The following is a 124,231-nucleotide window of genomic DNA, read 5'->3' on the forward strand; positions in this document are numbered from 1 at the left end:
AAGAGACCACAAGGGCCATCGAGTCCAACCCCCTGCCAAGCAGGAAACACCATCAGAGCACTCCTGACATATGGTTGTCAAGCCTCCGCTTAAAGACCTCCAAAGTAGGAGACTCCACCACACTCCTTGGCAGCAAATTCCACTGTCAAACAGCTCTTACTGTCAGGAAGTTCTTCCTAATGTTTAGGTGGAATCTTCTTTCTTGTAGTTTGGATCCATTGCTCCGTGTCCGCTTCTCTGGAGCAGCAGAAAACAACCTTTCTCCCTCCTCTATGTGACATCCTTTTATATATTTGAACATGGCTATCATATCACGCCTTAACCTCCTCTTCTCCAGGCTAAACATGCCCAGCTCCCTTAGCCATTCCTCATAAGGCATCGTTTCCAGACCTTTGACCATTTTGGTTGCCCTCCTCTGGACACGTTCCAGTTTGTCAGTGTCCTTCTTGAACTGTGGTGCCCAGAACTGGACACAGTACTCCAGGTGAGGTCTGACCAGAGCAGAATACAGTGGCACTATTACTTCCCTTGATCTAGATGCTATACTCCTATTGATGCAGCCCAGAATTGCATTGGCTTTTTTAGCTGCCGCGTCACACTGTTGGCTCATGTCAAGTTTGTGGTCAACCAAGACTCCTAGATCCTTTTCACATGTACTGCTCTCAAGCCAGGTGTCCCCCTTCTTGTATTTGTGCCTCTCATTTTTTTTGCCCAAGTGCAATACTTTACATTTCTCCCTGTAGAATCGTAGAGTTGGAAGGGACCAGAGAATCAACCCTCATGCAATGCAGGAAGATGCAGGTGACCCACAAGGGGATCAAACCCGTAACGGTACGATACGATAATCTTTATTGTCATTGTCCCATACAGAACAATAAAATTGGGTGGGGGGGAGAATCTACATAAGACATTCAAAACCAACAAGCCTGCTATCCCAGCTATCCCAGCTTGGTTAGCTCCCTAAAAACTCTGATATCCCATTTTTAAAATACAATATACTCCCATAGAGACTCCTTACACTGCATTTAAAACCAAAATCGCATTTGGATAGAAACTGCTTCTCAGGCTGCTATTCCTAGTCTTTATAACCCTGTACCTTCTTCCAGAAGGCAGAAGCTGAAAGAGATCATTTCTGGGGTGCGTACTACCCTTGGTGTTATCAGCACCCCCCTCTAACCAGCTGAGCGAAGAGTATAGAAGTCCACAAAACGGACACGGAAAGTCCCAAAACTTAGATAAGGAACTCTTTAAGTAGGCAATAGAACATTTTTTTCAGCGTTAGAATATAGCAGGCATGCCCAACAGGTCGATCACGATCTACTGATCTCTACCCTCAACAACTCTGGCTCCTTCGATGACAATGGGTTGATCACTGCCAGTTTTTATACTGTGAGTAGATCGCAGTCTCTTGGGAGTTGGACGTGCCTGGGATAGAGCAAATGCAGTGGTTAAAATAATTAATTAATTTTAATACATTAAAAACCTGACAGTACCAAACTATTGAAGGCTTTTCACCAAAGCCAGACTAAACGTCTTTCCTTCTGCAGTGTTGGATGGCAGGTTGAGAGGAGTTCCCTGCAAGGACAGACTTTGCTCGTGTGCTCAAAACATCGATTCCATAAAACATATTCTGTTGCATTGTGCAAAATATGAGCAGGCCAGGGCTGAGCTGATATTACCCTTGCTGGTACCTTTCCCGGGAAAATCAGAGGCTCACTATGTCAGGTTCCTATTGGAAGACCGGATAAATGCTAGAACATTAGCAGTGGCCAAGTTTTTATCGGTGGTTGCAAGAACAAATGATCCCTATATTCTGAACAAAATGCTTGTTTAACCTGGAGGTAGGCTGTATGAATTGTGTATTGCTATGATTTGTTGGGTCTCTGGACCGTAATAAAGACTGATGATGACATAATTGTATGTTTGGTAGTATGGTGTAGCTAGGGCTGCCATACGTCCGGATTTCCCCGGACATTCCCAGGATTTCAAAGGTGTAACTGTATACCGTCCTTTACCTGTAGATCCCAGGGCAGTTTCTTTGGGAGGAAATGTGGACTAGAGATAACAACAACAACCACACTTGGCTACCATTATTTGAGTGTCCTTTGTTTTTCCCCCAACCAGTGTGGTAGCAGAGCTGAAAGGCTGCTCAAAAAGATCAGAATAAAAAAATTCCTTCCAGTAGCACCTTAAAGACCAACGAAGTTAGTTCTTGGTATGAGCTTTCGTGTGCATGCACACTTCTTCAGATACACTGAAGAAGTGTGCATGCACACAAATGTGTGTATCTGAAGAAGTGTGCATGCACACGAAAGCTCATACCAAGAACTAACTTCGTTGGTTTTTAAGGTGCTACTGGAAGGAATTTTTTTATTTTGACTATGGCAGACCAACACGGCTACCTATCTGTAACCAAAAAGATCAGAACAGTGCAGGAGAGGATAGCACAGTATGGGATGCATACCGAAAAGTATCAGCCAGTGACACGGGGCTGGGGCGGGCAGGAAATGAGTGTCGTCCGTGTTAGGAGATGAAGATCAGCAGGGGGCTTGCCGCAAGGGGAAGGAAAATGCCCTTGAACTCTGCAGTAGCTGGAACAATACAGTAGCATAGAACGAAACACTGGCAGAACACTGTACTGCCGGAAACTGCACAAAACGAAAAATAAGCGCACAGGCTGATTTGTTGCTTTCATAATGCCGTTGCATTTTGCTCTCTCTCTTGTAGGGTTTCCCGTTTGATCCTTAGCTACAAATTATCCTGAGTTCTCACAGTGTGATGCTGGCTCGCTGAAAAACCACAGGCAGCTTCTGGCGGATGTGTTAGGTGATGGTTTTCTGAAGGTGCCGGGTGGGTGGGAGGAGACGGGATACTATTCTGTTGCATCACAAGGGGGTGTCATACACCAGAGAATGAGGATGAACACATTTGAAAAGGGAGGGGGACACCTGGTGGGTTGCAGTTTTGAGCAGAGAAATGGCTGGCAGGCGGAGGAAACATTCACTGCTGCCTCCTCCGCTTCTCTTCTCCAAGTCTCTCCTTCTGCCTACAGCTTTTCCTCCTCCCCAAAAAAGCCATTTAGTTACCATGGAACACTTTTGCATGTAACATGTAGTCTGTCACATCAGTTGGCACCTTTGGGATAATCTTACCTTGTGGGGCTGGAGATAAAAGGAGGAAATGCAACAATAACCTTTACAGAGCAAGGGTATCAGAGAATCCTCTAGCCCCCAAAAAACTTAGGTAAAGGTAAAGGGACCCCTGACCATTAGGTCCAGTCGTGGCCGACTCTGGGGTTGCACGCTCATTTCGCTCTATAGGCCGAGGGAGGCCCCAATTTTTTAGTACTACAAAAAAAAAATCTTTAGAGGGGAAAATAATCTCCAGTGTATACTGTGGGCACTGAATGCTGACACTGGGGAAAATTGGGATAGGATGGGAAATCATCTGGGATGCATAGTGCATTTATCTTGGAAGAGGGCATGAGTGGCACTTCAATAATTTGTTGCAAGTCCTATTTTATTTCTATTAATAACTGCAAAAGATTAGCTGAGTAGGAAGAGCAGCAGGATCCTGTGGTGGATGAAAAACTTATTTACAGTAGCCTAAGTTTTATGGGGGACGCGGGTGGCGCTGTGGGTTAAACCACAGAGCCTAGGACTTGCTGATCGGAAGGTTGGTGAAGGTTGGTGAATCCCCATGATGGGGTGAGCTCCCGTTGCTCGGTCCCTGCTCCTGCCAACCTAGCAGTTCAAAAGCACGTCAAAGTGCAAGTAGATAAATAGGTACCACTCTGGCAGGAAGGTAAATGCCGTTTCCATGCTCTGCTCTGGTTTGCCAGAAGCGGCTTACTCATGCTGGCCACATGACCCGGAAGCTGTACGCCGGCTCCCTCGGCCAATAAAGCGAGATGAGCACCGCAACCTCAGAGTCCGCCACGACTGGACCTAATGGCCAGGGGTCCCTTTACCTTACTTAAAGTAACACCCACTGAGTTCAATGGGGCTTATAGCTAAGCAGGTAAGTATAAGATTGCAACCAACCAAATATGTTATCAATGATTAGGCACCATTATTGTCTCAGACCTAATCAAACACATTTTTTAAAAGTATAGCTGTTAGCTGTTTTTTCTAAATGCTTAGCTGTTTTTTCTAATGCTCATTGTGAGATGTATTTTCGACAAATACCCAGACAGCTGCAGAATATGCAGTGAGGGAATCATGGCTATAGCCAGGGGGGGCAGCTGCCCCCATCAAGTAAAACAATAGAAATAACTAACTGACCAATCGCAGACGTTCTGCCCCCCTAACAAATGTCCCGCCTCCCTCCACAAAAATCCTGGCTATGCCCATGGAGGGAATTCAAACACAATTGTCAGCTGTCCTTTTAAGTGAGTTCATTGTGTTGCTGCATCTTTTCCTTAGCAAATAAAATGTAACTGACCTTCTGCCTTATACATACTGCATTATAAATATCACCATCAGTTTCATTTACATGGCTCCCTGACTTTCTGGAATAATGGAGCAGCTATTAAATGATAACAAAGCCCCATTAACTTGTACGTTAAACCATTTAACAGAGAAAATGAGAAAGGAAGGGTGGGGAAAAGTTACATTTCACTGCCCTGCCCTTCTCTCTCTCATATATATATATATATATATATATATATATATATGCTTTCGTAGATTTTCACGGGTACAGGAATGCAGGTTTTGGTGTCTTCGGGTGTCTTACACGGGAAGACACCCGAAGACACCAAAACCTGCATATATATATATATATATATATATATAGAGAGAGAGAGAGAGAGAGAGTTGTAGATCACTCTTCATCCCAAAGGATTCCCAGATGGTGTACAAGAGGCATAATATATATATGTATATATTCTTACTAAATACAATAAAATAGCATTCATTAGCAAATGAGAGGCAGCAATAAACCTAATATAAGAACTGTAGGGCACATTGAGGCAGCCAGCCCTTGGGGACATAAATAATAGATCATTTAATTTAAAATTTCTGGAGTCCATTTGTTGGAACAATCAAAATATTGCAAAATAGTGTGCAGGTTCTTTAGAGCACAGGGAAGAATTTTCTCTTTGAACTCTTCAAAGATGAGTCCTGTCAAGAGGCTTTTCTATACGGCTTGACCACCTAATCCTAGCCAGAGTTGAGCATGCCTAAACCCATTGATTTCAGTGGCCTTGTGCCAGCCTATCTCTTTATAGGATCCGATTGCCAGACTTTACAGAAGTTCTGTGCTTTGTGCACTAACCGTGCTTAGTGGAAATACACCGGTGTTCAGAAAAGTGTTTCCTATAGGAACCAGGAATTGTGAAGGATGCTTTAAAAACCCACGTGTGCACATGTGCGTTTCTGAGCCCTTATTGGTCAAAGCTCCCAAGGCACACTGGTTTAAGGATGTGGTGGTGTCTGTTGCTCACGGTGGGAAACACTGATGATGTCCTAGTGTTGCTGTACTCATTATAGTTGTTGCACAAAGTGTGGTGGCACCACTCTTGTCCAGAAAACCAGAATAGGGTTGCCATTGTTTAAAATTTAGCAAAACAACAACAACAAACCTATGGTTACGTGGAACATTCTCAATAAGCACACAAAACGCAACCGGCTGTACTTTTGAATAAATAAGGTATTCATTGTAGTATCAATTCGTAGATTTCAACAGAAGACTCAAAGTTCAACGAAAAAAGCGGAAGACCCAGTGGATCAGTTCATTCTCTAATCAGTTGATGCATAAGGTCCATACATGTATAAGTATCTATTCCACCTGTCTGTTCAAAGAGTCCAATAATTTACAGTTCCACAGAATCCTTTCACGGAGTCTAAGACAAGGATTTCCAGAATATTAGCCTTGTTTCGCCATCCTAGGCTTCATCAGTAGAACAGGCTCATATGTAATATTACAGGATAGTGGATCTTATAGCATAGTATATGAGTCTATTCTACTGATGAAACCTAGGATAGCGAAACAAGGCTAATATTCCGGGAAATCCTTGTCTTAGACTCTGTGAAAGAATTCTGTGGAACCGTAACAACCCTTCATGTAGATTATTGGACTCTTTGAACAGACAGGTGGAATAGATGTATGGACCTTCTGCATTAACTGACTAGAGAATGAACTGATTCACTGGGTCTCCTGCTTTTTTCCGTTGAACTTTATGAGACTTCTGTTGAAATATACAGATGAATAGCATACCTTATTTATTCAAAAGTAATAATAGTAATAATAATAATTTTTTATTTATACCCCGCCCTCCCCAGCCAAGGCCGGGCTCAGAGCGGCTTACAAGCAATAATAAAAACAAGATGAGTGATTACAACTTAAAAACAAAAATAAAATACAACATTAAAATAATGGAACATTAAAATATTAAAATGAAGCCTCATTGCAGGAGAAGGAAAAGAAAAAAGAAAAAGGGGGCGGAGGGAATCAAATTGGCTCCAATCCAAAGGCCAGGCGGAACAACTCTGTCTTACACCCGGTAACGTTTTGTGTACTTACTGTTTTAAATTTGGCTCCACTATTGTGGCTCTAACAGCAGCCTCTTGACCTGCAGAAATTACACACGTGAAGCTTTTTTTCATAGAATCCTAGAGTTGGAAGAGACCACAAGGGCCATCGAGTCCAACTCCCTGCCAAGCAGGAAACACCATCAGAGCACTCCTGACATATGGTTGTCAAGCCTCTGCTTAAAGACCTCCAAAGTAGGAGACTCCACCACACTCCTTGGCAGCAAATTCCACTGTCAAACAGCTCTTACTGTCAGGAAGTTCTTCCTAATGTTTAGGTGGAATCTTCTTTCTTGTAGTTTGGATCCATTGTTCCGTGTCCGCTTCTCTGGAGCAGCAGAAAACAACCTTTCTCCCTCCTCTATGTGACATCCTTTTATATATTTGAACATGGCTATCATATCACCCCTTAACCTCCTCTTCTCCAGGCTTTCTGGCATGCAGATGAAGTTATGGAAAAGCACTCCCGCTTGATTGATTGCGCCCAGAAGCAAGACCGGGTGACAATTCTCCCGAGCCAGCCCGGCGCGCCTCCAGCCGGCTTTTCACGATGCTGTCTCTTTAAGGAGGAAGTGCGGAGACAACCGCAAAGTACGCAGCTGCCTGGGCAGCTCAGCCGCCCTCCCCTCCCGTCGGCCCCAGCCGGAGAGAACAGCTCAGCCCAGCCGCCTCTCCCACAAGCCCTGCAAGGGAGAGCATCAAGCATGGAAGAAGAAATACGCACAGGTGATGATGATGCAGAGAGTTGCAGACGTTATCCTTTGGTTGTGGATACTCTTTTCTTTATTTTATTTTTGCAAAGGGTAGGGGGCATATTTAGGGTCTGGGAGGAATCTAAGGGGATCTAATCTCCTTGGGACCAATGATCCAGCTGGAACGCTTGGCTCTTATTTGCTCCCTGTTTTCTATTTTCCTTGGCCGGTGGCAGGTTGCTGATCCAGCCAGCTAGCTGGCGTCCTCATGCAAGTACCGCATTGGGGCTGCGCCCTCATCCAGCCTCCCCTCCCCAAGGTGTCACCAAGAAGAGGTTTGCTTTTGGAAATTACCCCGACTGCCCCACCCCACGACTGAGCTGTCTCGGGTAAGTACCGCGGAGAGATAATTTTTTTGCATCCTTCCTGGGAGGGATAGAGTGCGGGGCTGTTGGGTTTTGCAAATGTGCAAGGGATGGGGAGCAAGTCTGCGAATTTAGGGCATTCAGCCGCCACACATGTGGACCTCTTGTGCATGGAAAAGGGTTGAACATGCCTTCCCCACCCCCTACCCCTTTTTCTGCTGAAAACTTAAAAAGATGATCCATGAAGATGCTTTGCAAAGAGAGCGGCTGCATACCTGCGAGAGCCGGAAGGTGCTTCTCTGTGTCTGTCATTCTCCTCTTTTCCCCTCTTCTCCTCCCCCTCCATTAAGGGCAGGTAGGGAGAGTCTGCTCTGGATCAGACACACCCGTTGGCGAATACAGACAGACCCTGGCACCTCTCGCAGCACAGTGTAAATCTATGGTAGCTTCTTAAAAAATAATAAATGTTTTCCATCGTCATTGTTGCAGTCTCTTTGAGGTGAAACACATGAATTGGGCTGGCCCTGCAGGGTGTGTGGTGCCTTTTTGGTTTCTGTGTCCCCCCTCCATTCAAGGTCATTACTAGAACTCCTCCCTCACGAAATCATCCTGTTTCTTTTTGATTCCCCCCCTTAAAAAAAGATAGAATAGCACATGCCTGATTTTCTCAGATCCCCAAGCTTCTCCATCTTGAACTAAAAAGAGACTTACCGGTACGTTTGCAGCCTGGGCCTGTACCAAATCAAGGGCTCTGTACTAGGTAACATGCCTCTCTGCTCCCCCCCTTTTTATTTTTTTGCTCCATAGTGCTAGAATAGGGTATGTACTTGTGATCTCTACAAAGCATTATGCATCTTGATTTATGATATCTGATCTCCTGGGATCTCTTTCTCCGCCCCCCCCCCCATTATTCGGTTTGGAAATGTAATTTCATCTGGCCAGCCTGCTAGCCTTTGTTTCAAAGGCGTATGTCATCCTTTCTCCCATGTAATGTGGCATTTTTTCCTTCTGTAAACAGCAGTTTTCCGCCGCCTGTTATCTCTGAGCCTCCAGCTCTCCTTGGACCTCCCTTAAGAGGCTAGGTCCTTTAAAACACCCCGGTAATTAATATCGCAGGTGCACGGAGGATTCCCTTCCTACACATCTGCCAAAGAATAAACCCTTCCGCAAATCAGTGTTTTATGATAGCAATAGCAAGGGTGAGTTTTTATATGACAGGAGCACCAAGCTTGAGGCAGCCTAGTAGCCACCTACGGCTAGCCCAGAGGAGCTCGCTTCTTGTTGTTTAGTCATTTAGTCGTGCCCGACTCTTCGTGACCCCCTGGACCAGAGCACGCCAGGCCCTCCTGTCTTCCCCTGCCTCCCGCAGTTTGGTCAAACTCATGCTGGTAGCTTCAAGAACACTGTCCAGCCATCTCATCCTCTGTCGTCCCCTTCTCCTTGCGCCCTCCATCTTTCCCAACATCAGGGTCTTTTCCAGGGAGTCTTCTCTTTTCATGAGGTGGCCAAAGTCTTGGAGCCTCAGCTTCAGAATCTGTCCTTCCAGTGAGCACTCAGGGCTGATTTCCTTCAGAATGGAGAGGTTTGATCTTCTTGCAGTCCATGGGACTCTCAAGAGTCTCCTCCAGCACCAGAATTCAAAAGCATCCATTCTTCAGCGATCAGCCTTCTTTATGGTCCAGCTCTCACTTCCTTTTTTTGGATAGCAAAGAAAGGGGTTCGGTTGTCTCATGGCAGCCCACAACACAAACTATTGAGTTGTACTTTGCTTGCAGGGTCTCAAGTTATCCTAAATCACTGATATATATTTTTCCCCAAAGAAGGATTGGTGCAGAAGTTTCCTCCTCTTTCTTGCACTTCCCATCTTTTCATAACCCATTTCCCCCCAAATTCTGCCTCAGTTTTCACTAGAAGGAGGTGCAGCTGCAGTTATTATTTATTAACATGTTCCTTTCATCTCCTTATTTCAATCATTCTTATCTTTTTTATTTTTGCAATAGCATAAGTTCACAAATAAATGGAATTTACTAAAGAGACCAGAGCAATTGTGTGACTGCTGTTAGAATTTTGCAGGGAACAAAACTGGATAGCTTGAAAGACACCTCAAATGTTGTAGTTCAGCTCTTATACTGTCCCTCTCTTTTATGATTTGTGAGTCAGTGCTTGGGCTGCACCAAACAGCAGCATATTCTCATGCTGTGCAAACATGTCCTGAAAGAGTAACACACTTTTAAGACTGTGAGAAGCTGAGAAAATTTTCAGCAGAGATGGGCCCAAGATCTGAATGCAGACCCCCCCCCCAGGCCTTTCTCTCTGGCCATTGGAAGTGTGCCTTTTGCCACCTTCCTCTGTGCCCTCCTCAGTAACGAATTGTGATAATGGAGAGACCTTTGTGTGGCTGGTGTGTAGTCTGCTGTGTGAAGGTAAGAGTCATATCTCTTGCTTCATGTGCTTTTGCTTTTTGCCCTGCCCTTCTGTTTCCCCTTCTGCTAACCTTGGGTCCCCAGATGTTTTTGGCCTACAACTCCCATCACCCCTGACCACTGGTCTTGTGAGCTAGGGATCATGGGAGTTGTAGGCCAAAAACATCTGGGGACCCAAGGTTGAGAACCACTGCGCTAGATGATGACTATGTTTTGGAGCAGACAGCTTGAAAAATGCTGTATGTCTTATACTGCACACTCTTATACCTCCCCTTATTTGGAAGTCATCAGAGCTGTGCAATATCAGAACAAAACTAATGAAAGGAATGGGTTGTCTGGGTTGATGGGTGAAGATGTAGACCTGCATGCATCCAGGGAGCAAATAAATTTCTAAAAGTTCCAGAGAGATCGTGAGATGGCAGGACCTTGGCTAGGATGGGAAACATTGCAAGAGCTATTGTTGTTGTTTAGTCCAGTGTTTCCCAACCTTGGGCCTCCAGCTGTTTTTGGACTACAACTCCCATCATCCCTAGCTAGCAAGACCAGTGGTCAGGGATGATGGGAATTGTAGTTCAAAAACAGCTGGAGGCCCAAGGTTGGGAAACACTGGTTTAGTCGTTTAGTAGTGCCGACTCTTTGTGACCCCCTGGACCAGAGCATGCCAGGCACTTCTATCTTCCACTGCCTCCCACAGTTTGGTCAAACTCATGCTGGTAGCTTCGACAACACTGTCCAACCATCTCGTCCTCTGTCGTCCCCTTCTCCTTGTGCCCTCCATCTTTCCCAACATCAGAGTCTTTTCCAGGGAGTCTTCTCTTCTCATGAGGTGGCCAAAGTCTTGGAGCCTCAGCTTCACAATCTGTCCTTCCTGTGAGCACTCAGGACTGATTTCCTTCAGAATGGATAGGTTTGGTCTTCTTGCAGTCCATGGGACTCTCAAGAGTCTCCTCCAGCACCATAATTCAAAAGCATCAATTCTTCGGCGATCAGCCTTCTTTATGGTCCAGCTCTCACTTCCATACATCACTACTGGGAAAACCATAGCTTGAACTATACGGACCTTTGTTGGAAAGGTAATTGATGTCTCTGCTAGGGACGTTGCATGGTTTCCACCCAACCAAGCAAAGTGGAAATTGCATAAAGGTTGGAAACATAAACTCAGTGCTTATCAAGGGAAGAGGGCAAAAGATGAAGGATTGGAAGGAGGGGGTGGCCTTAAGCGAAGAAAGGGAAGTAGAAAGGCTGAGAGGGGAAGGAAGAGAGCATGAGAAGAGATTGGAGGTGTGTATCGCCCTTCTACAATGCTGTCACTCCTAGCTGGGGTTCATATATTGCTTTGAAATAACCAACCAGATCTTTGGCTTCATCAGATCTTCATAATTATCACGGTGGATGGCTCAGAACTTGTGGCAAACTCCGAAACCCCTGTTTCAAGCAAACTGTGGTCCAAAATTCCCTCCAAATAGAAGTCTGAGGACATAGTGGTCACATTAGGTGTGTCAGTGATGTCAGCCTTTCTCTTAAAAGGGCCCTGTTGAAAACTTGGCCCAGAATGGATCTTTCTGAGTTCTCCATTAGCTATGTTGGCTTCTGTTAAGCAGTTTCCTGCCCTCATATTGCCCAGGGAACTGCTCTTTGGTTGGCATCTGTGAATAAGTCTGGTGCACAACAGCTAAGGAAAGAAACAGAAAGCTGGTGTTGGACCTTCACGGAGGAGAAGCCCAGGCTTGAGCCAGCTTAAACGGGCCATGCTTAAAACCATAGACCTGGATTGCTGTCCTTATTGAAATGTCCTAAAGTAAGAACAGGCTATATAAATGTCATTGATCCAATAACAGCTCTCTTACACAGAGTCAGATCATTGATCTATCTAGCTATGTGTTGTCTATTCTGAACAGAAGCGATTCTCCAAAGCCCAGTCCTGGTATCTCACACCCATATTTAACTGGAAATGTCAGGGATTGATTTGGGGACCGCTTTGCATTTACAACATGCTGAACTGGTACGATGTAATTATTCTGAAACTAAATTTCCCTGTTCATTAATATTTTTTAATAGAACTATGGAATGTCAAGAAATGTCTTGACTTTTGTGCTTAACGATGCCTGTTGCTAAACAATACAATAATGACATTTCATACCTGTACAAAAATACATTTAAAGCTTAAAATACAATAAGATGTTTGTGATTTGTGCATAAATTGTATTGTTTTATATTGATAGTAGATGCATTATCTTTCATAATGAAAGAATCATAAAATGAGCTTACCTAGTTTAGCTTCTGTTTTAAGATTGGAATTTGTACCTAACGTGTTCTTAGGAGATACCTGAGCAAACTTTAAAAAAAAAAAAGATTTGAGCAGCATCCGAATAAACCATTTTTCAGTAGATCTGACACCTTGCCTAAACAGATTACTCTGTTACTGGTCGTCTCTTACAATAATTAGGAGGTCAAACCTTACACCAAAGAATAAACGGACATAAATCTGACATCAAGAATCACAAAACAGAGAAACCAGTAGGAGAACACTTCAATCTCCCAGGACATTCTATACAAGATCTCAAAGTAGCTGTTTTACTACAAAGGAATTTCAGAAATAGACTGGAAAGAGAAGCTGCTGAATTACCAAACTCATTACCAAACTTAAAACCATGGAGAGACCTGGTCTGAACAGAGACATTGGATTCTTATCTCATTATACATGACTAAGCCATCTTTCACCTTCTCACCCCTTGCCTTTTCCTGTAGACCTATTGCAGTCGTTAAGAGTCATCAACAGGCTCATCTCAGTTATCTGCCAATCTCCCATTCCCACCACCCTTCTGAGTAATACCCCTCCCCACCTTCTCACTATATAGAAGGATCTGGCAACTTCTGTTTCAGTGTATCTGAAGAAGTGTGCATGCACACGAAAGCTCATACCAAGAACTAACTTAGTTGGTCTTTAAGGTGCTACTGGAAGGAATTTTTTTATTTTGACTATGGCAGACCAACACAGCTACCTATCTGTAATAATTAGGATGTTTTTCTTAATCCTAAATCTGTTGCTAGCAGTTCAAGCCCAACTGGTCTGAGCACTGGTGGCATAATAATAGTTTCTGTTATTATCACTCCATGCCTGGGTTCAGGGTGCCATCCTGTGTTTGAACAGCAGCAATTTAGCATCCTTAAACTGAGGGGCTCAACCTGTCCCCCCCCCCAGCTATTCAGGATATAGCTGAAGAGCCTACAGGGTGGGTGGAATTTTCCCCTCTCATAATTCTGGAATCTGGGATAATCTAATGCATCATTGGATTACAGAGTTAGAAGGGACCTTAGAGGTTATTTGGTTCAATCCCCTGCCCCATTCAGAATCTGCAATGCACGGTGCAGCTATAGCCACTCAGTCTCTGCTTAAATGCCTGAGGTGAAGGAGAGACCACGCCTCCCAAGGCAGTCTGTAATAATAATAATAATTAATAATAATAATAATTTTATTATTTATACCCTGCCCATCTGGCTGGGTTTCCCCAGCCACTCTGGGCAGCTTCCAACAAAATATTAAAATACAGTTATACATCAAACATTAAAAGCTTCCCTAAACAGGGCTGCCTTCAGATGTCTTCTAAAAGTCTGGTGGTTGTTGTTCTCTTTGACATCTGGTGGGAGGGCGTTTCACAGGGTGGGCGCCACCACCGAGAAGACCCTGTGCCTGGTTCCCTGTAGTTTGGCTTCTCACAGTGAGGGAACCGCCAGAAGGCCCTTGGAGCTGGACCTCAGTGTTGGGGCAGAACAATGGGGGTGGAGATGCTCCTTCAGGTATACTGGACCGAGGCCGTTTAGGGCTTTCAAGGTCAGCACCAACACTCTGAATTGTGCTTGGAAACGTACTGGGAGACAATGTAGGTCTTTCAGGGCCAGTGTTATGTGGTCTTGGTGGCCACCCCCACTCACCAGTCTAATTGTTCCCTGTCAAATAGATTTTGCAGTCGGAAAAAGCCCAAGTCTGCTTCCCAGCAGTTTCCATCCATTGGTTCTGGTTCTGTCCTCTGTGACAACAGTTTATCCCATCTTCTGCATGCCAGCCGTTCATATATACCGTATATGAAGATCCCTATCTCCTCCGCCCCCATGAACTCTTTGTCAGGCTAAATGTACTTAGCTCTTTCAACTGATCCTCATACGATTTGGTTTCAAGACCTCTGACTGATGAGACATTTAGGGCCCCTCCAGACAACCTATTTAATTGAGCATTCATCCTGTTTTGCTTGTACAAGAGTTACATGGTAAGATTATCTCTAGCCTTTATTGAGCATTCATTCTGATCTGTTTATGGGCCAGTTATGTGACAATTAGCAATCATTCTGATTCGCTTGCAGGATGTTTACACATCTTCCCTTTAGTCATTCATTCATCCCTCCCACAAGTGCATTATCACATCACTTTTCAAACTACAAAAGTCCTTTTCTAGTGGATTTTTTGCACTAGGGGAAGCAGGGGGACCCGACTCCGAGGTGTGGTTTTTTAAGTCTAAAAATGAAGCAAAAGCCTCCACACTTGACCTCCTGGGTTCTCTAGAAGAGAAGAAGGGAACAGGGAGTGTGAGAGTCTGAGATTCACATGTGAACAAGGCCTGCATAAAGCTCTGAAAGTTTGGTTTTGCTTGACTTGGGACTCTTTTTGGTGCAGTATCTACTATTTTGTTTGTTTACTATGCATTTATTTATTTATACCCATCCCATCTGACTGGGTTGCCCCAGCCACTCTGGGCGGCTTCCAACAGAATATTGAAAATAGATAGAATCAAACATTAAAAACTTCCCTAAACAGGGCTGCCTTCAGATGTCTTCTAAAAGTTGTGTTGTTCTTTATCTTCTTGACATCTGATGGGAGGGTGTTCCACAGGGCAGGCACCACCACCGAGAAGGCCCTCTGCCTGCTTCCCTGTAACCTCACTTCTCATAGTGAGGGAACCACCAGAAGGCCCTCGGTGCTGGACCTCAGAGTTCAGGCTGGAGCTCCTTCAGGTGTACTGGGCCAAGGCCGTTTAAGGCTTTCAAGGTCAGCACCAACACTTTGAATTGTGCTCGGAAACGTACTGGGAGCCAATGCAGGTCTTTCAGGACCGGTGTTGTGTGGTTTTGGCGGCCGCTCCCAGTCACCAGTCTAGCTGCCGCATTCTGGATTAGTTGCAGTTTCCAGGTCACCTTCAAAGGTAGCTCCATGTAGAGCGCATTGCAGTAGTCCAAGCAGGAGATAACCAGAGCATGTATCATCACTCTGGCGAGACAGTGTGCAGGCAGGTAGAGTCTCATCTAGTGTACCAGATGGAGCTGGTAGACAGCTGCCCTGGACACAGAATTAACCTGTGCCTCCATGGACAGCTGTGAGTCCAAAATGACTCCCAGGCTGCGCACCTGGTCCTTCAGGGGCACAGTTACCCCATTCAGAACCAGGGAGTCCCCCACACCTGCCTGCCTCCTGTCCCCCAAGAATAGAACTTCTGTCTTGTCAGGATTCAGCTTCAATCCATTAGCTGCTATCCATTCATCCTCCAACTGTCCTTGCCAGTGGCGCAGCGTGGGGGGTGCAGGGGGGGCCGGCCACACTGGGCGCAACATCTGGGGGTTAGGGTTAGGGAGCGCAAATCCACGGGTTAGGGGGCGCAAATTACTTGCCTTGCCCCGGGTGCTGACAACCCACGCTACGCCACTGGTCCTTGCACAGAACATTCACCGCCTTCAGTGGTTCTGATTTGAAAGAGAGGTAGTGTTGTGTATCATTCACATACTGGTGAATACCCAGCCCAACCCCTCTGATGATTTCTCCCAGCGGCTTCATATCAATGTTAAAAAGCATGGGGGAGAGGATGGAGCCCTGAGGCACCCCACAAGTGAGAGCCCAGGGGTCTGAACACTCATCCCCCACCACCACTTTCTGGGCACCTCTTAAGATATAACCAAATTTTGCTTGATTGTTCCTGAGATTAAGGAGCATCCGTGTTTGGATACTGTTGGCTGCCATTTTGAATCAAGGTCATCCACATCATTTTATCTGTATGCGGCCATCCCATAGTTGAAACCATGCCGAAAGGGGAATGAACCTTCCAAAACTGTGCTTTAATCACTGATTTCAAAACTGCACTGATTTTTGTTTTGTTTTATTTCTTGGCATTCCTTAGCAGTGCTGGGCATGAAGCTGCTATTATGTTTATAAAGGACAACTTTACTACAGTCTTCTTTCTTGTGAAAATTGTGGCAGCAGTACAGTGGTACCTCAGGTTAAGAACCCTCATTCTGAAGGTCCGTTCTTAACCTGCAACTGTTCTTAATCTGAGGCACCACTTTAGCTAACGGGGCCTCCTGCTGCCACCGCAGCGCCGCCGCGCGGTTTCTGTTCTCACCCTGAAGCAAAGTTCTTAACCCGAGGTACTATTTCTGGGTTAGCAAAGTCTGTAACCTGAAACGTCTGTAACCCAAGGTACCACTGTACAAGCAAAACTGTACAAGCCTTTACATCTTCTTTCAGAGGCATTAATCCATCAGGTTTTACACTGTCTTCATCATAAAAAAATTCCTTCCAGTAGCACCTTAAAGACCAACTAAGTTAGTTCTTGGTATGAGCTTTCGTGTGCATGCACACTTCTTCAGATACACTGAAACAGAAGTTGCCAGATCCTTCTATATAGTGAGAAGGTGGGGAGGGGTATTACTCAGAAGGGTGGTGGGAATGGGAGATTGGCAGATAGCTGAGATGAGCCTGTTGACGACTCTTAACGACTGCAGTAGGTCTTACAGGAAAAGGCAAGGGGTGAGAAGGTGAAAAATGGCTTAGTCATGTATAATGAGATAAGAATCCAATGTCTTTGTTCAGACCAGGTCTCTCCATGGTTTTAAGTTTGGTAATGAGTTGCAACTCAGCAGCTTCTCTTTCCAGTCTATTTCTGAAATTCCTTTGTAGTAAAACAGCTACTTTGAGATCTTGTATAGAATGTCCTGGGAGATTGAAGTGTTCTCCTACTGGTTTCTCTGTTTTGTGATTCTTGATGTCAGATTCAGATAAATATTATCCTACTGCTTGAACCTTAGAGAACAATGTCGAACAAGATTTTCTGCTTGTATTCCACACCAGCCCATTTCACCAGTAAAAGTGACGTTTCCAGGGCCTTGACTTTTTGAGGATTGAGCCTGGGACCTGCAACATGCAGCCCTTCCCTGGTTATCTGCTTATTCCTGCCTTTAATGGGGTTTCAGGCAAGAAGGGTCCTGCACCCATAAACACGATAAGCTGCTCCTCTTTGTTGTCATCATCACTGTTCTGGTGAGGGAAGAACCCAGCTCAGAGACAGCCGACACCCCCAGGCCTGGAAGATGGAATTGCTAGTCATTGCTTAACTCCCTGCAGGTTCCTTCTGCCAGGAGAGCTCCACTGCTCCCTGGCTCACACCTCATCAAGCCAGACAGGCCTGCAATGGGAGCATCTGCTCCCAAATTAACGGTGCAGCAGCAGATCTTCTGGATCCACGTGATTATGGATGCATCCGCACAGATTCTCCCACGCTGCCCTTGGCTGCAATGTCAGTGTGCCCTAGCCTACACTTCCCTGCACGTTCATCCTCCTCTGTTTCAAACCATCCTTGTTCCCCAAATACTGGCTTGGTTTAGAAACAAAGATTCTGCTATTAATAAATGTGTCTTCAGCTACAGCTGTGTTTCCCATATGGAAGGAATATCAACTTTTAAACGACCTTATTATGTATTTTACTATTTGGATTCGCTGGTCAGAATATCTGAACGGATTTTTTTAACCCGTTATGTACTGAGTTGAATAGGATCCAAAATGCAGCAGTCTGATTGGTCCTAGAACAATAGGATTCAGAATGCAGCAGTCTGATTGGTCCTAGAACAATAGGACCTAGAATGCAGCAGTCTGATTGGTCCACAGGAGCCACCCAATCCAGCTCCAGGTGGAAGTGAATCCGCAACCTGATTGGCCTACAGGAGAATCCCGGAATTAGCCAATCATGTGGGGTCCATTGTGTAAATAATGTATATAAAGCAGACATTTCAGGAGAACTTCCATTCCTCCTCACCACTATGAGCTGAATAAAGAGCATGAAATCAACTCTCAACTCCGAGTAGATTTCAAACCTTTTCTGTGAAATGTGATACTAAGTGTTTTGATGCAGATGGGAGAAGAAATAAGATGTTTGGTAGGGTGATCATATGTCCTACTTTACAGAGGGCACACTTCTTTTGAAAGGGCTGTTGTCTTCTTCTTCTTCTTTCATTTTATATACCGCCCTTCATCAGAAGATTCCAGGATGATGGCAACATTCAATTGGAAGATAAATAACTATAAGATTAAGGAGGGAAGAGCTTGAAGTTGCCCACCCACAGTTATCAGCACCTGGAGAGGAGACTGAGAAAGAAGACTGCAGGTCACCTGGCCAGTCTGCCCAGAGATATATAAAGAGATACATTTCTGTTTAAATAATAGTAATTGTTTCTAAACGTCCATCTAGACATACTCGTTAGGAAATGCCCATCTTTACCCCCTTTTGCCTTCTTTTTGGCTGTGAGTGGCCAACATTCAGATCATATAACTGCTTGATCTCTGCACCTCTGATTATTCTCCCCCCCCCCAAAAAAAATACACCTCTCAGATTCTGAACCTGGCAGTGTTTTTTTGTGCAATCGTCTCAGTGTGCCTTAGCCAAACCAAGCAACCAAGTCGTCTCCAACTGGAGACTCTGCATGTTACTTTAAGTCTTAGCCCAAAGTCTGTAAGGGCACTTTTCATTCTGTGCCTGCGTCTCCCCTCCCTACAGCCCCACTGCTGCAGAGTACAGTCATAATCCTGCGTATGAGAATGTGCAAGAGGGAAAGGAGAGCTAAGAAACTGCTGAGAGACAGGTGGGAAGGCATTGCAGCTATACTGTTATGTACTGAAGTTCTCACCCTGGGCCAGCAGGGGGATACCGTAGATAGTTATGCAAATAAGGGATCGAAGGTGACGTTCAGTGATTGGATAGTTTTAGAAAATTGTTACAGTTACGTTGTACTGGAGCTCTATATAAGCAGGCTGGCTGAACCCCTCAGTTCAGTTCTGTTCTGGCCTGTGAATAAACAAGAGCTGTTTGAAGAATCGCTGTGTCGTCTGGTATGTTCACCCACAACTTAACATATCCATTCTGCCATGGTGTCTGAACTCTTTTTTAAAAAAAATAGTTTTTATTAAGTTTCATAGAAATATAACCCATACTACAACAAAAAAGAAAGAAAGAAAGTCACAAATATAAACCAAAAAGAAAATAGGAAAAAGGAAAAAGAAAAAGAAAGAAATAAAAAATACATGTCAACAAACACCTAGACAATACAAATTAATTGGTTATTTAAACGTCTAACATCATAAACATGTTTTGGACTTCCTCTGAGCCCTCCCATCTGAATTTCCTTGTATTTAAATGTAGCAGTTTTCTAATATCATTATTAAAACACAGTATTCAAATTAAAATAAAATTTCTTAACTTTTCTTAAGGTTCTAAATCTCAATTATTTAACTAACTCTTAATTTCATCCTAGGCCTATTTAGTACTTTCAAGTAATTTCTAATTTTTAATGGTGCGGTATTTATTCAAATAGTCTTTAAATTTCTTCCACTCTTCTTGATATTCCTCTTCTTTCTGGTCGCAGATTCTTCCAGTAAGGTCAGCCAACTCCATATAGTCCATCATTTTCACCTGCCATTCTTCCTCAGTTGGTAGTTCTTGTGTTTTCCATTTCTTGGCTATAAGAATTCGAGCAGCAGTTGTGGCATACAAAAATAACTTTACAACTTTCATGGGTAATTCAGAACCTATTATTCCAAGGAGAAAGGCCTCTGGTCTCTTAATAAATGTATATTTCATCATTTTTTAAAATTCATTATAAATCTTTTCCCAGAAGTCTCTCACATGGTGTCTGAACTCTTAAGCTGAGTCTTTGGACTGGGAAAGGGCAATGTTAGAAACAATATGAAGTTAATATCTTGACGAATCAGGGATGAAGCCATAGATGCCTGCAATATGTGATGTTGCAAACACCAGACTCCAAAGAGCTTCTATACCTTTAAGGATTGCATGGAACGGAGAATTCTGCCAGGTATAGCTTGGGAGCAGTGTCTCAGCTGTGTTCTGCGCAATTAACTTTTGCTGCAGAGAAATCTTCAATGGATGCCCTTTGGTCAGAATTTCCTATTAGCTTCCACCCAAAATACCCCCCTCTTTCTCATTTAATGCAATCTCCTGAGAATTAAAGCCTGTGTGTTTAGATTTCCCCATGGTCCATTGTGAGCTGTCTTCTGCTTCAAGGCATGGATTACGGTCTCATTCTGAAATATATCCGTTTTCAAAAATGCCGGTGAGTGTGTTGGCCACTTCACAGTATCTATGTAGAAAATCCCTCTTGTGTAAAGCGGGCCTTAGTCTGGAACATGGACTCAGGCCAGTCAGACAAGTTCACCAAAGGCGGAACCATTCAACTTCAAATGTATGTATTAAGGGAGCCCGGCAAGCAATTTCCCCAAAGGCTCCCAGGCAGAATGCAAGGGACTGAACTTGGGACCTTCAGCAGGTGACCCCTCTGTCTTTAGCCGCCTACCCTGCTTCTGAAGACAAGGAAGGGTCTGCATCCATGCTATCTCTCCTTGTTAAGGACATATGAGACGACACAGCGATTCTTTAAACAGCTCTTGTTTATTCACAGGCCAGAACAGAACTGGGCTGAAGGGTTCAGCCAACCTGCTTATATAGTGTTCAGCTACAAAGCAACAGTAACAACTTTCTGTAACTATCCAATCACTGAACGTCACTTCCTTATTTGCATATGCGGACCTGAGTGAAAACTATCTACAGTATCCCCCTGCTGGCCCAGGGTGAGAACTTCAGTACTCCTTGTAGTCATCATTGGGAGGAAGGTAAAATTCCAATACCCCCAGTATCCCCAGGCCTGGAAGCGGTACATTGCCAGAAATTGCGTAACTTCCTGCAAATTCTCATCATGACTGAAACAGAGGCTGAACTCTGATTCCCAAGGTGTCTTCTGCATTCTGTCTACCAAACCATGTTACGCTCTCTTTCTGTTTCACCTCTCTCAGCTCCCTTTTGTTTTAATATTGCAAAGTACACCATGAATTGATATACGACACAGATATATGATATTTTGTAGGGGTGCACACCAACTGCACGATTCTGTTCAGACTCAGACTAGCCACTTTGTTGTTGAGTCGTTTAGTCGTGTCCAACTCTTCGTGACCCCATGGACCAGAGCACGCCAGGCACTCCTGTCTTCCACTGCCTCCCACAGTTTGGTCAAACTCATGCTGGTAGCTTTGAGAACACTGTCCAACCATCTCATCCTCTGTCGTCCCCTTCTCCTTGTGCCCTCCATCTTTCCCAACACCAGGGTCTTTTCCAGGGAGTCTTCTCTTCTCAGGAGGTGGCCAAAGTCTTGGAGCCTCAGCTTCAGGATCTGTCCTTCCCTGAGCACTCAGGGCTGATTTCCTTCAGAATGGATGCGTTTGATCTTCTTGCAGTCCATGGGACTCTCCAGAGTCTCCTCCAGCACCATAATTCAAAAGCATCAATTCTTTGGCGATCAGCCTTCTTGATGGTCCAGCTCTCACTTCCAGACCCTTCCATACTAGCCACTAGCTCAATTTATATCAGACCGAGTTGTAGGCTACCCAGTTCAGCTCAGGGTCCCAGCTCTGTTTTGTGGCATTGCCCCCTTTGAACAGAAGTAAATGCAATTGGCATGCATAGTAACCCCACAAAGAGGATAAAGTCTGCTAAATTACAGGCATAAAGGTCTGCAGGCTTTTGTGCCAGCCACCTCTAAAATGCTTTCTCCCCCAAAAAGGGAACCTCTCTCTTTATTTTTATTTGGGGGTAGAATTGGATGAAATTTTCAGGTGACGTCATCCCTTCTGAAGGCATGAATCATGCCAAATTTCAGAAGGATAGCCGGAGTGGATTTCTCACAATGGAAGCGGTTCCCATTTTATAGTTGCAATCACTTAATCTTCTTGTGTGGTTTCTGGGCAGTTGGTCTGAGAAACTGAGATACAACAAAGGTGTCCATGGGCAAGCAAATTGCAGATGAACATGTCCAAAGGCTTTTGTGTTAGCCACCTTTAAAATTGCTTTTGCAGTGGAAAGAATGAAGTGATTTGCTTTCTGGCTAAAGCAATTCTGCATCACAGAGATCCTCTTTTGCCTCTGACCAATCCAAATCACTCCAAGGTGTCTCCTGTCACCTCTGGATTCAAGATTTGTCTGAGTCCACTGCACACTCCTAAGCATTTCATGCTGAATATGCTTATTAATGGTGTGACGTGGCTTTTGGTCAGTTTAATAAAATGTAGGCATTGGCCTTGTGTCAAAACCCACTAGTCGGAATCCTTGAATTTATTAAGGTAATTGATACAGAACTGCCAGTTCAACACATCTAAGCTTTGTTTCATTGTAAAAGGGAGGGGAGAGTAGGTAGAAATGTCTAAGACAAGTACGTAGCAAGCCAAAGGCAATAAAGCAAACTTCAGCACAACAGCATTTGCCTGTAAGGCAAAGGGACCCCTGACCATTAGGTCCAGTCATGGCCGACTCTGGGATTGCAGTGCTCATCTCACTTTAGTGGCCGAGGGAGCCAGCGTACAGCTTCCAGGTCATGTGGCCAGCAGGACTAAGCCGCTTCTGGCGAACCAGAGCAGCGCACGGAAACACCGTTTACCTTCCCGCCGGAGAGGTACCTATTTATCTACTTGCACTTTGACGTGCTTTCGAACTGCTAGGTTGGCAGGAGCAGGGACCGAGCAACGGGAGCTCACCCCATTGTGGGGATTCGAACCACCAACCTTCTGATCGGCAAGTCCCAGGTTTAACCCAAAGTGCCACCCGCATTTGCCTGACCTACAGTTAAATCCTTTGCTTGCTTACTCACTTTCTTGATATAGGCTCTGAGGGTGATAAAGGAGAGGGCCTTTTCAGTTGTAGCACCCCATTTGTAGAATGCCCTCCCTAGGGAAGTCTGCCAGGGACCTTCACTGACATTTGTCAGTGTCAAGAAAAAGCTTACCTCTTATTACAGGCTTTTGATGGACTATGATGATGTTGTCTGCTGTCAATGTGCTGCCAGAACTTTCTACAGCTTCTCATGATGGTGGGGAAAAGCATGGGTTTTTTCTGTATTTTTTAGTATTGCATGCATTTTCATTTGAAAGATTTTATGTACCGTATTTTGCGCCCCATAGGACGCTCCAGCCCATAGGACGCACCTAGTTTTTTGGGGGGGAAATAAAGGAAAAAAATTATTTTCCCCCCAGGTGCGGGGCTGGAAGAACCAGGTCGGGGAACAGTGGGAAGGCACGCTCTGCCTCCCCGCTGTCCCCCGAGCTTGTGGGGCTGGCGATGGGGAGAAGTGCGCTGATCCCGGGACTGCAGGCAGCTCTGCGCCGCCATCCGGGGGGGGGACTTAGCGCCCCGCTCCGGATGGCGGCGCAGAGCTGCGCTGGTCCCAGGACCGCAGGCAGCTCTGCGCGGCCACCGGGAGCAGGGCGGAGCTTCGCCCCCGGCTCCCGGTGGCCGCGCAGAGCTGCGCTGATCCCGGGACGGCAGGCAGCTCTGCGCAACCCTCGGAGCCGGTCTCCCGAGGGTTGCGCAGAGCTTCCTGAAGCCTGGAGAGCGAGACGGGGTCGGTGCGCACCGAGCCCTCTCGCTCTCCAGGCTTCAGCGAAAGCCTGCATTCGCCCCATAGGACGCACCCAGATTTCCCCTTGATTTTTGGAGGGGGAAAAGTGCGTCCTATAGGGCGAAAAATACGGTAAATGTGTTTATATTATACTGTGTTTTCATTTACGCTCTAAATACGTTGCTAATCACTTGAAGACCTTCTGGGTAACGATTGACTAACAAGTTGAACTGCTGAGTTCAGTGATACTTGGTCCCAAGCAAGTGTGAATAAGGTTGCAGTGTCAGCAATTAAAATAAAGATCTTGCTTCCATTAATGTAAATGTCATTTAAGCACACTTTCTAGGGCTGCTAAGCACGACACTCTTCGCCTGCTTCTTTTGCTTGGGATGAATTGGTTGTTTAGCATGCAGATAAGTCCAAGAATCCCTGTGACGGGGTGAGCTCCCATTGCTCGGTCCCAGCTTCTGCCAACCTAGCAGTTCGAAAGCACGTCAAAAGTGCAAGTAGATAAATAGGTACCACTCCGGTGGGAAGGTAAACGGCATTTCCGTGCGCTGCTCTGGTTCGCCAGAAGCGGCTTCGTCATGCTGGCCACATGACCCGGAAGCTGTCTGGAGACAAATGCCGGCTTCCTCGGCCAGTAAAGCGAGATGAGCGCCGCAACCCCAGAGTTGGCCACGACTGGACCTAATGGTCAGGGGTCCCTTTACCTAAGTCCAAGATGAGGGCAGGGATTGGCGTAGTGGGTGCTGATGTCACAAACCAGGGGGAACTATTGCTACTGCCCAGTTCATCTTCTAAGGCAGGCAAGGTCTTTACAGAGGGTGGTGAACACAGCACATGATATCATGGGCTGTCCCCTAGATGACATCGCAAGGGATCGTTGCCTTAGGAGAGCAAGAAAAATTATCAGGGGCAGTTCACACCCCAGCCAACACCTCTTTAACCTTCAACCTTTGGGCAGGAGATATAGAAGTATAATCAGTCGTACCAACAGGCTAAAAAACAGTTTGTATCGGTGGGCTGTGAGGCTGCTGAACGGAAAATAATATAGTGCAAATGACTTTCAGGGTTGGTTTGTTGTGCGACAAGCACACAGAGTGCAATGAGATTGAGTGTTTGTGGGGAAGGGGAGGCTCGGTTAATTTAATTGTATACAGGTTGTACATTGACCATAAAGGTATTATTATTATTATTATTATTATTATTATTATTATTATTGGAGGAGAGAGCATTTGGGCTGCTCTTTTCCCAGGTGAAGAAAGCAGTCTCCGCAATCCTGCAACTCAGGATCCTTGCCTGCCTTTGAAGATGAACTGGGCAGTAGCAATAGTTCCCCCTGGTTTGTGACATCAGCACCCACTACGCCAATCCCTGCCCTCATCTTGGACTTAGGTAAAGGGACCCCTGACCTTTTAGCTTCCTCTCCCTCTCTTTCAGACAGTACCTGCATTGGCAAAGTTATTCATTAGGGGAAGGCAGGCATATAGAAATGTGGGATTTTGTAGAATATCGTATGGTTGATTTAATCAGATTCAAAACCAAGCTGTTCAGATCAGGTATTTGATTTCATCTCTCTTGGTGCTTTGATCCAGGGAAGCCCTGCCTTAAATCTCTATCCATACTGCTGTCTTGTTTCCTAGATCTTGTGTCTTCAAAGTCCTCCAAGGCCTTAGTAGTTTTTGAAACAAATATGCATAATAAAATTACATGTCTAGCTAGACTTGCCTAAACAACCATTTTTAGAAGGCACTGAAAATAATACAGCAAAGGGGCTTGCCTAATCTTCATGGACAAGGAGTTCCAAACTTGCAAATGCGGAATGAATGTTATTTGGCATGTGTAAAAGTGTCAGTCCTGCAGATCAAAGGGGTAAAGTAGGCAAATATTGCATAAAGCAATCCTTCAGCTAAACTGGTTCCCTGCTGCTGCTGCTACTGATGATGATGATGACGATGATGACTTTATCTTCTTCTTCTTCTTTGGTGATCATTCGTAGCCAAGTAAGATTGTCTTCCATAAACACGGTTTTAACAATGAGTCCGTAAGTGACTGTGGAGGCCAATTCTGGATCCACACGTCCTTCCACAGTGGGGACATTGGTTTCCAGGTGGGAGTTGATCACGGTGTGGATTTGCCAAGCATGCCTTCCTCTTAGCACGTTTCTCCCTTGTGTCCTGAGTTTGAGTGTCTTCAAAGCCCATGACACCTTTGGTAAAGGCTGTTCTCCAACTGGAGCGCTCACATGCCAGTGTTTCCCAGTTGTCAGTGCTTATACTACATTTTTTTAGATTTGCCTTGAGTGAGTCTTTAAACCTCTTTTGTTGACCACCAGCATTACATTTCCCATTTTTAAGTTCGGAATAGAGTACTTGCTTTGGAAGACGATCATCAGGCATCCGCACAACATGACCAGTCCAACGAAGTTGATGTTGAAGAATCATTGCTTCAACACTGGTGATCTTTGCTTCTTCCGGTACTCTGGCATTAGTTTGCCTGTCTTCCCAAGTGATGTGTAAAAAAAATTGGAGACACCATTGATGGAATCTTTCAAGGAGTTGGAGATGGCGTTTATAAGTGGTCCATGTTTCAGAAGGATATAGTAAGGTTGGTAGTACAATAGCTTTGTAAACAAGCATTTTGGTTTCCCTGCAAATGTTGCAGTCCTCAAACACTCTGTGCTTCATTTGGGAGAAAGCCGCACTCGCAGAGCTCAGGCGATGCTGGATTTTGGCATCATTGTTGGCCCTTGTGCACCAAAGTCCTTTCCACAAAGGACTTTATATACTAATAGTAATACACTGACATTACCAGTCCCTATACAGTGGTACCTCGGGTTAAGTACTTAATTTGTTCCGGAGGTCTGTTCTCAACCTGAAACTGTTCTTAACCTAAAGCACCACTTTCGCTAATGGGGCCTCCTGCTGCTGCTGTGCCGCCAGAGCAAGATTTCTGTTCTTATCCTAAAGCAAAGTTCTTAACCTGAAGCACTATTTCTGGGTTAGCAGAGTCTGTAACCTGAAGTGTATGTAACCTGAAGTGTATGTAACCCGAGGTACCACTGTATCCAGAAACATCCTTTCTCTAACTCCACCACCTTTCACTGTCCATAAGACTCCTGCCCCCTTTCCTCTCTTTCTGCCGCCTTCCTTTCCTTGGAACTGCCTCGCATAGTCCACCTTCATGCTCAGATATGTAGTTTTTATTATGTTGCATTTATGTTTTTATTTGCAAGCTAGTACAAAAATGCTTTGAGGCATGGTTGAAATACATTTCCTGCTGTTTTCAGCTTTCATCTGAGCTGGAAACAGCTGGCCATTTTCTGGGGGGTTGAACATACTTTTTTGTCCCTTTATAACATACAGTTTCCATTGGGGTAGCCACGTTAATACGTTGCAGAGAAAATAAAGAGTCCTGTGGCTGACTGTGCTATTGTGACCAGAGCTTCCGTGGGCTAGAACTATCTCCATACAGCTGAAGAAGTTGGTTGTATTCCATGAAAGCTGCTGCCACAATAAAAATTGTTAGTTTTTAGGGTGCCACAAGTCTCTTTGTTATAAAATCAACTTAAAAGGAACACTCATTCCATAGTGATAGCTGGTGTTTTCTTCCTGTAGCACCATGGTTACAAAAAGATATCTTTTTCAGAGCATCCACAAAAACATCTGATAAGACTTCAGTGTGAAACTGATTAATTGAAATATCGGGTTTCTGCTCCATTGGCTGTTTTATCCCAGCCCTGTGTCATTTTGCACGGGAATTTCACTGCTGAGAAAGCATTTAGTACAATGAAACTGGTGTCCGGAGGGTGTCGGGGAAATGGTGGGGGACTGCAAGGGGGAAAGGGCATGCGTGTGACAAATTAATCCCCCAACCCCTCCTGCCACTTCATTGGCCGTCACCCACTCCTGACTTTATTCAGCTAACACACCCCATCAGCATAAGGATTTTTGCTTGCACAATGGGGCTTCCTCCCATCTCTCCCCCGCCCCCCATGTTCCAGAGGATTCATTGAACTCTTAGCACAGATGTAGGGGATGCACGGGGGGGGGGAGGAGAGGGGGTAGTTTCATGGCGCAAAAAGAAATCCTTGCACTGATGAAATGAGTCATTCAATGCTACTTTAGACCCAAAGGAGAAGCAGCAGCTTTCAAACTGAAATGCTTCTGCTGAAAATTGACATTCAGCTGTTAACATGTGCCACATCAACTGCTGTGGACCATAACACATAATATTTTTCAGGCACTGGGTGTAGGAGCAGGCATGCATTCTGTAAAGGGACCCCTGACCATTAGGTCCAGTCGTGGCCGACTCTGGGGTTGCAGCGCTCATCTTGCTTTATTGGCCAAGGGAGCCGGCGTACAGCTTCCGGTCATGTGGCCAGCATGACTAAGCCACTTCTGGCGAACCAGAGCAGTGCACAGAAACGCCGTTTACCTTCCCGCTGGTGAGGTACCTATTTATCTACTTGCACTTTGACATGCATTCAAACTGCTAGGTGGACAGGAGCAGGGACCGAGCAACGGGAGCTCAGCCTCTCGCGGGGATTCGAACTGCCGACCTTCTGATCGGCAAGTCCTAGGCTCTGTGGTTTAACCCACAGCGCCACCCGCATCCCATATGCATTCTGTAACTTGTGCTTAATGCAAGCATGCCTCTTTAGACACCTGGGATTAATCTTGATGGCCCCATGCCAGTCCCGCTGAAAATTGTCACTTGGTTTTAAACTGTTTCTTACATAATAGAATTCCTTGCTACCCTTCCCCCATTCCTTATCTTCGCTGTCCTATAAATAGATAAACACTTCATTACCCTAAGGTTGCAGTCGGAGCATACCGCAATGTTGGGTGTTTCTTAAATGTGATGGGTTGTGAATAAATGCTTCCTGTCTGCTCATAGCCCTGCCAGCACTCGCTGTGGCAGATAATTACTCATTGTTGAACCCAAAGCTGAACATCAGCTGAGGAGCATGGCGGCTGGAGTTTGGGTTTTTGTCCTGTCCACGGCAGCATCCAGTGATCTCCTAAGCCCTGCCCTTGTTGCCATGACAACTCTTTGCATGGGTTGAAACAATCAGGAATGCTTCATCACAGTTCTGTGTAGTGCTAGGAAGCTGGGGGGGGGTGCTGGGGGGCAGGGAAGGAGATCAAGGGTGTGGTTGTGCACCAAATCTGCAGCTCGGGTGGTTGTGCTGAGCAAACGACTTATGGAAAGATGCTTGTATTTGCTCATTGAATTTTTGCTAAGAAGCTTCTCATGTTCGGAAAATGTTATGTCTGAGCCAGCTCAGTGACGTGCCAGGAATCCCCTGTACTTTTGAAGTGAGAGATGAACCCAGGGCTTCCAAAAATACATACTGAATTATTTGATTGTAATCTAAGGAATAGTGGGGCTTCCTAACTTTCCAGAAATCTGAAATTAAAAGGATTCAGCAGAATCTGTGAATTGCATCCTCTATGCATTGGGAAGATCTTAAAGTACCCGGATTTGAAACCAGTGTCATTCCCATGTAGTCGTCTGTAATCGTGCATTCATGCCACTAGCATAGCAGCATATCCACAGGGTTGCCATCAAAGTGTGGAATTGCATATTAGTGCAAAATCTTAACATTTTTTAATTTCTATTTTTGACATGTTTCTGGTCCTTAAGTCTGGAATGCAGATTTGAAAATGTGCTCACGGTGCCTTGTGATATCACAGAAGTTGTGCTGAGGAGCAGAGGAAGTCTGAACAGGGAATCCACTGGTCAGCAGCTGCCTCTTAAATGCCCTTCTGCATAATAGAGAAGGAAAATGAGTTATGCAAAATATGTAAGTGTGTGTTGATTACTAGGCACAGGATTGCGATAATGTTTTTCAGTGGCTTTTCTAGATTTGCGGTTGTGGTAATAAATAACAGTCAGCCAACACTGTCATCCTCTGTGCCTTCAGTTCTGCAAATCCTGAAATTACTTTTCCCCTCCTTCCTTGCAGCTGCAGTGTTGATGGCTTCACACTGCTGAGTCACTCACTGCTCTGCCAGAGATCTCTTATAATTCCCCTGCCTTTCATAGCAGTCAAAATGCTTGGAGTGTTATTAGCAGTTTCTTCTCTCCACCCCTTTTCCTCACTCCCACATTTGTCCATTTTTATTTCCCTAGGCAGAATTAGTGATACGTTTGCGTCTGGCTGATCAAAATGCTGGAATAGAGAAGGGATTTTGAACTTCTTAAATTCTTATTATCATGCTAGTGGCAGAGGAAAGCCTGTATGTTGCAGACCTCTAGCCTCAGGGTCTGGAGGCCAGAAACGGATTCTCACATGCATACATACCCACAACTGTGTCCCAAATCACTGCCAACTTAACCTTCTCCCACAGGATTTAATGGGAGCCGTTGAGAACTGAGCCCAGTTTTGCATGGCCTGACCTGGATTCACTTCCTTTCTCATCTTAGAGCAAGGATAGTCAATTGGTTCTCTCCAGCCATTGCTGAACTACAACGTCCATCACCCATGACCATTGGCTGTGCCAACTGGGGCGCATGAGAATGGAGGTTCAGAGACATCTGGATAGCATCATACTGGCTACACACAGGAGCCAGTCAGGCACAGAGAAAAAATGGCAAGAACAGAGAAGGAAAGGGGACAGAGCTCACTCTCTGGGGAACCAGGTTCGCTTCCCCGCTCCTCCACATGCAGCTGCTGGGTGACCTTGGGCCAGTCACACTTCTCTGAAGTCTCTCAGCCTCACTCGCCTCACAGAGTATTTGTTGGGGGGGAGGAAGGGAAAAGGAGACTGTGAGCCGCTTTGAGACTCCTTCGGGTAGTGATAAAGCGGGATATCAAATCCAAACTACTACTACTACTACTACTACTACTCCTCCTCTTCTTCTTCTTCTTCTTCTTCTTCTTCTTCTTCTTCTTCTTCTCTCTTATGCCTTCACCTGAGCCAGACCATTGGTCCGCCTAGTTCACGGGTAGGCGAACTAAGGCCCGGGGGCCAGATCCGTCCCAGTCGCCTTCTAAATCCGGCCTGCGGACGGTCCAGGAATCAGCGTGTTTTTACACGATTACAATGTGTGCTTTCATTTAAAACGCATCTCTGGGTTATTTGTGGGGCATAGGAATTCGTTCATTCCTCCCCTCCCCCCCAAAAAAAAAATATAGTCGGGCGCCCCACAAGGTCTGAGGGAGAGTGGGCCGGCCCCCTGCTGAAAAAGTTTGCTGACCCCTGGCCTAGTTAGTAGCTCATTACTCTAGCAGGAACTCTCCATGGTCCTAGGAAGAGATTATGAAATGTACAGCCCTAGGCCTATGTGATGTGATCTGTGGGGGCTCCCCATTTGTGGAATGCCCCCCCCAAGTAGGCCCGCCTTCATTACATATCTTTAGGCACTAGGCAAAAAACATTCCTCTGCTCCCAGGCCTTTGGCTAATTAAACAATTTATGGCCTTTTAAACTGTGGGCGGGGTGTTGTTTGTTAATATGATATGTATTTTTTGTGTTCACGTATTGTAAACTGACCTGTGATCCTCAAATGAAGGGTGGTATGGAAACTGAATAAATAGAATAAATGAATATTCTGCAGTGTGTCTGCTCTTAAGAGACACCCATGAATTCAGCATTTGAACATACCGGTTTGCTTTGCAGAGGGAAGTATGTGGGTGTTTTTACGTCGGAGCTGCCCTGCTCCTCTCCCTCTGTGTGGTTCCTTCGTCACTGCTTTAACCTTGACATGACAATTTCATGTTCCAAGTTTTCTGTGGCTTCTTTCCCCAGTCCTCCCACACCATTCGTCACCATGGAGAACCGAACTCTTCCAGAAGCCTTTATTCTTTTCTTGCTACTTTTTAAAAGGAGCAATTAGTAGGTTGGAAGGACTAATTTTTGTTGGCGGGGGAGTTCTGCCTCCCCCACTCCTCTAGAACTCTTGTCTGAGCAGTGAATTCAGGGTGACGCCCCACATATATGTTCATTGCTTGAGAATGGCCAAATGGGTTCAGCTGTCTATCTTGGATAGCACTGCACCAAGAAGAAGAAGAGTTTGGATTTGATATTCCGCCTTTCACTCCCTTTAAGGAGTCTCAAAGCGGCTGACATTCTCCTTTCCCTTCCTCCCCCACAACAAACACTCTGTGAGGTGAGTGGGGCTGAGAGACTTCAGAGAAGTGTGACTGGCCCAAGGTCACCCAGCAGCTGCATGTGGAGGAGCAGACACGAACCCGGTTCCCCAGATTACGGGACTACCGCTCCTAACCACTACACCACACTGCCCAAAAAGTTGGCTTTGGGTGATATGCCAAGGTCTTTCTGCAGTAATCATATTGTTATGAGTTTAGGGGAGAGGAAATAGGATGTGTGCGATACCTGTCTAACCCATGAATCCAGCAATTAAAATATAAGCCAGGCTAGCTTCTTGTGTGGAGGTGACCATCTGGGTGATGTGCCACTAAGAGACGAAAGGAAAGGGGGCTCTATGTGAGACAACAGATGGATCTCTCTCAACTCAGAGATACTGTAGTTAGAAGGACAAAGCCTGAGTTTAGAGTTGAAAGTGGCAGCGGTTTGTCCCAGCTCCTGCCAACCTAGCAGTTCGAAAACACATCAAAGTGCAAGGAGATAAATAGGTACCACTCCAGCGGGAAGGTAAACGGCGTTTACGTGCACTGCTCTGGTTCTCCAGAAGCGGCTTAGTCATGCTGGCCACATGACCCGGAAGCTGTATGCCAGCTCCCTCGGCCAATAAAGCGAGATGAGCGCTGCAACCCCAGAGTCGGCCACGACTGGACCTAATAGTCAGGGGTCCCTTTACCATTAAAGCAGCCAGCTGCAGAGAGAGTCAGAGCAACATTTGAGAGCAGTGTTTGATTTCTGTTTGAATCAAAGGCTGTGGTTATGGAAGAAACATGCTGCAATTGGGTTGCTAATGCTGTGAGCCCCTCTATCATAGGCTCAGGTTGTATATATGTGTGAATAAACCATATATCATGAAAACACCACACTCTGCTGTGCCTCATTCCCAAAGGAAGCACAAGCCCTCAGTGCACCTGGAACCTCTAGAATCTTGCACTGCTCAGAGACTGGGGTGGTATTCAACAATATGCAGTGGCTCAGTTCATTCTGATGGTTTCCAGTCCCAGCTAATGGTGCTGGTATTGTATAAATAATATAATTTATTATTTATACCCCGCCCATCTGGTTGGGTTTCCCCAGCCACTCTGGGCGGCTTCCAACAAAGTATTAAAATACAGTGGCCTTTTAAACATTAAAAGCTTCCCTAAACAGGGCTGCCTTCAGATGCCTTCTAAAAGTCTGGTAGTTGTTCTTCTCTTTGACATCTGGTGGGAGGGAGTTCCACAGGGCGGGTGCCGCTACCGAGAAGGCCCTCTGCCTGGTTCCCTGTAAATTGGCTTCTCACAGCGAGGGAACTGCCAGAAGGCCCTCGGCGCTGGACCTCAGTGTCTGGGCAGACAATGGGGGTGGAGACGCGCCTTCAGGTATACTGGACCGAAGCCGTTTAGGGCTTTAAAGGTCAGCACCAACACTTTGAGTTGTGCTCGGAAATGTATTGACCTTGGGTCTGGAGTACATGAAGGCGAGACTTCTCCCCTACACTTCTCTTATCCCTAATATTGTTCCTTGATATCTGATAGAGGCTACCTAAACAAGGGATGCGGGTGGTGCTGTGGTCTAAACCACTGAGCCTCCTGGACTTGCCAATCGGAAGGCCAGTGGTTTCAATCCCCACGACGGAGTGAGCTCCCGTTGCTCTGTCCCTGCTCCTGCCAACCTAGCAGTTTGAAAGCACTCCAGTGCAGGTAGATAAATAGGTACCACTGTGGCAGTAAGGTAAACGGTGTTTCCGTGCGCTCTGCACTCGTCACAATGTCCCATTGCACCAGAAGCGGTTTAGTCCTGCTGGCCACATGACCCGGAAAGCTGTCTGTGGACAGACACCGGCTCCCTCGGCCTGAAAGCGAGATGAGCGCGGCAACTCCATAGTCGCCTTTGACTGGACTTAACCATCCACGGATCCTTTACCTTTACCTTACTTAAAAAATAAGAGCTAGTATAGCACAGTGACCAAGTGTCTGTGGCTATGTCTTTCATGGATGCTTTAGTTGAGATCCCTGCATTGCCAGCGTGGTGTAGTGGTTAAGAGTGGTAGACTCGTTATCTGGTGAACCGGGTTCGCTTCCATGCTCCTCCACATGCAGCTGCTGGGTGACCTTGGGCCAGTCACACTTCTTTGAAGTCTCTCAGCCCCACTCACCTCACAGAGTGTTTGTTGTGGGGGAGGAAGGGAAAGGAGAATGTTAGCCGCTTTGAGACTCCTTCGGGTAGTAATAAAGCGGGATATCAAGTCCAAACTCCTCCTCCTCCTCCTCCTCCTCCTCCTTCTTCGCTAGATGACTCTGAAATTCCTTTCCAACTCTACAATTATATGATTTTATGTAAACCCCACCCCGTGCTTGCTCAGTGCTCTCCCACCATTGGTGTGCACATAAGCCACAATCCATATCTATCTTGCCATTTCCTATGAAATGTTTGGTGCATTTCCGCCCAAACAAGCTTTGATCCAAATTTTGACAATAGAACCACCTCCCTGCATTTTAAGATTATAATGTGTTTGCAGCCTGAGCTTTTAATCAGGAAGGTTGTGATTAAAGTGGCACTTTTGCTGTGAACTCACCAGGCGGCAATACTGACTTAGATAACAGGGTGGTTATTGACATTTGTTTAGTGTCTTGCTAAGCGCTCAAGGCCTTAACAGTGCTGGCACCCTCACAGTGGAACTCCCTTTCAAAAGAAGCTGCCCTCCTGGTTTTTAGGAAGTGCTGTGTATCAGAATTCTTTTCAGGATGGTATGGGCTGTTGAAGTGATGGGTGTGTCTTTGAGGAGTGAGGATACATGGGGGTCATTTAACTGGCTCACAAGCCACAACCGAGCCGCCTGCTTGGTGAGTCCCTGTGTGTTGCGCTAAACCAGCGCAGCACAGGGACTCGCTTCCACGGCACTGGAAATCACATCTGCGCAGATGCAGTTGTCGGAAATCGCGGGCTCGCATGCGCAATCTGGTCCATGGAGGGATCTCCGCTGGAGTGAACAGGCCCAGGCAAGGTAAACCTTGCCACAGACCCTCTGAAAAATATAGCCAGCAGGATTTAAATTTCATTAATAAAGGTCCACATTTAACATTCTTCTTTTTTTAAAAAAGGGACATGGGTGGCGCTGTGGGTTAAACCACAGAGCCTAGGGCTTGCCGATCAGAAGGTCGGTGGTTCAAATCCCTGCGACGGGGTGAGCTCCCATTGCTTGCTCCCTGCTCCTGCCAACCTAGCAGTTCGAAAGCACGTGAAAGTGCAAGTAGATAAATAGGTACCGCTCTGGCAGGAAGGTAAACGGCGTTTCCGTGCACTGCTCTGGTTCTCCAGAAGCGGCTTAGTCATGCTGGCCACATGACCCGGAAGCTGTACGCTGGCTCCCTCGGCCAGTAAAGTGAGATGTGCGCCACAACCCCAGAGTCAGCCTCGACTGGACCTAATGGTCAGGGGTCCCTTTACCTTTACCTAATAAAGGTCCACATTTAACATTATTCTTTTTTAAAAAAAAATAATTCCTTAAATAGCAGCCCAGGGGGTATGATCAGGGCTGAGCCTGTAGTGAAGAGGGAGGATTTGTAGTTTGGCTCTGTATATAAGAATTTGTTCATGCAAACAACTTTCTTGATGTTACAGTGATGAAGAAGTATGTGTAGAATGATGCTTAGCTGCAGGGCTCACAGGTACCCTAAACCAGTGTATAAGCCTTTAAATGTGCTTTGTAAAGCTGCCTTCTGGCTGTGTCCTCAGACCACTCCAAAAGTGGTGTTGGTTCGGTGTATTTTTATTTATTTATTTAAGTATTTATAGACTATGCTTCCATAAAAATACAGCCTGGCAGTATGCAGCCCATAAAGTTGCAATAAGGTCAATAAAAAACATCAATAAAACGTTCATAAAAGCATCAGTAAAAACAAAAAGAGATCCTAGTTTGTAAAATCAGACTCACGTGGCAAAGGCCTGTCTGAATTAACAATAGGTTTTAGGGCACAGCTTCTGTCCATTCCCAAGAGCCACCAGAGAGGCTAAAGTGCAGAAACGTTCTTGTAGCCTAGTCCTATAAATGTTCGCTTAGACGAAGGGTCCGTCAAGTTCAGGGGAGCTTTCTCCTGAGTAACTGCACCTAGCACAAAAGCTTTGGGGTTGCTTGTGGAATCAGCCTGTTTTATGTCTATACTGTTTCACAAGCACAGCCCCTGCTGTTTTCTGCAACCCAGAACCCCTCTAAGCTTTTGTCTAGCCAAACTGCCCTCCCTAAATTCCTTTCCTTTGCCACTCTCTGGTGCAGTCAGGGTGCTGGGTTTTTCCCGGCTCAGTGCTGCAGTCAGCAGGCTTCGCTCTGGCTGCGTCTCTTCCCTCGCAGCATGCAAGCAAGCCGGGTGATGACTAATCGTGGCGCATTAGCAAAAACCCCTGCAGCTTTGCATCTTGGGGGGGAAGACTCCATCGATTGGGGAGCTTTTATCCGGAAAGGCAGCCTGCTTTGCACACAGCTGGAGACTCCCGCCCCACAGCATCTCCCTACTTCCCTTCCTCTCCGGAGTGAAGAGATAAAACACAGGTTGCAAAGTTTAGCAGAACCTACTGTCCTACTCCCCCTTTGTGAAACTCAGGACAGTTTCTTCTGAAGATTTGTGGTGTCTCTGTGTAAAATCAAAACTGGTTGTTTACAGGATGGAAGAGTTCTTGGGACCTAAATGATTAAGGCCCAAAATATCTTAAAAGACAACAATATGTTAAGACAAACATCATCCTGTGTGTTAAGATCAGCAAAGATATTTAAGTGGTTGTTGTTGTTTAGTCGTTTAGTCGAGTCCGACTCTTTGTGACCCCCTGGACCAGAGCATGCCAGGCACTCCTGTCTTCCACTGCCTCCCGCAGTTTGGTCAGGCTCATGTTGGTCGCTTCGAGAACACTGTCCAACCATCTCGTCCTCTGTCGTCCCCTTCCCCTTGTGCCCTCCATCTTCCCCAACATCAGGGTCTTTTCCAGGGAGTCTTCTCTTCTCATGAGGTGGCCAAAGTCTTGGAGCCTCAGCTTCAGGATCTGTCCTTCCAGTGAGCATTCAGGGCTGATTTCCTTCAGAATGGAGAGGTTTGGTCTTCTTGCAGTCCATGGGACTCTCAAGAGTCTCCTCCAGCACCAGAATTTGAAAGCATCAATTCTTCGGCGATCAGCCTTCTTTATGGTCCAGCTTTCACTTCCATACATCGTTCAAGTGGTAGTGGGGTCTAAGAGGACATTCTCTGCAGCAGCCCCACAAGTGTGGAGTTCTCTTCCTGTAGAGGTGCATCTGATGTCCTCGTTGTAGGGCTATTGTTGTATGCTGACAACCTAACTCTTTACCCATCCTTTGACAGCTGAGCTACATATTTTAGAGATTACCTTTATTCTCTGTTTCTAAATAGTATTTTAGGTGTTGTGTTATACGTTACTTTTATCTGATCTTCAGTTGTAGCATCTCAGAGTTGTTTTAACCTGCCCTGGGAACTTATGGTGAAGAGTGGATAACATATCCTACAAATAAATAAACGAACACAGTTCAGGGACAAATTCCAGCCAGGCAAAGGTGCTCAATGAAAGCCTGGAGCAGGGGCAGTGACCTGTGGAAGAGACAGGACCTAAGGAAAGTCCCAGGGCCCAGATAGAGCTCTGGAGAGCCGCATTTGACTCTTGAGAAGTAGTGGACCATTAGAAGAGCAGCCTGGATCAGGCCAGATGACCATCTAGTCTAGCATCCTATAATAATAATAATAATAATAATAATAATAATAATAATAATAATAATAATAATAATAATAATAATTTATTATTTATACCCCACTGGGCTTCCCCAAAATATTAAAATACTTCCAACAAAATATTAAAATACAGTAATACATCAAACATTAAAAGCTTCCCTAAACAGGGCTGCCTTCAGATGTCTTCTAAAAGCCTGGTAGTTGTTGTTCTCTTTGACAAAAGTTACAAATTTCTATAACTTTTATATGCTGTTATTATTTCATATTGCTCTAATGGTTGTTGAATGCTACTTTTTGATGTAGATTGCTTGTTTTAAAGTTTTGTATTATTATCACATTTTTGTATTGCATTAGATTGTTATAAGATGTACATTTTTTGTTTCTTCAGCTTGTAAACTGCCTGGAGTATTGTAAGATTGAAAGACGGTATACAATTTTTTTTAAAAAAGTTGATGCAATATTAAATCCAAATATTGAAAATAATAAATTATTGAATATTAAACCAGAGGCTGTACAAGCACCTGAAACAAGTCTCTGCAAATAAAAGCATCTTACCAAATAGGAAAAGCTTTATGGTTTGAAATCTAGGCATCCCCCAATGCTGCTTGCTATAACCCATGTTTGTTCTAACCCCAAAATCCTTTCCCTCCCCCTTTTTATATCTCTCGCTCTTTCCCCAGCTGGAGTGACAGCCAACGTCACCGCCAAGACCTGCGGTTCCATGGCTATGTCCTTGCCAGGAAGCAGAAGACCCTCAACGGGATCCCGGAGGTGAATATCACGGACCCTTCCCCTCTACATTGCGGAATGGGACTTCCGGCAACATCCCCGCTGGTTCACAGCAAAGGAACCGTTCTCGCCCCCACCCCAGCCTTGCCCACGCTGCTTTCCTAGAGCGAAGAGAGAGCCTGGGTGACTCTCCAGAGATATGGAAGGAGCCTCTTCTCCTTCCATGGGCTTCGCAAATGTACAGTGGTGCCCCGCAAGACGAATGCCTCGCAAGACGGAAAACCCGCTAGACGAAAGGGTTTTCCGTTTTGGAGGTGCTTCGCAAAACGAATTTCCTATGGGCTTGCTTCACAAGACAAAAATGTCTTGCGAGTTCCTGCAGGGGTTTTTTCCTCCCCCCCCTTTTTCCCAAGCCGCTAAGCCGCTTATCAGCTGATCCGCTAAGCCGCTTATCAGCTGATCCGCTAAGCCGCTTATCAGCTGATCCGCTAAGCCGCTTAACAGCTGATCCGCTAAGCCGCTTAACAGCTGATCCGCTAAGCCGCTTATCAGCTGATCCGCTAAGCCGCTAATAGCGCTAATAGCGCTAATCCACTAAGCTGCTAATGGGCTTGCTTCGCAAGACGAAAAAACCGCAAGACGAAGAGACTCGCGGAACGGATTCTTTTCGTCTTGCGAGGCACCACTGTACAGGATTATGAATGCTGCACAGTGCCTTGTGGGGACTGCAGAGCTGCTAGGAAGGAGGGACAGGTTGTTTCTTGTGGCTGCCGTAATCCAAAATTGCATGCCTGTTGACCACACCTTGGCACAACATTTGCATGCCTCCTCGCCTGTTGTGCATGTGTGAACCGCTCCATCACAATAACTGGACCTGGACTCCCACACTTCAGTTCTGGGTAGCCAAAGGCAGTCTTTGGGGCGACTGCTTCCTCAGCAGCAGGGGGGTGGTCTGTTGGCCCTGGCGGCTTGCCCTTCGCTGCGTTTCTCCCTGTCCCTTAGTGTGTTTTCAAACATTGGAGGTCCCTGCCATTCCCATTTGCGAAGGCACCTCCTGAGAACAGGGCTGCCAGGCTCTTCGATAGGCTCTGCTCCTGCGCCTTTAAGGCAAGCCTGCGCAGCTTGCGATGAGCCAGGCCAAGCACAGCTCTCCTGTCACGCTCAGTGATCTGTCAGGTCCTGCCAGCCACAAGAGCAACGCTTGTTGTTGTTTGAAAATGCCAGCCCTGTCCAGGGAGAGCAGAGCAATGCTGAGCTTGTTGTCAGACGCCTGAGTTCCCTGGGTTCTTTCTCAGGAACGGAAGCATGTGTGTTAATATGGATGGCAGCGAGGAGAGGGTGTGCCGACCATCTTCACTTGCTGAAAAAGACTAGGAATTGTTCACCCGTGGGCAAGATGCCATGGATCTAAAGTACAAGGAGACAGATTTAGGCGAAACGTGCTAGTAAGCTGCCTGTGGTGCTGTGGAATGTCAAAACAGAGACATAGATAGGTGTTGGTCTGCCATAGTCAAAATAAAAAAATTCCTTCCAGTAGCACCTTAAAGACCAACTAAGTTAGTTCTTGGTATGAGCTTTCGTGTGCATGCACACTTCTTCAGATACACTGAGACAGAAGTTGCCAGATCCTTCTATATAGTGAGAAGGTGGGGAGGGGTATTACTCAGAAGGGTGGTGGGAATGGGAGATTGGCAGATAGCTGAGATGAGCCTGTTGACGACTCTTAACGACTGTAATAGGTCTTACAGGAAAAGGCAAGGGGTGAGAAGGTGAAAAATGGCTTAGTCATGTATAATGAGATAAGAATCCAATGTCTCTGTTCAGACCAGGTCTCAACTCATTACCAAACTTAAAACCATGGAGAGACCTGGTCTGAACAGAGACATTGGATTGAAGAAGTGTGCATGCACACGAAAGCTCATACCAAGAACTAACTTAGTTGGTCTTTAAGGTGCTACTGGAAGGAATTTTTTTATTAAAACAGAGACATGTCAAGCACTTAGTACCTAGCGCACTCAGATAGCAGTGTCCTTTCCAACCCTTTGATCATATGACTCCTTATCATAGTTTTAATTTTTATTTACAGTGTTTCTATACAGCGGACGCTCGGGTTGCGAACGTGATTTGTACAGGATGCTCGTTCGCAATCTGCAGCGTTCGCAACCTGCAGCAGCATGTCTGCGCACGTGTGGGTTATGATTTGTTGCTTCCGCAAAGCGCAATTTAGCGTTTCTGCGCATGCGTGACCTCCGAAACCCGGAAGTAACCTGTTCCGGTACTTCTGGGTTTCGGAGCGTCCGTAACCTGAAAAAAACGCAACCTGAAGCGTCTGTAACCCGAGGTATGACTGTACTATCCATGAGCAATAAGTGCCCTGGGCAGATTACAACTTTAAAGATGTCGATTTGTGAGATGCAGATGTAGAAATACAACACGAGGGTAATGTCAAAAGCAAATTAAGACAACGTTATTATATATGCAATGGAATCTCAGTTTTCAAACGTAATCCGTTCTGGAAATCCATTCGACTTCCGAAACGTTCGGAAACCGAGGACCAAAGGTCTGTCAGCAAATTCAATGGGGAAAATTGAGAAACGCACCTCAGAAGCCGTTCAGCTTCTGAGGTGCATTCGAAAATGGAAGCATTCTCTTCCGGGTTTTTGGTGTTCGGTTTCCAAAACGTTTGGCAGCCGAGACATTCGAAAACCGAGGTTTGACTATGTGTGTATATAGTCAATTAATACATGTTCCCTTGCAAGCATCTCTCCTATCCATCTATCTAAAATGTTGCTTAAAGGGTCTCTGCTGCCTCTTGTCATCCCAAAGGCAGCCTAAGGATGATACTGTATTTTTCTGTATATAAGACTAGGTTTTTTTCCTTTAAAATATTTCAGAAATTAGGGGGCGTCTTATACACAAATAGTGCCAAGGGAGGGTTGGTGATTGGTGAGTCCCCCAAAACAGGGGGCGTCTTTTACATGGAGGCGTCTTATAGATGGAAAAATACGGTACTTTCCAGCACTTCCCCTGTAGCGCTTATGATCAGATGCTTTTTCCTGGGCTCTGAGCTCCATGAAAGTGATGGGGTGCTCCTGCTGGGGTGCTGGGGAGTGGTGCTGGGGGCTTGCAGCGCCCTCCTCAGGCCCGCCTTTGCTACTGCTTCACTAACCTGTTTGCAGAGAGAGCTTTTGCCACGTTCCATTTTGAACCCTGCCTGTCTGTTCTTGTCGTTTGTTTTGTTTTGTTCTGTCCTGTTTTGTTTTTTTCTTCTTCCTGTATTCGTGTTTTCCTTTGGTGGTGGTTTTTTTGTTTTGTTTTAAGCCGTGAGTTTTACGGAAGGAGTGGCTTTGCCTCGTTCTTTAAGTCTGCAACGGCCCCTGCCACTCCGACTGAGAAACAGCCTCTTCTTCCCGCCTCCAGGCGTCCCTCTCCGCCAGTGAGCATGCGGGACACATACGGTACCTCCTCGCTCAGCAGCAGCAGCAACTCCGGCTCCTGCAAGGGCAGCGACAGCAGCCCCACCCCAAGGTAACCCTTGGCTCCTGGAAGGGCAGCAACACACAGACACACACACGCGCGCATCACAAGCGTCCAACATAAGAGAGAGAATTGCCTTGCCAACCCAGCAGTGGCCTGCTAAATATTATTATTATTATTATTATTATTATTATTATTATTATTTTGTTTATACCCTGCCCATCTAGCTGGGCTTCCCCAGCTACTCTGGGTGGCTTCCAACAAATTATTAAAAGACAGTAATGCATCAAAAATTCAAAGCTTCCCTAAACAGGGCTGCCTTCAGATGTCTTCTGAAAGTCTGGTAGTTGGTTTTCTCTTTGACATCTGGTGGGAGGGCGTTCCACAGGGCGGGCGCCACCACCGAGAAGGCCCTCTGCCTGGTTCCACTGTAACCTCACTTCTTGCAATGAGGGAACTGCCAGAAGGCCCTCGACGCTGGACCTCAGTGTCCAGGCTGGACGATGGGGGTGGAGATGCTTCTTCAGGTATACAGGACCGAAGCTGTTTAGGGCTTTCAAAATGACTCCCAGGCTGCGCACCTGGTTCTTCAGGGGCACAGTTAACCCATTCTGGACCAGGGAGTCCCCCACACCTGCCCACCCCCTGTCCCCCTAAAACAGTACTTCTGTTTTTAATAATAATAATAATAATTTTTTATTTATACCCCACCCTTCCCGGTTCAGAAAACCGGGCTCAGGGTGGCTAACAACAAATTTAAAGCACTTAATTGTGATACAACAAAAAACAGCATAAAATACAGTATAAAAGCATGAATAACAGTAAATTCAAAGTTCTAAAATCAATTTAGTGGAAAATCCACGCAATAAACATTAAGAAGAGTTTGGATTTGATATCCCGCCTTTCACTCCCCTTCAGGAGTCTCAAAGCGGCTAACATTCTCCTTTCCCTTCCTCCCCCACAACAAACACTCTGTGAGGTGAGTGGGGCTGAGAGACTTCACAGAAGTGTGACTGGCCCAAGGTCACCCAGCAGCTGCATGTGGAGGAGCGGAGACACGAACCCGGTTCCCCAGATTACGTGACTACCACTCTTAACCACTACACCACACTGGCTAGATGATCACCAGGGCTAGCTGACTAAATTAGTCCTCTTTGGGCCAGCAAGGAGGCCAGGGGAGAATTAGCCTCTAGGATAGCTGCAAGCTGAGCAAGGTAGAGGCATCGTTGTTGCACATTAGTCCACAGCACCTGGTAGTCTGGGAGTATACCGCCTCTGAATATGGAGGGTTCTGCTCAGCTTGGTCTTTGCCAACCTGGCAGCCTCCACATCTTTTGAACTACAACTCCCATCAGTCTAGGCTGGTGGGAGTTGTAGTCCCAAAGGATATTCAAGGGTCTGGAAACCAAGCCTTATGAGGAACGGTTGAAGGATCTGGATATGCCTAGCCTGGAAAAGAGGAGAGATGTGATGGCCATCTCCAAACACCTATGAAGGTCTGTTGCGTGGAAGCTGGAGCAAGCATGTTTTCTCCTGCTCTGGAGGGTAGGACTCAAACCAATGGATTCAAGTTGCAAGAAAGGAGATTGTGACTAAACATCAGGAAGATAGATAGATAAGATAAAACTTTATTCGCATTAGCCAATGGCCATACCAACAGTAAAACATTACAGTATACACAGAAAAGGAAGTTTGATATAAGAGTCCTGAATCAGCCGTCAGTTAGTGGCCCTTATTCTGATTGCCCCTGCTGTGAACCTAGCAAACTTTGCTGTTATCTTCTCATTTTGATCTGATAGAAGAAAGGACATTGTGGCAGTGGCTGAGCACCCTGGGATGGCTAGTACGAGTGGGGCGATGATCTCGTTCCTCAGGTCTTTGTAGAGAGTACAGGACAGGAGGACGTGTGCCGCTGTTTCGGTGCTGCCGTCTCCAGAGGGGCAAAGATGTTTCTCAGACAGGATCTTTTGGGATCAACCCTCAAGTGCCGCAGATGGCAAAAACATCCAGTCTTGCAAGTGTAAAAGCACGTCTGTATTTTGGGATCATAAGTTTGTGCAGATCTGGGGCCAGAGAATCAAAATGGAGAGGTGGAAAATGAACATACCAAGGGCAGAATTTCCTTAGAGTGGCCAGGTTTTTCTGAAACATCTTACTTTCTGGCAGTGAGAGCTGTTCAACAGTGGAATGGAGTCCTTCAGAAGGTTCATTGGAGGTTTTCAAGCAGGGGTCGTCTTGCAGGGGGTTGGACTAGATGGCCGTTGGGGTCCCTTCCAACTGTGATTCCATGGAATCATTTGAAGAGCACCCTTCTGGCAAAGGCTAATTTAGCCGTTCTGGCTAATAGGTAAAGGTAAAGGTACCCCTGCCCGTACGGGCCAGTCTTGCCAGACTCTAGGGTTGTGCGCTCATCTCACTCTTTAGGCCGGGAGCCAGTGCTGTCCGGTGACACTTCCGGGTCACGTGGCCAGCGTGACAAAGCTGCATCTGGCGAGCCAGCGCAGCACACGGAACGCCGTTTACCTTCCCGCTGGTAAGCGGTCCCTATTTATCTACTTGCACCCGGGGGTGCTTTCAAACTGCTAGGTTGGCAGGCGCTGGGACTGAACGACGGGAGCGCACCCCGCCACAGGGATTCGAACCGTTGACCATGCGATCGGCAAGTCCTAGGCGCTGAGGTTTTACCCACAGCGCCACCCGCGTCCCTGTGGCTAATAGCCTCTGGCTAATAGCCATCACCTAACCTCAAGATGTCCAATATAACTGGGGAAATGTAATTGATTAGTCCAATCCTAACCTGGCACCAGTGATCCAGCTGGTGTGCCAAATAATGGCAGATTTAACTCTTAATGCAGGTTAACTTAGGCTGTTCTGCAGCACAGAAGAGTAGCTAGGAAGCAACTGGAGGGTAGTCTGCCTGTACTCTTTTATTGCATGCTTATGAGAGGAAAGAACTACATGTCTAACTATATTTGTAAGCAACTGTGAATATGAATTCAGCTGCTGATAATAAAGCTGGACCTGTGAATGAACCCCAAATAAATAAATAAACCCCATAAAAAGGGATTGGATTCTGTCTTTAAAAATAGCTGTTTCAAAAGAGCAGTACTGCAGTAGGTGCAGACTAATTCTGAACTCTGTTGAAATGAGGGCAGTTACACGCTGCTAAAACTGGGGCATAATGTATGTCCCTTGATACAGGGTTTCAGAAGTGATCAAATTCACCATTAGTGTGGAAGGGCAAGAAAGTTGCCAACAGATTCCATATATTGGTAGGTAGGTAGGTAGGTAGGTAGGTAGGTAGATAGATAGATAGATAGATAGATAGATAGATAGATAGATAGGTATTGCAATTGCTCTTATGCACCTGTCCTTTGCATACAACCTATGTATTGACCTGGGATTAAAATATAAATAAATACGGATTGTATTCCAGGAACCTTAAAAATTAAGTCCAATGTTGCAATAGTAAAAAGGAAAGGAAAGGAAAAGTCTATATTCAACAGAAACTTTGTGAAGGTCACCAGTTATTGCAGCTGCAAATGGAATAGTGCTCGAAGGATGTACTTTCACGTTACACATTTTTGGCAGTGTTCCTGTCCTCGGCTCCTGCTTCTCCCATCTATAACATCCAGCCCAGTCTACTTGGCGTCATGATGATGTGTGTGTCCTCCCTGCCATCACATTCTCTGCTCCACGTCATTGGCAGGACCAGGGAGCCATGCATAAGCATATATATCATATTTTTCGCTCTATAGGACGCACTTTTCCCCCTCCAAAAATTAAGGGGAAATGTGTGTGCAGCTTATGGAGCGAATGCAGGCTCCTTGGCTTCAGCGATAGCAACGCAAAGCCTCCAAAGTGCAGAGGGAGAGCTCCCCCTGCGCTCCGGAGGCTTCGCGTTGCTTTCGCTGAAGCCAGGAGAGTCTATCCCTGAAGCCTGGAGAGTGAGAGGGGTCGGTGCGCACCGACCCCTCTCGTTTTCTAGGCTTCAGCGAAAGGAACCAGAAGCCTGCGGCTTTGGGTTGCTTTTGCTGAAGCCTGGAGAGCAAGACTCTCCTGGCTTCAGCAGAGAGGGAGAGCTGCGCAGCGCCCCTTCAGCGAAGCGGGAGGAGAAATGGAAGGGGCTCCGTTTATCCTGCCACTTCGCTGAAGGGGTGCTGAGCAGAGAGGGGGAGAATTTTTTTCTCTTGTTATCCCCCTCTAAAACAAGGTGCGTCCTATGGTCGGGTGCGTCCTATAGAGCGAAAAATGCGTTATATGTTTTTATAAGCCTGCAATCTTTGTAACATATATTTCCACTGCAAGTTCGTAACATTGGACTTGATCCCATTTAATAATAATAATAATAATAACAATAATAATAATAACCTATAATATTGAATCAGATTCAGTAGTACTGGGGCCATCCTCCTTGGGAGTCCGGGCCTCATTCCCAGTACAGTTCTGAAAGGCTAAACTCTCATCTTACCAAAAGGGTCCTCTGCTGCCATTACGTTTGAAGGCAATCCTTTTGAGCTCTCTGGGAAGGAAGGAGGAGGTGTGAACTGGCATAGAGATGGACCAAATTAAGGAAGATAGGCCAGGTCCCTAACTCTACACTCAGGATTACACATAGACTTCTCCAGGTTCTGTAGTGGGAAGAGGATGGCAAAGACTTGCGCTGCTTTCCTAATTTCTCTTTCTTTATCAATGCATCCAGTTACAGATAGGTAGCCGTGTATCTGTGGTATCTGAAGAAGTGTGCATGCACACGAAAGCTCATACCAAGAACTAACTTAGTTGGTCTTTAAGGTGCTACTGGAAGGAATTTTTTTATTTTATCAATGCAGACACTGAGCATTTAGGAAGCAAGTATAAATGTGGACAGGAAATCTAGAGACAGCATCAGTCCCACACTCCAGTGTTCTTGAAAGCGGCCGATCAGCTGGGAAACGTTTAGCCACCTGTTCAAACCAGGTTTAAACTCATACTCTTCCCTTTCACTGTATTCAAAAATGGCTGTATTCAAAACTGCCAGGACACTGCCAGGCAGGCAAGACACTGGCTTCAACCCTGACAGTAGCAGATAGATGAGGTCCACATTCCAACATCCCTATTAAGCAAGCCCTTTTGAATAATTAAGGGATGCGGGTGGCGCTGTGGGTTAAACCACACAGCCTAGGACTTGTCGATCAGAAGGTTGGTGGTTCGAATCCCTGCGACGGGGTGAGCTCCCGTTGCTCAGTCCCTGCTGCTGCCAACCTAGCAGTTCAAAAGCACGTCAAAGTGCAAATAGATAAATAGGAGCCACTCTGGCGGGAAGGTAAACGGCGTTTCCGTGCGCTGCTCTGGTTCGCCAGAAGCGACTTAGTCATGCTGGCCACATGACCCGGAAGCTGTACACCGGCTCCCTCGGCCAATAAAGCGAGATGAGCGCCAAAACCCCAGAGTCAGCCACGACTGGACCTAATGGTCAGGGGTCCCTTTACCTTTACCTTTGAATAATTAAGCTGCACAAAACCCCACTTAATTATTTACTTTAGTCATTTCTAACCTGACCTGGGAAAAAAAATTATTTGGAGTCTATTTAGAAATGTCTAAAATAAACCAATTAAAATGTAGGCTTTTGTACAGCTTGACAGCTAAGTACCGTATTTTTCGCCCTATAGGACGCACTTTTTCCCCTCCAAAAATGAAGGGGAAATGTGTGTGCGTCCTATGGGGCGAATGCAGGCTTTCGCTGAAGCCTGGAGAGCGAGAGGGGTTGGTGCGCACCGACCCCTCTCGCTCTCCAGGCTTCAGGAGAGCCCCACCGCCAGCCCCACAAGCTCGGGGGACAGCGGGGAGGTGGAACGCCGCCATCCCGCTGTCCCCCGACTTGGTTAGAAGGCTGGCAGGGGGGAGAAGCCTGCTCCTCCCCGTCGCCAGCCCCGCAAACTCTGGGGACAGCGGGGAAGCGCAGCGCACCATCCCACTGTCTCCCGACCTGGTTTGGAGGCTGGCGGAGGGCTTCCCCCTCCCCCAGCCCCGCAAGCTCCCAGGGATCCGCAAGCTCTGGATCCCGTTCTGGGGGGGGAATAAAAATTTTTTCCTTTATTTCCCCTCCCAAAATCTAGGTGCGTCCTATGGGCCGGTGCGTCCTATAGGGCAAAAAATACAGTACTCATCATGGAATCAATATATACGAAATAAAGCAATCATACAATTCAAAAATCAACAGTAGACTAATACAGTTTACTGTTAAAAATCAAGGATATAAAACATCATGGTTAAAAAGCCAGGGCAAGGTGGAGAGAGATAGGAAACAGACACACCTCTCTGGGCAAAGCATTTTAACACTGGAAAAAAGAAACTTCCCCTCATTGACACTGATAGGATCAGGGCCCCTGCCACAGCCTAAGCTCTGAAGAGCTGTTTTCTGTGGGGGTTTTCTACAGCAGAATATTACTGTACAACAAATTTATTTTTAACTTATTTTAGCTATGTATTTATGATCCCCCATTACTCCTCAAAGGCAGAAAGCTAGCCAAGGTCAGTGTTTATGGATAAATACAGAAAGTACTGCAAAGTACTAGGGTTTGGCAAATCGACACAATGCCAAGGGTCTTGCAACCGTAAAGAAGCGTCTTTCGTCTTAAATGTCTGTCTGATTTCCCCCTCTGCTGCTCTTCTCTGTTTCTTCATTTGCTACAGTCATTAGTCTGCTATCTCCACATTACTCCATCCTGGGCAAGACGCAGCACTAAAGTATCCTTTGCATGGGGTCATTGCTCTCCTCTGTTCTTGCTTGACTTTGGAAGAGAAATCTGGAGAAAGGAGCAGAAAAACCTGAGCTCAAAACGGCCACAGTTACCATATTTTTCACTCCATAAGACGCACTTTTCCCCTCTTAAAATCTAAGGGGAAATGTCTGTGCGTCTTATGGAGTGAATGTGTGGTCCCTGGGGCTGGGGGGGGGCACCTGGGCTTCCCCTGCCAGCCCCGACCTGTTCTTTGGGGCTGGCGGTGGGAGAAAGCGCTTCTGGGGTATCCCGCGAAGCCTCCGCAGGGCAGTGAGGAGCCTTCATCCCGCTGCCCTGGGGAGGCTTCGCGCGGCTATCCCTGGCTTTTGCGGGAGGTGGGGGAAGGGACAGAGCGAGGCTCTCTCACTTCCCCCACCTCCCGCAAAAGCCCCCAAGAGCCGCATATTTTTTTTCTTGAATTCCCCCCCCCCAAAAAAAAGTAGGTGCGCCTTATGGTCAGGTGCGCCTTATGGAGCGAGAAATACGGTAACTTAGCAGTGTCAACATAGGCAGCACTGTCCCGAGTTTCTGAAGCTTAAAAGGTGAACCCCAAGGCGCTTGCAGTCTAATTTTCAGCCGTGAGAGAGAGAACAAGAGAGTGAGTGTGAGAACGTGAGGAGATGCAATCATGTGCTCTGAACCTTCCACGGACCAGGAAGGGAAATCTCCCTTTTGACCAGGGGCAGTTCCAAGGCACTGATGAACTTTCCTGTCTTTTCAGGCGCCCAGTCAAGTACCTGCTGTGCAGCGACAACCATGGGATCAAGCCCCCGACCCCCGAGCAGTACCTCACCCCCCTCCAGCAGAAGGAGGTCTGCATTCGACACCTCAGGGCCAGGCTGAAAGACACGCACGAGAGGCTGCAGGACAGGTCAGTATTTGGGGGCTCTTGCATCTGGGGTGGAGGAATTTGAGGCTCGGCATTCACCTGAAGATACTAGGCCAGGCAAGCAGCAGTCAGCCTTGCGGACCACTCAGAACTGCATCAGGTGGAACTTTTCAGGCGCTAATGATTGATAGATTACAATAGCTGGCTTCATGGGAACGACGCACCTTCCTGAGATTTGCTGTGGAAGTATCTCCTTGCCAGTGTTGTAGCTTCAGCTGCAAATTTAGCCAGCTTCATGCACTTCACCTCAGGCAGCAAACCCTAACCCTTACTCACAGGTAAGTGTGCATAGGATTGCTGCCTAAGAGAAGCAGATAAAGGTATCTTTGCTGAATTTGTACAGTCTACTCACAGAATTTAACTTTCACTCTATACCAGGGGTAGTCAACCTTTTTATACCTACCACCCACTAATGCATCTTTCTTGATGGTACAATTTCCTTACCGCCCACCAGGGCTTGATGGAAGGAGGATTCAGCTTGTGCCGTAGAATAGAATAGAATAGAATAGAATAGAATAGAATAGAATAGAATAGAATAGAATAGAATAGAATAGAATCTATTATTTATACCCCGCCCATCTGGCTGGGTGTCCCCAGCCACTCTAGGTGGCTTCCAACAAAGTATTAAAATACAGTAGTCCATTAAACATTAAAAGCTTCCCTAAACAGAGCTGCCTTCAGATGTCTTCTAAAAATCTGGTAGTTGTTCTTCTCTTTGACATCTGGTGGGAGGGCGTTCCGCAGGGCAGGTGCCACCACTGAGAAGGCCCTCTGCCTGGTTCCCTGTAGCCTCACTTCTCGCAATGAGGGAACTGCCAGAAGGCCCTCGGAGCTGGACCTCAGTGTCCAGGCAGAACGATGGGGGTGAAGACGCTCCTTCAGATATACTGGGCCGAGGCCGTTTAGGGCTTTAAAGGTCAACACCAATACTTTGAATTGTGCTCGGAAACGTACTGGGAGCCAATGTAGGTCTTTCAGGACTGGTGTTATGTGGTCTTGGCGGCCACTCCCAGTCACCAGTCTAGCTGCCGCATTCTGGATTAGTTCTAGTTTCCGGGTCACCTTCAAAGATAGCCCCACGTAGAGTGCGTTGCAGTAGTCCAAGCAGGAGACAACCAGAGCATGCACCACTCTGGAGAGACAGTCTGTTGCAGAGCTAGCAAGGGCAGTGACCGTCTGCTTTTCCATCTGCTACAGGGATGCAGAGATCGATGACCTGAAGACGCAGCTCTCCAGGATGCAGGAGGACTGGATTGAGGAGGAGTGCCACCGCGTGGAGGCCCAGCTGGCGCTGAAGGAGGCCCGGAAGGAGATCAAGCAGCTGAAGCAAGTCATTGACACCGTCAAGAACAACCTGATGGAGAAAGACAAAGGGCTCCAAAAGTACTTTGTGGACATCAACATTCAGAACAAGAAGCTGGAGACCCTGCTGCACTGCATGGAGGTCGCCCAGGATGGGACAGTCAAAGAAGAGGGGGCAGCCGAGTCTGCAGGGGGCTCTCCGGCCCGCTCCCTCACCCGCAGCTCCACCTACACCAAGCTGAGCGACCAAGGAGCCGCCGACAGGAACCTGGGCGGCTCCCAGATCTCAGTGGAAGAAGCGGCCTGTGACAGCGGCTTTGTGGCCGCGGACGACTCCTTGAGCCGGACGGACTTGCTGGACCAGAGCAGCCTGCTGTCCTCGGGGGTGGAGTGCGGCACAGACGACACCTCCCTGCAGACCAACTTCACCCTGGGGTCCCGGGTGCCCACCAGCTCCACGTACGAGAAGCTGATGGGGTCTCAGCACAGCGTCGAGGCCGCTGTTCAGGCCAGCTGCATGCAGGAGCAAGCCATACAGACGGACTTTGTGCAGTACCAGCCAGATCTCGATACCATCCTAGAGAAGGTGATGAAATCCCAGGCTTGCAGCCTGGCCAGCCCCACCTCCGTGTGGGTGTCTGAAATGGAGGAGGCGGCCGAGCCGCGGAGCTTGGAGATCCAGGGCCAGAGCCTTCCTGGGGGGGCCACGGACATGGCAGCTGCTGATCCCAGCTCAGCGGTGTCGATCAGCGCAGTAGAGGAGGGAGAGAACGCTACTGAGCAAGCAGCTTCGCCAAGCCCAGTGGCCAACAGCCCAACCGTACGCCAGCCTTCTAGCGCCAGCCAGTCGGTGAGCGTCGTGTGCGCCCCAGAAGAAGAAGAAGAAAAAGAAGTTGAACCAGGCCAGGAGCTCGTAGCAGCAGCAGCGGCGGCGGAGCCTCAAACTTACTGGAGCCGCCACTTCATCGTGGATCTCCTGGCTGTAGTGGTGCCGGCAGTGCCTACGGTCGCCTGGCTGTGCCGCTCGCAGAGGAGGCAGGGCCAGCCCATCTACAACATTAGCTCGCTCCTGCGGGGCTGCTGCACGGTCGCCCTCCACTCCATCCGCAAGATCAGCTGCCGCTCCGTCACCAACACCAGCAGCTCCTGCTCCCAGCCATGACCTCCTTCCCCTGCTCAGCCCGTTGCGCCGCACACATGCTTCATCCAGAGAGAGCCAGTTCATGGAAACGACCATAATTTAGCTGACCACTGATTGTACATTTCATCCACGCACTGAGACTTTTTATTTATTTATTTCGGTATTTATTTGGGGGGGGCACCTGGGTGACCGTTCTGACCTGCTGCATCTCGATTTAGACAAATGATATGGGGGAATTAGCGGTGCCCCTCTTCCTGCAACCCTGGAGGAATTGCAAGGAGCTGGGATTGGGCAGCCGGCCTCCCTGCTGAAGGACCCTCGCGCCGTAGGCGCTGTAGCTTGCGGAAGTTTTCCTCTCATTCCACTTCAGGGAAGTTATGAGACTTTTTCCCGATCTCTCTCCTTTCCACAGTAGGCTCTTTCTGGCCATTTTTGCGATCTGCTAGAAAAGCTCCCCGATAACTTGTTTCTTTCTCTTCTGCTTTTTCTACGGCTACTCTAGAAACCACCAGTGTCCCTAATTCTCACTAGGCCACCATCTGTAACCCACTTTTGCTCGCGTTCCCTCACTTACAGGATTTTGCAGCAGTAACTACAGATCCTGCCTGAGCCTTTTGCCAGCTCCCGGTGGGAAGAGAAGGGGCACATCACAGTTGCCTTGCAGTGATGAGATGTATTCTCACCCACTGCTAGGTTGACTCACAAGTGAGGAGGGAGTGGATTTCATAGCTCAGCAATAGATCACCTGCTTTGCATTCAGAAGGCTCAAAATTCATTCCCCAGCACCTCCAGGTGGGACTGAGAGAGACCTCTGCCAGTCAGTGTAGGCAGCACTGGCCTAGATGGACCAGTTATCTGACTCCTCATGAGATAGCTTCATATGGTCCATGGACCCAGAGACATCGCTTTCCTCCCTTCTTCCAGTGACAGGCAAAGGGACCATCTCGGTTCTTTCATGGGGCACCCAAAAAATAAAGCAGAGCCCTTTCTCCATCTAATGACACAACGCCCGTCACCTTCCTGACAGTTTAAAATGGCACGTTCCTTCCTCTGAAATGGGTTACCATTTCCCCAGTCTTACTAAAGGAGTCGGCACTTGCATTTTCAAACTCAGTTCACAGTTTGTGTTTCTTCTTCTTCTTCCCAAACAAAAAAAGTGACTTTACCAATTTATAATCCCGCATTCCAACCCTCTCCTGTCGCCCTTTCTGTGACATTGATGCCAGTCATTTTGGCACCTTAAGTATGTCCCCTTCCAATCCACTAGTGGCAGGAGCAGGGCTCCTCTTCAGTAGTGGCTTCTGCAGGCAGAGAGGCCAGCGCACATGTGCTGCGCATGCGCCCTGGCCCTGGTTCAATACAGTGGTGCCTTGGTTTGCATACGTTTTGGATTACAAACACGTCAAACCCAGAAGTGCATGTCCTGGTTTGCAACCTTTTTTTGGATTACAACCCATTTTTTTTTTATTACGAACAAATATTTTTTGGAGGTCCCATTGGCAAAAGCACGCCTTGGGTTACAACCTGTTTTGGTTTACAAACAGACCTCCGGAACGGATTATGGTTGTAAACCAAGGTACCACTGTACTGGGAGTCTCCTGTTTGCTCTTAATGCTTTCATTACTGCCTGCCTTAGGCGCAAGTCAGTGGACATGATCATGGGGGGGGAGGGGTAAGAGACCCTGGATAAATCACTGCTGGTCAGGATAGATAATATCGTGTTGGGTGGCCTAGCGGTCCGAATAAGGAAACTGCCCAACGCTATCCCATGTCCCTGTGGCTTCCTCCTGCTCTGCTCTTTTCCCTGCTCTCACTTGCCAGACAGTGATGCCCAATAAATAGTCTCTTATGCTGGACGTGGGTGGCGCTGTGGGTTAAACCACAGAGCCTAGGACTTGCCGATCAGAAGGTCGGCGGTTCGAATCCCTGCGACGGGGTGAGCTCCTGTTGCTCGGTCCCTGCTCCTGCCCACCTAGCAGTTCAAAAGCACGTGAAAGTGCAAGTAGATAAATAGGTACCGCTCCAGCGGGAAGGTAAACGGCGTTTCCGTGCGCTGCTCTGGTTCGCCAGAAGCGGCTTAGTCATGCTGGCCACATGACCCGGAAGCTGCACGCCGGCTCCCTCGGCCAAGAAAGCGAGATGAGTGCCGCAACCCCAGAGTCGGCCACGACTGGACCTAATGGTCAGGGGTCCCTTTACCTTTTATGCTGGAGTCATGCAATACAACTCCCTTCCCAACTCAATTTTCTTCCTATTCACTGCTTCCTTCAGATTCCGTGCCCAAGAACCCCCTAAGAACAACAGAAGCTCTCATCTGGATGTTCCTTTGGCAAAGTTCACAAAGAGTTGATCCAAACCAGTATCCTTTAGCCCAGTAGTCTTCGGTCTTTTCTCACCCAGGACCCACCTTCGACCCAAACATTTCCCATTATTATTATTTTTACCATAGTGCAACTGCTGCTGTTGTGACTGATCATAGATCAAGCCGTGGCCCAGAAGTCAGTCCCAACCGACCTGTTGAAAAACCAGTGCTTTAACCAACCTCAAACAAATGATGCCCCTCACACCACTAAGATGTGCTGTGCCCCCTTTTCTCTCAAATTCCAGCAACCTGTTTCATGAGCCCACAACTTCTCATTCCTGCCACTGGTGTTCCAATTACCCAGTATGCTTTTTCAAAGCAACCACTAAGGAACAATGCACACAGACACATTCTTGCTGCTTTTTTTGTCCCATTAGTGATGACTCTCCGCACTCCGAGGAGCAACCAGTAGGAAGAGAGCTCACATGGGATGGAATGAATGAATGCCTAGATTTATGATTGTTTTAAGACTCAACATACTATATCTCCTCTAGGTGGTGTAGGAGCCCCAGGGATGACACACTGTGTAGTATGTATAAACTGGATTTTTATTGTTAGGATTTTAGACTCAGGCTTGTCTTGAAGTCGTGCCCTCTGCTTTGGGTTTCCTTTTCCTTAATCCCCAGAGTTGGTTGTGGCTACTCAGGGGGAAGGGAAAGGCACTTTGCACTTTCTCAGAGACACTTCATTTGTTCACATTTCCCAGGGCTAACGCTTGGGGAGCTTTGTCTCACGTCAAGCCCTGATCACTAGCACCTAAAGCCCCCAAATGGTGCTCTACCATGTTCAAAAGTTTGGTTCTCTGATCTGGAAGCCAAGAACTAAACAGGGAAGCAGACATTTCAAATTTGAGCCTGGGCTCACTTTCGCCTATTTACCCCCAAAGCGTTGCAGAATTACGGAGAGAAACTCCAGCCCTTCTGCCTCCCTCCCCCCACCTGAGAATATTAACAGAACGTAGTGGATCACGAATGTTGTGCGAAAACTTCACTTTGGACGACCGCGTTATTGTCACTTCTCCCCATCACGTTCATGACGAGACTTTTTGAACTCTCTTTGGCTCTGACTCCCTCAGCTGGGAACTGAATTTTACGTCGCCCACTTCTTGGAAGCCGCTCCTGGGAAGGGCGGCTGCTGGCCGAGATGCAGAAGAGCCAGATAATATACCTCGCGTAGAGCAACTGGCCGCCCCCCTCGCTCGGGGCAGTAATTAAGGAGTCCTTAATTCGGTTTTTGTCTTGCTTTGCACTATGTTCACTTTTGGCAAACTTGAACCCTACCATGCAAAGGTTATCAGCTGACAGCATCATGGGGTTGGTTTCCTGTCCGCTAACCAACTCTCCGCAGTGCTGTTGGAAAAGCCCATTTTTCAGAACTGAAGAGGTGAAGGAAGCCGGGATACGGTTCTCCTACCTGGTTGCTTCTTCCATAATTAGTATGAGCTTTGAGAGAAGAAATGTAAGCCACAGGTGGCTCAATGGGTCCTTTTGTCTTATTTGAGCTTATGCTTATGGATGTTTGGGTGATGCTGTTGGAGGGAGTTGGGGTATCTGTCTCTCAAAGCCTCTCTCTGCTGCACTTCCAGTTCCAGTTCTGGACTACTGGGATGCCACTGGGTGGGCTGGTTTAAAGGGGTTGGTGCGAGCAGAGGCCAGGGGAAGGATTTAGTGAAAAGACTGCTCCCTTCTCCTCCTCGCATGGAGACTTTCCCCTTCAGTGCTTGAGGGTCAGTTTCATACAGCCTTAATTCTATGACTGCTATTTACTCTGTATTAGCAAAACGTCTGTCGTCAGGATTGGTGGGAGGGAGGGCTTGTATATTGCAGATCTCTTTGGGGAGGGCACTCCCGTACAAGATCCCTAATCGGGGGGCGGAGGGACAACAGGTAAGTTTCGCCCTCCCCACAAAGCATCCCTCAAATGCAATGTGATATCTTTCCTTGTAGGAGTGAGCGACAACCATTTATTCATCTGGGTGAAAGTACTGGGTGCATTCATTGGCGATGGAGCTTAAGATGTTCCTAGTGACCACCAGGCACTAAAGAAAGCCTGCCCAGGCTTGCATGGCCCCTTCCTGTGTTTCTGTTTTTCAGTCCTGCTAGAATATCCAAGAATCATAGAAGTGTAGAGCTGGAAAAGGGAGCCCAGGACTCATCTAGGGAAGTTTTCAATGTCTGAGGTTTTATTGTATTTTCAATATTTTGCTGGGAGCCGCCCAGACCGATTGTGGCAATACATTCAGACGGGTGGCATTAATTATTATTAATTATTATTATTATTATTATTATTATTATTATTATTATTATTATTTATACCCCATCCTCCCCGGCCAGAGCCGGGCTCAGCGCAGGTAACACCAGTAAAATAACAGTAAAAACATAGTAGGGAGGGAAAAAAACAATTTAAAATACAGGTTAAAATGCAATTTAAATAATTGAATTAATTTAAAATTACTACTGTTATTATCATCAAAGCATAAGATGATGGGGAGAAATAAAAATGTGAATGGCCCTTGGGTTCCCTGCCAGCTCTACAGTTCTGTGATTCTATTTTTTTAAAAATGGCCTGTCCATTTCTTGAAACCGTCCATCCTACAACTGATCAAGTTGCCGCAAGCCGTTGCAAGGCCACAGGACTGGGGGGGGGGGGAATAGCCAAGCAAACATTGCTCCAAGCTTGGCTGTCCCAGCATTGCTGGGTCTCCAGGCGAGGAGATGAAGGCAATGGCAAAAGGCGGGTGGAGAAAATGGCTGTGTCTTATCCCTTGTCGGGGCTTGTGTGCTCAGAGAGGGCAGATGAACAGGAAAGGAGAAGGAGGGTTGTGAAGCTCAAAGGGTAGCTGGGGATTGCCTCGTAAAGACGTGGGCCTCAGTCAATGCTCAACAATGCCAGCTACCAATGCCAGCCCTATGGCACAGAGAGAGACTCAGCTATGGAAGCAACTAGTAGAAAAATAGACAGTCACGGAACCGAGAAATTGCACAAAACAAATGAAATACTGTGAAAATCCCTGAAATGAGAAGTAATTGACTAGAAATATTATCTTGTGGAAATCAACTAGAAATGTGGAAAGCAACTAGAAATATTATTAATATTATAAACATTATAAATATTATCAACTAGAAATGTTATTAAAATGTGGAAATCAACTAGAAATATTATTAAAATGTGGAAATCAACTAGAAATATTATCTTGTGGAAATCAAGTCAGTCTTTAACATCAGCAGTAACATCTAGACCATGGGGGCGTTTCAGCCCTGTTCTTGAGTTTGTTCAAAACCTAAAACAGCTTATCTTGTATTCCTTTCTTTGAATTTCTGCCATTTAGCTTTTTAAGCCATTTTGTAAAAGCAGCACCGGAATTTTCATAGCTGAGTCTTCAACCCCTTATTATTGTGCTTGGCCTTCTTCAAGTTGGGCTTTGTTTAAAACTTGCTATTTAGGTTTTCAAACCTTTTCTGTAAATTCAGTATTAGAAACTGTACTTTTGAGTCTTCAATCCTTTATTACTGCGTTTTGTTTTATGTAGGTTGAGCTAGGATTATAATACATCAGAATTTTTGAGGCTCTACCCTTGTTTGGTCATTTAAAGTTTATATATTCCTATTTCCTTCTGAGGAAACTGAAAAGTTCTGTGAAACGAGGTTTGTAGCCGGCATCCGATTAAGGCTTTGTTCTATTTTAGGTTTTCCCTTACGTTTTTTGATTTTTATTACTTAGTTGATTTCCGCAAGATAATATTTCTAGTCGGTTACTTCACGTTTCAGGGATTTTCACGGCATTTCATGTGTTTTGTGCAATTGATGCAACTAGAACTGACCTTACTTTTGGATTTAATAGGGACTCTGTTGCCTGCAGAGCCAATGCTAGTGATCACATGGTCCCGTCCCACCCCACTTGGGGCCAGTGTCACAGTTTGCACCCCAGGACTTCAGCTGCCCTGACCACAAGGCTCGCATTTGTGGCCGGGGTGCCGTCACGAGCCGCTCGGTCAGCCTGTGCTTCTTTCCCCTTCAGGCTCACGACGTAGCAGCAAGGGCAAACAGGTTGGGCATGCTGTGTGTGTCGCAAGCCCAGGCCCAGAGTTTCACGAGCCTCCTGAAGCCAGTTGAGCAGTGGCGGTGGCAGCATCTGTGCCTGCACTTGTGGCAAACAAAGAGCCCAGGTGATTAAGCCGCTGCAAAGATTTGAAGGAGTCGAGGGTAGATTGAATACCGTAGATTCCAGCGTATTAGGCAACTGGGCATATAAGACGACCCGCCAAATTGGCAGTGCCAATTTGGGGTTTTGTCTTATAAGCCCAGCCTTATATGCTGGGCAAGAGGAAGCCAGCCGGCGCGACGCGAAGTCCGCTGCCCGCTGCTGCCTCGGAGGTAGTACCCGGCGTATAAGACGACCCCCGACTTTTTAACCTCTTTTCTGGGGTTAAAAAGTCGTCTTATACGCCGGAATCTACGGTAACCCTCAGTTTGCTTGGGTGACAGAAAGGGGCAAGGGTTAGGGGAAACATAGAAGGCAGATTTTCCAGATGAGCTAGCCAGTGGAAGGTAGGTTTTGCCTCTGTTTTAACTGTAACGTGAAGTATTTGGGTAGGGAAGGAGAGCGCGAAAGAGTGGGTTTTGGTGAAAGGGTGGCAAACATGGCTACGAGGAAAGCTGCCCGTGTGATGTACTTGTGGATATGTGTACACATCTGTTAGACTATCCAAAGCTCTGCCGAGAAATAAATGTATGACTATATTTGAAAGAGAAGAAGAAAAAAAATCTATATAATATATTTTTAAATACAGAACTTAAAAGCTGTATACTCTTCTTGGGTTTTGATTTCCACTGTCCTGTAACCTTCGTCTGTTTGGTGGCTGTAATAAAATGTTGTTTCGGTCTCCAAAGGCGTCTTGCTTTCCATGATTGGTCGAGGCTGAAACCGGGAGGGGGAGAAGGAGGCAGACTTCGCTTCCACACTGGCTTACTCCAGACAGGAGCAGCAGAACGAAACCCAGGGCCAAGTTGCCCCATGAGCATAGCTGTCAACCGTCCCTTATTTGGTGGGAAACTCCCTTATCCCAGTGCCATTTCCCGCTGCTGTCCCAGATGATGTCCGTTAAATTTCTCGGGTTTCATGCTCGCCCGGCTCGGGAGGGAAGCAGCGGCTCGGGATCCTCCGCCGCGAGAGAGAGCGTGCGCACGAGCTGCCGCGTCTCCGTCTCTCCCTTTTCCCCCTCAGAGCCGCGTTGTGGGGAGACAGGTGGCGGCGCATGGGCAGGCAGCCCCTCTCTTGCGAGACTTCCGCCGCGATGCCAGGGGAAGCCGGAGGCGGCGGTAGCGGCTGAGGAGGCGGCCTGAGGGAGGAGGAAGAGGAGGGGATGGGGAGGGACGCAGAAGGGCGGTGCTTCAGTGGCCGTGGCGGCACCGCAACCGCCTCATACCAGGCTTGCAGGCGGCGTGGGCAAGAGTCTCCCTCCCTCCCTGTCTCTCGGGCAGGGAAGGGCCGATGGAACTCCTCGCGCCAGGACGACGGCAGCCCCAACGTGCTGCTTAGCATCCCCTCCAACCAGTGCAGCATCTTAATGTTGTGATTTCCGACTCTGCATCCTTTTCATAACTCTATTTTTATAAATCATTTGTCCATCCATAGTTCAAATTTTTACTACAAGTTTTCTGTCAATCCTACCAATGTATGTAACTCTTTACAACAGCTTTTCAAATAAATTATAAACTTTCCCCATTCTTTATTAAAGAGGTCCTCTTCCTGCTTTCTAATTCTGCCTGTAAGCTTTGCCATCTTGACGTCGTTCATCAGTTTTGTCTGCCCCTCTTCTTTGGTGGGAGTTGTAGACCCTTAGGATCACCTAGTCCAACCCCCTACAAAACACAGTCAGTCACAGCAAAAGCAGCCTGGCTCCATCAGTGTTGGATTTCTGTATAAGCTAAGCAAAATCCATTATTTTGGCTGCTGATCCCTTATTTTCGAGGCTGCTGGTCCCTTATTTTCAAACCTGTAAGTTGACAGCTGTGCCCATGAGCAACTATCATTGCTCAATATCCTGCAGCAAACATGCAGCAAAAAGCACAGGGGCACTTGGAGGTAGCAAACCCTCCTTCTGTACACAGCCAGGACTCAGAAAGGATGGGTGGAAGCTAAGACTGCAATCCACCGGTGGACCACTGGCCAGCTACCGGCCTGCTAACTCCTAGGATTCATCCAAGGTATGTTAGCTTGGGTGAACTGTGGGGCTCTGGTTGTGCCAGACACTGCCTAGATTGATTTTAATCTTCAGATTGCCTGTTCATGGAGTGTTCATCCCAGCAGGCTTGGCCCAAGCTTACACAGAAGTTTGACCACATCCAGCCTTTATTTGTTCTGCTTTGATTGCAGAGAAGCTGTACGACAACAAGCATTCATCCTGGTTTGCTTGCAGGGTGTGGATACATATTCCCATTTATCATTCATTCATCTCGCGCTGTTTTCAGTGCATTGCCCCATCGCTCTGTTAATCGCAACCAGTCCTTTCTTAAGTGGATTTGTTGCAACAGAGAACTTTAATCTACTTTAATTGGGCAAACCTTGATTTCCAGTACACACTCGAATCCCTGCGAAGGAATGACTTTAGTACATTTATATCCCTGCTCTCTTTCCGACATGGCCTTCAAAGCAGGCACTCTTTCATTCTGGCACCGATCAAGGTGGCCCTGCAATCATGTCCAATGTGCTTAAACAAGAGCACACGGTTGGCATCACTTAACACAGGCTAGTGTTTCCCTAAGAGAGTCAGGCTGTCTGCTTTGTAAATTTGGAACAAGTTGATGGACCACAGTGGTTCTGGTGTTAAAGCTATGCAAGCCTGAGGCTGGCTATTCTGGTCTGATTTGGTTGTCTGAATAGGCAGCAGAAGGGCAGGTTGAGTTTCTTCGGTTTACATTTAAGCTATGAAGATCAGAGAATTGGCTGTTTCACTTCCTCATGGAGGTAAGAATCACCCAGGAACGCAATAAACTCCACTATGTCCCCATCAAATCTCTGGCGACCTCACAGTCCTTAAAGAATAACTGAAAGCTTCAAGGAATTGATTTATCTTTCTGCACCGCTTGATTATTCTCCAGTGAGACTGAAAGGGTTCTGGAGGAGTCATCTGTGGTGTATTTCATCCCAGAAGAGAGAGACGGTGGAAGGAGGGGAAGTCTTGAGCAATTTTAAACATCAGGAACTGAACGGTCCATGGAAGATTTCGCCAGCCCACTCGAAAGCCTTAGGAGACAGAAGGAACAGGAATCAGCCTGGGTGTTGCAAGAGCCCTTTAAAAGAGGTCAAAATACTCCCTGCAAAATTCAGCTGTACAGCTAAGGCCACAAAAGTTTTTTCCTCCTCTCCCATCTGAGTAATACTAGAAGTTAAAGTCACTTAGTTAAATTGACTAGCGATGGGAGAGCCAGAAGGAAGTATTATTTTTCATAACTCATTATTAGATTGCATTGCTTCCTGCCACTGATATGGTGCCTGCCATGACCTTAAAGGTAAAGGGACCCCTGACCGTTAGGTCCAGTCGTGGCCAACTCTAAGGTTGTGGCGCTCATCTCACTTTATTAGCCGAGGAAGCCTGCGTACATCTTCCGAGTCCTGTGGCCAGCATGACTAAGCCGCTTCTGGCGAACCAGAGCAGCGCACGGAAACACCGTTTACCTTCCTGCCAGAGCGGTACCTATTTATCTACTTGCACTTTGACGTGCTTTCGAACTGCTAGGTGGGCAGGAGCAGGGACCGAGCAACGGGAACTCACCCCATTGCGGGGATTCGAACCGCCAACCTTCTGATCAGCAAGCCCCACAGCGCCACCCGTGTCCCTAGCCATTAGGTGACTCTTAAAAGAAGAACAGACAAATTCATGGTAGTTGGACCCTTCAGCCATTCTATATAAATGTAGCCTCCAGGTTCAGAGGCAATCTGCCTCAGAATGCCATTTGCTAAGGGTCAAAAATGGATGAGTGTTGCCTTCATGCCCTGCTTCTGGACTTCCCAAAGGCCTCTGGCTGACTGCTGTTGGGAACAGGATGCTGGACTACATTGACCCTTGATCTGGGCTCTCCTGGCATTCTTACATATATGTTCAAGGTGGACAACAGAGACTGGGAGATTATGTGACTTGGCTAGCACAGGGCTGGGGGAATATGTGGCCCCTTGAGGTTGCTGGACTCCAACTCACATCAAATCCCAGCCATGGTGGCCAACGTTCAGAGATGATGGAAGCTTGGACATTGTTGATGTCCCGTCCCAGAACATTCAGAGCAGATAAAGTAACTCTTCATGTGGTGCATGATTAGACTATGGAACTCCCACCCACAAGAGGTAGCCACCTATTTGGATGGCTTTAAAAGAGGGTTGGGCAAGTTCATGGAGGGGGAGAGGGCTATTGGTTGCTACTAGCCATTATGGCTCGGCTCGGACGCCACAGATAGAGCCAGCAACACTTCTGAATGCCAGTGGCTGGGAAACCACAGGAAGAGAGAGATGCTCTTGGGCCCATGTCCTGCTTCCTAGTTTCCCAAAGGTATTGGGTTGGCCACTGTGAGAACAGAATACTGGACTTGGTGGGTCTGGTCCAGCAAACCCTTCTGATGTTCTCAAGATCTAAAGCCACAGCTTCTTCATCTCTGTGGCAGCGAGTTCCCAGCTGGGGTGAGCTACGGATTGGGTGGCCATTTCTCAGCTCGCTCACTTAGCCGTTCTGCCCACCGCCACCACCCAACTCCAGGCCACTCACTTTTTGACCATGTGTTCGTAGATCACGGCAGGGACAATGGTCAGAGTGATGATGTTGCCGGCGTTGGTGAGGACCTCTGTGATCTCCTTGTCCTTGAGAAGGAAGAGTTCAAGAAGAAGGTTGCTCAGAGATGGAATAACAGGTTTGGAATTGGCCAAGAAAGATGTTAGACTGTTTTTGTATGCCACAACTGCAGCTAGAATTTTGTTAGCTAAGAATTGGAAAACACAAGAAGTCCCAACAGTGGAGGAATGGCAGATGAAGATGAGGAGTACCACCAGGAGGAATGGAGGAAATTCAAAGACTACTTAGTTAAGTACCGCATTTTTCGCTCTATAACACGCACCCGACCATAACACGCACATAGTTTTTAGAGGAGGAAAATCCGTAGGCATGCCACCCGTAGGCATTCCCTCCATAACATGCACAGACATTTCCCCTTACTTTCTAGGAGGAAAAAAGTGAGTGTTATGGTGCAAAAAATATGGTATGTTAAGATAACTTAATTGGGAAAAACTTGCAAATACCAGATAGGCTTGGGATTTAAATATGTAATGTTAGAGAATAACAAGTTTAAAGTTAAAATGAAAAGAAAGAAAGATGTTAAGTGATTAAGTTAATTTTATGAGAAAATTTGGAAAACTGTTACAATGATATACACTGAAATCCAGCCAGGGGGATTTGAGGAAGTCACTTAACAATGTTACTAAGATTGGATTAAGTACAATTAAGATGTATGTTTGTTTGTTTAAACAAATTTGGAAAATCAATTTTAAAAAATTGAAAAAACAAAGATGGGGCGAGCTGCCACTTTACTGAATTGCACAAGGGAGCCCCCCCCCTTCCTGTACCCATTTAAAAATGACATTTTTTCTTGTGCCACCCTGTTGTCTGAGGCCCCTGACAGCTGCCTGGGGGAAAGAGAGCAAAGCCAGGAGATCCCAACATTATTTGAACGATATTGAATTGGAAAGTTGGAAAGGACCCCAAGGGTCATCTAGTCCAACCCCCTGCAATGCAGGAATCTTTTTTGCCCAAAGTGGGGCTCGAACCCACAACCCTGAGAGCCAGAGTCTCACGCTCTACCCACTGAGCTATCCGTGCTTGCCCCCCTCCCTTTTACCTTTCTCCCCTCATATCCCAGTATGTTCTGTCCTGTGCCACCCAAACTCCACTAAGCCTTGCCCATCCATAATGTTCCCAAGTCCTTTAAATCTGGGGTGGGGGACAGGATCTAGCTGGTGGGCCAGATTCCCATCTCTCTCTCTCCCCATGATCTCCCAGAGGCCACTTTTGACAAGCAGGCAGGCTCAGCCTGCCCACCTGTCAATCACCTGATGTCACCATAATGTCGGGTGACCCAACGTCAAAGGGAAGAATTGGCAGCACACCCCATGTCAGAGCTTTCCAAACTGTGTGTCATGACATGTTAGTGTGTCGGCTGCAGTGTGTAGCTACACCGCACGAACTCTCTCTGCGCTTTTCCTGGGGCTGGAAAGAGGTTAGTTTAACCCCCAGTTTGATAGTAAAACTGAATGACTGTGTCATGAAATGATGCAAAACTGAATTACTGTGTCACAAAATGATGCATGTCTCAAAAGTGCGCCACCAACGTGAAAAGTTTGGAAAGCTCTGCTCTAAGTGTGGCTGGGGTGTGGAAAGCTTTGCGAGGCAGACTGGAACCCGTGCCAGAGATTTCCTTTGCTTACCCTAAATGGACCCCCTCTTTCTCGCTGCCCCACATGCCTGGACAGCCCCCAGAAAAGGGACTATTTTATGCCAGCCACCACTTTCTCCCTGCTCTTGAAATCTCTCCTCCAACCCCTCCTCTGACCCATTAGTTCCAAACAAAACCAGGCAGAAGGTGTGGACCTATAGATGTGCCCCAAGAATGCTAGATGCTGCGCATAACAGAGGACTTGCAAATAAATGTCATAATATCGACGCAGTCACAGTAGAGCACTGAGAGGAATGGGCATGGCTACATCTGGATTTGGGGACTGGGTGCAGAAGACAGCTTGGATTTTTTGTTTGAGTTGTGTTTTGTTTTTTTAAAAGCAAGTTTCCAGCTTTTAAGGATTTGAGCACAGCCCACAATTTGCGTGGCTCCACAGAGCTCTCCGCAGCACCCTTTGCTCCACGGCCCCTTTCACACAAGAGTCCTTACCCTCAGGCCAATGACATTCTGCCCGTTCACCTCACAGATGTAATGGTTGATGAGGAGCCCGTTCCGAGCCGCAGAGCTGCCTTTGGCAAGCGAGTTGACTTGCCCTTTCTTGACGATGAAGCCCACGTGGCCCATGCTGTCCTTGTGCATTGTCACCGTGCGCTGGAAAGGCCTACCGAGCAAAGATTATAATGTTCATAGAATCATAGAATCATAGAACCATAGAATCATAGAGTTGGAAGAGACCACAAGGGCCATCGAGTCCAACCCCCTGCCAAGCAGGAAACACCATCAGAGCACTCCTGACATATGGTTGTCAAGCCTCTGCTTAAAGGCCTCCAAAGTAGGAGACTCCACCACACTCCTTGGCAGCAAATTCCACTGTCGAACAGCTCTTACTGCCAGGAAGTTCTTCCTAATGTTTAGGTGGAATCTTCTTTCTTGTAGTTTGGATCCATTGCTCCGTGTCCGCTTCTCTGGAGCAGCAGAAAACAACCTTTCTCCCTCCTCTATGTGACATCCTTTTATATATTTGAACATGGCTATCATATCACCCCTTAACCTCCTCTTCTCCAGGCTAAACATGCCCAGCTCCCTTAGTTAAAGTAATGTAATAGCGTATCACATCATAAATAATAATAATATAATAACAATAATTTATTATTTATACCCCACCCATCTGGCTGAGTTTCCCCAGCCACTCTGGGAGGATCCCAATTGAGTGTTAAAAACAATACAGCATGAAATATTAAAAACTTCCCTGAACAGGGCTGCCTTCAGATGTCTCTTAAAGATAAGATAGCTGCTTATTTCCTTCACATCTGAAGGGAGGGCGTTCCACAGTGCGGGCGCCACCACCGAGAAGGCCCTCTGCCTGGTTCCCTGTAACCTCACTTCTCGCAATAACAGAGGGAACCGCCAGAAGGCCCTCTGTGCTAGACCTCAGTGTCCAGGCTCAATAATGGGGGTGGAGACGCTCCTTCAGATATACTGGACCGAGGTCGTTTAGGGCTTCCAAGGTCAGCACCAACACTTTGAATTGTGCTCAGAAATGTACTGGGAGCCAATGCAGATCTCTCAGGACCGGTGTTATGTGGTCCCGGTGGCCGCTCCCAGTCACCAGTCTAGCTGCCTGCAGCCCTTCTCACAGCCACCAAACACCCGCAATATCACCGCTGAGAATCTTCCACTCGCCGCTGCAACCAATCACACAACCCTGCTCTGCACTACCCTTGTATAAGACAAAGGATAATTTTAAAGCTAATTTTTTAATTAAAAACCCTCATCTCATAGATGGAAAAGTACAGTATTCCTGAAAAGGCAAGCAGAGGAGAAGAGCCTGCCACTTGCATTTTATGAGCATCCTTAATATTGCAGGTAGTTCTAGGGTTCTTAGGAAATGCAGCTGAAATATACTCGGAGTCGAGAGTGGATTTCATGCTCTTTATTCAGCTCCTAGTGGTGAGGAGGAATGCAAGTTCCCCCAGAATGTCTGCTTTATATACATTACAGTGGTGCCTCGCAAGACGAAAAGAATCCGTTCTGTGGTTTTTTCGTCTTGCGAAGCAAGCCCATTGAAGGATTAGCGGATTAGCGCTATTAGCGGCTTTTAGCGGCTTTTAGCGGCTTATCTGCTGATCGGATCAGCTGATAAGCGGCTTAGCGGCTTAGAAAAAGGGGGGAGGGGAAAAAACCAGCAGGAACTCGCAAGACATTGTCGTCTTGCGAAGCAAGCCCATAGGAAATTCGTTTTGCGAAGCACCTCCAAAACGGAAAACTCTTTCATCTAGCGAGTTTTCCGTCTTGCGAGGCATTCATCTTGCGGGGCACCACTGTATTTACACAAGCGGCCCCACGTGATTGGCTAATTCCGGGATTCTCCTGTAGGCTAATCAGGTTGCAGATTCACTTCCACCTGGAGCTGGATCGGGTGGCTCCTGTGGACCAATCAGACTGCTGCATTCTGAATCCTATTCAACTCAGTACATAACAGCAGCCCTTTAGGGTGATAAAATGACTCAGATAACCGCAGCCACTTCCTGCTTCTCACCTGTCCCGGACCACCATGACGATTTTCTCCGGAGAGGCTTTCTTCAGCACCCGCTTAGCCTTGTCCGTGTTCCAGCCTGCGCAATCCTTCCCGTCGATCTGCAGGATCTGATCTCCAAAGCGCAGGCCCACAAGAGAAGCCGGGGAATTGGCTTTGACCAGCTGCACAAACAAGCCCTGCAGAAGACATTGGGCTGGTGAAAACCGACATACTTGATTTTTAAAAGGAGACCAGCAAGGAAAGAGCAACGTCCGCCTAGAGCCCAGAGGCAGGTGTCCCTGGACAGCAGGTGAGATGGGATTTCGCGGAAGCCAGTCCCACACCTCTCAGATGGGGAGGGAGTTGATGGCCTGGGCGCCCAATAGCTGGCTGATTGGCATCATAAACTGTCAGATTCTCAGGCTGCAGTCAGAGGTAACTGGCCATTCTCCAGGCATTCGGCTTGAGATCCTGGTTGACCTCCCCGTCTGCGTCTCCCGGCAGGATACAGGCAAGGTCACTATCGGCGATCCCACTCAGCGTGAGAGGGACACACCTCTCCTCCCTCCTCCCTGCTTCCCTCAGGGAGGGGAAAGAGACAGACAGAAATCTATTTACATGTCTTTATTTCTGTCATTGCAGCAGTACAGAGAAACGCGTCTGCACTCTCCAGACTCCAACAGTAGAGAGAGAAAACTCCACCCCTGTACTTCCAGTACAGGTCAGATGACACTCTGAGCTAACATCCGGTGCTCAGCACAGTGAATAGACTGCCCCTTTGTTCCAATAGTACAGTCCCAAACATCAACATCCTGTTTTGCATTCCAGGCAGCTGCAGCTCGCTCTCGCATTGCTGCTTTTTCCTGACATAAACATGGACCACTTATAAACGCCATCTCCAACTCCTCGAAAGATTCCATCAACGGTGTCTCCAAAAAAATTTACACTCACTTGGGAAGACAGGTGAACTAATACCAGTGTACAGTGGTACCTCATGTTAAGAACTTAATTCATTCTGGAGGTCCGTTCTTAACCTGAAACTGTTCTTAACCTGAGGTATCACTTTAGCTAATGGGGCCTCCTGCTGCCACCACGCAATTTCTGTTCTCATCCTGAAGCAAAGTTCTTAACCTGAGGAACTATTTCTGGGTTAGCGGAGTCTGTAACCTGAAGCATATGTAACCCAGGGTACCACTATACAGTGGTAGCTCAGGTTACATACACTTCAGGTTACATACACTTCAGGTACATAATTTTTTTTGAAATAAATACATAAATAATCCTAATGTAACTCTTCACCCCAAAAATGTAAGCAGGGCTCATAATAGAATCTACTATGGCTGCCCTAAAACTTCACACCCCAGAGAGTTCTGCAGTAACCAGGTGTTCAAATAGTTGTTATCAGAGACCGAACAGCCCAACTAGTGCTAAATGCTTGTGATGAAAGACCCACAGGATGTCACAGTGCTATTTTGCAACAAGAACCAGAATATTTAGTATTCGCCCCAAACATTTACGGTATTTGTTTTCTGAGTCCTGAAATCAGCCTTCCTGCGATCAGAGAGAGAGAGAGAGGACAAAAAATCCCTATCCCTGAAATCAAGCCAAATAGACTGAATTCATTCTAAGGTTTCTACCGCTTGTGTAGATGTCTGTCAAAGGAGATTAAATAAGTGCACAGAGGACAAGTCTACTAAAGGCCTTCGAAATCCAGAGGCATCATGCATGTAAAATGGAGAGGTCAGTTCAACAGGACCAGGGCTCCTGCACCTTTTAATAGTTGTGTCCTGCAAGCTATATCCGCTGAAAGCATATCTTCTACAAAACTATTAAAGGTGCAAGAGCCGCCTCCTGTCTTCTTTTGCACCTGGTCCCACGACTCTGAATAACAGATGCTATTGCCTTTGTGACCTGTTGGGGAGGGGTTCCCAATAATCTCTAGACTGGCGTTCCCCAACCTGGTGCCCTCTAGCAGTTGCAAACTACAGCACTGGCTGGGGCAGATGAGAAACAAAGCAGAAAAAACAAAGGTACAACGCTCACCCTTATGATTTTAGTTTTTTTTATGTTGAGCTTCAGACCATTTTTTGCGCTCGCAAAATATGGTCTGAAGCTCAACATCAATAAAACGAAGACCATGGCCACTGGTCCCATCACCTCCTGGCAAATAGAAGGGGAAGAAATGGAGGCAGTGAGAGATTTTACTTTCCTGGGCTCCATGATCACTGCAGATGGTGACAGCAGCCACGAAATTAAAAGACGCCTGCTCCTTGGGAGAAATGCACTGCCAAACCTAGACAGCATCTTAAAAAGCAGAGACATCACCTTGCCAACAAAGGTCCATATAGTTCAAGCTATGGTTTTCCCAGTAGTGATGTATGGAAGTGAGAGCTGGACCATAAAGAAGGCTGATCGCCGAAGAATTGATGCTTTTGAATTATGGTGCTGGAGGAGACTCTGGAGAGTCCCATGGACTGCAAGAAGATCAAACCTCTCCATTCTGAAGGAAATCAGCCCTGAGTGCTCACTGGAAGGACAGATCCTGAAGCTGAGGCTCCAAGACTTTGGCCACCTCATGAGAAGGGAAGACTCCCTGGAAAAGACCCCCATGTTGGGAAAGATGGAGGGCACAAGGAGAAGGGGACAACAGAGGACGAGATGGTGGGACAGTGTTCTTGAAGCTACCAGCACAAGTTTGACCAAGCTGTGGGAGGCAGTGGAAGACAGGAGTGCCTGGCGTGCTCTGGTCCAGGGGGTCACGAGGAGTCAGACACGACAAAATGACTAAACAACAACAAACAACGCTGACCCAGACACGGCCACTGTAAAAACCGCAAGGCTGGATTAGATAGGCCTTTGGCTTCATCCAGTACCACTCTCTAGCTCTTCCTGCCTTGGAAAGTCCTAACCTCAGAACTCACCTTATCAATGTTCCTCAGCTTCAGTCCCGTCTTCCCGCGCTCGTCCTTGCAGAGGTGAACCTCCCTCAAACCAGGCTTGATCTCCGCCCGACGAATCCCCAGGTCGCTTCCCGTCACAGGGGCAACCACCAAGCCTGCTGCGGAGGGCGACGGGGTCACAGCCTGCCAAAGAACCCAAGTTGTGGAACAGTCAATTTAATTTACACCCAGGCTCAGACTGGAGAATGAGGCTGGTTCCTGCTCCACGTTATCCTAAGCCAGGCTTCCTCAACCTCGGCCCTCCAGATGTTTTGAGACTACAATTCCCAACATCCCTGACCACTGGTCCTCTAGCTAGGGATCATGGGAGTTGTAGGCCAAAAACATCTGGAGGGCCGAGGTTGAAGAAGCTTGTCCTAAGTGGTAGGGACATTCCTGATAAAGTTTCCTGAAGTCCAGGGCTGACCTGAAATCTCCAGGTTGGCGTGCCCGCCTCCAGGTGGCAGGAGGAGGGTTTGAATATCCATGTGGATGAGAGCACCTTGAGATTTTTAAATTAATATGAAGAAGATGTGTGAAGCCTGCAAGCTTTAGCTCGGGCGTCTATCCTTCTCCCATCTCCCAATTAACCTCCGTCTCCAAGGCTCGGCGCTGGGAGGTAGCGCAGGAGAATCACCAAAGGTCACTTCAAGGTCACCGAAATCCCAGGGCCTGGGATGCTCCTGACCTGGCTATCCTAGTTCCAGAAAAGCCTTCCACTGGGTCACTGTACAAATTTGCATTCCTAGAAAAGCAGCATGACTCAGTGGTTAGAACACCCGCTTTGCCTGCAGAAAGGCCCTTGTTTAATTCCCAGCATCTCTCCATAGGGTTGGGGATCTCTGAAAACCTGGAGAGCTGCTGCCAGTCTGAGTAGACAATACTGAGCAAAGTGGACCAGCGGTCAAGACTCAGCAGAAGGCAGATTTCTGTCTTCCTCCGACTGACTGATAATGTCATGGTGGGAAATCAAGGAACCACCAGGATCTGAGGCCGCGTTAAAGGTCACCCAGTGAGTTTCAGGACGGAGCAGGGATTTGAACCCAGGTCTCCCTGGTCCTAGCCCAACACTCTAACCACTATGCTATACTGCTATGATTCCCATTCATTGCTCCACTCACTTTTGACTCTGGTCCCACCATCCCTTGGCATGTGGCCCTGGCAAGGTTACACGGAGGGGGATGTGGCCCTTTGGTGGAGAAGGTTCTCCACCCCAGAGTTAGAGTCCTGGCAGAATGTCCCTGCGTGCAGGGATTCTGCAAATGCAACTGACAAGTGAATGGGAAAAGGTGTTGCAGATGACCCTCAGAAATGCTTACGTTTCCGCCTGCCGGGGCAAGTCCCAGATTCTTTTGGACCTCCTCACTGGAGAGGGAGAGGCCCATGTAATCATTTAAGTCCGTGAGGTTCGGGTACAAAACTGGCAGGGCTGGAGAGGAAAGAAAGAGGGAGAAGTCAATTCAGAGCATAAGCTGCACAATAATGCACTCTGTGCGTTATCTCGTGCGTCAGCTGCGGAGAATGCAAAACAAAACACAAAAATCAAGTCTCTAGATCTCATGATGTGTTTGCACATGTTGACAATAAGGGCTAGCCCTCCGTCTAATCACCGCCTCCTGTGGGAGTGAGGTCCATAGTTCGATTCTGTGCAGTGTGGGTTTCTTTTATCGGCCCTGAATCTTCCAGCGTTCAGCTTCTCATGAATTCTAGTGTTACGAGAGAGGAAGGAAAGCTTTCCTCTCTCTCCCCTTTCTCCATGTCCTGTAAACTTTCTATCATGTCTCCTCTTCCTCGCCTTTTCTGTAAGCTAAAAACTCCCAGACGCTGCAGCCGTTCTTCTTAGAGGTCCATCCCGTTTTCTGAACCTTCTCCAACTCTACAATCTCTCTCTACATAATAATAATATTATTTTTATTTATAATTTTTTTTAATACCCCACCCTTCCTGGTTCAAAAACCGGGCTCAAGGGCAGCTAACAACAAATTTAAAACACTTAATTATAAAAGCAGCATAAAATGCAGTATAAAAACATGAATAACAATAAAAATCAAAATCAAAATCAATTAGATAATCCCCAGGGCTAGCTGGCTGAATTTGTCCTACTGGGGCCAGCGAGGAGGCCAGGGGAGAATTAGCTGTGGGGTCTCAGAGCGGATAATCTTCATAAAAGGGGAGGGGGAAGGAAGAGAAGGGAAATAAAAGATCAGGCTGAATTCAAATTAAAGGCCAAGTGGAATAGCTCTGTCTTACAGGCCCGGCGGAAGGAAGTTAAATCCTGCAGGGCCCTGGTTTCATGGGACAGAGCATTCCACCAGGTCGGAGCCACCACTGAAAAGGCCCTGGCCATGGTGGAGGATAATTTGACTTCCTTAGGGCCTCTAAACTATGATTATTCATGGACCTTAAGGTCCTCTGAGGGGCAGACCAGGAGAGGCAGTCCCGTAAGGGCCCTAAGCCACAAAGCTACATGACATCTCGGCACTGTTGAAGCTTGCATTGCGAACCTTTGGTGCCACCAAAGGCTTTTTGCCACCTCTGGATTGCGTTACCTGCTGGCTTGGGTAGCTCAGCCTTCTCTGCGGGAGAAGCTGGAGGAGCTGATGGCACGACGAGGGCAGGGAGCGGAGCAGGGATGGAGGCTGGCACCTTGGGGGCTGCGTCTGCCTGGGCCTGTGGAGGCAAGAAGGGCAACTGATTAGCTTGGCATCTCCAGGGTCTTCAAAAACTCCTGCTTTCAGGGAGGCGCGATTTGAACCAGGACTGAGCCGATGCATGAAGGTCCCGTGTGCATGCGGTTTATATGCTTCCATAAAGGAATCCTTTCCTAGGAAACACCTCAAAGCAACTGGCCAATTAAAGATGAAAGCAATTAAGAACAACCTCGTTTATAGGAACAACAGTGTCAAGACCTGCATTTAAAAGGCTTGTTGGAAAGGGAAGGTCTTCAGTGGGTGGCGAAAAGGCGTGAATGAATTTTATTATTACGGTCACAGACCAGTTCCGGCTCACTTACAATATCAGGAAAATCATAAAACACAACAGGAATACATTGAATTGCAACTGGGTATATCAGAGACAATTCAGATATAGCGGCAGCTAAAAATATATATTAAATCTTCATCATTAAAATATAACCTAAAATGGTCATTTAAAACCTTAGTCATTTTGGTAGTACAGCTTGTTCCCCGAGTTTTATGGCAGTCGCACAGAATCTGGCCACCCTTAGTGTGATCTCTGGATCCTTGTCCTCTACCAGGAGTTTTAGACATTGAGGTTCTGACCCATTTGGAGATTTTTTGTATAACAGGAGTGATAAATACTGAGCATATATCCCCGTAGAAACGGCAGCTAACAAGACATGAGAGACAGTTTCTACCTCCATCAAGCTGCAGGGGCAGACTTGTTCCGCGTACGTTTTACCCTCGAATCTCCCCTGCAATAAAGCAGATGTGGCGAAAAGGCAACAGAAGTGATGTCCGTCTGGTGTGTTTTTTTGTTTGTTTGTTTGTTTGTTTTGCCGCCCTTCATCCAGGGATCTCAGGGGTGGTTTACAGCATAGAAATGCAAAATAAAAACGCCAAACACATAATAAAAACAAAAACAAAAGGGAGGGCTACAGGAAGCCCAAGGGAAGAACCGGTCTCTCACCTTCAGAACATGGTCCACTTTCATGTCCTCGAGAGATGGGTACAACGTCGCCATATTTGCTGCTTCTTTCTGGGGGTGAAGCACACAGAGGAAGATGCCAAGGTGAGGCTACAGCTCTGGGTTCCTGAATACGCAGGAGAACATCAGTGTTTCCTCAATGTTCGACTTTTAGGGAGGTACTGTCACTTTGTGGGGGGAACAGTCACCGATTTTTTTATTTAAAAAACACAGTGGATGCTTGGGTTGCGAACGTGATCCATGTGGGATGCACGCATGGATTGCAATTTGGCGCTTCTGTGCATGTGCAAAGAGTGATTTAGTGCTTCTGCGCATGTGCGGCCGCCGAAACCCGGAAGTAACCCATTCCAGTACCTCCAGGTTTTGGCAGTTTCAGTGGTCCGCAACCCAAAAGAATGCAAGCTGAAGCAGCTGTAATATGACTGTATATTAATTGAGTAGCCATATGCAATCAGATTTGAATAAATTTACACCTGATAGTTTGATCCACAGGTTTTAAAAAGAACTTGGATACACACACAAGGGTTAAAAGCAAACCAACCACTGCCATTCTATGAATCAGGATAATTATCATTATAAAATTTATTGCCAGCCCTTCACCCGAAGGTACCTGGTGACACTTGTCGCTGGCTAGAAGTTCCTTTAACAGATTCATCTAATTGTCTTAACAGATTAATGCGGCAGCTATTTTCTAAAAAAAGGTTGGAAACTATGCAATGCAGTTGCTCAATCACTTGAAAAAGATTGTCCCATGATGATGACTTGATAGGTGCTATCGTGCCCGGCTAATTGATGCCATGGGAGGCAGGATCACAGGTTACTTGCATCACCCACAGGAGTGATCACCGGATCGTAAAAAGTTAGTCATAGGGAAACGCAGGATTTTCCAGGACAATGCAATGATTGCATTTCTCCATTTGGCATGTGTGCCACAGGGGTGGGCGGTTTTAAAATTAGCTCTTGGTAGAACTTGATTTGCAGCCTGGCACTTCTCCACGGGTGGCACCAGCACTGCCCCTCCAGCCAGCAGGATGCCATCATTGCAACAACCTGGGCAAAGAGGGAATATCCAGTGCCGGATTTACGTATAAGCTAAACAAGCTATAACTTAGGTCCCCACTCTCTTGGGGGGCCCCCAAAAATATACTTCTTCTTAATTGTATTTCACTATTAATATACTGGGACACAGGTGTTGCTGTGGGTTAAACCGGTTCGAATCCCCACGATGGGGTGAGCTCCCGTTGCTCTGTCCCTGCTCCTGCCAACCTAGCAGTTTGAAAGCACGTCAAAGTGCAAGTAGATAAATAGGTACCGCTCTGGCAGAAAGGTAAACTATGAGGATTACCATGACCTCTGACCCCAGTTTACATAGCACTCTGCCTCCCAACCACATAGCTCTTTTCTTCTGATTTGTGATAAAGTTTTCTTGTTTTCTTAAGTACAAGAATTGCTTTGGGATTTTGTTTTTACACCTTTGTCTCTCTCTCTTGTAATTGTTATATACTGGAAATCAATAAAACTATATTTACTAAAGAAGAAGAACTGCCTTGTTGAAGGAATCCTACAAATCAGGTAGCCCGATATTCTGTGTTTTTTAAAAATAAAAAATTGAGCCTTTATTCTGAGAACAAAAAAAACCCCAGATCGCTTAATGTTAAACCAAATGTTTATCATCAGGTTCCAAAATGTTCAATAATAATGCTTTAAGAATACAATGTAAACAATTTTATCGCATCTGCAATAATTCCAAATATCTTCTGTTGTCGTACATAGTCCTGCACCTTAATATTCCAACACATTATAAAAATGGAACACTTTAAAATCAATGAGTATTCACTGCTACTCCTACTCAGAGTTGAAGAAAACGGCGATGGGTAACTTAGGTTTATTAATATCAGTGGGTCTACTCTGATACACAAATAATGCCGACTCTCATATCAACACCCAATCCACTTAGAGCAGATTATTCATTTCTTAATTCATTTCTTAATGACTGCCAAGATGAGAACCATTTCCATATATTTGTGCGTAAACTCCTTGATCTTACGTAACAAAATGTCACGAAAGGGTTTTAAGACAGTAGTGTCAAACCCCTCTTTTGTCCTCAAGAATCCTCCTCCAAAATAACTTTAAGAAATTAACTAAATACGGCCAGGACATCGGCAGCCGCCTTGCAGGTTTGCAAAATCAGCTTCTAACAGAAGTTCGTAAAAGTTGAACATCCTGGGACTGCGAGGAGAAAGTCCCTGGTGAGGGAGTCCAGGAGAACACAAAATGCTGGAAAGAGAGCGCTTATTAACTAACAGGCGGCTAATTAACAGCAACCACAAGCAGCGTCCAGAGCAGGGAATCAGTGGCTCTCCCAAATGTACAGTCCCTGCCCTTTGACCAGGATGGGAACTGGAGTCCAGCAAAATCTGGAGAGCAGCAAGGAAAACCACCCTCTTTGCAAATTCAGGGTAGCAGATGCAGAGCAGCTTTAGAAGTGTTTCCAAACTGCACCTGGGTTTTACAATCCAAGGTGAGAGCGTAGATTTTATCCAGATGGATGCCTTGGCTCTCCCTTCCCCCTTCCACACACAAAACAGATCGGCGCTCTTACCTGTCGGTTGCCTCTGGCGAGAATTCTGCTCTTGGCTTGCGCGCTCCCAGCCTGCCTTCGACTTTATAACAAGGGCCAGGGCTCAGCCTGGGCTGGGCGGGGGCATCAGCTGACTAGGAAGCGAAACTCAGGTGGCAGAAGAGAGAACCAGGTCAGTGCACCTGGATGACGTCAGGGGTGGAGGCGGCTCAGATTAGAGAAGCACTGGTTCTGCCATGTGTTGCAATGAAGCAGAGGAACGTCAGGTGACAGACTTCTGCCAGCCGGCCCAGTGCAAGTGGAATTTGCAGCGGTGTGGGGTGGAACCCTGAACAGGAGCAACTGGCCAGCCAGAGCCTCTTCCAGGAAACTCCATTCTGTCCTCCTCATTTTTTTTCCTCCAAAGGTCAACCTGCAGCTGAATATATTCAGTCCACAGCAGATGCACAACGTCTTACTCTGCTTTGCTTCGGAACACATTAGCAAGGCTAAGGGGGGTGGGTCTTGCCATCTGGGCAGCTGAGGGCATCCAGACACACTTCCCAGGCTTGCGGTCCGGGGAAAGTCACTTCAGTGCTGCTAATATCTGGAGGCAGTTGGAGGATGGATGGCGGCTAACAGATTGAGGTTGAATCCTGACAAGACAGAAGTACTGTTCTGGGGGGACAGGGGGCGGGCAGGTGTGGAGGACTCCCTGGTCCTGAATGGGTTAACTGTGCCCCTGAAGGACCAGGTGCGCAGCCTGGGAGTCATTCTGGACTCACAGCTGTCCATGGAGGCGCAGGTTACCTTTGTGTCCAGGGCGGCTGTCTACCAGCTCCATCTGGTATGCAGGATGAGACCCTACCTGCCCGGGAACTATCTTGCCAGAGTGGTGCATGCTCTGGTTATCTCCCGCTTGGACTACTGCAATGCGCTCTACGTGGGGCTACCTTTGAAGGTGACCCAGAAACTAATCCAGAAAGAGGCAGCTAGACTGGTGACTGGGAGTGGGCGCCAAGATTGGTAGTTGTTCTTCTCTTTGACATCTGGTGGGAGGGCGTTCCACAGGGCGGGTGCCACTACCAAGAAGGCCCTCTGCCTGATTCCCTGTAACTTGCCTTCTCGCAGCGAGGGAACCACCAGAAGGCCCCCGGCACTGGATCTCAGTGTCTGGGCAGAACAATGGGGGTGGAGACGCTCCTTCAGGTATACTGGACCGAGGCCGTTTAGGGCTTTAAAGGTCATCACCAGCACTTTGAATTGTGCTCAGAAACGTCCTGGGAGCCAGTGTAGGTCTTTCAAGACCGGTGTTATGTGGTTTTGGCGGCTGCTCCCAGTCACCAGTCTAGCTGCCGCATTCTGGATTAGTTGTAGTTTCCAGGTCACCTTCAAAGGTAGCCCCACATAGAGCGCATTGCAGGACTCCAAGTGAGAGATAACCTGGCCTCGCTCAGCAAGGCAATCCAGAAGTTCTTGTGAGTGAATGTGTCACAGATTCTGCTCATCAGAGGCCATACCTCTCCCTGCTCGAATTTGCAAGGGCAACCCGTACACCCTTCAGCAGATTTGCCAGCTGATAAATCAAGGAAGCTGTCTAAAGTATAATTACCTGCAGCGCTGCCTAGTAGACAGGCCAGCCCTGGAGACAAATGGTGAAGTCAGATGCCATACTCCTTAACTAACCTGCTGTTATCACATCCATTTCCGGTGACAACTCTCCATGCTTCACTGCGTTGCCATGACGGAGGTGTCCTCGGGATCCTGTGCTATTCATTACATGAACATCTTGCACTCTTTGAAGGTCTTGTGCCCATTTCACAGAGGGAGATTGTGACCTGTTGTCCGCGCTGTGAGTCAACAGCAGAGATGGAAAAAGAACCCTACGGGTATGAAGTCTCCACACTCAATTTTGATCTTAAAGTAGCAGGGGGACAGGCCGTCAGGAAGTTCTACTGCACTGACCCCATTGGAAAAAAAATGGGACCTCCAGAGACTTTTAAATATACATCCAAATGCTCCTTTTTCTGAGTTTATTTGTTCACTACATAGAACCATAGAAACTTTTTTTAAGTTCCAGGCTGTCAACTATTTTGCAGGAGGAATTCAAGCACGTACCAAATACCGTATTTTTTGCACCATAACACTCACTTTTTTCCTCCTAAAAAGCAAGGGGAAATGTCTGTGCGTGTTATGGAGGAAATGCCTACGGGTGGCATGTCTACGGATTTTCCTCCTCTAAAAACTACGTGTGTGTTATGGTCGGGTGCGTGTTATAGAGCGAAAAATATGGTAGGTTTCATAGGGTTTTCATGTAGTTAATGAATAGAACTGAGGGGAGAGAGACTTTCTGCAGGCAATGGATTTTCCACCTGCCTTGCCATGGGCATAACCAGGATCTTGGTTGGGGCGGGCAGGACTTTGTTAGGGGGGCAGAACCAACGTGATTGGTCAGCTGGTTAAGTATTTATATTATTTTACTTGATTGGGTAGCAGCTCCACACACACACACACACCCGCTATGCCCGTGCCCTACCCTTCTGCCCTGGGAGCCTTCCCCAGACCATGACTTTGAGAACAGCAGGAGGAGCTGGGAAGAGAGGAGTTCAGGGGTAGCTTTTAAGAATCATTTTATAAGTTGTGTGTCCTTCTTTCTCCATTTGCTCCTTTTACATGGTTTTGTATGTCTCTTGATATTTTATGCATTGTGATTTGCTGTTATTTTTTCTCGATTATAGATCAGTAATTCTTTATGGTAACTGATAGGTGTAAACTGTTTAATTATTGTTTGATGTTTAATTTTGCTGTTTACCACTGGATTCTAATGGATTGTTGAAAACTGCTTTATTTGATATATTGTTTATTTTAAAGTTATTGTGACTTTTTATATGGAATCTGATGGTTACTATTAATGCTTACCAGCTCCATCTGGTACGCAGGCTGAGACCCTACCTGCCCACGGACTGTCTCACCAGAGTGGTGCATGCTCTGGTTATCTCCCGCTTGGACTACTGCAATGCGCTCTATGTGGGGCTACCTTTGAAGGTGACCTGGAAAGTGCAACTAATTCAGAATGCAGCAGCTAGACTGGTGACTGGGAGCGGCCACTGAGACCACATAACACCGGTCTTGAAAGACCTACATTGGCTCCCAGTTTCTGAGCACAATTCAAAGTGTTGGTGCTGACCTTGAAAGCCCTAAACGGCCTCAAAGGTCCAGTATACCTGAAGGAGCATCTCCACCTCCATCATTCAGCCCGGACACTGAGGTCCAGCTCCGAGGACCTTCTGGTGGTTCCCTCACTGTGAGAAGCTAAGCTACAGGGAACCAGGCAGAGGGCCTTATCGAAGGCCCTGGGTTCAAAACCCAATGGCATCTCTAGGATGGAGACCGTGGTTGATGGCCCTGAAAGCTGATGAGATCAAAGAGAATCAACAGAATCGCAGGCTGCTTTTGCAACTCACCACTTTGCACCACCCAAACCGAAGTTCACGAAAGCCGACGCCTGAATAAATGCCTTTGTTTTTAAGGTGCCACAAGACTTTGTTGTTTTTGCTGCAGGAGACAAGCCCTCTGGAAATGGAAACTTTCTGTAATGGAACCCAAGGGAGGAGGAGGAGGAGCAGCAGCAGCAACAACCATTGCAACTCAGGAAAGCTCTTTGCAAACTCAGTCCTTGTCAACCCTTTCCTCGTCTCCCCGCTTGGTGCCACCAGGGGGCACTCCTGCTGCGCATGTTGGGCTCGCCCTGCCACTCAGAATCTCCACCAGCTGTGTAGGCATCAGACTACAGTTCCCATCAGCACCCTGCCCCTCCAGGTGTTTTCCAACTACAACTCCCACCAGTCCCAGCCAGCGTGCCAATGGGCATTGTATGCCGACAGCATCTGAAGGGCACCAGGGCACCAAAATCCAGCCTAAGGCTCTCTTAGCTGGATTTAGCTCACAATTAACATTTTAATCAAATGTTATACAGTGGTGCCTCGCAAGACGAAAAGAATTCCGCCACGACTGGACCTAATGGCCAGGGGTCCCTTTACCTTACTTAAAGTAGCACCCACTGAGTTCAATGGGGCTTATAGCTAAGCAGGTACAGTGGTGCCCCGCAAGACGAACGCCTCGCGAGACGAAAAACTCGCAAAACGAAAGGTTTTTTCGTTTTCGAGTTGCCTCGCAAGACGAATTTCCCTATGGGCTTGCTTCGCAAAACGAAGCTTGCCCCGCAAGCTCCGGGGACAGCGCGCCTTCCCCGCTGTCCCCGGACCTCTTTTGAAGCAAAGGGCGGCGGGGAGAAACGATCTTCTCCCCGCAGCTGCTTGCTTCAAAAGAGGGGTCAGAGCGGCGCTTCCCCTCTGTCCCCGGACGGTCTCCATAGGAACGCATTGATTGAGTTTCAATGCATTCCTATGGGAAACCGTGCTTCGCAAGACGAAAAACTCGCAAAAAGAAAAAACTTGCGGAACGAATTACCGTAATTTCGTCTTGCGAGGCACCACTGTAAGTATATGATTGCAACCGACCAAATATGTTATCAATGATTAGGCACCATTATCGTCTCAGACCTAATCAAACACATTTTTTAAAAGTATAGCTGTTAGCTGTTTTTTCTAATGCTCAGTTGTTTTTTCTAATGCTTAGCTGTTTTTTCTAAAACTTAGCTGTTTTTTCTAACGCTCATTGTGAGATGTATTTTCGACAAATACCCAGACAGCTGCAGAATATGCAGTGAGGGAATCATGGCTATAGCCGGGGGGGGGCAGCTGCCCCCATCAAGTAAAACAATAGAAATAACTAACTGACCAATCGCAGACGTTCTGCCCCCCTAACAAATGTCCCGCCTCCCTCCACAAAAATCCTGGCTATGCCCATGGAGGGAATTCAGACACAATTGTCAGCTGTCCTTTTAAGTGAGTTCATTGCATTGCTGCATCTTTTCCTTAGCAAATAAAATGTAACTGACCTTCTGCCTTATACATACTGCATTATAAATATCACCATCAATTTCATTTACATGGCTCCCTGACTTTCTGGAATAATGGAGCAGCTATTAAATGATAACAAAGCCCCATTAACTTGTACGTTAAACCATTTAACAGAGAAAATGAGAAAGGAAGGGTGGGGCAAAGTTATATTTCCCTGCCCTGCCCTTCTCTCTCTCATATACAGTGGTGCCTCGCAAGACGAAAATAATTCGTTCCGCCAGTCTTTTCGTCTTGCGATGTTTTTCGTCTTGCGAAGCACGGTCCGTCACAACTGCACCTCTTCAAGAGGCTTTTAAAAAAAAAGCGCAAGATGTTTTCGTCTTGCGAAGCAAGCCCATAGGGAAATTCATCTAGCGAAGCAACGCAAAAACGGAAAACCCTTTCGTCTAGCGAGTTTTTCGTCTTGCGAGGCATTCGTCTTGCGGGGCACCACTGTACAGGTGAAACTCGAAAAATCAGAATATCATGGAAAAGTTCATTTATTTCAGTAATTCAACTTAAAAGGTGAAACTGATATATGAGATAGACTCTTGAAATGCAAAGCGAGATATGTCAAGCCTTTATTTGTTATAATTGTGATGATCATGGCGTACAGCTGATGAAACCCCCAATCTAGCAATCTCAGAAAATTAGACTATTAAATGAAATCAGCAATACAAGGACTGCAAATAGAGCAATATTGGAGCTTTGAGAAGTAGAAGCATGCATATGTACTCAGTACTTGGTTTGGGCCCCTTTTGCATCAATTACTGTCTCAATGCGGAGTATCATGGATGCTATCAGCCTATGGCACTGCTGAGGTGTTATGGAAGACCAGGATGCTTCAATAGCAGCCTTCAGCTTTTCTGCATTGTTTTGTCTCTTTTAAATTGAATTACTGAAATAAATGAACTTTTCCACGATATTCAAATTTTTCAAGTTTCACCTGTATATTTGTGCTGGGGGGACAATTTTTGATAGGAGTTTTTATCGAAACTTTTCGACGTGCCATCCAACAAAAAACAAACTAATCTAAATAAAAAATTAGTTTTCTCCCAGCCTCCCACCCTGAGAGGTCTTTCCTTCCCTGCCTCAAATGCAGGGCCAGCTTCAAGGGCCTTCTGGCAGTTGCCTCCCTGCGAGGAGTGAAGCTACAGGGAACCAGGCAGAGGGCCTTCTCGGTGGTGGCACCCTCCCTGGAACGCCCTCCCATCAGATGCCAAGGAAATAAACAACTATACAACCTTTAGAAGACATCTGAAGGCAGCCCTGTATAGGGAGGCTTTTAATGTTTGACTGTTTTATTGTATTTTTAATATTCTGTTGGAAGCTGCCCAGAGTGGCTGGGGAAGCCCACCCAGATGGGCAGGGTACATGTAATAAATTATTATATTATTATTCTTCCTTGGGAGGAGCCAGGTGGGGGCTTATCCGGCAGAGCAAGCGGACAAGGCAGCTGCTGGATTGGCTCCATGCCACCTGAGCTCATGCGCAGTTAATTAGATGAGTGAATGATTTACCTGATGAAAACCAGACTAATCTTCTCACACGACTTAGCCCGTCTTCCAGGGCACTACAAAGCAGGCGCAGGAACGCCAGGCAAATCCGCGTGGCCTCCGGAGCTTTGCACACGCAGAAGAATTTAGTATCGGACCATTCGGAAGCGCGGACTGCTCTTTGCAATGGGCGCCTTTTGTTCAGTTAAGCTCTTGGCAGTGAGGGCGTCCCGAGTCCTCGGGTGAACTTGCTTTTTTAGCCACAAGACCACAAAGCAGCTGGGGCAGCCAGGATTGGCTCAGAGGGTGACGGAGAGGATGAATGAATCCAGCCAGCTAACCAGAGCTGGGTTTTCACACGCGCACCCGGAGAGCTCTGGGCACGGGGATGTTTATCATGTAACTCACCGAGGCATCAAAAGATGGCAAGCGTGTGCCAATGAGGCATCAAAACCACCCACTCACAATTCACCCGGCGTGACAAACACTTTGCTTCAAGGGACTCACTCAGCGGCGAGTCATTGTCTCGAGTAGAAATCAAGAGATGGCAGAGACATCCACCGTGACTCAACCAGAAGAATGTAAGAGCCTACTGGCACATCTAGTCTGGCATCCTCTGGACTAGAGGGTGGCACTGTGGTCTCAACCACTGAGCCTCTTAGGCTGGCTGATCAGAAGGTTGGCGGTTTGAATCCCCGCAACGGGGTGAGTTCCTGTTGCTCTGTCCCAGCTCCTGCCAACCTAGCAGTTCGAAAGCACAAAGTGCAAGTAGATAAATAGGTACCGCTCTGGTGGGAAGGTAAATTGCATTTCCATGCGCTCTGGATTCCATCACAGTGTCCAGTTGCACCAGACGCGGTTTAGTCATGTTGGCCACATAACCCGGAAAGCTGTCTGTGGATAAACGCTGGCTCCCTTGGCCTGAAAGTGAGATGCCCCACAGAGAACCTTAAGGTCCACAAATAGCAACACCCTAGAGATCCTGGGCCCTAAGGAAGTCAGGTTAGCCTCAACCAGAGCCAGGGCCTTTTCAACACTGGCCCCAGCCTGGTGGAACGCTCTGTCTCATGAGACCAGGGCCCTGCAGGATCTGATTTCTTTCCGCAGGGCCTGTAAGACAGAGTCGTTCCACCTGGCCTTTGGCTTGGAGTCAATTTGATTCCCTCCCCCTTTCCTTTTTCCTTCTGTGATGGAACTCCTATTTGGGGACTTCCCTGTCTTTTTTCTGTAGGACCAGTCTGAATGGTTAGCCTTGGTGAAGGCTTGATGTTTTTATCCCCAAAAAAGTTTTTGATTTGAATTTCCACTGAAATGAGGCAGCATTTTAATGTTGTATTTTAACCTTGTTTTTTAAGCTGCATTTCAATCAATTGTTTTTATATTTGGTGTTAGCTGCCCTGAGCCCGGTCTTGGCTGGGGAGGTAGGGGTATAAATAATTTTTATTATTATTATTAATTATTATTATTATGCGACACAACCCTCTTTTGAAAGCCACCCAGGTTGGTGGCAACCACTGCCTCTTGTGGCAGGAAGTTCCATAGTTTAACAATGCCATGCTAAACATGAAGAGGAGTTTGGCTTTGATATCCTGCTTTATCACTCCCCTTCAGGAGTCTCAAAGCAGCTAACAATCTCCTTTTTCCCTTCCTCCCCCACAACAAACACTCTGTGAGGTGAGTGGGGCTGAGAGACTTCAGAGAAGTGTGACTGGTCCAAGGTCACCCAGCAGCTGCATGTGGAGGAGCGAAGACACGAACCCGGTTAACCAGATTACGAGTCTACCGCTCTTAACCACTACACCACACTGGCATGGAAGCTTCCTCTCCTTGTACAGTGGTACCTCGGGTTACAGATGCTTCAAGTTACAGACGCTTCAGGTTACAGAATCCGCTAACCTAGAAATAGTACCTCAGGTTAAGAACTTTGCTTCAGCTCTAAAGCAAGTGTGATTTAAAAAAAATGAAGAAGTGTGCATGCACACGAAAGCTCATACCAAGAACTAACTTAGTTGGTCTTTAAGGTGCTACTGGAAGGATTTTTTTTTTATTTTAAAAAAATGGTTAGAAATTATGATATATGTAACTGCTAAAGATGCGGTAAAATGAAAATCAGATAGCGGGGACTTGGGGAAGCCCACCTAACAATGTTTAGAAAAAATAAGGACAAGAATTTGTATTGTTTGCTTTTCTGTTTGTGTTGTTTATTTGTGTTATAAAATGAATAAAAAAAAATTGAGGGGAAAAAGGAACTTTGCTTCAGGTTGAGAACAGAAATCGTGCGGCGGTGGCACGGCAGCAGCGGGAGGCCCCATTAGCTAAAGTGGTACCTCAGGTTAAGAACGGACCTCCAGAACGAATTAAGTTCTTAACCACAGGTATCACTGTATTTACAGCGTTGTTAACAGCGTTTCAGAAGCCTTTGAACTGGTGTATCAGGTAAGATTGCCAGCTGACCACAACCACCTCGGCTAGAAAGACCGCTATGCCACTTGCTCCAGCGGTGGCCTTGCAGACCTCCTGCTCCCCCCTCAAAGCGAAGAGCGAAGTCAGATGGCCTGGATGCAATCAATTTACCTCGCCCACATCAGCCAAGTGTGATTAAAGCAGAACGAAGCAAAGGAACTGATTAGGCAAAGGGGGAAATGTTTGCTTGGGTTCTTGCCGAGATTTTGTAACACAATTTTGAGCAAAAGAGAGCTCTCTCGGGCAGGTCAAGGTGCCAAGACAGACCTTTCTGAGTCTACCAGATGTTGGATCCCAGCTCCATCACCATAGCTGTGAACATCTGGAAGGTACCAGGCTGTCTCACGTGGAATCTTCTTCCTTCCGGATGCTGCCAAGGAAGAATCTGAACACTTTATACTGTCAAACAAACCTTCATTTGCCCCAATATTTTATTGTACGGCATGTTTCATCCAGCTTGCGCTAGGAAAGGTGGGGTCCCGGGGGGGGGGGGCACGACACAAACTACCTATGCAGGCATTGCTCAGTTCCCTCTCGATTTCATCAGCTGCCAGCTGTGTTTTCAGCTTCGAAAGGTTAAAGCAAGAGCCAAGATCGCCAGAATGCAGCCTCCTGGGCTGTGATCGCAGGAAAAAAATGAACAGGCCCTGGTGTTTCTCTCTGTCCCCAAAACCACAAAGTCAACGAGACTCCTAAACAGCGCAAGGGCAGATGGACCAATTTTGGAAGAGAGACAAGAAGATGCCAACGGGTTGTTTTTCAGCTGCCAACCGCAAGAAATTTCTCAATTCTAAGTTGCTTGTGATGAAGCAATGATCCTGAGATCTTAACAACGCTATTCATTCAGCATTGAGCAATTTGTATTTGCAGTCTGTTTAGCGGGTCCTGCAATATTAATCCGTTTCATGCCTATCCCATGTTTTCGGGCACTACTGTTGTAATTTATTGCATTATTTCTGCCTATTACACTGATGGCCTTCTACCAGTTACAGGTCCCATGGACTCGGTGGGGTTTTCTACAATAGCACCTGGGCTTTCTTGCTGCTCAGCGACATCGAGAGCTCAGACTGCAACCTCCTTAAGCGGAACCATCTCCGCGCAGAGAGACTAATCCTCCGTACCAAGCAGAGAGGTGGCACTCAAGGCACAAACACTCGCTCCTCGTCTCAAGTGGCAGGCCGGGAGGCAACTGTAATAGATTTACCATAATGCAATTAGATGTCCACCAGGGCAGGCCGATCTGTCAGTGACACTCCTAAGGCAGGAGAGGGAGGGGGCTCGAAGCGGAGCGCTGACTTGTTGAGAGCAAAGGAAGGAAACCGGATCTTGCGGTTCAAAATGGAGACCTGGCTATTTCGTCTGTGTCCTTCTCGCCTTCCGAAGTTCCCAGCCTCAGTTTCATGTGACTGGAAACCTTAAAATGTCCCAGGAGGAAGATGGATGAGACATTCTAAAAACAAGGGGCACACCAAGAAGTGCCACCAACACAGGGCTACTTAAAAGAATGCCAGTACGTTTCCCAACACAATTCAAAGTGTTGGTGCTGACCTTGAAAGCCCTAAACGGCCTTCGCCCAGTATACCTGAAGGAGCGTCTCCACCCCCATCGTTCTACCCAGACACTGAGGTCCAGCTCCGAGGGCCTTCTGGCAGTTCTCTCACTGAGAGAAGCAAAGTTACAGGAGACCAGGCAGAGGGCCTTCTCGGTGGTGGCGCCCGCCCTGTAGAATGCCCTCCCACCAGAAATCAAGGAAATAAACAGCAGCTACCAGACTTTTAAGAGACATCTGAAGGCAGCACTGTTTAGAGAAGTTTTTGATGTCTGATGTTTTATTGTATTTTTAATATTTTGTTGGGAGCCACCCAGAGTGGCCGGGGAAACCCAGCCAAACGGCCGGGGTCTAAATATTTATTTATTTATTATTATTATTATTATTATTATTATTATTATTATTATTATTACAGTGGTACCTCTGGTTGAAAACGGAATCCGTTCCAGAGGCCTGATCGCAACATGAAAGGAATGCAACCCGCGTCTGCGCACATGCTGGTCGGAATTTGCTGCTTCTGCGCATGTGCGTGACATTTTGCGCGCATGTGCGGACAGCAAAACCCAGAAGTAACACTTTCCGGTACTTCTGGGTCGCCGTGGGACACAACCTGAAAAAATGTAACATGAAGCAAACGTAACTGTAGTATTATTATATCCAGGGACAAACCACATAGGTATTAACCTATTTTTACCTCCTTTTCTTAATGGCATAATGGACCATTCATAACGCAGGAAGTCTTCACAACTGTGAACAGGGCAGTGGGGTGGGGGCAAGGGAAGACAAGCTACAGCACAGGCTTCCTCAACCCTCCAGTTGTTTTGAGACTACAATTCCCAGCATCCCTGACCACTGGTCCTGCTAGCTAGGGATCATGGGAGTTGTAGGCCAAAAACATCTGGAGGGCCGAGGTTGAGGAAGCCTGCTACAGCAACTAACTAGAACGTTGTTCATTGATCCTGCTCAAGGTGAAACAGAGAAAGCATTTTGGTCCCTGAAATTCATTCAGATTGTGCAGATAAAATATAACTGATGTAATTCTACAGGATGTGCTATTATTGTGTTTGAAAACGGTCAAGAGCCAAGGATTTCCCCCTGCCCCCAGGCATCCAGGTGGTACAGGTGTCGGGCACCTGGGCACCTTCACTTGGTTGCAAGTGGTTGAAAGCGAGGTGCAAAATGCGCCTTGTGTCTGCCTAATTTCAAATGCTGCCTCCAGGTGTCTTAAGACTACAGATCCCACCAGGCCCAGCCAGCACGGGCAGCAGTCAGGGAAGGTGTGAGTCGTAGCCCTAACTTCTCGAGGGCACAGTGTGCCCTCCCCCTGTTTTAAGAAGAAAATATGCCAGGTTCTTGGCAGCTGATCTGAGCTGGGACTCTGGGATTCTACCTTGGCGCAGGGGTTATCCACACACCTCGTGCCTAAACCGCGGGCACAAACTGCAGAACCACTTTGACCCTTTGCAGGAGCTAGGCTGGCATGTGGCTGGATGCCTCGGGTGCCACAATGCGAAGGAAAGAACAGGACAAGAACACAAACAATAAAGACGCCGGAGGCCAACCCATTTCCCAGAGCAGCAAGTGGGAGGCAATAACCAAGACAAACAACATGCCCAGAGTTGAGAAAAGCCAGCGTAAAGCGTTTTTATTGCAATAATAAAACTCTATGTGTTTACGTGGTGATGGTGGAGGAGGCGGCAGAGGAAGAAGAGGCAGCGGCAATTCTCTTACCAAAACTCACTACGTGAGGGGATGGGGAGGGGGTCAGCAGGACACCAGGACGGGGGCCGGAGCATTGCCCAGGCGGCTGTGGCAAGCTGCGATGACCAGCATCAGATCTCCGTTAAGAACTCTCTACGGTGTGTCCGCACTTGGGGGGGGGGGCTGGGGAGCGGGCACGGGTTCACACCACCCCCATCACCCCCTGTGGGGAAAGCAGCACCTTTCGAAGTCCTTGAATTTAGCTAGCTGCGGGGATTCAGACTGCTAAAAGGTAAAAATATCCTGAAAATCCAGTAGAAAACACCACGCACCACAATACTGGCGGGGGTGCGGCGGAAGAGGTCAATGGGCTGGGGGAGAGAGCTGCCCCCAGAGCAACAAGGTTGACGCTACGTCACCATGGAAGATGCCCCTTCCCCAAGATGGTAGTGGGGGGGCAGGGGGGGAAGAGTCCCTTGTGGCCCCCGGTTTCAGGCAGAGAACCGTATCAACTCCTATGACTGAGGCTTCCCGGTGATTCAGCCCTCGACAGCCTCTCAAACTGCTTTGTATGGCTTTGCAGCAGAAAAGTCGGTTTTTTAATACAATAAGGTACTTCCCCAAAACGGAAACGAAACAAAGGCTTGCCTCATTTCAAGCAACTTTTCCTATATAATGTGAACCAACCAGTATATTTACTAGCAATGCTCGATCATACACAACTCAAGTCTACACCAAAAAAATATATAATAAGATTAAAGAACCTGACCAAAACAAAAACAAAAAACCATTAAACCCCAAAACAAGTGAACAGATAAGCTGAGGTTTTACAGCATGTAGCTTAAAAATGTCAAATATTGAAAGGAAACAAGGAAGGAGAATCAGAAGCAGAGCCGAGTGACCCAAAAACATTCAAATTAGGGTGGATGTAGTGGACAGCTGGGAAAGCTCCATACAAATTCATGTGCATTCGTCTTGAAGCAGAGATTTCTGGATTTCTCCATGTGCCAAACCTGTCAAGGCAAAAAAAAAAAAAAAAGGGAACTTGCTTTAGAGTTTGCCCTGGAGAGGAGGGGTGCAGCTGCGCTGTGCAGAGAATATGAGAGAGAGAGAGAGAGAGAGAGAGAGAGAGAGAGAGAGAGAAAGGGGTGGGCGGAGAAAACAGGCGCAAATGCCAAAATAAAAAAGAGGTGGAGAAGATCCGACACCTCAGCCCTGTTGACTCAAGGCGTTGTACCCATTAGTTGCCCAGGCAACCCTGCTCAGGTGCCAAGTTCAGCTCTGGCAGGAAGCTCTCAATCTCCTGCTATTGCCACTTATGGCAAGACAGTCACGCTTTGTGCCAGGCTGATGAATGGGCCCGGGATGCCCCGTTCTAGAGATTTCTGCGCAGATGGAGGCCTCCCAACACCTGCCTCTCCCTGAGCCACTGGAAGTGCCTCTTCTCTGTCTCTCTCTGTCTCTCTCTCTTTCCCACAAACCGAGGAGTCTTCCGATACCATCACCTACCCCGGAGCAGGGAAATGGAAGAACGCATGCCTCTTGTCATTCCATTTTTAGAAGCTCCACGTCAAAAATTAGGGTGGCATTGGGTGGGATGATACCCGGGTGGCCGGTGGGACCGTAGGCATAGTCTGGCGAGATTATCAACTTGGCTCGCTGCCCAACGCTCATCTGCAAAAGGAACACAGCAGGCCGTTAGAGCAAATGAAGCCCATTCCCACCACCCACCCCCTCCGCCTTTGTTTCCCTCCCCAGAAGGTGTCTGAATCCCCGTTTCTGAAACACACAGGCCGGAAAAGGCAAGGTGTACAACAGAGGGAGACAAAGAAAAGCCTGGCAGCAAAAGGCCTCAGGTTTCCCTGCTGTGTCTGGGGGGCGGGGGGGGGGGGGCGCGAGACACTGGCTGGCCCCATCCTTCATATTCCCTCCATTCCAGCAACGAGGACAAGACAGACAGGCTTAGCTGCAAACTATTCCCGAAAGGACGCTGAGAGATGCCTCCATTTCTAGTCTGCATCCACCTCAGTCTTATCTTGAGATGGCTGGCATGATATGTAAATCTCTCACCGCTGTGACTCACATGCAAAAGGCAGGGATAAGACAGAGGTTGCTCTCTCCAGGTAAACCCCACCGAGGTCATTATGAGCCAGATCCCAATTGCAGGGGGAAATCCCAGCCGGCCCAAAATATCACCCCATCCCTTTCAGCCACCAAACCTCCCCGCTTCGTGCACAGAAGGCAGGAAGAGCCCCCAATTCTCCTCTCCGCCCAACTCCGGCTACCTGGCACTGTTCAAACCTGCACACCTGCGCAACCCCTTCTTCCCAGCCACGGATGACCTCCTGTTTGCCCATCACAAACTTGAATGGCTTGTTCCTGTCACGGGACGAGTCGAACTTCTTTCCATCCTCCAGCATACCTGTGATGGAAAAGGAAGCGAACGTCATCCTGGGGGCAAAATACACCCAAGAGAAACATTTCCCAGGAGGATCGTGGCCAGCAAAGGAAACAAATCGGACACATGTCAAAAAACACAGGGCTCTCAACTGGGGTGGGGAGAGGAATTCAGATGGCAGATTAATTCAGTGAGACAGATTTCAGTCGATAACAGCCAACTACAGTGGAACCTCAGAACGCCGTTGAACTCGAACATTTCAGCTTCCGGACGATCAGAAACCAGATGTGATTGTTCCGGTTTTTGAATGATTTTCAGAAGCCGAACATGCAGCTCCTGCAGCCAGTCAGAAACTGCGTCTTGGTTTTTCGAATGGATTAAATTCGAAAACCAAGGTACAACTATAATACAAAATCGGTAACAGGCACCAGAGAGACGCTCTCCACAGAGATGGAACCTTTTGTCGTCAGATCCCTTCTCAGTGATTCTTCAGTGAATCCCACAGTATTGACCCTCAGTCCTCTTCCCCAACTGAATGGAAGTTAAATTCGTCTTAACTGTGTTTGCTCATATTTCTGCTATTTCTTCCTTCCTTCACTTCCACCTTGCAAAGGAAATTTGGATTGTAAGCTGCTTGGGGCAGGGGATATGTCCTTTCTGAACCCTTTCTGCTGCCAGATGAAAATATGCTCTGATCCTTCCCATTTTCCTGAGCTCTGGTGAGTAAACCAAGAGAAAGACCCCACCCTGATAAAGCCAGCCAGTACCCACCCCCCAATTAGTCAGGATTCCTCAAACCACAGCCCTGTCTACACAATGCCTCCCCAAATTCACTGCTGTTAAAGCAGAAACGTGGAAGGAAAAGGGAATTACAAGACAGGGTTTTGGTTGCCAGCACTGTAGCCAACCCATTGAATGATGCCACGTCATGCAGAAACCAGAACAGACCCCCCCTTTGCCCCACCTAGAGGGGCAAGAGACCCACCACCTGGCTGACAGCTTTTGCGTCTACTGAATGAGTGCCCAAGACCCCAACTGCAACGTGTCCTTCAAGGAAAGGCGCTGCTTCTACAGCATTTTTACTTTGTATTATAAGTGAGGACATTAATAGACAGGATATTAAACTGTTTTTATACGCAACGACAGCGGCAAGTGTATTGTTGCCCCAGAAATGGAAGCAAGAAGAAATACCGACGAAAGGAGGATGGCAGACAAAATTAACAGACTACGCAGAATTGGATAAAATGACAGGAAGGATTCAAAACCTGGGAGACCAGAGATTCACAGAAGATTGGAAGAAAGATACAAATTATTTGAAGAGCAACTGTAATCAACAAATTACGCTAGTAGGACTACAAGAAGTTTTGTAAGGAGGAATATATGAAATATTTTCAAAGAAAAGAAGAGATGTAATAGAAATGTAATAGTGGAAGTAAGAAATGTAAATTAAGTGGAAAACGTTGGAAAATTTTCAGATGTGACTGCTGGAAGCAAAAAAAAAATGTATAAGATATAAAAGTATGTTTAATAATTGTTGAAAATGATATGTTAAAAAACCAATAATTTTCTTTAATTTCTTTTTTAAAGGAAAGGCGCTGCTTCTAAAGCACTGTGAAATTTTCCAGTAGTGGGGCATGAGCAGAATACTAACTTTTTCTCGGCCAGCCCAGGGTTATCCAAAATCAGCCTTGTGCCCCAAGTTCCCGTTTAATTACAGAGGTCACAGAAACATCCAGACCTAACGTGACCAAGTTTGCTACACGACACCAAGTTTGGCTGATGAAACCACAGAGCGACGGCATCTTAGATGCACAGGAAGTTGTGGTGTTCACCAAACGAGAGGGCCACAACGTTAACTTGTGTCTCGCCTGCCCCACATCGCCTCTGGGAAGCAGGGGAGAGAACTGATAACATGCCTTTAGTGTACTCTTAAAAGAGCTACCACTCAACGCCAGCATTCAACGACTGAAAAAATGGGTTTTGATTTCTTTTGAAAATAAGAATGAGAAGCAACAGTAAGGCTCTAACAAAAAATAAATCCAGGAGTCTAACTAAGGCCAATGGATAATTAGGTCATACGCTGTTCAGAAATAAGCTCTCTATAAAACTCCATACAAACAGGCGACACACTTACTATTCTGAGATGTCCCTATCCAGGGACTCACTCCCATGAGCCCTCAATCTGTTAGCCACCTCAATCTGTTAGCCACCATCCATCCTCCAACCGCCTCCAGACACTCACACAGGACCTTCAAAGCCTACACAAGCAGCCCTGCTAGGACAGACCTGGGGACTAATAGAGAGTCCAGTATCCTATTTTCAACAGTCATGAACCAGCACTCAAAGGCCAAAGGTCCTCCCCGCTTGCTCTTTAGCAACTGGACTAAAGGAAGCAGATAATGTAGACTCAAAACATTGCTTCTAAATACCGTATTTTTCAGTGTATTAGATGCCACCATGTACAAGATGCCCCCTATTTTTTGGGACTAACATTTTAGAAAATGGGGGTGATGGCATAAAGTTTGTTATGTTAAAATCTGGGTGCGGGGCTACTCTGCCACCCAGCTCGTCAGACTAAGTCCGCGGGTCCCTGCAGAAGAAAATGAGCTCAGCCGGAGACAGGAGCAAACTGCAGAAGATCCAAGTTTATTGCGCAACAGGTTCAAGACGAGATTGAACAGCGGGAAAAGGGGTGACATGAACTTTTGAAACTTCCCTCCATGTCCCAGAATACAGTGCAAAATACATCCCAGTTACATCATGAATACATTAAGAAGAGGTTGGGTCACACAGGATTAACATATGGAGGAGGGAGGGGGGAATATGCAGAGCTGGAGATATGCGCGGATAAGCACATCCTGAGTACCTGATGAGAAGACAATGGTCCATGTATGCATAGTCTGCCACCTGGCATTGCCCGGAGGAAAGGCTTGGCAGAGTGATTTGACAGGATTAGGGTCTTGACACCTTGCTTGAGGGATTATGGAGGACAGGGGAGGTGTCATGGAGTCCTAGAGAAATTGAGCAAATTGGCACGTTGATTTTCTATGAATTTTATAGATTTTAGTCCCTTTTGACATTGACAATTGGAAATAAATGGATATATTGTAGCGAAGAAGGAGGTGAAGAAGACATGCCCCCCCTTTCTGTATCAAGTTGTTGAGCTTTCTTTGTGGAGGACTGCCCAATAACCACTGAAACCAGTGGCAGCAACCAATCAAATGTCCACCCTGTGTACTATCCATGTATAAGACAACCCCAACTTTTTAGCATACTTTTATATATAAAAAAACACACCCAAAAACCTAGTCTTATACAGTGGTACCTCTGGATGCGAATGGGATCCGTTCTGGAGCCCCGTTCACATCCTGAGCAGAACACAACCCGCATCTGCGCATCGTCGCAATTCTCCGCTTCTACGCATGCACGTGACGTCATTTTGAGCATCTGTACATGTGCGAGCAGCGAAACCCGTAAGTAACCCGTTCCGTTACTTCCAGGTCACCGTGGAACGCAACCTGAAAACGCTCAACCTGAAGCGTCTTTAACCCGAGGTATGACTGTACACAGAAAAGTATGGTATGTGATAAATTTTGTGAAGTGCTTTGACTACTCTAAAATGGTCTACGAACATTAAGTGTCATTAGGGGAGGCTTCCAGACATAAACTAATTGTGCTGCTCTCTGCTCACAACTGTGCAAAATGGGTCACATGTGGCTGCAAGAAAGGACCCACCGATTGATATTTCCAGCACACCAGGAAAGGCAGAAAGCAACCTGAGAAAAGCCTTTGGAGAGCCCTTGCAGCTCGCAGGCATCCGCAACAGGTCTGCCACAACCATTAAAGAGGATTAGTTTGTGATTAAGTGAGATATGCAACTAAGCACAGAGCTGGCAAAGAACTTGAGACCAGCAGGGAAGGAGGTTCCAAGGACCTACATTCTGGTCCAGGGAAGAAAACAGTAAGGAGCTCTTTAGCGCTTGAAGGTCCTGTATACATCCAGTGCAAGACCCCTGCTGCCATGGGGCTCTCTACAAATTAAGAGCCGTGGTGAGCTTGGATTGTAATGGCCAGCTTGACAGGATCGGCTTCCATTTTAAAAGGGCAAGACTCATCTTGGGAGACAGCCGAGCGAGATACAGGGACATTCGTGTCCAGAGCAAGGAGGTCGGTACCTCTGTCTAGTCTGCCTCTTCCCCCACTGGCCGATTCTGAACCTGAAGCGCTCACAGGTTTTGAGCTTGGTGAAGGAGTGAGGACCCACGTTCAGGACAATTCTTCCACTTTTATTTAGAACGTGCCTCTAAGTCACCTTTCGAGGCACCGTTTGCCTAAGATGCGCACACAGCTTAAACAAAAGCAGATGAATTAATCACGCACAGTTATTTTTAAAATAGGTCAATTGAAAGGCACGACAGCATAGATCCCAGGAGCTAAAGGAATGCTACACATTCTGAAATCCTCACTTCCCTGGCTATGTCAACCACGACTTGCCCGAGCTTAACTGGTCAAGGAAATGAGAAGGCTAACTAAGCTCACTCCTGTGTTGAGGCAGCAGTAAGTATCCAAGAGATGTTTCAGGGAAAGGGTGGTCTAGAAACTGTGTCCAGGATCCAAAGAACAGCAGCTGGATGATGATGATGATGATAAAACTTGTATACTGCCCTATGAAAGTAAAGGACCCCTGGACAGTTAAGTCCAGTCAAAGACGACTATGGGGTTGCGGCGCTCATCTCGCTTTCAGGCCGAGGGAGCCGGCGTTTGTGCACAGACAGCTTTCCAGGTCATGCGGCCAGCATGACTAAACCGCTTCTGGTGCAACGGAACACTGTGACAGAAACCAGAGCAATGCATGGAAACGCTGTTTACCTTCCCGCTGCAGCGGTACCTATTTATCTACTTGCGCTGGCATGCTTTCAAACTGCTAGATTGGCAGGAGCTGGGACAGAGCAACGGGATCTCACCCCGTCGTGGGGATTCGAACCGCCAACCTTCTGATCGGCAAGCCCAAGAAGCTCGGTGGTTTAGACCACAGCACCACCCGCGTCCCTGCCCCATACCCGTAGATCTCAAGGCGGTTCACAACGTAAAATTGCAATGTATAAAAGACAAGATACATCATAAAAATAAAAACAAAGACAATCCAATAACCCCCGCTTCCACAACACATTTAAAAGTTCTCAGCATCCACAGAACTTTGGCCTTGTATTATAAAAGAGCAGGCCTCAGCTCCATGGCAGGGAAACTCTTTTTCAAAGTTGGTGAGCTGGCTTGATAATCTGCTGCGGGGAGTGTGAAAAATTCCACTGAGCACGCCTAGATTAGCCTTTGGGATCCAAGTACAAGGACCTTTGGGAAAGCCCTGAACAAAAGGACTCTTGGAACCTGGGAAATTTAAACCCGCCAGGCAATTCGACCCAAGTCAAGCATTGAAGATAGGCATCAGCGGTTTTGTTTGGGTACGTTCACGGTGCAATCCGTCCTCGTCTGGTCAGAAGTAAGCCCCTCCAAGGCCAATGGGATTTACTCCTAATTATACGCGCATGGCAGGAGCAAGGAATCCTTTCCCCCCAACCCAATGGGTGCACTCTCTTCCAGGCAACCTGCCAACAGTTACATGGCCATTGGTGGGTGTTGCCTTTGTACAGAAGGCCAGTTTCTGCACATACTCTGGGTGACCAGACTTCAAGGCCACGTTCTAGACAGGTAAACATATTCAAGGAGGGTGGTGAGGAAGGGCCAGCAAGGAGAGCCTGCCCACCTGTGGTGTATACCATTTCTGCTGCTTCTCTATAGTAAGATGACAATAACAGGAGGTCAAGAAAAGTTCTGCACTTACATTTTACGCACGAGAACGCAAACATGTTACACATTGTCATCACGCAAAGGGGTTCCATGCCAAGTTTAGCCAGGAATACTGAGATCTTTGGCTGGGACAGACAGTCCTTCTGCAGGGAGCATCCATGTCACCCGTAACTTGATGATGAGTTTTGAGAAACAGACCTTGTCGACAAAATGGTTAACCAGACCGCTAGTTTCTCCTAAGCGAACGTTCTGAACACACGTCTAGAGGCTGCACGAGGGTGAAGGAAAGAGCACATTGCAAATGACATGTGAGGCTTTGATTCCGATCTTACCGGAGAGCAAGGAATTGAGCATCCGTATGCTACCACCATCCTGCTCCAAGGCACCACCTTTCCAGACTCACCGTCACACTGCTCTCCAGGGAGGCATTCCTGTTCCAGCCACTCCTTCTGACTGGCAAACCTTCCATGCGCCTAATGTCTGCAATGGCCTAGGCCACAACGCATGTATGTGTTGAGGTCTTCCCCCTCTGAGACCTCCCAAGGAGGAGGCTGAAAAAGAGGCACTCTTTCCCACTTACACTTTTGGCTATAGAGTTGTACCTCAGAAGTCCAAAGGAATCCCGTTCCGGAAGCCCATTTGACTTCCAAAATGTTCAGAAACCAAAGCGCGGCTTCTGATTGGCTGCAGGAAGCTCCTGCAGCCAATCAGAAGCTGCGGAAGCCCGTCGGATATTCGGCTTCCAAAAATAGTTCGCAAACCAGAACAGTCATTTCCGGGTTCGCGTCGTTCAGGAGCCAAAACATTCGAGAACTAAGCTGTTCGAAAACCAAGGTACGACTGTATTTGCACCTGAGGGTTCGGATTAATTCTACAGGAACTGACTAGGTCTGAAGGCAACCCTGTTTAGGGAAGTTTTTAATGACTGATGTCTTAATGTACTTTTAATCTCTTGTTGGAAGCTGCCCAGAGTGGCTGGGGAATAAATAATTAATTTTAATTTTTTATTTATTTACTTACTACTAATACTACAACACAGATCCTCTAGAAAAGTGAAGTGTGAGCTATGCACCCTCTTGCTTCCTTCCATGCTGTTCTGAAGCAGAGAAGTAGTGATGGGGAGGGTGCCTCAGAAATCCAAATGTGCCAACAGGCCTAAAAGAGTCCGCAGTCCCTTCCTTAGAGAGATCAAACGAGCTGAAAGTGCAGGGCAGCAGCTGGGGGAAGATGGAAGAGTTTAGCCGGTAGAAGTCCGAGAGACTGGCAGACCTGAACAGCAAGATATTGAAAGCAGTGAGGACAGCGGTTGAAACTGAAATAGTGTGAGCGCACAGCAGCGATAGCAAAGTGGTGAGAAGGAGGGCAAGGAGGGCCGGTAACGCACATCTTGCCTTAGGACTAAAGGAAGGAGACAAAGTGGTGTGGCTGCATGCACCCAGATTTCTTAAGTATATACTGCACAGAAACTGGACTTCAGTAGAGCCATGCCCCAATTTTCCCAGACTGCCTGACTACCACAGTTGCAGCTCTTTTTCTTCCTAGGGAGCCGACAAGAACTCTGGGGCAACACCACATGTCTTCACAGAATGCAGACTTCTTGGGATAAACTTGCATGCGCGTGCAAACAGCACAGAAGGCGCCTGAGCTCGAATAATCCCTAAAAATCCATGCGATGCTTTGCGCCTTCTGCTTTGCGGAATGCAGGCCAGGTTCCTGCGAAGGGGGAAGGTAGGGATGGACACAACCGCTCCCCTGCGCTGCCTACCTGCTCTCGGGTTGCCAATGCCCTGTATTAAAGCACATCAGATATGGGTCTCATTAACTGCCCTGGTTTTTGATGTCAGGAGCTGCAGACACACAGGTGTAGGTCTCCTATTAGTTGTACACTGGGCGTGATCAGGATCTGCTTCCGCTGCCAGCATTCCCTTCTGCACATGGGCTGGGCAGAACTCTCCCCAGCCCAAGCCAGATTCAAACAGTGTGTGCTCTTATGCTGACTTATAAAGCACAGCAGTGCAAGGGAACGCGTCCTGGCCCAAGGGCAATTCAAAAGAGCAAAGGGAGGAATGTAGCTGCATTGTTTTCATTACTTGTACTTGGCCTTGCTCAACAGTAGGACAGTGTTTCCCAGCTATTGTTGGACTACAACTCCCATCATCCCTAGCTAGCAGGACCAGTGGGTCAGGGATGATGGGAGTTGTAGTCCAGCAACAGCTGGAGTTTGAGAAACACTGGAGCAGGACACAAGGACAAGGGAGGCTGTGTGTGGAAGGTGGAAACCGCTCCCCCTGGAGCAGCGGTTCTCAGCCTGTGGGTCCCCAGATGTTGTTGGACTACAACTCCCATCACCCCTAGCTAGCAAGGCCAGAGCTCAGGGATGATGGGAGTTGTAGTCTAACAACATCTGGGGACCCACAGGTTGAGAACCGCTGCCCTAGAGAGAGGTCCATGCCTTTGGTACTCAAAGAGGCAGTGATACAGCCTCTGCTGGAAAGAAAATAATATCTGGACCCCTCTGTGAACACCCACTGACCCACCAGGTTGCGTAATATGGCTCTAGGGTTTCTGGATTCAAACTAGTTATGCTAAAAAGCCAATGCAATTCTGGGCTGCATCAATAGGAGTATAGCATCTAGATCAAGGGAAGTAATAGTGCCACTGTATTCTGCTCTGGTCAGACCTCACCTGGAGTACTGTGTTCAGTTCTGGGCACCACAATTCAAGAAGGACACTGACAAACTGGAACGTGTCCAGAGGAGGGCAACCAAAATGGTCAAAGGCCTGGAAACGATGCCTTATGAGGAACGGCTAAGGGAGCTGGGCATGTTTAGCCTGGAGAAGAGGAGGTTAAGGGGTGATATGATAGCCATGTTCAAATATAGAAAAGGATGTCACATAGAGGAGGGAGAAAGGTTGCTTTCTGCTGCTCCAGAGAAGCGGACACGGAGCAATGGATCCAAACTACAAGAAAGAAGATTCCACCTAAACATTAGGAAGAACTTCCTGACAGTAAGAGCTGTTCGACAGTGGAATTTGCTGCCAAGGAGTGTGGTGGAGTCTCCTACTTTGGAGGTCTTTAAGCAGAGGCTTGACAACCATATGCAGCGGCGTAGCGTGAGTTGTCAGCACCCGGGGCAACGCAAGTAATTTGCGCCCCCTAACCCGGGGCAAGGCAAGTAATTTGCGCCCCCCCTTAACCCCCGAGTTGCCGCTGGCGCTGCCGCCCAAACGATGCCGCTTGCCCGGAGGAGGAGGGGGGCAGAGAGGCGAGGAAAATGCAACGGCCCAGCAGCTGCAGCAGCACCGGCGGAGGCGGGGCTGTGAGGAGGGGCTGCCTGGCGCGTCCTCCGCGGCGAGCGCTGAGAGCCGCTGCCTGCCGGGCGCCTTCAGCCCGGACGCGCGCACAGCTCGTCGGTTCCGCGAGACATGCGGCTCCGCTACAGCCTGCGCCCGAGGCTCTTCGGCGACTCCGGAGGCAGTGAGCGCGCCCCCCCCCCAGATGTTGCGCCCGGTGCGGCCGGCACCCCTGGCACCCCCCACGCTACGCCACTGACCATATGTCAGGAATGCTCTGATGGTGTTTCCTGCTTGGCAGGGGGTTGGACTCGATGGCCCTTGTGGTCTCTTCCAACTCTATGATTCTATGATTCTATTCTATGGTTCTATGATTCTAGATGCCTCCTAGGATAGATTTTGGCCTGGAAGCCACCTCTGTTGCACAAGCAGATGACACAGGCAGGGAGACAGGTGAAGAAGCAAAAGCCCGTTTATTCTCCTGGCCCTCTCAGTGGCATTCAGTACAGTACTAACTATGGTTATCTTTCTGGGCTGCCTTGGAGGAACAGGAATTTAAAAACTTTCCCTTTAAAGCCAAAGACACTTATCCTCTTCAGAATGCAGCACTCAACAAGAAATCAACAGTTTGGGGTTTGTTTTCTTCCCATGTATGCAGAATTGCGTAATAGTCCCCACTTAGGGTAACAAATGTTTACTGGCCTCGTTATCAAATTAAGCCAGCCTCCAAAATGGCCAAAGAATACCAAACCCACACGATTTTTTTGTGAATCAAAACACATTCTTGCAGCAAAATCAAATCTAACATTCCAAGCAGGGGGAGACTGCCAAATACTGACAAGGGACAGCCCCCACTTGGAGATGGAGAACGAAAAGGAGGAGGAGGAGAGCCAAAGACAAAGCCAGGACTCCTCTCCAGAGCAGGAGGATGGATGGATGATGTTTGTCACCACAGATAAGGAGGGGAACGGCCGAGAGCAAAGAGGAAAAGTTGACAAGGTGGAAAGTGCAGCTTTGGACCCGGAGCTTGAGACATCGAGGGATCCAAGCAGCGAACATCCGTTTTTCGCAAGAGGCCAATGCCTGTACGAGAGCTTCCACATTTGAAGCAGCAGCCCTGCTCAGCTTCCTCCTGGGACAAGGCGCCGTGCTTTCTAGCTCCGTGGAATTACCGTATTTTTTGCTCTATAAGACTCACTTTTCCCCTCCTAAATAGTAAGGAGAAATGTGTGTGCGTCTTATGGAGCGAATACAGGCTGCGCAGCTATCCCAGAAGCCAGAACAGCAAGAGGGATCGCTTCTGAGATTCAGAATATTATTTTTTCTTGTTTTCCTCCTCCAAAAACTAGGTGCGTCTTATGGTCTGGTGCATCTTATAGCGCGAAAAATATGGTATATTTTAAGAGATGTCTGAGGCACCTTTTTACAGAAGGCGGTAAAAATATTCCTGTTCAATAGCAGCCAAATACAGTTCAAGAACTGTATTTGGCTGTTATTTCTATTTTATTTTTTTGCACTTCACATCATTTGGCTGTTTTATCCTTGCCGGGGGGGGGGGGGGTTTAAGGCTTATCTCAAGGAATGCAGCATGCATGGACCGAAGTAAAATGGCACAACACGCAGCATCTAATGCAAATAATAATAATTATGAACCTAACAAGAGCTTGGCTGCTGCAGGAGACCAAAGATCCAGCACTTTGTTTTCAGTGGCCAAGCAGGACATGAACACAATGGCACAATCCTTAAAGCCTTTTTAGGCTGGCTACTGAATTGATCTTAAGAAGTTAAAATGTTGAGTAAAGGTAAAGGGACCCCTGACCGTTAGGTCCAGTCGTGGCTGACTCTGGGGTTGCGGCGCTCATCTCGCTTTACTGGCCGAGGGAGCCAGCGTACAGCTTCCGGGTCATGTGACCAGCATGACTAAGCCGCTTCTGGCGAACCAGAGCAGCGCACGGAAACACCGTTTACCTTCCCGCCGGAGTGGTACCTATTTATCTACTTGCACTTTGATGTGCTTTTGAACTGCTGGGTTGGCAGGAAAAGGGACAGAGCAACAGGAGTTCACCCCGTCGTGGGGATTTGAACCGCCGACCTTCTGATCGGCAAGCCCTAAGCTCTGTGGTTTAACCCACAGCGCCACCCGTGTCCAAAAAATGTTGAGTACGCACTCCAAATAACCACATGCGAATTCTGCACAGCTAAGATTCCACTCCCGACTCAAGAGCTCAAGTCCCCTGCAATTATTTCCTGATCAGGAAATCCATATCCTTCTCTCAAAAGCTGAAAGAATTCCAAGGATGCTAAAAGCTAGTCAGTATGGACAAAGATGGTAATTGAGCTGCTGAACATGCATTTGTGGCAACCATCGTTTATTAGCCAATTCACCTTTCTGTGGGTCACACTGGTTCAAATGGAGCAGCTCTCACAAAGCCAACTTAAGGCACCTCAGGCATTATGCGGCAGCACAGAGAGAGGGGCAGGAAAGTAGATCAACTGCCCTGAATGCCATTTTCTTTCTGTGGAATTAGATAAAGCAATTTAAAGCCTAATGCTAAGCTTGCTTAGATGTGAGTCCTATTGAATTCAGTGCTATTTATTTATCTCTCCCATCTTCAGTAAAAATCACTCCCAAGTAGATTTACTCTCAGGTAATCTTGCATGGAATTGCAGCATTTGCCGCAGACAGCAGACACCCTGTGTAACTCTGCAGCAACACACTGCCCCTCTCTTAAAAGGTTACTCGATCAGAAAACAACAAAAGCCTGCATTTGTTGCAGGAAGTGAGAAACTGCAGCCCTCTAAGTGCCTGTAGCCTGGGCAACAGTCCTATACGTGCAATTTGAATTGAATGAAGAATGGCTCCATTTCAAGAAGGTCAGACATCTCGCATTCGCTGGGTCTTTGCCACAGTTGGCAGGCTGCCCTCCAGAGCCTCAGAAGGCAATGTGCAAATTGGCAAGAGGCGGCCCAGGAGTTCCCACCCACTTCGATTTGCAGCACAGAGAGAGCAAGGAGCGTCTCAGAGGCTGCTTTCGCTGCCGCTTCAAGTGCCGGCTGCACAGTTGGCCTTTCAGCTACAAAGGCTCCTCATCACCTTACACGGTAAAGTCCTTCCCAAGCAGGCAAACGTCCCCGTTAAAGCCAGCGGCTGGAAAAACAAAGGGCATTCCTGTCCCGGAGCCGTTTACTTTGGGAAGGTATGAACAGAACGTGCAACATTTCCTAGAGTGCCATCTTGCTGCACTGGAACGGAGACGCAATTCTCTGGCAGCCTATGGAGCCTGGCAGCCGGTCCTGTTAGCAACAAGAGGCTTGGTGGTGGTGGGCAAAGGTCCAGATTTAAGTCGGGATACGAAAGGGCACAGTCTCCTGATGACAGCTTATTTGCAAACTGTGGCGAGCTCCGTCAGGTTCTACAAAAAGGCAAGATGGAGACCAGTTGCAGCAGCTGCCCCCAGAAGACACGGGCCAATGGAGGGCAGAACACACACATTGCTCGCTTAGGAGGAGGGGATCCTGGGAAAGGGGAACGCGGGAGGGAGAACAGGCAAGCTGGGGCTTCCCCAGTTTCAGCAATGACCAGTGAGGAACAGAAAAGCCACAAAGCTCTGCATGCGTACTCATGGGCAAACAGGGTCTCCAAAGGAGCCTGCGTCTCTTGGCACCTGTCAGCGCCGTCTCTGAATGGCTTACTCCCCTCAAATGCCATGACATTGCCCAAACCATGCCCGGCACCCAAGTCCACGCATTGCCAAGGAGGTGGGCATATTTACAAGCACACTTTTTGGAGAGCCCAGAAACAAGCTGCTTTGCTTAGACCCCTGAAATCTATGCCCTTATGTTCTTGACCACTGCTTTCCAGGGTGTCACTTATCTCGTAACTCAAAACCCACCCCAGAAACGCCTCCCCCCCCATGCTTTCTCATGGAAGAAAATGGAATTGCAGAGTTGGAAGATACCCCTGAGGATCATCTAGTTCAGCGGTTCTCAACCTGTGGGTCCCCAGATGTTGTTGGACTACAACTCCCATCATCCCTGAACTCTGGCATTGCTAGCTAGGGGTGATGGGAGTTGTAGTCCAACAACATCTGGGGACCCACAGGTTGAGAAAGGCTGATCTAGTTCAACCCCCTGCAGAAATATGCAGCTGGGCCTTACACCAATAAAACCTGAAAGCCACAACATCGCGTGCACCACGCGAACATGACTGAATCTCCATCTTCCTGCATCATCCAAGCAACAAGGGAGCTGAACAACTGCCAAAGCCAAGCCCACGAAACCTTGAATGGTTCCACAAGGAACATTCCAATCTCACTTCTAGAACATGAACTGGACAGATCACTAAGACAACCACCCTCCTCTGTCCCTGTTATCCTTAATTCCTCAGCAAAAGTAACTCAACACACAAACCACAGAGAAGGGGAAGTGTTGTCAAACCCAGACTGCACTGTGAACCCAGAAGACTCCAGTTCAAACCTCAAGCCTACTAGTTGGCCTTGGCTATTACTTATCAACTTCCATGGTTTTTTAAGTTTCTAATGGATAATTTTTATTTAGTCCCACAGTCTCACGCGATTCTGTTATGAGTTTTAGGGCTGGGAGATACCTGGCTCTCAACATCGGGATATCTTATCAGCTAATATATCACAGTGTCTGAAATAAGGATGGAGCCATGTAGAGGCATTGGGCAGGCTTCAGGGTTTTTGCAGCATCATGTTTTTTGAATACCGCATGCACACACGGCGATATATTGCCAGGTCAAAAATTATGAAACTGATATCACAATATGGATTTCAAACTGATTTGGGGCAATATATCACCCAAGGAGCTTTCTCCAGCATTGTAGGAAAGCTGTAAAAAAAATAAATTAAGGACAATTGTGATATGGTTAGGAATCTGTGGGCCTACACAGTATTTTTTTTTCAACAGAATAGTGCTTCTGGAGGACCAGTTACCGTATTTTTTGCTCTAGAAGACTCACTTTTTCCCTCCTAAAAAGTAAGGGGAAATGTGTGTGCGTCTTATGGAGCGAATGTAGGCTGTGCAGCTATCACAGAAGCCAGAACAGCAAGAGGGATTGCTGCTTTCACTGCGCAGCAATCCCTCTTGCTGTTCTGGCTTCTGAGATTCAGAATATTTTTTTTCTTGTTTTCCTCCTCCAAAAACTAGGTGCGTCTTGTGGTCTGGTGCGTCTTATAGAGTGAAAAATACGGTAGTTAGGAGTCGGTATACACCCAAATGTACCCAATGATCAGACACCACCCAATTTTACACAGCTGCCAAGGTTGTTCAAAGCATGGGGCTCAGCAATTTTAAAAACACTAGCCGTGAACTGAAACCAGTCCTTCATCTGAATAGACACACGCAAGAGGATGTGTTCCTGTGTGACATGACAACTGAAGCCTCTGCCATTAGGTCCAGATCTAACTCTTAAGATTTGAACACACCCTGTTCCACTTCAGACCTAATGATCTGATGGCTTAATGGGCCCGTGTGCTCCCTCCTCATCACAGTCTGATATCTTTGTTTGCAAGAAGAAATAAGGACACAGTGGCCCAATTTGGATGTCCAAGAAAACTGGTTTAACAAACTATGATCATCTTCCTTGTGGATAAGAGAAGATCTGCTGGATCAGACCCAATCCAGGACATGTTCTGGCAATGGCCCAGAGACCACGTTGAGGCAGCCATTAGATGATATACATGAGAAACGGGGTAGAACCGCCCATTTAAACTAGCTTGATCCAAGTGTGGAAGTAAAATAAAATCCAGATAAAGGTACCCCTGACCATTAGGTCCAGTCGTGGTCGACTCTGGGGTTGCGGCGCTCATCTTGCTTTATTGGTCGAGGAAGCCGGTGTGCAGCTTCCAGGTCAGGTGGCCAGCATGACTGAGCCGCTTCTGGCGAACCAAAGCAGCGCACGGAAATGCCATTTACTTTCACTTTGACGTGCTTTCGGACTGCCAGGTTGGCAGGAGCAGAGACCGAGCAATGGGAGCTCGCCAACCTTCCGATCGGCAAGTCCTAGGCTCAGTGGTTTAGACCACAGCGCCACCCATGTCCCAAAATAAAGGTAGCACCCATTGCAGGAACACTGATCTAACCAAAAGTGTGCTTCAAGCGCTCCAGAAGAAGCTATATATACATTATTTTCCTCAAAATAGTAATAGTCAACAGCACACATGGCCTAAACAATTCGGTGCCGCATCCCAGCAACATGCTATGTACGTTAAAGCTATGGTTTTCCCAGTAGTGATTATAGAAGTGAGAGCTGGACCATAAAGAAGGCTGATGGCCAAAGAATTGATGCTTTTGAATTCTGGTGCTGGAGGAGACTCTTGAGAGTTCCATGGATGCAAGAAGATCAAACCTCTCCATTCTGAAGGAAATCAGCCCTGAGTGCTCACTGGAAGGACAGATCCTGAAGCTGAGGCTCCAATACTTTGGCCACCTCATGAGAAGAGAAGACTCCCTGGAAAAGACCCTGATGTTGGGAAAGATGGAGGGCACAAGGAGAAGGGGATGACAGAGGACGACAGAGGACAAGATGGTCGGACAGTGTTCTCGAAGCGACCAGCATGAGTTTGACCAAACCGCAGGAGGCAGTGGAAGATAGGAATGCCTGGCGTGCTCTGGTCCAGGGGGTCACGAAGAGGCAGACACGACTAAATGACTAAACAACAAGAACAATGTAAGATACCAACACACAACATCCCAGGTGAAGGATACTTGCCAACATGACCAGGAAAAATCCTTTCCCAACTCATGCGGTCAAGAATGAAGATTGCCTTTTAACTTCTGTTACCAGTCTGATAAGTCCTTAAGCTGACACTATAATTGTTTGACATCCCCTGTTAAACTATGTCTATACGTTGTTTGGCCCTGACCCTCAATAGTCTGAAATGACATTAGGTGCATGCAATTCAGTGTCACACTATTACATGTGTTCCGTCTGCAAAAGCATTTTCGCTTGCAAGGCAGAAAGATCCCCCTTGCACTGTTCTAGTTGTACCCCAAGACCCCAGAGTTTCAAGGAGCACAGGGATATAAGGGGGTGGGAATCCCATTTTGAAAGTGGATGCCCTTTTGCAGGGCTTCTGCTAACAGAGTTCATTAGATGAATCACACTCATCTTACAGTCATTTCCAATTGGCTATACAGTGGCATCATCCCATTCATGATCCCTGAATGGCTGAGATCACCCGAGATCAATACTCTGAGCAGGAGAATTAATAGGATCAGAGGCGACTGATGAGAAAAGAATATCAACACCATTTGTCTCAGAATTACTAGTTTCTACCTGAGGAATGAAACCAGATATTTGGTTCAGCTCTGTTTTTAAGAGGTGTCCTGCCTCCAGTTCAGTTATGAAAATGTAGCGGTGGGGGCACAGATGTTTCTTACCCCACCAGGCCAGTTGGAGAAGTTGACTCTGCAAAATGGGGCCTGCTTTCAATCACATAAAGCTGATTTTAAATGAATTTCATGCTTGGGAGAGGAGCACCTTGCCTGCCACATCTGGAAACGACTTGCAGTGGGGAAACCCAAACTGCTCCTACTAAGCTGACAGTTCTTGTAAATGCATCTGAAATGCTACACAGTCTTTGCCTCTCCTAAGAAGTTCAGGCACTAACAAGAATGAGCACATCTGCCCCCAATCCTCAGGCTGTGGGCACAGAACCTCACCCATGCTCCCTGTTGCTCCCACACTGGCACCAGAGATAATTCATTTATAGCCTGCATAATCCAAAACTGCCCCCATGAGGTGTGGTCAGGATCGCAGTTTAGAATTCCCAGCACCCAATACATGGCCTGAAGGCTATGGGGGAGAACCATCCTAACTTTTTAACTCCTATGATACAGAACATGCAACCCTCATGCCACAAGCCCATTTCTCCTCTTCCTCCATGCTTTGTTCCCAAAAATGTTGTGTTGCAAAGAGAACGTCAGCAATGTCTAGGCAACACGATGACTATGTACATATGCAATGGACAATCTTTATCAAATTCCTTCAAACTCTAACAAGAACAAAATGAAATCTTTTAGTCTCAAAGTCTCTGAAAATCTTTAAATGAAGTGAGGTGCCAGACTTTATACGATGAAAGACAAGCTGTGAAGCTTTGTGTATTCAGCAAATATTATGTCCAGCACTGAACAGTGATTCCAGATATTGACTACTGTTTCATAGAATTCTTTGTCAGCGTGGTGGCAGGATATAGAATTGCTTCATAAACCCATCTTATTTTGAATGAATGTATGTAAATGAAAATATCAAATGCTGTGGAACAGTGCTCATGTAATAATGTAGTCACTGCTCACTGTCTGTATCTGGCATCTTGCATGTACGATCCCTATCCTGCTCACATCGGATGCCGCTCGCTAAATCAGACCAGGCCAACCTTTCGAGCAGACGTCGCCCTTGCCAAAAAAAAAAAAGCTAAACCAGAGCATGAAACACCTGAGAAAGGAGAGAGGCTGCATTGTAGCTCCATGGGGCTTGCTAAAGGTAAGACGGTGTTGTCCAAACACACACACACACACACACACACCCAAATGAAGTGGAGATGACGGAAAGGAGCTGCCTATGGCTCAGCCCTCCCCAAATGCTCCACAGACACGGAAAAGGAAGGCTGCGCTGCCAGCACCAGAGGGCGGGCGAATCTCCTGTCCCAACCAACAGCCTCCAGGTCCCCTGCCAGCCATCCCTTTGTTCTTCCTGTCAGCGCAAGAGGCAGCCAGGGAGAGACCATCCTCATTTCCCTTCCCCACCCAATGACAGCAGGGAAGGAAAGAGAAACAGATGGAGTGGCTGCTAATCCGGGAGGGGCGGAGAGGGAGGAGGTCTGCTCCGGCACCAAGCCTTCCCTTTTCTTCCCTTTGGCATCCAAGAACGGGGTCCCCAGGAAATACTACACAGGAGGGAGAAAGAAGATCGCAAGGGGAGGATGGCAGTCCAGTGAAGAGCTAGTTTGTTCCATGAGCTATACAAGACAGAGGTAAAGAGAACCTCTCCAAGAGGGCAGGCCCTTTGCTGTTTTAACTCACACCAGAGTAAGGCTGCCACACAGGGAGAGTCCTCCCTCATAAGCACCCAAGGGGTGCTGTGCCAAATCCCTGCAGCCTGGAGGCCAGAAAATCACTTTGGCTTCCACAGCTACATCACGAAACTGAAAGAACTGGTTATTCAACCTGGCGTCTTCCCCTAAAAACAGGATACTCTCCATCGACAGCATTCCCAGAATTTCCCTGGAGGCTTCCAAAAAAGATTTCACTCCCCAGACTGCAAGCTTAACTGCTATCTTACAGCTTCCACCCGTTTGTCTCCCTTACTTCCCCCGCCACCCAAGGATGTTTGAAGAGCAGCTACCACTCAGCTAGCATTACGCCTTCTTCATATTTCTGGCACAATGAGAACCCTTGCAAGTGCGTACAAAGCAAGGGGTGCCAAGAAGAAAAATAAGCCACTACGCTGCTAAGAACCAGGCCATCCATCCAACCGCTGTTGGAAGTAGCTCTACCCATATAAGCAGCTGGGTTGTCACAGCGCAACCACGGCAAAGCATTCTGGCCTTGCATACTTCATGGTGTTCTCCCTCCTGCCACAGCTTCAAGCCCTACAAGGAAAGAACTCAAACCTTCACTCCTAGTGGGCGGCCAGCTCTGCAGGTGCACAATGCATACCGTTCACTGCGTGGCATCAGGAACGTGGAACTCTGCACCAACTCCCAACATTAGAGCCATTATGATACAGGCCAGGGTCGATTTGCACGGGGGCCACTTTCCGAGACACTGCAAGCTTACGTGAAATCGCGTATAATCCAAACACCCACTGAAAAAGCCTGCAAACACCCCGATCCACCCCTTTTGGTGACATTTTCAGATCACTTCCAGGTGCGACACAATGCAAATGTGTGCATTTGCACACATTTTGGACATACCTAGAATGGTCACTGCCTGTATTCTTGTCCCAGGTGGTCTCTTCTATGTGGCACACGCAGTCTCTCCATGGGTCAGGCAATGATGTGAGACGGCTCTCTGTAAAAATGGCAATGGGGCCTATAGAGATGCTTTCGGCCAGCTGCAATCCAGCAGTGGAATCCAACAGCCCTTCAGAAATCTGCCATACTCAGACCCTGGTTTCCTTCCATAAGTAATTCACGTATGGATCGTCACTCACTGCATGCGGGAAGGGCAAGGGATTTCAGGATGCTGTGCGAATATTTACAATTTAAAGTTGCTAGAAGCCGTAAGAGATAGAGGGCAGCCAGCGATTCCATGCGTGCCTTTGAAGCCTTCTTTGAAAAAACTAGGCTGTCGTCTCCATCACTTCCTAGCAACGAATCCCAGTACAGAAAGGAGAATACCTTAGTGGACAAATTAGATGTCAGTTCCACAGATCAACCAATCGGGCTTCAAGCAGCAAAGCGAAATATCTACCAAAGAAGGTTAACACAGAGTTCACGTTCCACCAGATTCAGAGCCACCCTCAAAATCGGGGGGGCATGTTCTCAAAAAAGGGGCACATGCAACATGTTTCAACTAAATGCTTTCTCACTGCACATAGCACAGCAGCTGACTTTCCAACTAGATCAATTTCATGGCATCTCTCAATGATTTGGGTGCTTTTGATCAACCTAGGGAGCAGACACGCTCTTTGCTAAAAGGGTTTAACATGAGCCAAAATGGAAGCACTTCTAATATAATATGCAAATCACCACAGTATTGCACCCAAGTGATTAAGTACAGTACTTTGGCACAATCGTCTGAAGACCTGTGCTTTCCTCACATTGCCAATATTAGATTTTGCAGTACAAAAATATGTTAGATGACCTGTGTAGCACCAAAGAATCAGCCTGAGTGCAGAGACAGTGACTGACATGCTAATGAACACTTGGTAACAGAGACTACCTGAAAGGTAGCACATTTTTTAAACACACAAACACGGATATGCAGTAATAAATGGAACCTCAGACCTATCCACATATCACTAAAACCACAAAGGTGTGAAAAATGAACTCCACATTAACAGCCCATTCGCAAAGACCACTAATCAACCCAGACTAACCAAAAGCATGCACCAGCACCTCAAGTCCTGTCCTCGTGATCAGGATGTCAGGCATAGCTTCTGAAAAAGGACCCAGGCCACTAAGACTTGAAATAAATGACACTAGGCAAAATGCACTAAAGGTCTGTCTGCCTAAGGCAACTTCGTATGCATATAAAAATATCAAGATGCACTGAAACAAGAGTACACAAGGATCTGCCTTATGTTCAATCAGACCACCGGATCCATTTAGCTCTGTGTTATCTACACGGACTGGCAGCAGCTCTCCAGGGTTTCAGAAGGGAGGAGTCCTCCCCAACAGTACCTAGAGAGACCAAGGACTTTTCACACCCAAAGCACAGGCTCTGTCACTTAGCTATGGCCCCTTCCTCAATGCTTGCTTCCACTGCCCAATAAATTTAGGCTTTTTCCTGAAGGATTTTTTAAAAAAACCTAGCTCCCAAAATCTTGCCCACAAACATGAAACACATTTTTTCACTCAGTTCTGATGGAAGTTCCTTAAATATTCCAACCGTTCAAAAGCAAGTAAGCAAGCTACTGTAACAAATAAATAAATTCGGGCAGATTGGATCTCCGTTACAAGAGCTGGCATGACAATCACTTGGGAAACAGAGCAGACCAGAAACATAGAAACCTCAACCATGTTTTTTAGCCTTGCAGACAGAGAAGCATGCGGTTGCAGGCGAGGGCGACATAAACCCCACAAGATGCCAACCACAGCCTAAGACCCCTGCCAGAAACAACAAGATTTATGACGAAATTGCAGTATTAAGGGCAAACAGCTTATCTAAGTAGTGCCTTCCTTTTGGCGAGATGCTTTCCGCCTAGCCCAAGCACAGCTGCTTGGGAATCTGTGGCTGCTCCAGTAGTACCTCTGAGCAGGTGGTGGCTCAGGGGAAAACCACACACTGGGTTTAAACATGGGTGCCGTAGACCACAAAGCTCGCTGGCGTGGAGGGGGGGCATGCGGAGAGACCCACACACAGCCCCCCCTCTTCGATGCACACAGCAAGACCCAAGGAGCATCAGTTGCCAAGGGAAAAAAGGGCACAGATTTGAGTGCCCACCACCCTTTTTCCAAAGCAGGTTTGTGGGTTGCGATGCCCAAGAGGCGGTTAAAATGCGATGGAGGAGGGGGTTGTTTTTGCAACCAGGTAAGGGAGGAGGAGCCTCAGCATGCCAATCATCCCCCCCCCCCGTTTGACAATTAAGGTTTTCCTCTAACCACTGCACCTTATGCCACCGTGCCCAGCCATATCCTAACCCTCTGCTGGAAGGAAGAGGGGGGGGCACAGATTTCTCCTCCTGCTTCTCCCCCTCCCCCATAACATTTCACCCCCTACCAGCTGAGACACACTCGCCCCCCCACACACGCACAGTTGCCCCCTCCACCCCTCCCTTTTCTGCTCCAAGCACAAAACGCAGCTGTGACCCCCCCCACTCCCTCCCCACCAGACACAGAGAGAGACCGTTTGCAGACGACCCCTCCCCACCCCAACCGAAAAGCCTCCCCTCACCCCCCACATTCCTGGAAGTGGGGCGAGTGGGGGGGGTTTAAAAGAGGGTCATTCAGACGACGAGACTCACCCGTGTAGTGCACCACGCAGGTCTGCCCTCGCTTAGGGAAGGTCCTCCCTAGAGAAGAGGAAAAGGCAGTTAATGGGGGGGGGAGAAGAGGGGCTCGTGCCCCCTAACCTCTTGAGGGGGGGTCGTCGGTTGAGGGGGGGGGGTTCTCTCGGCTCACCGTCCCCGGGGGAGATGGTCTCCACGCGCACGCCCATGTGGCCCGGCCCGCGGCGATGCTAGTCCCCAAAGGAGCGGCAGCGGCGAGTCCGGCAGGCGAGAGGGAGGAGAAGCAACGGCGGACGAAACACCAACGCCTGGAGCGAAGGAGGGGGGGAGGGAGGAGCCGCGCCCGCGCACTGCCGTTTAGAACGGAGGCCCCGCCCCCACGCCGACGCCGCCCTGCCTCGCCTTCGCCGGCCGCTCGGAGCCACGCCCCGCCGTTTCTCGCGCGCGCGCCCGCTCGGAAAAGGCGAGGCGCACGTGGCCGCGGCGGTGGGAGGGGCGAAGAGCGCGGCTGAGGGAGAGGGGAGAGCAGACGCCGCCGCCATCTTGGCTGCTGCCCCTCAGGGAGGAGGAGGAGGAGGCGGGAGAGAGAGAGAGCGGGCTGCTCCCTCCTTCTCCCCCTCCCTCGACTCTCCCACAGACATATATATTCGTATATCACATATATATCACATTAGTATATCACATATACTAATACACATATTATTACGTTATTTTATATATATATATATATATATATAAAATACATATATAAATAAATAATAATACTAATAAAATATATATTATTAGTATATCACATATACTAATACATATATTACGTTGTTCAAAGGTCAAATCGCATCCTAAGAATAATAACGATTTTATTGTTTGTACCCCGCCCATCTGACTGGGTCGCCCTCAGCAACCTCTGGGAAAAGGGAAATAGGAAAAAATGGTCGTGTTTGTGGTAAAAAAAATACAGTGCGGTCCCCAAACATGCACATAACATTGTTTTCCTCTGCCTGATCCACAGGCTCAGATTCCCTAGTTGCTAGCGGTTCTTGTTTTTGTCTGTGAGCCGCGCTGGGTCCCTGTCAGGGGAAAAGGCAATCCTGCGGTGGGTAGGGAGGCAAGAGGGGAAGGGGACTGCCGCTCATGCCTGGGCCCATACCCTACAATGTTTCTCCCACAAAACTAGGGCTGAAGAATCTGAAGAAGTGTGCATGCGCCTGAAAGCTCATACCAAGAACCATAGGCGCCGACTCCATGGGGCCTGAGGGGGCCCGAGCCCCCTCAAAAATTCGTTTGGGGGGCTCTGCCCCCCCAATAATCTCGGGCGCCCGAACTGCGTTCTCCCGGCTACCCGAGCGAACCAGCGGCAGGACCCCGGTATGGGCCCCCCCAATATTTTTTATAAGTCGGCGCCCCTGCCAAGAACAAATTTAGTTGCCTTATGAGGAACGGCTAAGGGAGCTGGGCATGTTTAGCCTGGAGAAGAGCAGGTTAAGGGGGGATATGATAGCCATGTTCAAATATATAAAAGGATGTCACATAGAGGAGGGAGAAAGGTTGTTTTCTGCTGCTCCAGAGAAGCGGACACGGAGCAATGGATCCAAACTACAAGAAAGAAGATTCCACCTAAACATTAGGAAGAACTTCCTGACAGTAAGAGCTGTTTGACAGTGGAATTTGCTGCCAAGGAGTGTGGTGGAGTCTCCTCCTTTGGAGGTCTTTAAGCAGAGGCTTGACAACCATATGTCAGGAGTCCTCTGATGGTGTTTCCTGCTTGGCAGGGGGTTGGACTCGATGGCCCTTGGGGTCTCTTCCAACTCTATGATTCTATGATTCTATGGTCTCTAAGGTGCTACTGGACCATTTTTTATTATATTATTTCTACTGCATCAGGCCAACATGGCTACCTCCTGAATCTAGAAAAATACAGTGGTGCCTCGCAAGACGAATGCCTCGCAAGACGAAAAACTCGCTAGACGAAAGGGTTTTCAGGTTTTGCGTTGCTTCGCTAGACGAATTTCCCTATGGGCTTGCTTCGCAAGACGAAAAGTCTTGCGCTTTTTTTAAAAAGCCTCTTGAAGAGGCGCAGTTGCGACGGACTGTGCTTCACAAGACGAAAAACATCGCAAGACGAAAAGACTCGCGGAACGAATTATTTTCGTCTTGTGAGGCACCACTGTAGGGCTGCTTTATTCTACATCAGGGAGCGTCTCTCTCTTGCACAGAGACTTCCTGTCTCCATGGGTCACCTCCAGCCAACGGCAACCTCTCCACTTAACCTCCCTCGCAGGATTGTTGTGAGGGGGAAAATGTGTGAGGAAGGGATCGTGGGCGACACCTTCTACAGATTAATAAATTGAAATAGAAGTGTAGCTATGAGCTGCCTTGAGTCGCTGTTGGGGGAGGAAATGTGGGATATAACAACAACAACAACTGTGAGAATGATCAGGAACATACCAGAAAGTAAATAGTAATAATGTAGCCTTATGAGGCTTTGCCCTCGGGTGGGAAAAATATTGCACCTGGGAAAGGGAGAATGGGAGTCAACAGACACTCAAGGCATCCTCTTTACTTACAGAGGCAACTCACATCCTCCTCTCTTATTTATTTTGCAGAATGAATGAATGAAGAGTTGGAAAAGGTTCTGGAAAGAGCAACCAAACTGATCAAGGATCAGAGCAGAAGAAAAGTTACCAGATTATAGTCGGGGCTTTTCCCCCCACAATCAAGTAGTGTGTCGTTTTTAACGAAATAAAGAAAAATAATTTCTGCCTTACAGACCCAATAGGCTTTCAACACAGCGTGCAAAAGATTCGCACGATTTAAAAACCGCCATTTGAGTCTGGCACCGGGAACAGCAATAAAACACGGTGGTGCCAGGATTATTCAGGTGGCATTTCCTGCCCTCATCTTTGAGGCTGCCCATCAGCCTCCGCCTACTAGGCAGCAGAACCCGCTGATGTCCCCTGAGGACAGACAATGGAACTGAGCAGCTGGATCTAGCTAAACCCTGTGATGGGAGGCAAGACTTCCCTGGATGGCAATTGGCTGTTACCAGGCAACGGCTCCCACTGATGTCCTCAGAGGCAAAGGAATGAATGGGGCTGAACAGCTGGATCTCAACAACTGAAGAGATGCCACGGTTGGATGCCTTCAGCAGCAGGATCCCACCTTGGATCAAATCTATGCTTCCGGGTGCCATAAGAAAGCTGCAGAGATAGCGCAGGATAGTGCGCACCCCGGAAACTATCTCTTTCAGCTTCTGCCTTCTGGAAGAAGGTACAGGGTTATAAAGACTAGGACTAGCCGCCTGAGAAACAGTTTCTATCCAAATGTGATTTTGGTTTTAAACACATTGTAAGGAGTCTGCATGGGAGTATATTGTATTTAAAAATGGGGTACAGTGGTGCCCCGCAAGACGAATGCCTCGCAAGACGAAAAACTCGCTAGACGAAAGGGTTTTGTGGTTTTTGAGCTGCTTCGCAAGACGAATTTTCCTATGGGCTTGCTTCGCAAGACGAAAACGTCTTGCAAGTTTGTTTCCTTTTTTTTAACACCGTTAATACAGTTGCGACTTGACTTCGAGGAGCAACTCATAGAATGCGGTGTGGTAGCCTTTTTTGAGGTTTTTGAAGACTTTGGTGATTTCGTGAAGCTTTTCCAAAAGTTTTCCGACACCGTGCTTCGCAAGACGAAAAATTCACTAGACGAAAAAACTCGCGGAATGAATTAATTTCGTCTTGCGAGGCACCACTGTATCAGAGTTTTTAGGGGGCTAACCAGGTTGGGATAGCTGGGATAGCAGGCTTGTTGGGTTTTGAATATCTTATGTAGATTTTTTCAATTTCATTGTTCTGTATGAGACAATGACAATAAAGATTATCGTAGAAGCAGCCTTTGTAGATGGAGTCATCCGGTGCCCTAGCATCCCAGGCTAGATGGAAGTGGAACAAGTAGCTTTTTCTGAGGTGAGTTGGTGGGAGCTGCACACAGTAGTCCATGTATGATGGTCACACCACTTTTTTTAACAAAGGCGTTACCATATTGGCAGTTTTCAGTTCCATTCCTGATGATCCCTACCAGAGAATTCACCCTTTTCAGAGATGCTGCCTACTACACCGATGTTTTCATTGAGCTATTTACCACCACCTCAAGAGCCCTTTCCTGCTCAGTCACTGCCAGTTCAGACCCGCCACAAGCGCAGACCCTCCAGTTGCCCCCATTTTCCAGGGACAGTCCTGGATTTACAGAAGTTGACCCGGTTTCCAATTTCACCCAGGAATGTCCTGCTTTTTCACTTAGGACATCCCTATTTTCATCAGAGAGCCAAGGAGCCAAGGAGATAAGTAACTGTACAACCTTTAAAACTGTACAACCTTGTCTTGCAGCAAGGTATCAGTCTGGCTGAGAGAACTTGCTGCAAGACAGACCCAAAAAAGAAAATAACAGAACACCTCTAGTCATCACATACAGCTCCCAAGTTAAAACAGTACAACGCATCATCAGAGATCTACAACCTCTCCTGGACAATGACAGTTCTCTTTCTCAAGCTCTGGGAGGAAGACCTTTCATTGCCTACAGACAGCCACCCAATCTTAAACAACTCCTAACCCACAATAATACTACAACCAGACTTAACACGGACACTGGCACCAGAGCCTGCAATAAACCCAGATGCCAACTTTGTTGCCACATACACCCGGACAACACCATTACTGGCCCCAACAACATCACACATACCATCTCGGGACTATTTAATTGCTCATCGTCTAACATTGTGTATGCCATCAAATGCTAACAGTGTCCTTCAGCTCTCTATATTGGACAAACAGGCCAAACCTTACGCCAAAGAATAAACGGACATAAATCTGACATCAAGAATCACAAAACAGAGAAACCAGTAGGAGAACACTTCAATCTCCCAGGACATTCTATACAAGATCTCAAAGTAGCTGTTTTACTACAAAGGAATTTCAGAAATAGACTGGAAAGAGAAGCTGCTGAATTGCAACTCATTACCAAACTCAAAACCATGGAGAGACCTGGTCTGAACAGAGACATTGGATTCTTATCTCATTATACATGACTAAGCCATTTTTCACCTTCTCACCCCTTGCCTTTTCCTGTAAGACCTATTGCAGTCGTTAAGAGTCGTCAACAGGCTCATCTCAGCTATCTGCCAATCTCCCATTCCCACCACCCTTCTGAGTAATACCCCTCCCCACCTTCTCACTATATAGAAGGATCTGGCAACTTCTGTTTCAGTGTATCTGAAGAAGTGTGCATGCACACGAAAGCTCATACCAAGAACTAACTTAGTTGGTCTTTAAGGTGCTACTGGAAGGAATTTTTTTATTTTGACTATGGCAGACCAACACGGCTACCTATCTGTAACCATAATAAAATTATTATTATTGTGGAATAGGACATCCCTACTTTCACTGGGAAAACCAAAGCTTTAATTATACGGACCTTTGTCGGCAAGGTGATGTCTCTGCTTTTAAAAAAAGCCTGCCCAAGTGCCGTAGCCCTGAGCATACTCCCCCCCCCGCCCCGTTCCCCCACCCAGTGACTGCTGGGTTGAGATAGTGCTTGTGAGTCTCCGGCTCAGTCCCCTGAGACTCTCCTCATTGGCACAAGACACATCCAATGGCTTTTTTTGGCTGTGGCGATTTTAATTATTATTATTATTATTATTATTATTGCATACTGCTGTATCATACACACACACACACACACACACATATGTACAGTGGTGCCTCGCAAGACGAAAAGAATCCGTTCTGTGATTCTCTTCGTCTAGCGGTTTTTTCGTCTTGCGAAGCAAGCCCATTGAAGGATTAGCAGATTAGCGCTTTTAGAGGCTTTTAGCGGCTTATCTGCTGATCGGATCAGCTGATAAGCGGCTTAGCGCTATTAGCGGCTTTTAGCGGCTTATCTGCTGATCGGATCAGCTGATAAGTGGCTTAGCGGCTTAGAAAAAGGGGGGGAAGGGGGAAAAAAACCAGCAGGAACTCGCAAGACATTGTCGTCTTGCGAAGCAAGCCCATAGGAGATTCGTTTTGCGATGCACCTCCAAAACGGAAAACTCTTTCGTCTAGCGAGTTTTCCGTCTTGCGAGGCATTCCTCTTGCGGGGCACCACTGTAGTGGCAGCAATAAAAACAGCAATAAAAACCAGGCAGAGGGCCTTCTCAGTAGCGGCGCCCGCCCTGTGGAACGCCCTCCCATCAGATGTGAAGGAAGTAAACAACTACAGTGGTACCTCAGGTTACAGATGCTTCAGGTTACAGACTCCGCTAACCCAGAAATAGTGCTTCAGGTTAAGAACTTTGCTTCAGGATAAGAACAGGAATTGTGCTCCGGCGGCGCAGCGGCAGCAGGAGGCCCCATTAGCTAAAGTGGTGCTTCAGGTTAAGAACAGTTTCAGGTTAAGTACGGACCTCTGGAACGAATTAAGTACTTAACCCGAGGTACCACTGTACCTGACTTATAGAAAACATCTGAAGGCAGGCCTGTTTAGGGAAGTTTTCAATGTTTGATGTTTGATCGTGTTTTTAATATTCTGTTGGGAGCTGCCCAGAGTGGCTGGGGAAACCTAGTCAGATGGTGTAGAAATAAATTGTTGTTGTTAGAACATAAAACCAATAAAAAGTTTACAACTTTGAGCTCTGGTCTCCTCAGCTGAAGTCCTCCCCTCTTCAAGAAGGACACTGACAAACTGGAACGTGTCCAGAGGAGGGCAACCAAAATGGTCAAAGGCCTGGAAACGATGCCTTCTGAGGAACGGCTAAGGGAGCTGGGCATGTTTAGCCTGGAGAAGAGGAGGTTAAGGGGTGATTTGATAGCCATGTTCAAATATATAAAAGGATGTCACATAGAGGAGGGAGAAAGGTTGCTTTCTGCTGCTCCAGAGAAGCGGACACGGAGCAATGGATCCAAACTACAAGAAAGAAGATTCCACCTAAACATTGGGAAGAACTTCCTGACAGTAAGAGCTGTTCGACAGTGGAATTTGCTGCCGAGGAGTGTGGTGGAGTCTCCTCCTTTGGAGGTCTTTAAGCAGAGGCTTGGCAACCATATGTCAGGAGTGCTCTGATGGTGTTTCCTGCTTGGCAGGGGGTTGGACTCGATGGCCCTTGGGGTCTCTTCCAACTCTAGGATTCTATGATTCTATGATTCCTAAGGTGCTGTCTAGGTTTGTCATTGCTTTTCTCCCAAGAAGCAGGTGTCTTTTAATTTTGTGACTGCTGTCACCATGTGCAGTGATCATGGAGCCCAAGAAAGTACTCACTGCCTCCATTTCTTCCCCTTCTATTTGCCAGGAGGTGATAGGACCAGTGGTCATGATCTTAGTTTTTTTGATGTTGAGCTTCAGGCCATATTTTGCGCTCTCCTCTTTCACCCTCATTAAAAGGTTCTTTAATTGCTCCTCACTTTCTGCCATCAAGGTTGTGTCATCAGCATATCTGAGGTCCGTATAATTAAAGCTATGGTTTTCCCAGTAGTGATGTATAGAAGTGAGAGCTGGACCATAAAGAAGGCTGATCGCCGAAGAATTAATGCTTTTGAATTATGGTGCTGGAGGAGACTCTTGAGAGTCCCATGGACTGCAAGAAGATCAAACCTATCCATTCTTAAGGAAATCGGCCCTGAGTGCTCACTGGAAGGACAGATCCTGAAGCTGAGGCTCCAATACTTTGGCCACCTCATGAGAAGAGAAGACTCCCTGAAAAGGCCCTGATGTTGGGAAAGATGGAGGGCACAAGGAGAAGGGGGCGACAGAGGACGAGATGGTGGGACAGTGTTCTCGAAGCTACCAGCATGAGTTTGACCAATCTGCGGGAGGCAGTGGAAGACAGGAGTGCCTGGCGTGCTCTGGTCCAGGGGGTCACAAAGAGGCGGACACGACTAAACAACTAAACAACAACAACACCAGTCTCCTTCCACCCCAGGGAGGATATTGAAAGGGCTTGACTAAACAACAACAACTTTCACCAGAGAAATGTTGGAGGGTATTCAGAGCATTGTAATCACTCTGCATTTGCTTACGTTAAACCACAGTCACAATTTTAACGCCCATTCACCCAGTTTGGAAAGATTGTTTTGGAGCAGCTCACAATCCCTCTTTGTTTGTATCTACCCTGAATAATCTGATGTCATAATCACTGCTCGGCCCTTACTCCACATCATTTCTGAATAAGTTAAAAAGCACCAGTGCTTGGGCGAACACAGTTCTTAAGGTCCATCTGCTCCATAAATTTAAATCACTGTCATACAATTTTAACAGCTATGGCTTCCTCCAAAGGATCCTGGGTGCTGAGAGTTGTTAAAGGTAAAGGTAAAGGTACCCCTGCCCGAACGGGCCAGTCTTGACAGACTCTGGGGTTTGTGCGCCCATCTCACATCTATTGGCCGGGGGCCAGCGCTGTCCGAAGACACTTCCGGGTCACGTGGCCAGCGTGACAACGCTGCTCTGGCGAGCCAGAGCCGCACACGGAACGCCGTTTACCTTCCCGCTGGTAAGCGGTACCTATTTATCTACTTGCCCCCGGGGGTGCTTTCGAACTGCTAGGTGGGCAGGCGCTGGGACCGAGCAGCGGGAGCGCACCCCGCCGCGGGGATTCGAACCGCCGACCTTTCGATCGGCAAGCCCTAGGCGCTGAGGCTTTAGCCCACAGCGCCACCCGCGCCACCCGTGAGAGTTGTTAGGGAACCCCTATTTCCATCACAGAGCTACAATTCCCAGAATTCCCTGGGAGGTGGGATTGTATCTCTACAATTCCCCATGTAGTTTATCAATCAATCCCACCTCCCAAGGGAACTCTGGGAATTGTAGTTCTGTCATAGGAACAAGGACCAACAAATCCCAGCACCCTTAACAAACTATGGTTCCCAGAATTCTTTACGAGAAGCCAGGGCTGTTTAAAGTGGTGCCCATTACTACACACTTTCTCCTTGGGATGGCTCTGGCAGGCCTAGGTGCAGAATGTTAAATGCTTACTTTGCTGCTTGAAATATGTGGAGCCAAGAGCATGAATACTGTGTAGAGACTGGCGGTCCTGGTAGACTGCAGCAAACGCAATCCCAATAAAATGCTTTGTAGATGTGGCTGCCTTCTTCTGTTAATGGCAGCAAAAATAACACTCTCCCCCTAAGGCTAGGACAGAGCCAGGCAACAGATCCCTGAACATCTAGTTCAGCTTTGCAAGACATAGTTGAGAATGCAAGATCTAACCTGGGGAAAAGACAGGTCCCAGCACTTTCGCATTCAGACATAACGGCAGCCTGCGTGGATTCTCATGCAGCACAGTAGAGGAACCAGGACAGACAGTCTGTCCGTGTGCACAGTGGGTTTGAGCTTGCCTAGAGATCATGCCTCAAACCTATTATTATTATTATTATTATTACTATTACTATTACTACTACTACTACTATTACTATTACTACTACTACTATTATGCTACCCAATTCCTCTCAGTGTGATACTTGGTGGAACAATTTCACTGGACCAGACCAGGAACTCATTAGAATCCAATTATTTTCCTGCCACTGTTTCAAAGGCTTCTGAAATATTCTTAGCAATGCTGCAAGTACATCAAGAGGGAGCTCCCACACCGACGTACTGGACCAGGTGCAGCACATCGGTAAACTATGGAACTCCCTCCCACGAGAGGCAGTGATGGCCACCAACTTGAATGTCTTTCAAAGAGGATTGGATAAAGTCATGAAGGAGGAGAACAGTGGCCACAGTTGGAGGCAGGAATAATTATGGATACCAGTTGCTGGAAACTGCAGGGGGGGAGCGTATTCTTGTGCTCAAATCCTGCTTCTTTCTGGGTTTCCCGCAGGAATCTGGTCAGCCAATGTAAGAACAGGATGATGGACTAGATGAGCCATAGGCCTGATCCTGCAAGCTCTTCCGGTGTTTTTATGTAATAAGTCCTCCTGGCACCAAAGGTGTGTTCTCGCACTTGGAGCGGGGTCTGTGAACTGCCCTGAGCACTGGCGGAGGAACAGGGGTGTGGGGGGAGCGCACTGCCCCCGGCAGCACGATCCTGGTGGGGTGCCATCGCGGCTGCTCCCCTCTCCCGCACTGGGCGCCACATCCCTGGGACACATGCCACGCCCCCAGGACACATGCCACACCCTCAGAATGCATGCCACACCCCTGGAACACATGTCATGCCCCTAGGACGCATGCCACACCCCCAGGACGCATGCCACACCCCCAGGACGCATGCCACACCCCCGGGACATGCACCAGCCATGCCCCCGCCTACTCTCCGCCCCCTCCGCCACTGGCCCTGAGATCACCACCAGCGGCGCGATCCTGGTGGGGTGCCATCGCGGCTGCTCCCCCATCCCGCACTGGGCGTCACACCCCCAGGACGCATGCAACACCCCTGGGACACATGCCACGCCCTCAGGAGGCATGCCACACCCCCAGGATGCATGTCACGCCCCTGGGACACATGCCACACCCCTAATACACATGCCACGCCCCCAGGACGCATGCCACACCCCTGGGATATTTGCCAGCCACACCCCCGACTGCTCTCCGCCACTGGCCCTGAGATCTATAAAGGGCGGTATAAAAATTAAACAAATAAATCACAACAATTTGGTTCCCTTGAATATTCTGTTGAACGCACACGAGCATCTGTCAGAACAGAATGCTGGACTCATTGAGCCACTGGCCAATCCAGCTGGGATTTATTCTCATGCTCTTAATTAATTCAGCAGTAGAACTCATCAATTCTGCCTGTCTCAACCTCAGGAATCGACTTAAAAGTGTGCAGTAGGATATCAATATTCAAACTGAAAGATAAACCCCGAAGCACACTCTTCTTGTAGCTTAACACCCCTCAAATTACTTCTTTGCATTCATTTTGACAGGGTCACGAGGCATCGCTAAAAATGGAAGATTCTCTGTAAGGTCAAATTTTGAAGAGTGCTCAGTATTCAAAGGCAGTTTTCTTCTCAAACCACAAGCAGCCTTTATCCTTTGAAATGGAGAAACCCTCTGGGGAGACACACAGCTAGGAATATATATTTTTATCAGAAGTATATCCAGTTTTTAGAACACAGAAGAAAGAACCCCTGATTTGAAGTGAATGATTCTGATGTAAGTGACGGCAGCTGCGCTTGTCATGAAATCTTTCTCCTTCGGGTGCCCTTGTGGAGTTAAAACAGAAGAGGCAAGGACAAATAATTGCACAGAAGGTTTAAGACATACTGAAGCGAAAACTTTATCCGCCTTGTTTTGCAGCGCTAAAAAACAAGGATCCATCTGGCTTAGAACTGCCTGCTCCAAACTGAGAATCATTGACAAATCTGCCATTCCTGGTCCTTTTAACTGAAGATGGCAAGGTTTCGGGGCAGGAGGGTCTGTGTGAGAAGAATGTGCTTTGCCACTAAACTATTGCACCTTCCAAAATACCGTATTTTTCACTCCATAAGACGCACTTTTTTCTTCCTAAAAAGTGAGGGGAAATGTCTGTGCGTCTTATGGAGCGAATGTGTGGTCCCTGGAGCCGAATTGCCCAGGGGCAAAAAGCAGATCATGCTTTTTTCTTTTTTTTTAAGAGGGAAGTGGGTGTGGAAACAAAGCCACTA

The 124,231-nt window shown here is 47.3% G+C and overlaps 3 protein-coding genes and 1 long non-coding RNA gene across 8 annotated transcripts; 2 read left to right on the forward strand and 2 right to left on the reverse strand.

The window, feature by feature from the left end:
* The first annotated feature begins 7,493 nt into the window (after positions 1-7,493).
* SNPH (syntaphilin) lies at positions 7,494-56,229 on the forward strand. Of its 3 annotated transcripts, none has more exons than XM_082226118.1 (5): positions 7,494-7,611; positions 38,222-38,312; positions 41,592-41,798; positions 49,233-49,382; positions 50,598-56,229. In XM_082226118.1, exons 2-5 carry the CDS (start codon positions 38,263-38,265, stop codon positions 51,862-51,864), a joined length of 1,674 nt encoding a protein of 557 aa, XP_082082244.1. In that variant the 5' UTR covers positions 7,494-7,611; positions 38,222-38,262; the 3' UTR covers positions 51,865-56,229. The 3 variants fall into 3 exon arrangements, with proteins under 3 accessions (XP_082082244.1, XP_082082245.1, XP_082082246.1); XM_082226119.1 differs by having other exon boundaries at positions 41,691-41,798; XM_082226120.1 differs by lacking the exon at positions 41,592-41,798.
* Positions 56,230-58,918: 2,689 nt separating this feature from the next.
* Positions 58,919-76,732, reverse strand: SDCBP2 (syndecan binding protein 2). Its single transcript, XM_082226417.1, has 9 exons — positions 76,364-76,732; positions 73,744-73,812; positions 72,645-72,765; positions 71,415-71,524; positions 70,078-70,239; positions 67,178-67,353; positions 65,128-65,299; positions 62,961-63,052; positions 58,919-61,450 (listed from the first exon to the last, which is right to left on the reverse strand). Exons 2-9 carry the CDS (start codon positions 73,795-73,797, stop codon positions 61,396-61,398), a joined length of 942 nt encoding a protein of 313 aa, XP_082082543.1. The 5' UTR covers positions 73,798-73,812; positions 76,364-76,732; the 3' UTR covers positions 58,919-61,395.
* Positions 76,733-88,409: 11,677 nt separating this feature from the next.
* On the reverse strand, positions 88,410-112,957 carry FKBP1A (FKBP prolyl isomerase 1A). 3 transcript variants are annotated; one of them, XM_082226600.1, is made up of 5 exons: positions 112,798-112,957; positions 112,641-112,688; positions 90,801-90,913; positions 90,001-90,165; positions 88,410-89,504 (listed from the first exon to the last, which is right to left on the reverse strand). In XM_082226600.1, exons 1-4 carry the CDS (start codon positions 112,832-112,834, stop codon positions 90,037-90,039), a joined length of 327 nt encoding a protein of 108 aa, XP_082082726.1. In that variant the 5' UTR covers positions 112,835-112,957; the 3' UTR covers positions 88,410-89,504; positions 90,001-90,036. The 3 variants fall into 3 exon arrangements, with proteins under 3 accessions (XP_082082726.1, XP_082082725.1, XP_082082724.1); XM_082226599.1 differs by lacking the exons at positions 112,641-112,688; positions 112,798-112,957 and adding an exon at positions 111,852-111,990 and having other exon boundaries at positions 90,031-90,165; XM_082226598.1 differs by lacking the exons at positions 112,641-112,688; positions 112,798-112,957 and adding an exon at positions 111,852-111,990.
* On the forward strand, positions 89,511-89,727 carry LOC309534457. Its single transcript, XR_014220745.1, has 2 exons — positions 89,511-89,579; positions 89,614-89,727. It is a non-coding gene; the product is annotated as an uncharacterized lncRNA (long non-coding RNA).
* Positions 112,958-124,231: the final 11,274 nt, after the last annotated feature.

This window comes from Podarcis vaucheri, assembly GCF_965113315.1.
Source record: "Podarcis vaucheri genome assembly, chromosome: 6".
NCBI classification, from domain to species: domain Eukaryota; kingdom Metazoa; phylum Chordata; class Lepidosauria; order Squamata; family Lacertidae; genus Podarcis; species Podarcis vaucheri.

Excerpts from the sequence above, each read along its gene's own strand:
- SNPH (XM_082226118.1), top strand. The coding sequence starts at position 38,263 with ATGGCTATGTCCTTGCCAGGAAGCAGAAGACCCTCAACGGGATCCCGG. Across the intron at positions 38,313-41,591 it reads CCCTCAACGGGATCCCGGAG|CCGTGAGTTTTACGGAAGGA; the intron begins GTGAATATCACG and ends TTTTGTTTTAAG. Across the intron at positions 41,799-49,232 it reads GACAGCAGCCCCACCCCAAG|GCGCCCAGTCAAGTACCTGC; the intron begins GTAACCCTTGGC and ends CTGTCTTTTCAG.
- SDCBP2 (XM_082226417.1), bottom strand. The coding sequence starts at position 73,797 with ATGGCGACGTTGTACCCATCTCTCGAGGACATGAAAGTGGACCATGTT. Across the intron at positions 72,766-73,743 it reads AAGTGGACCATGTTCTGAAG|GCCCAGGCAGACGCAGCCCC; the intron begins GTGAGAGACCGG and ends TTGCCTCCACAG. Across the intron at positions 70,240-71,414 it reads TTGCCCCGGCAGGCGGAAAC|GCTGTGACCCCGTCGCCCTC; the intron begins GTAAGCATTTCT and ends GTTCTTTGGCAG.
- FKBP1A (XM_082226599.1), bottom strand. The coding sequence starts at position 111,975 with ATGTTTAAACCCAGTGTGTGGTTTTCCCCTGAGCCACCACCTGCTCAG. Across the intron at positions 90,914-111,851 it reads AGCATCTCGCCAAAAGGAAG|GTATGCTGGAGGATGGAAAG; the intron begins GCACTACTTAGA and ends TTTCCATCACAG. Across the intron at positions 90,166-90,800 it reads GGGAAGAAGGGGTTGCGCAG|ATGAGCGTTGGGCAGCGAGC; the intron begins GTGTGCAGGTTT and ends TTCCTTTTGCAG.